Raw genomic sequence first — 144,179 nt, forward strand, 5'->3', positions numbered from 1 at the left:
TATTAACTGCTGTGAAGGACAAACTTCAATTGATAATATCTATGTAGCCCTTGGAGACCAGGATTTTCAGCAATCTGTTGGGTACTAATTGTGCCCCTTTATTAGCCGACCTGTTTTTTTTTAATATTCTAATGAAGCAGAATTTATTCAAAACTTCTACATGAAAAGAAGAAAACTCTATTAGATATTTAGATACACTGTATATAAACGACACTTTATCATTTAAAAATGGTTACAAGTATTTTCATTCGCATGTCGACTCGAAATATCACAGTGAACTCGAAATAAAAGACACTGCAGTGTGCCACATCTTTTTTAATATGCTTTAATATTTGGATTTTGACGTAATGGACATTATGACAAACGAAGCGACTTCAGCTTTACCATCGTTATGTAATAACATTCCACTATCACCCGCATATGATGTTCAGGTCTTCCAGCTCATTCGGTACGCAAGAACTTGCTCAGGGTACAATCCATTTCTAAACCTGGACAGCCATTCGCACATTTGCAAATACAATATATATTTGGGACGAATTTTAATTGACATGTTCGAAATCAATTGTTAGGCCATTGTTTTTCTTATATTTGACTATGGTCAGTCGACAGGGGATGCTTATTCCTTCTAGGCACCTGATCCCACTTCTGGTGTTTCCAGTGGTCCGTGATTTGTTTAAAGGAATTATGAGATTGATCAATGTTCGTTATCCTCACCTTTTTCATAAAACTTCAAACATAGACATACTGCACTTAGTAAATTGATATTACGTCCATTTCGCTCCCTAGTGACGAAAATCGAACTTTAAAATTTTCCTCGAAGGCAAGTCCAATAATAAAATATGTGACCAAAATAGTCTAATCCAAAGTAAATCTGATAGATGAAGATATGCTGCCCCCAAACGAGAGAAATAAAACGGTCAGGGATCAACAAAATATTAAATCTGGTACTTCTAGAACTCATAATGTAGATCTATTTACATGTACTAGCCTGTGTGTACCAGTGCAATCTACTCTCTCATTTAATTGTTTCTGTCACCTAACTAAGCAATACAATAGTACTTGAGCAAATAGGCCACTTTACGCAGAGTAAACTAGTGCAATCCCTCTATGGCCTCTCTTTATCTTTGAATAATATTTTAAAACATATAAATATAAGATATTTTTCTCTCATTTTTATTTATCTATTATTTTCAAGTGTATCTGATCATTAAAAGCTATGAAAGTACTTTTTGTATTTTATATCAAAACATTCCTGTATAATTCCTATATTCCACGGACCTATCAATTACATTATTTACAGTGATTAATTATCATAGTTGAATAACAAAGGGGTACAACTTGTCTCAATTTGAAATTTTCCGTAAATGATCAACAGAGCTATGTCCAGAAATTAAGAATTTCACAAATCTGGTAAAAATACCCCTGTTTGTTACATCTTCTTTGCTTCCTAGATGCCCAGCAGTATTATCATAAGTGAAAAGCGAAGGAAAATAACCTCCAAGAAGAGTATAAATTTCTCTCCCTTTAAGGTCATTGAGCCCTCCCCAGCAACAGAACACTTGCCCCAGTGATCCAGAATTTCACAAATTTGGTAAAAATACCTTTGCTCATTACAACTCTGTACTCTATTTGTCTCCTAGATTTTTAAAGAATTAATGCAATTTCACTATAATCAAATTAATCAATAGAGTCTCACCCTAATAACAGAACGCCTGTCCCAGAAGCCATGAATGTCACAGTTTGGAATTAGAGGCACTTTTGCTCATCATAACCATGCTCTTAGTTTATCTGCTAAATTCCTGGGAACAAAGATTTCCCAAAAATCATGTATTTTTCACTATATTTAATAAAGCCCCATCCTAACTTCAGAACCCGAACCAGGGGGCTATGAATTTCACAATTTTGGGGGAAAAAAACTTGCTCATCATAACCATTTACTAAGTTTGTTTGCTAAATACCCTGGAGCTGAGAAGATTTTCAAAGAATTAATGCATTTTCAATGTATACTGAAAGGAAAAAGAAACGCATGCAGGGTAAACTTTTGATGAGATTTAATGACAATTTTTACATGTATTTTCCAATATTGTTATCTTACATTTACACACATCTTTAATCAAGAAGTTTAGAAAATTTCATTTGATTTAGACGAATAATTAAAGAGAATTTGAAACTCATTTAACGGTACCCCCACAAAAGTGAAATAAAAAATGTCGTCATTACCTCCTATTTGGGTGAATTAAAAAAAAAATGACCAAACGCATATTTATCAACCCACACTAAAAATACAGGCAATGAAAATAGATTTCTATGTCTCAGCATATGTCTTTCGATAGTGTCTAAATACCTGCCAAATATCTCGTTGATATCTCAATTAACAAAAAAGTTATGCCCAAAAATGATGCTAAAATTGTCAGGAGTGCAACACCTTTTTGTGACATTTTGAAATTTCAATATTTTTTGGAGATCTGTAAAATAAATAATAATGCTTTATGTTGAAAATAAAGACTTTCCTGATAATATTCAAAGTATTGAGCTTTAAATGTGGGCTATAGTAACTTTTGTTTAATCAAGTTGTGGTCATGGCTGATGTTTAAAAAAATGTTATACCATGTCAGGAGTGCAACAGAAAAAATGTAGTGTTGCCAAAAAAACATCAATTGTAAAATTCTGAAAGAAAATTAAGACAAAAAAGAATTTTCTAAGTGTAAAACAATAACTGATATACATTTTAAAACTTAAAATTGTTATATAAATCACAAGCAGCATTAATTAGAGTCAAGTATATGTGCATACCCAATAATGTCAGGAGTGCAACATTTGATGTTTTGCTCTCAAGCATGAAAATACTATTATCATTATATGATTTTCTGATTTTTATTTTGGAAAAGAAAGACACAAAGAACATTTTTACCAAATAGATTTATTAATTACTGGGTCTGTCTGTGCTTCAGATCTACATTTCTATGGTCAGGAGTGCAACACATTTTTTTAAAGATTCAAGTTGTGTGATGAAAACACTTCTATTCATGCTTAGACGTATTCATTAATTAATAATGATCTTTTTGTATAATTTAATACTAAATTATTGACAGTTTTATTATTAAAATCCTTCCTTTTTCAATTTTATCAATTCAGATGTGTTTTTATCTTTTTTGTGATTTTTTAAATGAATGTTAAAAATAAACACACTAAAAATTGTCATAAAATTCAAGTAATTCCTCCTCAACTTCACTGAAACAACAGAACAAGTACTTATGTAATTTTCACCTCACAATTCTACTTTAAAGGTCCCAATGCTTTTGGTCAGGAGTGCAACAAATATGTTAGAATTATAAATCATCCAATAAGAATAAAAATAAAGAAAAAATGATGAGTAGAATTTTTCTGGTGGGTTACTGTGTTTGTCCTCTAAAGAAAAATATGCTATAAAATATATTTTATCTTCTAAATATACATTTAAGCTAGTTTTTTGGCATAAATAGGGAATAATTCCAGATAAAATGTGAATTTCAAATACTTTCATCTGTTTTAATTATAAAATATCAGACTGTAAGTATTGCACAATTTCATTACCACTTGATGTTGCCAACACTTTATGAATTTTTGTGTTCTACGGTTTTAATTTTTTAATTTTACTGCAGTCAGGAGTGCAACAAAACTGCTTTATAATACCAATGCTTTTTAACTATCTTTACTAAAAAATGCGTTGGAAAAAAATGTTTGATACTATTTTATGTTCAAAACACTATGTCTATCAACAAATTACAGAAATTTTCTTGTCAATTCAGGGAATAGTTTTCATCATTTCACATATAGTTTTATATACAATTTATATATATTACACTTTGCAAATAATCATGTGTTAAGGTCTTCAAAATATGAAAAACCTGCCGTAAACGATCAAAAATATCAAAACGACAAATTAATTTACAAAGTAAGAATGGGTTATTGTGTGTTATAATTTTTAAAACAATGATAAATAAAATACATATCAGATGTCAGGAGTGCAACACAATAATGTAACATAGAGTCACTTCAAAATCTAGTATTTTTTGTAAGAGAACTCATATATAAAAATTCTTTTTTGGCTTAGATGTAAGGAATTGGCTTGAACGGACAAAAAAGTGAAATTTGGGCAATTTTATTGCTTCATATTTTTTTCATATTAAAACTTTTCAAACCAGAATTGAAAAAATAATGTAAAATGACAATCAAAAAGTCATATTTTTGTCACACATACAAGAGAAGACACTCAATCAAGGTCTAGATTTAATCATTTATACCCCTTTTACCATTTTGAAGCATAAAAAACTATAATTTCTTGTGATTATGTATTTTAGAAAGTCTTTTAAGGTGTAATGATATTTTCTTTTTTCAAAAGAAATTTTACTAACAAAAATTCTGAAACTTTTTAATCCAATTGTCTATTCTATTGCCACTTCAGGATTTTAAACTAGAATGCATGTGCAATATGATGATATAAGTGAAAAATATGTCAGAAGCAGTTGAATTTTTCCAAAAAATTTCAGTTTGGTGGTCATTTTTTTTAATTCACCCATTTCTCTCTTACGTATCGGTCAGCCTTAATACTCCTGTGCATGGAGGTCTTCGGTGCATTTATCTTTCTCATAGGGATATTATCCAACCCTTCCAACAAGATAGCCCTTAGCTTGTAAAGAGGCGCTGGGATATTCTGACGCCTTTTTACTCTACAGGCCAGTTAGTCCCATATATATTCAGTTGGAGACAAAGGTAGAGTGTATGGACACAGTCGAGTAGGTTAATGTGATTTTTTGCTAGAAAGTCTTAATATTCACAGCCAACATTGGATGGGGGAGGGGGGGGGGGGGTTAAATTTGCTGACAAAAATAGGCATACAGGCATCACATGCGCGTTTGATACGAACACCTCCGTAAAGTTGACAATCGCAGACTAAACTCGTGCAATCGGTTTCTTCCAGTTTTGGGGTGGAAGTGAAGACTGTGATTGCCTTCTGTATTAAAAGCGGTTTTGGTGGTAGTGACGTCGCGATTACGCAGGTGGTATGACATGGCCTCGTTACGCGCTGTCGTTCCCGTCGCGGCTGGTCAAAATTCCTTCCACTGTTTCTCTGGGGACTGATAAGATGTCTTATGGTAGAAAATCCACAACAACCTATTGTTGCCTTTGTTTGTTCTCAGGCAATGCAATTGCCAGATAACATTGAACTTCGTCAGCCGTACCATTTTTGTAAGAAATTCAAATTGACTTTAAATAGCGAAAAACAATGTGTATATCTCCAGAGTATCAACTTGTATTACAAATTTTGCTGACATACCTGTTATCGCCAATCTGCACGTGCTCTTGGTTTTTTACCACTTTCCCTATGTGACGTCATACCTTTTATGGTTGAGTAATTTCGAACACCAATTTAGATGCAAACTAAACAAAATACTTCCCAGACAAATTTTCATAATTTTCGGTCAAGCAGTAAAATAATTATCGAATAGTAAGTTACCCTACGTTTCTTTTTCCTTTCAGTATATAATCAATACCCCCCCCCCCTCCCCTTAAAACCAAAATCCCTGCCCATGGCTTTCACAATTTTGCAAGAAGCACCTTTTCTCATCAAAACCATGTGTTTGTTTGCTAAATATCCAGGAGCGGAGATTTTCAAAGAACAAAATGATTATTGTCAATAATACCAATACCCCTGAACCAAGGGCAATGAATTTCACAATTTAAGAAGAGGCTCCTATGCTTATCAAAACAATGCACTTCGTTTGTTTGCTAAATATGCAGGAGCAGGGGAAAAGATTTTCAAATAACTTTCACAATATGATCAATAGAGCCCTACACTAACACAAGAACCTCTGACCCAGTAGCCATCAATTTCACAATTTTGGAAGGAGCGACCTTGCTTCTCATAACCATGCACTGAGTTTGTTGCTGTAGCAGAGAAGATTTTCAAGAATTAATGCATTTCACTATATGATCAATACACCTCCACCCAATACCAGAACCTCTTACCCAGGGATCATGAATTTCACAACTTTGGAAGAGGCACCCTTGCTTGTTTTAACCATGCACTTGGTTTGTTTGCTTAATATACAGAAAGACAGTAGACTTTTACAGAAAGACTGCAAACAATAGTACCAGTATAGTTCTGCTGCCTACCTGCAAATCATTTTTTCAAAAGTTGAATATGTTCAAATGTTCATGGACAGTGCACATTGATTGACAGAAACAGGTAGCGGTAGGTCACCTGAGCGACTAAGATGATTCAACATCGAGTTTCAATGTTAACTATTCAATAATTATAATAACTGTGATTGAAAAAGACAATTCAATAAAACAGAGTAAAAATAAATCTTAATTAGTTTAAACAAGTTTGTGCAAGAGTTCATGCAAAAATTGATTACAAATAGGGAATACGTGTTTAAAATACAGACTTACGTTAAATTTTCTTCTGTCCCAAGAACATATAAGAGAAGTCAAATATATGTTCACTAGAATTTCTTTATCTCTTTAGATTGCCAACATCTATCAAATTTCAGATAAATCGATAAATAACAGTATCATATCCGTCATATCTGCACATGATGTTTTTTAATATACCTGTAGAAAAAAAGCATTGAAACTGTGACAAAAATCTTACTAGACAAAACAAAAGAATGTTTGCAAGATTCTGAAAACTGTAAACTGATTAATCCACAGAAATGTGTAATTATTAAAAATCTACGACTTAATAAAATTTAGATTTTTTATAGCAAGATTTATGTTGACACAAGAAAATTTCTATTCCTAGCATTTATAGTAAATTTTGATTTTGCCTTGATTTTGTTCTATATATCGAAATCATGAAATTTGAAACCCCTTGTAAAAAACGTTTTGCATATTAATTATATTCTACTATAGCATTGTATCTCAAAACTGAATGACAATTTGAGATAACAGTTAAATTGTGATCTGGAACACGTTACATTGAATAACTGTAACATGTTTTAACAAGTGAATGGATCTAACCTTGTTATATATAGTTTGACTGCAATTGGTATTTTTAATATGGAATTCCAGTTCTTTTAAGCAATTCACCTCTAGACAAAGTAATATTGTACCAACATGCAAGTTTGGCCTTTGCTAAACAATTTACGTAAATAATGCTGCATTAAATAAAAGGAAAAAAAATTTCAAATTTGATTGATCTTTAATATCCATGATGAAAAGAGAATGAAATGTCACTAGAAAACAATTGCTGTTGAAAATTTACATAAAAGTACAATGTACCTACTCAAACCCCCTAAAGATGACCAACAACAAAACATACTACAGTGAAACCTGTCTAACCCGACATGGACTGGGAGAACCAATATTGTGTCGGAATAGACATAAACTGTTGAATTACACAGTGTTAAGAACATGGAAAATAGTAAAATGGTAATATAAACAAAGGTCAGAATTCACAGGGAAACAGTTTGCACAGGTGTCAGATTAGACAGTTTTTACTGTACATGTACTTTCAAAATTTACAAAGATGCTATTCAAAATGCAAAACAGTAATTTCATATCTAATGGTATATAAACAAAAGAGTAATACTGAAATAAAACACAAGCACCATGATGGGGATTTATAGCTATGACTTAAGTTTACGAAAGTCCAAGGGTATTACAACAATGGCCACTGCTGGGAAGGAGTACATGAAAGTGCAATTACGAAAATGATTAACACATATTTGATGTTCAAAATACCCAAGTTTCAAACATATCTTTTTAATTCAGCTTCTGAATAAAATCTTATTAAAAAATAAGAATTTCTCAATTTACTTTGTCAAATTTATTATCCCATTCCAGTTAAAATTTTGCACTTAAAAACAAAATTAACAAATGTCACACTGTCTGTTTAGCTTGGCATTCACTACCATTTCTCTTACCTTTCCGGTTTTTCTCATTTTTTTAATCGGTAGGAAAAATTTTATGCATCATATCAATACATGTATATAATGTATAATATATTGATTTTTCAGACTACTTGTATTTATTCAGAAAAAAATGGTTTCATCCAGCATAACAATCAAATGCTTTTATGATATATGTACATAGATGAAAATTTTTACCTTCTGTTTTTAAGGTCCAAAAGAATCATGATCTATTTATGACAAATAGTAAGCTACTTTTAATTATCCTTTATTCTCCTGGGAACTTGCTAAAAAAAACTATTTACTCCCATAAAATATTAGGGTGTAGAATTACAATACCAAAAAATATACTGATTAAAAACAAGGACATACAGAACTAAACTTATAATAACATTTTATGTGTTAAGAAAATGAATGAAGAATGACTGAAAAAAAATAGGATTTCCAAAACAATGTTTTGTGTATCACTACATAAAATAAAATACAAAATTACCTAATTCTAAATAAACAGGCAGTGTTTAGTGTTTAGAAGTGTTTTCAAAACTTGCAAGATGATTTTGCATTAACAAGATTTAACAACACTGAGATTTTTAACAAAGACACTTGTAATTCACAATATCACAAATGAAACATCAAAAAAGGACTTAATGCTATGCTCTCTTTTAACAAAGAATTATATTCCACAGAGATTTCAATAAAATAAATAATGCCATAAATTCAGATTATTTGACAATAGAGAGTTTTATATATACTAAGTATAAAATTAATAAAGAAGGATGCGTTTCTCCACTGCTTTCCGACATATCGGGCATTCTGCCATTCGATCCCCACACATTTGACATGTGCCGTGGCCGCACAGGAAAATCATGTTCTTCAGACGATCCATACAAACTGGACAGCTGGTCTAAAAAATGAAAACAAACACTATCAGAACTAAGTTTTACTGAATCATACTTATTAACTATAAGATTTATCAGACTATCAAACTATAAGAACCAAGTTTTACTAAATCATACTTATTAAATATAAGATTTAACTTCAAAAATATTTTCATACTCAAAAGAAAACCAAACCTCAATTTTTTACAAAGCAAAAAAAAAAACCAATCTGCTTACTGATGTAATGTAATTTGCCCTTTGTAGTCCTTGTGCTCTCAATTTTCAAGATAAATTATGTGTACAAAGCAAACCTGTATATTCTAACATTTTGGATCCAAATAATACAGTGTTGCAAATTGAATTAAAATTTTAAGATGGTTTTGGCAGCCTATACATGTATAACAGATGGATCCTGAGAATGACCTTCTTTTAAAGAATCAAGAAAAAAAATAATACAATTTTAATTCAGCCTTTCTTGACATATGAAATTCTTCCCCTTGTGGTCAGACAAACCATCGTACCTGATCTTTGATATCCTGTAATTGTTGCTGTAGCTTCTGAATGTCTTTTGTGTTGTCACGGGAACCATTGTTCATGATGCCAGGGGGCTGAGGAGCGGGAGGGGCTGTTCATAACACAAATAACACGTCAGTATTAAACTCATCATGTCAGTGACTCATAATATAAATATCAAGTCAGTTACACAAATATCGTGTCAGTTACACAAATATCAAGTCAGTTACACAAATATCACGTCAGTTACACAAATATCAAGTCAGTTACACAAATATCATGTCAGTTCTCCAAACTTATCTATCAAATAAAAAAATTCATCCTTCCTTCTGTTCAATAATCTTAGACTAGAAAATTAGAAAGATTTACATTTGTGATACAGGCAAAAATGACTTACGAGTTCCCCCACAGCACACAATGAATGGCACAGTCTTCTCAATAGATGATCTACATTGTACACACTTCTTCATCAACTGACCACAGCCTGAAATCAGAACAGTGTTTATGATATTGATTCATTTCTTTCACTTGCTGATAATGGCCATTAAATTTTTTGAAACATATACTATTTGAATATTTTACATGAAATGAATTTCTTTTCAGGTTTTCGTGCCTCCTCAAAGACTTTGTAAGTCGTTCTTCCAGTTGTTTCCCCTTGTATGAAAGCAAAACAAAAACTCCAAACTTACCGTCACAAGCACACATATGACCACAAGGCAAGAACAGAGTGGACGCCTTCTTATCTGAACAAACAACACACTCCTCAATCTGAAAAAAAAACACACACACACAAAATTACAATCAGTCTTAATTAGAACAAAGACATTATATGATTATGATGACAGAAAGTCATTTTTTTTTTATAATTCTTTATTCTCAATATATGTATTTTCTTTCAAAACATTTACCTACATATTTATTTATCTCTTTTAAAGTAACTTGTCAAATAACTTTTCAAATACTCTTAGACAGTTAATACTAAGCTATGATAAACAACAAGTTACCTAAAGTGTCTTTTAAAGTAATTTGTAAGATAACATTTCAAAATGTTCTTTGACACTTAATCCTATGCTATGATAAACAACAATAAGTTACCTTAGTCCTAGACTGGACCTGTTCTTTACACATTAGACACTTTTTGACCCGTGGGGAGCACAAGGAACAAGTAGCAATGTGTCCACAGGGTCCAAACAATGTGTCCCGCTTCAGGTCAGAGCACACCATGCATTCCTCCAGAGATTCCTGGTCATTCCGTAGTATAACCGTGTTGGAGGCAGTGCCGTTAGGACTGAAAATGGATTCAAATTGGTTATAAAACAGAAAAGGATCTAACATAAAATGGACGAAATAGTAACATTTTTATAACCAAGAAAATATCTGAATCAAATGTCATGCAATGTGAATCCCTACACAAACATTTTTATTTGTCTATTTTCACTCAGCTGAATTTTGAATACATTGAAAACATTTTTTGATAATATATTAATTTATAAGTTTGAGAATAAAAAAAATTACTAGTCTTTTTTTAAAAAAAAAACCCAAAAAACCTCAAAAAAAAACAGAGAAATGTACAACCATACAAAATCAGTCTTTCCAAATGACATTCGACCTTTGTGGCCCATGACCTTCACGTCTCACTAACATGACCTCCCAGTTTGACTTCCTTACCTGTGTCTCTCCTTGTGACATTTAGCCAGGGCTTTACACAGATTGGGATCAGGACACAGGTCTAGTGGTGTCTGTCCCTTCTTATTCTTGATGTTCAGATCTGCTCCGTTGGCAGCCAGGAAGCAAGCAATGGAAGCACTGGACTTCTTGTCAGCGCCAGGGGTCCCTAATCCCATTAAAAGCTAGAAAAAAACACACAGGCTCCGGGTTAGTAAACAACCTCACAAAAATGACACGATCATGAAATGGAATTTTATCACATGTTGCACATACATGTAACCGATTTCTCTAGACATGATGATAAACTGAAAAGATTTCCAAGATTACAAGTTCCAAAACTCATAAAAAAAATGACTGCATCAAAATGTATTTTCCCCATTATCAGACATGATGTCTGTATTAATATGTCATCATTATGGATCAAAGATGTCTTTCCTTTAATCATTAGTGCATTTTTTTACTTGTTATTATTGAAAAAATATGTTAAAAGCTTTTATCCCCTTTTATATATTTCTTGAAGGTCATGCTCATTTGTGTCATTAAGTGCTTCATAGAATACACATATTGCTTTTGTTATTCCTCTTTCCAAACCCCATAAAAATTTACAAAAATTCTTTACATTTTTTATCCCCTTTGATGACTTCAGTATCACAATAAAGAGGGTATGCCTTACCCATACCCATCAAAAACTGGAACACAGACTGCAAAGGCCAAAATCAAACATGAAGCCTTCCAATGTATTTAACTCTGCCATTTACAATTAAAACAAAAATGTGGAACATACTTTGCCTACATCCTGCATGTCCTGCAGCTGTCGGAGTTGGGACAGGGTGTGGTGTCTAAGGGCCTCATGTAGTGGTGTGTCTCCGTCCTTGTCGGGGATGTTCATGTTACAGCCCTCTCTCACCAACAACTGGTGAAATACATTTAAATTTTTAAAGACAGATGATACAAACAAACATTTTTATCAAAAACAATGAAAATAACAACTTAAGTCGTGCTTAGATAAGTAAAATGAATAATTTTAACCACATAGATTTTAATTTTTCATTCAAAAATATCACAATAATGTCCTATAAAGTGATTTAAAAAATGTAAAGATTTATAGGGGTCATTGCAGAAAGGTAGAATTTTGAACATCACAGAAAGTTAACAAGTTCTTGATATTTTAGAAATTTGATATTTGCATCATTTACATCCAAATTAGGTCCAAAAATATATACCAATCCAGGCATCCTTTTTTTTGTATCGTATCATCTGTCCTTAATATCTCATAGAAAGCGGAAAAAAAAGTTGGGAAAACATTTATGTGACTTTCTATATTTACAATTTTACTCTCCTGTTTTATGAAAACATAAAGACTGCTTTCTGTCAAAAATCTAAAGCAGTTGTGAACATTGGAGATTTTTTTCAAGTGAAGAAAAGTTACTTTAGGGTAGACTAACATTTGCACATTAAACATCTTGTCCACCATATACATGTACATTATAATACTGCAATGAACGACACAAGAAAAGAATTACCATACCTGGTGATAAAAAGAACACTAATGTACAGAGCTTGACAAACTCTCAAAGCTATACCTCACTTCAATCATATGAATTTGTTTGCATGTCAAATTGCCATACTACTTTTAGTATTGTTTTTGAAGTACCAATTCTTCAAAGTGCTATTTTATTCAAACATACAGGCCTTAAAAACACACATCCGTATGTGTGGTGTTACATACCCTGACAATCTGTGTGTGCTGTCTTTCCACTGCTAGATGTAAAGCTGTTTGAAGATTTACATTCTGAAGATCCATATTTGCCTTCCCCTGAAAAATATTTCCAATGGTACAAAGTCTGTTCATGATACTCTATACAGGGAAATTTTCACCCCTGTTTCATATTCGCATCTTTCGCCATCTTCACAAGTGGGTGAATTTAAACACGTGTCAAAATGGGCAAATTCCAAAAAAAAAAGAGTTATGTCTTTAACACAACTTTGTCTGGTCAAATTTAAAATGGGGCAAAATCATTAGCAAGTGGGATAGGTTGAAAAGAACACGGGACAAAAATAACACCGTATACAGTAGATCACTGCATTTTGACATACATCCTGTGACCAGAAAAGTTCTTAGCTATTTACTTCAAGAACGCTTTTAAACATGCATATAAATAAGGAAATTTTGCATTCAACACTTTATCCATTTGAATTATTACAGCACTTCATGTCAGTAATAATCATTTCAGCATACCTAGCTTTACCAGTACTTTAATACCAAATAAGTCAATCATTAAAAAAATAAAAACTTTCATATAAGTAAAGAGTTTGATTCATTCTAGAGGAATGATTTCATACATTTCATGACTATTCATGCAAGTTTGCTGGGTCAAAAGTCAAAATGATATTAACCAATGAAAAGTCTTGTACTGATAACACCATACCTGGTGGACCAAGAGCTCTGCCACTTCCACATGGTTATTGAGAGCCGCTAAGTGGAGAGCAGTATATCCATCATCCTTCTTCTCATCCACAATCCACGGTCGTGGAATTTTAGATAGAAGAATCCGCATAGCACTAGAAAAAAAAAAAGCGAACAGATTTTATTCTTTCTTTTTTTTCAAATAATTTATTATATAATTGTGATCTTATAAGAGAACATAAATTTGAGACAGGAATACAATTAGATCTCTATCATCAGTACATATTTCTCAATCAATCACACCGCTTTGGGTAAACTGAAAAAGTTTGCAATGCTTTTTCTCACAACTTACAATTTGATTTTATACCTGGTACATAATGTTCATGCAGTCTTAGATTTCAGTAGTAAAGCATACATATGACAAACTAATTTTGTTTACTTTCACATTACTTTCGTAGATTAGCTAACTTATAAGATATACTATGTGAGTATTCTTTTGGTTTGTATGCAATCTGTTGTACACTATTAGCAACATAAATATCACTTCCAATGTCAAATTAGATAGCAGAAGCCTACAATTAGATTTAATTATCCTTCCCAAAAAAAGCATCTGTGTGATATTTGTAGCCCATGATGCTTGTAAGGGATAATAATTAAAGATAAGGAAAAAAACTATCTACAGATTTATCTATATTCCTCACATCAATCTACTTCTAAAATATTTTCTTCATTCATGTGTGAGTGCATTTTATCAATGAGTCAGATAAGCAGTGTGACCTACTGACCCCGATTGTGGTCTGTTCAGGATAACTCTGTCCAGATTGACCTGGACATTTACAAGGTCAATTGCCCCTGTATCACACAGTAATTAACCTTATATTCAACCTCAGTAACCTATAGCCTTTGCACTGCATCTTAGTTCCACTCACAATATCTACATTAGCTTATAATAAGTGTATAAATAAAAAAAAATACGAACTTATCAATAATCCCCCTTTCTTTTCACTTGGTAAAATATTTTTAATACCCACAACATCAGTCCTCTTCCCCAGTGTAACATATTTTCATACCCACAAAATCACCCCCCCCCCCACCGGTTAAATGTTTTTAATATCAATGGTGGGCCTTCAAGCATTTAATCCTCATCGACCCCCAGATGTAATGATCTGATCTACCAGAAGTTATACATTTTAAAACAAATTAAATCAAAAATGAATTCTGTTTGAAACTAAATTTATTCTTTATTTATGAGACTGTGGAACCACGAAAGTACAGAATTTTAATCATGGCAAGAGCTCTAGACTAGTCCTTGACATAATAAAAGTTTCCTTAAAAATCAGTTTTATAAGATACTGATAAAAGAACCTGATGAATGTAGCTACAAATGCATTTTCCTCGCATGTGACTGTGATCTACATCTAATTCCTGGCTGCTTTAATTATCATTTTATCATAAATTATTGTAAAGAAATGATCAAAACTGCTTTGATAATAATGTCAGCTAAAATTACACTTCAATGGCTAAATAAATTTCTTTTAGATCATCTAATATCACACAAGTGGTCTAAATTTTGGCAATTATCTCTCTATCAAAAATCAGCAAAATCAAAACTGTTTAAAACATCTTCCTTTTTTTAAAATAACGAGAATGTCCTTCACATAAAAAAAAAGGCAAGGTGCATTATCTTCTCCATTAAAATAGTGTAAATTTATTTCCCATGATAATACACAAGTAGCAGCACACAGTAGCAGCAGTGAACAGAAGTTCTAAACAGACAGGAGATTTATCACTCCCCTAAATCTCAGATAGGCCCCCCTGCTTCCCTGTAAGCCACCAGACATTTCTAATTATGGCTCACAGCTTCAGCAGTGCTCTCTCAACAGAGAGACTGGCTTCTCATTCAGCTTGGAGAGAAGGAGAGAGAGAGGAAAAAAATGTTACTATGGAAACCATCTCTCTCTAGGCAGTGATGTTCCGACCTATATTGATTTTGCTGTTGCATTCCAAGTAGTTTTTGTACTCATGGGGTAGTTTAGTTCCCCCTTCTACCAAATAAAAAATGCAGGCATCATAGAAGGCGCCTATTAATTACCAAAAAGGTCACTAGTCTGTGGTTTTCGTCACTGGCAAATTACAATAAGCTGAGTTGACAAAAATAAAGAATAAAGCTGACCCAGTAATGATTTTTTTTTCTCCCTCAGCTGTGTCACACAAATTGCAAAAGGCATTTTTGCATCATCCCTAACTATATCGGACAGCAGACTGCACACAGTGTTTCTATGACACAGGGAAACCTGTTCTGGTTTCCACAGTAACAAAGGAGGTAACCAATGGATATAGGGCACCATGTACTGGTAAGAAGTTACGACACACATATATATATGAAACATTTCTGTAGAAGTTGAGACATTTTTGTCCTATGAAGTCTCTTGCCTACTGGATCAATAGTTTTCTGTTAATACTCTGTTGTGTGAAAAGCTTTTACATTTACAATCTTCATCGAATGGGCTTATTTTTCCAGTAATTTAATTTTACTGCTGATTAAACTGTTGCTATTTGCAATATATATAAAATGGCAATCAAATAGATTGCTCTATTTCAAAAAAAAAAGAAGAAGACTAAAACATCTGTATTTTGAATGATAAAACAGTTAACCCATTGTATTATGTAATCAAATCATCCGTCAACGGCAAGGAAAATATAGAAAGTTATCACAAAATGAAAGAAATCATGCCCTCTCCAAGATGATTGATATGACCGAAATGAATACTTGTTATCCCTAATCAAATTGGTGGCACTAAATACCAGGGTAGTGATACGTCAAACCAATATTTAGCAAATGTTGAAGGACTTCCTCTGAATCTATTGACCATTCCTCATAATCAGGCATTGTCTGCAAGCTCTTGCCTATACTCATCCTTCCCCTTCTCCATAACATGCTTTCAAGCCCTGTTATTGATCTCTCATGGCTTTTAGTCAATTGGACTGCCAAAGGTAATCAATGTTTATACTGGTCATCATGTTACAGAGAAAATTCAAACTGTTCCTTGTGACAGCGACAATGGCCGGGGTAGGTTCTGAGGAAAAACTTCTAGAATCAGGTGAGTGAATCCTCGAGGGTCTATTTATAGGATAGAGAAGTTATGTGTTACAGAGAGAACTGCAGATAATGAAAAATCCGATATTTAATATCATTAATCTTTTTTGAGTGTGTAGCTGTCATCAGCATTACTGGTGCCTCTAGAACAATTGATTCTGAATTTGATTTTGTGTCAGAAATTAAGACAAAGATGTCAATCTTCGAGGCTCCTGTTTAAACGGACTTTGGACACTAATCCTCTGGAATGACAACCACTCTAAGCCTAATTTTCACCTCTTAAGCATGTTAAGTGCTTACTTAAATAATTAATACACACTATAGTAACAACCTTCTATAATAACATGGCAGACAAGAATATATTTTGTTCCAAATTAAGTTAATAATCAACATGCAACTAATTCAGGGCCACATGCAGTCTTTTCATTGCTAGCATTTTAGCTTTACAGAGTAATCAAGACAGTCATTACCACTACAAACATGAAGCCTATATAAACAATATAGTACTCTGCAAGTTGCTTGATTTTATTTTTAGATAACCAGTCTGAGTAATATTTACACCAGTATTTGAAATGATGAAATAATCTCCTCCTCTGATCATCAATTACTGTATTCTTTTAATGATGGACCATGATTGCCTAATATGAAGAGCAAGAAACTGTATTATCTATTTTTTGGCTATAATTCATGAATATTCCTAAAATATGATTTCCATACAGATTTTATGTATGAAGAATTACTGATGACAATAATAAATGATTGTGCCAAAATAATTCTTGGATTAATTTTACACTTTAATTTTGAATATGCCAAAATGAGTACAAGTAGTGTAGTATGCTTTTAACAAATCAGCACTATACAAATATGAATGAAAGGACTTTTCAATTTTTATGTACATGTATGATACTTTAAGACATCAAAAATTATAATTCTGTCATGTCATACATATGACTTTCAAGATCAAGTTCAAATACTTGAAATTTGATTTTCAATTTCAGCAATAGATGCAATTCCCTCAACCTCAGCAACAGACGGTATAATAGGGTTCCATAGAAATGATCAATGATTATCATTATTTTTGTAGTCTATAATAGAGGCACAAAACATTTCTAAAGATTCTTCAGGACCGAATATTACAGAAATGAAAAATTCTTCAGACACCTTTTAAAAATTCCAAAGCATCTCATTCCTGAGAGAGATTCACCACATCTTGGAATATGCTCTGGTATCCTGCTGAGATATATCTCCCGAACAGAAGCTAAAGATCACATGATAGCATACAATTTGTGTAGACATTACAGACTCCACCTGCTCTCAGTTTATCCACTGTGGAGATGATCCCTAACAAACAGATTCCCCAAACCTTATCTTCCTCCAAAGAAAAAAAAACCTTTACAGTGAAATTTTTTTTTTAAAAAAATTGAATGTGTTTAATTCTAGGGTTAGATGTTATACACATTTACTGGGCTTCAAATTAATACTTCCAATAATCTTCTTACATGCACAAATTTTGTAGGACTTTTATGTCTACATGTTTCATCTGATTTAATATTTAATTCTCAGAAGCAATCAGCTTTTTTTTTAATATCTTTATCCAAGTATGGGATGCATTTTTACAAATTGCCAAAGCCAATTGAAGAAGGGAGGAGACATACTGCTAGGTTCAGCTCGAATTTCTCTCAGAATTTTTCAGTGATTTTTTTTTCCTGCACAGTGCCAACCAATTTACTATATGGCCTTGACTTCTAATTTCATCTTCAGTTAAACTTTTAGGTCCCTGAAGTGCACCATGACTGCTTTCTTAAAACACTAGGTACCTTTCCAAAATTCAGAGTCATGCACTTACAAATTTATATGCACTGATATACCCCTTCTAGTATTAGAAATGCTTAAAAATATTAAATTTTACTTGGGAAAAAAAGAAAATATTTATATATTAAATATATTATTTTGATAATGTGTACACAAAATAACTGATGAGTTCTCTCCAGTTTGTAAATCAAACAATTTCAAATGGAGAGTATGTACATGTATTTATAATTATTTAAAACATTTAAAAAAAAAAAAAAAAAAGTATTTTTTTATTAGCTGAGTTGAAGAATATTTTTTTTTTAGAATCTTTTTTTTATTCTTTCAGGATGAAGTCTGACACTTGATATGGACATGACCAATCACCTTCCCATCATCAGTTCTCCATAAAAAGGTGTGGTATAATGTTATACATAAATAAAAGCTTTTGTTTAAAAAAAAATTCACACAGTAAAAGTACTTGACCAAATATCTTTAATATGGTCAACATTCCAAACCAGCATAATAAAAAAAATTATAAAAATCTTATTTCCCACCACAGGAGTCAGATAAACTTGTACTGTTTATTCAGTGCCACACTCCCTCCCTGTCAATGCTTGTTTAATGCCACAGTCCCCCACAGCAGGGTAGCCCATACCCAACAGGAAGTCTGTCACCTACTGTGTACACACAAAGCTACACCCTCCAAGGAAGTGTCTCTGACCTTTGTGTACTCATCAGCAATCAACACACATGGTAGACATATACTTCTACCACATGTAAAGACTAATGGAGGAAGACCCAAAATCCCAGCAGGAGTGAGAGAATGTGTTCTTACCAGGACAGACTCTTCTCATAAACACTGTATGAAGATCCCCCCCCCCCCCACTCTGAGCTGACAAGAAAAACACCTGAGTGATTGTGTATACACAAATTCCTTTTTACACCTTGCTGGAGTAAAAATAACATTGTTGATGGTGATGGGGGGTCTGCATACACAGCTATTAACCCCAGGAAAAAAGAGAATTCAAATCCTTAATATATTTTTCAATTGATATACAATGTCATAAATTATCAAATATAAATAAGAATGCAGTGCCCTATGCTAATATAAACCTTCAATATATTATTTTTTAATATTAAAAATATTTTCAATGAAAAATTAAGCAAATATTTTTATCCTTCCTTTTTTTAAAATTAAAAATAATTGAATCTAGCAAGCAAATAATCATATATGTGTACATGGAATTATGTTGAATGTTCATTTCTTACCAACTATAATTTCCAAGAATTCCAGCAAATTCCTAAGAAAATTTTATTGAATTCACATACGTATAACTTTATTTTTACAAATATCACTATTAAGGATAAATAATAAAAATTTTAGAAATTGTTAACTTTAATATTGATTAAAGAAAATTTTTAAATAATAAAACAATAATTAAAAAAATCAAAAATTCTAAATTGTTTGCTTTATTATAAATTTTCTTTTTTCACATACATCATGAATACTTCATTTCATACATGATCAAATTCATTGAGATTTTGCAATGCCAGCTGAAACATCAATGATCAGACCTATTCTTTAAAAAAAAAAAAACTAGAAGATATATAAAACTCAGATTAATAAATTTACATATTCAACTGCAGGGAATGTAATTTTTTGCTTTTCATTGCCAGCTCATCAAGATATGCCAAAACTCCTTGAAAACTGCTGTTCAACCACAGGCACCCACACAGATTTCACATTTCTTCAAGAAACTGCATCAAAGCGGAGCTTATCATCTTGGATTTACCGCCTTTTTGCAATCCAGCTGAGAGCTTCATTAGAGATTTCAGGAAACAGATTAATGTTGCCCCTACCCATGTGAGAAAGTGGCATATCCTTTGTTGTAAGAACAAGATACCTACATCCTGTCAGAAGACCAAGCCAAATCTTGTTTAAAAGGGGGCTCAGCATATCGAGCAATCTGATTGGCCAAGAAGAAACCAGTTGCATTATGTGGTAGCAGTCAAATGGGCAACTGATCTCATGTGTTATCCCAGAAGAACTTGAAGTTAGCGTTGGTTGGCATTAGTGCCAAGTTTTCTGGCGGTCACAAGGGTTAGACCACATTCTCTGCCAAAATCTATATAGAGGCATTCATTCGGGGCTCAGATTCTTTTTTTGCCCTGACTGGCAGCCATTGACAAAACTGATGGACTTACAATCGACAAGGTTTCTGATGCTGAGGACACGCAAGCAACGACTATGATCTCGGTCCATACTTCTTTGCTATCCCATATGTAGAACCTGAACAGTTATGGAATGTAAAGAAGTATGTATCCTGCTCATGGATGATCAGCCCACTTTCATCTGCTGTTGTCCACCATGGATTCTTTAAATGTCTGTTTTCTTCTGAAAGGATTTTTCATTTTTGTTCAAATTTTTGGTTTTTCATTTTCTTTTGGACTTATTTCTAATGTTCTCTCCTAGTTATGTTAATCTTGTCTGTATTAATCAGGTAAGTGTGTGTGTGAACCATTTTAAATGTAACTTAACATCTGCCAAAGTTTAAATGCTTTTAATTTAATTTTTTCAACAATTTAAAATTCTTATTAAAAGCATTAGTCTTTTGAAAACTGTAAAATTTCTGTGCGTCTGAGATTGTAGGAAGCCATTATTAAGCAGGAGTTATTGGGCCACGTTTCCTGCAAATGATGTAAAACATATGTTTCATGTCTGTAACATTTCTCAAGGAGTACTCCTGTTTGATAAGGGTAACATGTGTAGGGGTTCCCCCTTGGAATGATGATAAAAATGGTCATTAACCTTTCATCAGAGGTCAGGAGAGAAAGAACTAAATTTAGTTCACCATTAATCCTACTTTTTCTTTGTATTAACTTTTAACTCAAATCACTTGAATTTTTTTTATGAATCTGTTTTAAAATGGTTTCATATCAATGCATCTGAATTTATTTTGCAATGAGAGTTGTTGCTTTTTTTATGTGATGTAAAGTCATACTTAAAAGCTTAAGACTTTATACAATTGGATTTGGAGATTGGGAGTAAAAATTTAACAGCAGGAGCCCCATCAGATGTGAGCTTTGAGTGCAGGCAGTGAGATCATGTTCCCCTATCTATAGATAGCACCAATGGCTTCTGAATCAGATCTCTCATGGCTCTGGAATGTTTGCTACTGCTTGTCAGCAGGGTGGCAGGCAATTATGCAAAATCTACTTCTCAAATTCAAGATGGCCGTCTTTGATTTTTATCTGGTAGGCAACTGCGTGCTTTTTGCCAGCTTTGACTTTGAACAGTGACTTTGAAGCTTGGTGTAGGAATAGTCTAGACACTGACTTCTGCAAACTCTTCTAAACTTCCTACATTACTAAATTTAAAAATAGAGCTAATCATGTTTTATAAAATCATTAAAGCTTACATATTCCTGTGTTTAATTCATTTAACTAATTACTATCTTATGGCATCATTTGCTCTGGTACAGTGAATATACAACGAGCAAATGTGTTCTTGTTTGTGCTTTCTATGTATGTTAAACATCATTATGGCCTGAGCACTTAAATCAAAAACATCTGCCAAATTTTGACATTTACTTGAAAGCTCTTTCGTGTTTCTTCTCACAAATCTTGCATCTCAAACTCATCAGCAAATATTTTGCTTTATAATGGAAGTTCTTTTTAATTTACTCTAATTACTAACTATACTAGACATGCCCAAGATATACACACAAGCAATCAATTCTGCAGAACATAGGTCTGTACATGCCAAGTTCCAAATTATTTGGTTGCAGATGCTTTTGCTGCTAGTTGGGTTCAATACATCTAATATTTTTTTGTAAATTTTCTGTGAAAACTTATGTAACCAGATAACCAAACACCATATGTTGCAGTCAAACCAGTATGCAAGCAGGAGCTAAGAAGGAGCCAGCAAATTCAACAGAGCCAATATCATACGATTGACCGTCTTTAGAAACTGGAATTTAAAAAGTGGATATCAGAAGATATTGCATTTTCAGGAATATCTGCCTGGTGGTCTCCTATTACCCTGACGTTTTGCAGAGATCAAAGGGACAAAATAATAAAATCTAAAACACCAGCACTGTCATATATTACACAACATTTTGACTTTATCCATAATAATAATAAATATTTCAAGATCTAGCAAAGCTTGAGCACAGATGTAAATCTTTGACATTCAGTGGTATAAATTGGAAATTCTCAAAGTCTATTATCAGTGTCCCACCAAAGAAAAACAACCATGACAAAAATATATCAAATATTATTTAAAACAATATAAGAAGAAAACTTTCAATCAGAAAAAAAGATGATTGACCACTGCCTTTGACCGCATCAAAGAGACATTCATATTTCATTCACAATTATGAGGTTTAGATCAAAAGATTATGAAAATCATTAATACTACAACTGCTTTGGTAATGGATGATGATGAGAATACAACTGTTGCAAAGCTTCAAGACTTCCTGATAAAAAATAAGTGAATTACTATGCACATACACATCTTCCAAAATCACTCTTTGAAATTCAATAAACTAACTCTAATTTCGAAGAAGTAAAATCCCCGTTGTAATTTGGTTTTATTGCCAAGGTCAGAGATGAATGTATAAAATGCCCTCAAGTTTCATCTAGAATTTTCCAATGTCTGTTTCCACAACTGTTTTTTGCACACTCTACCAGCAGACCCAGGAAACAGACAGACATAGAAGATCAAAGGAGGGAGTCAATTCTTCGACTCTATTTTTATCCATCTGAACCACCTATAAATTATAAGGCTCTAAATTGTGTGATTATTGTCTTCTTTTACTTGTCAGACACAGTTGTTGGTAAATATATACACAACCATTCTCATTAACCAGTTGCATAAAATAGCAGTCAAAACTGAGGTTTTAATTATAAAGAATAAGAGATTTTTTGTTATTTTAGATCTAACCTAAATAAAAAAAAAGCTTTTTCTTTCCCCATCTTTTTTTTTATTTTTGGCAGTAAACCCGATTTTTGCTTAAAATAAATAACTTTTATTTTTATCTGAACTTGTGTGAGGTAAGGATGTCTAAACACAACAGCTGATAGAAATGAACTGCCTGCTGTAAACTTAGTAACAGGCCTCTTCTCCCAACGACCAATTGTTGATTCAATTCAAAGTGTATTTCCTTAAAATACTTCAGTTAATTTAACTTTAAAAATAAGGAGAACACCGTAAAGCAGAGCATATCCCCTCACAAAAGAGCATATTGATCTTTAAATACATATGAATAATATGTTATATATATTATTTTTTCTGATGTGATGTAATGTTTAAATTGCACTTTAAAAATGTTGTGATGCCTTCCTGGGCCCTTGATTGGTGAAGTCAATAAAATATCTTGTGTCTTGTATAACTTCTGTTACACTTTTACTCACCCACACAGACATAAGCACGTACTATATATCCCCTCCAAATTCCTTGCAAGGGGATAATAAACTTGTTTCAAGAGTTATCTTTCCTTAATTATGCAGGAAAAAAAAACTGTTGCAACATATAGTGCACAAGAGTGTCTGATATGTGAAATATGTGACAATTGATTCAATCCATAATTTGTGAACATTCGCCAACTATTTAAAACAAAAGCCATCTTGTTTTAAAAAAAACTCCTTTACCCTTGAAATGTTTATCAGAGTACAAATAAGTCAACACCTCGCTGCTTTCTCTTTGCAATATTCTTATATTATACAAAATACTAGGAGGAAAATTTTAAGAAAAGGAAAGCAGAAAACAAATTATTTATTAGTTAATTAATTAGATTCTGTGTTAACGAAAGTTAAATCTGAGAATATTAACCAATACTATTTTTATTTGATATGGAACATGTATACTGGTATATACTCTCTGCAGTTTCGTTCACGTGTTGGAGCACAAAAAATATACACTATATCTTGAAGAATATGTGACATATGTGAAAACTATTTCTTTTGCAATTCACATACACATCTGCACCTACAACATCAGGATCAGCAGAGTTCATCAAGGGAGGCAACAAAATCATCCACATACCAAGAAAAAAATATTCCAACATCTTTGGATGGAAGTCAGCGAAATGACAATTTTTTTTTGTTACTGAGCTTGCTCTGTTGACTGCTTCTAATGATGATTAACTCATAAAGCAATAGACTAATTTGTTCCACCTCTACAAAATTAATTACCTCTACCAGTTACAATGCATAAAAATGTTTATTATACCAAGTTCTTTGTTTTATTCAATGATTAGCTTGTTACAGGTAAGTGATAGTTGAACACCATCAATATAGGGTAACTCATGGCATCACCAGGTGAAGAATTAATTTTTTTTTCTCTTTTCCTTCAAAGATCATGCACTGGTGAATTTTTTAACATCTGTACTTTTCAAATATTATGAATGCTTGATTTCAAAGATCTGTGGTGAAAATAGTGTGGTGTGTACAGGTCAAATAAAATTTCACTCAGGTTCTCCTAAATATATAATGTTTGCAGAAAAAATAAGATTAAGTTTAACTTTTTATTCTTTTGAAATATCATGAGAATCTTGGTAGAGTATTTATTTGATAGGAAAAAAAAACCCCACAAACAAACAAAAATCTAGAGGTACTGTTAGCTTTGAGCTCACAATATAACATCAAAGTCCTTCTTTTGCTATTGGAAACCCTAATATTTGTCTGATCAAAACAAAAAATTGAAGGAACAAAATGGCATTATGTAGTACAAATTCTGTGAAACTCTCATTAAATTTTATTCAGTGGTATAGCATGAGTTGTGGATAATTTAGGGATAAGTACCTTCAATACTTTTGAGAGAAAAGCATGCATGTTATGCTATTGGAAACTCCCAATATCTGTCTGATCAAAACATAGTATAGGAGGTGCACAGTGGTACTATGCAATAAAGATTCTTGGAATTAGTCTCATTAAATTTTATCTAGGGGTATAGGAGGAATTGTGGATAAGAGATGGGTACCCTAAAGTTTTACAGGCATATGGACAGATATCCCCATCACTATATACCCCCTGCTTTTCAAGAGGGGGTATAAAAAAGGAGGCATTACCATTAAGATTTCACTGCATCAATTTTAAAAAACAGCAAAACCTGAGTACATATGTACCTATATCTGACTTCATCCCTACAACAAATTCATCCTTATTAGCTTTTCTTTAATTAAATTTCAGTAATCAAAACAATATTAGAACACTACTGTAAAACACACAGGAGTCTGGAATATAATTAAGCTTTCAAACAAAATTTTTAAAGAAAATTCATGGGATTAAAAAAACAACAAGTTTTAATTTTTTTCCTGCTAATTATTCATAACAACTTTGAATTTACCAGTAAATTTACAAAGAAAATTATAATCATCAAAAGGACTATGATTTTAATTTTTGGAAAAAAATTACAACTGAAAAATGAAAAAATGATAAGTAGAAGAACAAGGCTTAATTGACCTGGCCTTTTTGGTATAGGGTCCCATCTCATTTCCAATGGGAATTTTAAAATTGAAAAGGTAGCAAGATGGAGAAATGGATGACACGTTTTACTCTAAAATAAAGACAGTTAGACTGTAGGCTTACTTTATAAACTCTTATAATCTGAAAATCAAGATTTCTGCTCAAGAATCAAGAAACACTTTTAAAAAAAATTCAATCTGATTATCATTTAGAAATTTCACCTTAATTTTGGAGAAAATGAAATTGTCAATTTTCAGTTCAGAGGGGGTCCTTTATTAGGCCTACAATTAGTGAATATTTAGCCCTGAGAGACATTGTAAAAAAAACTAAAATGAGAGTTTTTTTAACAGTGTATTTCTTTTCAACAAATCCTAACCCAAATCTGTAATGAAAGGCCATATTTAACTATTATTTTTCAAAGCTAAACTCATGCAGACTTTGGCTGAACTGAAAAAAAAATTGAAGTTTGAAATTCAGCTGCATAAATTAGCTCCAAGATAATTCCATCATAAAGCCTCAAGATTAAAAGAACCAATTCTGTATTAAATCTGTCTGACAAGATGTATGCATCCACAACATCAATTAAAAAAGTGCTTCACAAAAAAGTAGTCCTGTCTTTTACCGAGTCTGTAAAACCCACTGAACAATTACCTACAACTAATGGATTAACTGAGGTTTAGCAGAGCATATGGTTTACTTTATCTCATAGCCTTAGGAATGCCAGGAACTGCTGCCGAACCATATGTACTGCAGGGATTAACATAAAACCATCCAGTGGGGCCAAAAAGGGGAAAAGAGGAACAAGGTACAATCAAGGACAGATAGCTCTCCTCTAAAACTGTGCTCCCACTGGAATTTGAAATCAAATGTCTAATCAAAGGGCTCTTTGCTCTTTACATAGAAAGCATGATGGCTTTACATATTTCTTGAGCTCTGTTTAAATTTAGATTCCCAATCTCTTCTGGTTTCAAGTAGCAGTGTCTGCCAAGTTTGATTTATCTTGTCTTGAGGCCCAAAGACGGGAAAACCCAAATCTCAGATAGGAAATGTTGCAAGCAATCATTATCTGAATTTATCAAAAACAGCTATGACCTGACAGTGATAAGATTCAGAGATATTCCCCCATTCCTCACATTATGTAGGGGAGGGACACACAACACAGAGTCTGCCTCCCCTAGGGGGTCCCTATCTTCTGACTGGGAGACACGTGGAGTAAGTGTTGCAGATTATCTATGTACACTGTTGATGTTCCATCTGCCAATGGCTGCGCATGACCAAATATGCTGACAGCTTTCCCATGGCCCGGCCTGCCTTATAAGTTATCCACACAAGTAGAAAGGGCAATCCTTAAGAAACTCAAAACTGCCAATCTCAAAGAATTTTCTAAGTAGTTTAATCTAATAGTCAATTATCTAGAAGATGCAACAGATATGAATATTTATAAAGCAAAACGTAATCATACATGTATCATATAAATTTCCCCAAAACACTTGTGTCTGGCTATCTACCATAGAAACATTATATCCCTGAGCAAGTCTAAGAAAATCTAGAAGTTGCTTTTCCAGTGAGCGAAGTTATTCATTTTATATACTAAGTAGAAGTTGCAGTAAAAGGACACGACGTTTGTGAGCAGGTATACTGACATTTTTACAAATAATGCCCTCCTCCTCTTGGTAAAAGTATCAGGGTTACACAGACATTGACCTCTGACCTTAGGCAGGTAATGGAGAAAGAGAGGCACATCTCAAGGGGGGTACCATAGGAAAACCAACATTCCGTTCTGATCAACAATGAAACTAAGCACAGACAGTGTACATCTTTAGGCATACACAAACTGTGAGAGCATTTCAACACTGGGCTGGTGTATAAATTCCCTTCTCTCACATACACCAATGGCACATGGCTGGCTTTGCCAAATATATCTCCTTATACCTGCACTCAGGTAGGACAATCACATGGCTTCTGGTGTTCCTCGTGCTCAGTCCTCAGTTGATGGCCATAGCTTCGGGATTAAATCACAGTTATAAAGGACTTGCACTATGTTCCAGATATCATTTTGTCTTAACAATATCACTTATATCTTTATGTTTCATATCGATGTGGATATTATTGAGTTATAGCTGAAAATGTAAGTCAATTTGCTGATTTTCTAGTTTGCTGTGTGCATTGATTGATTTTTATTTATGTCTACATTTTTTACTGAAAATAAATAAAACCTTTTTTTTTCAAATAAAAATCTGCATGAAATATTTATAATGATAAATTCATTCCCAAATATCAGATAAAAATTCTTCAAAATTCATATAAATTTTGAACAAATTTATGTAAAATTTGAATCACAGAATTCATATCAATTTTGAACCCCTGCATGCACTTTGATTGTTGTATTAAGTACGTAAGATTACTACCAAAAAAAAAATGTTTGTTTTTTCTTTCTTAATTGTTGCATCTTACAACTGGTTGAAGGGCACCATATTGAATGTTTTGCTCCTGATTGCAGTGTTATCTCCCCTTGTATCATAATATTAAGTCTTCCCTATTTCCCATTTACCCCCCAAACCAGCTACTGCAATAAACGAAGCAGCTGAGACGTTAGTTGCTATTCTGTAGTTGGTTGAGATTGGGCCAAATACGTTCAGCCAGTTAAATTTGGTCCCCTTCAACCAGCTGTAGTTGGCACTGTTACCGACCAATCGCAATGTCAGCATGGTCATGCCTTCCAATTTTTTTTTTTTACTTTCATTTTTGATTTGAATAGCTGTTTTAATTTTTGCTTTGTCAGCTGACTGCTAGATTTTAGGTGTATTCATGTAAAATACCAGTGATGGTAGGGGGTTGTTTACGTTGTGCTTTGCATGTTATGTTTCCAGTGCATTTGACGTAAAAATGTTACTAAATATAGAATTTTTGTGAATATCAAATATGTCTATAGCTTTAGGAGAAATATTGGTATCATCCAACCCCCAAAGAATCTGCTTATTTGAGCACCAATGATGTTTCAGCAGGAACACCTTTCTTTAAACATTTTACCTTAGTCAATTGTACTGGTTAACAGAGTGTGGAAAAAAGTACAGCTTCATATAATTTACAATCTTAAGGTGTCAAATGCAGCAATACAGGTTCCATAGAATTCCCTGGTGTCACTTGTATTTAATGTTGCAAATTACAGTCATTCTCATTACATATCAATAATTGTGAACAATTCATTTGTGCATGCTTATTTGTATAATTATCATGACACCACCATAAATGTCTATATTATTCCGAGGGTCAGGTGTCAATACTGTTTTATTCTTCTTCCTGTTTTTTTTCGGGACTTAAAAATGGAAGTTGAGGGGTATATTCCACGAAAATATCCATGTATCAAAAGTAAAACATGACTATTATAGCACAATGTAACATGACATTCTGCATAAAACAGATCTCCTTACTTTTAATCATAAGAATTGGAAAGCTGATAAAATGAATAATAATGCTGATATTTATTCTGGAAGAAAGTTTGGCAATAAAAATGTGACTTGAGGACATCTTTAATGCATGTGCAAAAATTGTACACAACTGAATATAATTCATCCCATGCATACTGATTTATGGAATTACATGCCAACAATCTTCTTTGAAAAGCTTCTTAATAAAACACTATGTAAAAAGGGGATGCTAATAAGTTTTTTATCCTTCTTTATTTCAGATTTATTCTCCAGAAGTTCCAGCAAATGCAGCAGTACATAATTTCTTAGTTACACTTTGAATATTTCCTGCAATCCAAAGGACCCATATTTCTGATAATACAAGTGTATAGAACAATTCCATAAGCTAACCTCTTACACCATAATGTTCCATTTAAACCTTCTTAATGTTCATGGGTCATTTTCACCCCCACCCCCCCCCCCCAATTTCTTTTTAGCACCTTTTCAATATCCTTTTCCTTAAAACATCCCTGTCCTAATTAACCACAGACAAAAGGGCCATTAGCCTTCCAATGAAATGTTTCAGTATGTTACCAGTTGACATTCCAAACATGATTACTTTTCTGTACCCTCCACTACATGGCAGGATAATGCCTTACAGCTGGGGGACAACATGCTTTTCTACCTACATCTGCCATACTGCCCTGCCCCTGCTAGCACCTGGGAGGATGACAGCTGGATACCAGAGTGCAGGAATGCTAAACAATCATTCAAGGGGGGCTTAAATCAGGCCAGATTGAAGATAATATCTGGTTTACATAGTTTCCCTTTCTTGTGGTTTGCAAAAGAACAAGAGCAAAGTTTCTTTTGCTTTCTCTTTTAAACAAATGTTTAATAATCCTTATTTTATTTTTAAAGGTTTCATTATCACCAAAACTTGTTCTAAAACTAATTCCAAAGTTGATATTTACCAGGGATGTTAATTTTGCATTTTTACATAAATTACTTTTTATTGAAATATTTTTTTGTATCACAAATGTCAATTTACATTCAAATTGTCAAATAATTATGCAAAACTTAGTGTATACAATTAAATCCTTCTAATCTCTGCTTACATTTTTGAAAACATCTTCTGAAAAGAGGAACTATTTGTCTGGCCTTTGGAAGGCCTCTTTCTCTCTTCTTGTCTCTCATCACATAAACAAAAGCTAGGAATCCCTGCACTACATATTCTTTCGAAGACTCATGCAACATAAGACATTGTGTTTTACTGAATTCCAGACAAATCTCTAGTGTTACATCAATGTTAGGCACACAGAACAGACATCTTAAATCAACCTGGAGAAATAGGGCTAGGAAGAGCAATTTGAAAAAAAAATACATGATCGTCTACGTGGCGACATATTTTTACATTGTCTATTGTATATTGCTTTCCATTTGCTAATCAAGGAATGCACTTACGCTATGCAAACAAACAATAATAACACTGCAATGTGGCTGATATAGAAATACCAATTACATTTATAAATCTAGATTTCTGTAAATTTATTAGTGGTTATCTTTACCAGCAGTTGATTATTTAAATTGTTGAAGATCTTCTTAAAAAAAATTCCATCATAAATAACAGTAATCGCTGGAGCTGTCATCGCTTACATCCCGGATCTCAATGTCACCTTGTTACATAACACTGCACTGTTACAGAAGCTGAGATAACACAGAGAATACTGAAAGTAAGGGGGGTGAAATCAGAAAGGGGGGAATGGGATGGCTAGAGGGGGGAAATTTACGAAGTTACAGATGTATGTAGGTGTTTCATTCCCTATACCAGTAAATTAGTAAATAAATGTATGAATTTTTGTAATTTTCGATGGCTGATCAAATAGCACTTTTTCCACTTATATCACAAAAATCTTGATTTAGTACAGCTCATATAACACATACCTTTCTAAATCTTAACAATCAACAAGAAATGCATACTTGTGCAGCATTGCAAAACTCACGGAATCAAAGAACATTATTATATTACATGTTTACACTTCAAATCAAAGAAACAACAAATACTGTAAGTCCTTAAATCATAGACATGTTAAATATAATACAACAATTTAACACCCTACTGAAGACATAAAATGAGTACCAGCAGGCATGATCATACAACTCATAACAGTTTAACACCTCCCTTGATCCACCAGCAAAGATCATTAAAGCAACATGATCCCCCAACATCTGTGAGGAATAAAAAAGGAGATGCATCCTCCCACCACATGGGAAAACAAGGCTGTGTGTACACAGCTTCCAGAGATAATGCTCATTAGTGTGCCAGCTCAGTGACCCCTGAATGAGGACACCAAAGGGGAATTTTGTGTTATATATATTTTTTTCATGGGATTTGCGTAAGATGGTTAGCTACATGCAATCTGCAATAAAATATACTGTCACAACACGAAATGCTTTCGTCATTTCGAGATGATAGGAAGACATCATCTTTGGACATCAGCCAGATGGTAGCATGCAAGAAAAACACATAAAAATGTACTTGAAAACCTACACATACTTCAAACCATGAAAAAAAAAATTTAAATTACTAAATTTTGAAAATAAAGAAGTTTTAGGTATTCTCTACATTAACTTTTTTTTTTTTTTATAAAGTTCAAATTTCATGATGGAAAACACTTTTTCGGAAAATAGCTCTTCAGAGCTAATGTTTTTTGTTGATTTACCTGACTTTAAATAAATATTATCTTATCTATCTTATCTTACTTTTATGGATCTATTAGAATTTGAAATTTACTCTTCAAAATTCTTAACCAAATTTCTGTTGAAATATCAAAACCTACAACTTTTATTGATGAAATATAAGGCCAACATTTTTTTATTTTCTGTTTTATGGGAATTTTTTTCAAAAATTTGAGTCGGGGGGTCGAAATAAAAATAAAAATAAAAGCTCAAAATTTAAGCAATCGGTAAGAAAAATAAAAATAAAATGAAAAAATGCAATAAAAATTTTTATTTTTAATAAAGGATTGAATTTTTTTCTAGGACCTTAATTTGTTAGGGAAAAAAGTGTTATTTGAAAAACTTATGTATACAAAACACAAAATTGGTACTGTTAATGTACCAATGAACTATTTTAAATTTAACTTTCTCTTAGATATGAATATCTGGGGCATGCGGGGGGTCCATTTCTAGTATTAACAGCTTGCAGTTTCTGACATTAATGCAAATCAAACATACAAATTTATAGTCTTCTCTCAGTTGTCAAATATCAGTGTCACCACAGTAAAGCTTATAGGACTTATGTCACACCCCTCATAAAGTTTTCAGAATCTTTTAGCTTTCAGTATTCAGCAAATTACAAGATTTGAGGATTTTGGACTAGCTCTTGCAAAGTTATGGCAAATATACAGTGAGACATTCAGTGGATCAGATAAAATAAATTAATTCACAGAAGTGCATGTGAGACATGATAAAAAGAAAAGTTGTATAATATTTTTTTCAACGCAATTCAAATTAATATATATGTAGGTGGAAAAAAGTACCCCAATCTCTCTATTGAAATCATATTCAAACTTCCTCAATCTGTTGTATATTTGATCTCTTTTTATCCTTATATTTTTCTTTCTGAGCATGCTAAATTTCAACATAATTGTAGAAAATATGTACATCTTTCCCATAGTTTACACATGTAAAATACACATGACAATATACCGGTAATTCTGTTTACTGCAGAATTTAAAAAATTGAATCGTTGAAACTGGTTCTAATCCACAACTTTTGAATGAAAAAAAAGAAACCAGGTCTTGAATTTAAATAATATTTGTAAGGGCGTATCATTTACAACAATACTTTTCCCTAGTGGTAAAAAAAGTTTTTTTACTAAACAAGAGATACTACATCAGCTGTTATTAATAGCTGATGCACATTAATTTGTTACATAGCACGCAAAATTCCATAAAATGATAAAAAAGGAAATAATGTCCTGTATCAATCAAGCACATATTTTCCTAGGTTATTTTGAATTCCAATATTTGTCATAAAACGAGTGAAAGTTGTGACTCGAATTTCCTCAGTCAAGCCACTTTCTACCAGTTCTAAAGTGTTCTGTTCTGTCGTTAATTGTAAAAGAAAACATTATTGTCTTAAAATTAAGTTTAAAAAAATCTTCAAGACCTATTTCAATGTATTGAAGCAATTGTCAGAGATAATACGTACTCAAAAACTTTCAAAACAAGCGGTTGACAGAACCTCAATTTCTACGTGGCCCTCTGCATGACATTTGATCAAGATTGCTGCTTCGTCTATTTCATTCAATCTTTCATTAAAAAGTTAATCTGAAATTTATACTTTTTTTTCTAATATATGACACTGACATGTCACTTTTTGAAACGACTATTTAAAAATATATTCTGACATTTTGGAGCTATGCTGTGCACCATTCACACTTCGAATACTGTGATTGGATGAATATATTTACTTCAGCCAATGACAAATCGCATTTTGAAAGGCTTGTGAAAAGTTTATTTATATTTCTTTTATTTTTTCAGTGACTATAAATAAACTATCGGCGGGAGAAATAAAAATAAAACTTGAATTAGGGACTTTTATTTTTATTTCATTTTAGCCCAAATTAGGGTCGGCGCTCCCGTAAAACAGGATATAAAAAAATGTTGGCCTAACTACTTCATACATCTATATCTCATTTGATGTAAAAAGTAATTTTAGTGCATGTTCATGAAAATTTTACCACTTGAATAGTAATACTATAGAAATGTAAAAGGTTCATTAAATTTCATCTCTGCCATAATAAACATTCTCCTCAAATATATTGGAATGATGAACCTACTATTGCACAATTTGATCTTCATGATAAGTAGTTGTGTCTCATTAAATGAGCTGATTCTACTACAGATTCTCTTTAAAAGTTCTGTACAATTTCGTTATTTTGTGAATTTTTCAATAACTTCAAAGATGGTAATATTTGCTTTTTCAAAAATTGAAGTGAAGTAAAGGTATTTAAATAAAATAGGATCAAGTTAATAAACCCTATTATGTTGAGTCATGCCTTACTCAAAGGTTCCTGATCGTCAAGTGTTTGTTACGTATACTACATGTATATGATGTCACGCAATAACAAAACAATTTGTGTCTTCCTCCAAAGAGAGACAATCAATGTAGAATCCCATGATAATATAATAAAAGAAAGACAACTCTTCCAATCATATAAATTTCAGATCAGTGGTTGTGTTGGGTTTTCTTTATTATTTTCTTTCCCTCAAAATTTCCTTTCATATACTAATATTTTTTTTATCTACACATCTGTATGCTTTCAGGACTAAAAAGACATATTTCAATACAGAGAACTTCTAAGTTAACTTACACTGTGTACAGTTTTATTATTCACAGTTAATACTTCAGTTATTTTTTTCACAGACACAGATTCATGTCATGTAACTGAAAATTTGAATACTAATTTTCAGTTCATGAGAGTTAAAACATTGATTTCAGCTCTACTTTCAAGACTGTTGTGTTGGTTCTAGAGAACACTGCAATCTTTTTATACCAAGTCTAAAAACTTCACAACATGCAGGCACCTACCTGGGGTTGCCACGGAGAGCAGCATGGTGTAGGGAGTTGAAGCCATTGTTATTAGTAATTGTCAGGTCAGCATGATGTTCCAGTAGCAAGGATATCATGTCATCTCGTTTCTTGCTGATGGCATCATGGAGTGGAGAATCCCCTTCAGAATCCTTAATACATGTTCAACAAGTATTTAATAACTTAAAACTTACTAAAAGGCTGAACAAGCCTGGAACTATTTCTAGTTCCTGTTTCCAAATATGTATGTAAACTTAACATTACATATTCCAAAACAGTTAACCCTCAGTATCTCTAATATGTCACGTATGATAACATTGAAATTCTTAAGTGATGTCAAATGTTGGAGAAATTTCAAAGTGATCATCTTAAGTACTTGCACATGTCAAGGAAATTTCTAGAGCTGAAACGAATACCAAAAATCAATATTCGGGACTACTATTCTATTCGTATTTGAATATTAATCAATGTCATATTTATGGTATATTTTTCTAAAATGTTATAATACCTATACCATTTGTAGACCAAAGAAAATTAATACGTGTGTATACCAATAAAATTGATAGCAATAGAGTTACTTGATGTTAAACTGCCCACTGTTTATGCTTCTCCTCAAAGAAAATGGAAAACAGAAGATGTTTTTTCTGTTGTGTGGATCTCGCCCTATTTGCAGTATAGATCTTATTTTATCACGCAAGGCTAGGTTGGTGGGAGAATGTGTAAATTTTCATATTAAAATAGAAAACTATTTTTACATGCTAAAATTTATAAAATTCTATGCATGGAAAATACAGAAAGGTCACAGTTTGATAGTAAGAATGACATCTGCTGTAGAAAAAGTCAGAAATTCGAAAGTCAATGTGCCTTATCAGGGTTTTCACGTTACTCATTACTGAACATGCTACTAACATTTTAAGAGGTCAAGTCTGTAAATAAACATGTTTCACAATCTAATTACGAGAGGCCCATGGGCCACATCACTCACCTGAGTAACTTTGGCCATGCTGTTCATTACCAGACTTCCCCCCGTGTAATACCTATTGTGGCCCCGCCCTACCCCCGGGGGTCATAATTTGAACAATTTAGAATCTACACTACCCCAGGATGCTTCCACATAAGTTTCAGCTTTTCTGGTCCAGTGGTTCTTGAGAAGATTTTTAAAGATTTTTCCTATATATTTCAACGCAAAACTTGGATTCCCTATTGAGGCCCCGCCCTACCCCTGGGGGTCATGATTTTAACAATTTAGAATTTACACTACCCCAGGATGCTTCCACATAAGTGTCAGCTTTTCTGGCTCAGTGGTTCTTGAGAAGAAGATTTTTAAAGATTTTTCCTATATACTTCAATGTAAAACTTGTATTCCCTATTGTGGCCCCGCCCTACCCCTGGGGTCATGATTTGAACAATTTAGAATCTACACTACCCCAGGATGCTTCCACATAAGTTTCTGCTTTTCTGGTTCAGTGGTTCTTGAGAAGATTTTTTAAAGATTTTTCCTGTATATTACAACGTAAAACTTGGATTCCCTATTGTGGCCCTGCCCTACCTCCGGGGGTCATGATTTGAAGAATTTAGAATCTACACTACCCCATGACGCTTCCACATAAGTTTCAGCTTTTCGGGCCCAGTGGTTCTTGAGAAGAAGAATTTTTAATGACCCCACCCTATTTTTGTCTTTTCTTGATTATCTCCCCTTGTAAGGGGACATGGCCCTTTATTATAAGAATTTAAACTCCCCTTCACCCAAGGATACTTTGTACCAAGTTTGGTTAAAATTGGCCCAGTAATTCTTGCGAAGAAGTTGAAAATGTGAAAAGTTTACAGACGGATGGACGGACGGACGACGGACAACGGGTGATCAGAAAAGCTCACTTGAGCTTTCAGCTCAGGTGAGCTAAAAACTAGATGTTCCAATCTGATACCGCTTCTAAACATCTAACAACATCCCATTTGGGGTCATGTCAGAGCGACCTTTCGATTACCCAATGAAATTGCCGCCTCCGAAATCTTGGCTTATAGTTCAGATGCGTTTCTTTCTTCACTGCCAAATCTTAACACCCGAGGAGTTTCTTAGTAAACAAAATATCCAAGGCAAAGGCCGTGCTATGTATGAATGTGACGTGCAGGATATCTTGTATAGTTCATGCATTTTCGTTTATGTTATTCAAGTAAGAATGCCAGATTGGCGGACTATACATTCAATTTATACCAAAAATACTTTAATTCAACATAAGAGGGAACTACTGAGCATCAATAATGTTAAGATGTAGCTGTGGAACTAATTTTAAGATCATATACAGAAGCTAGAATCTGATTGGTCAAAATTTTCATGTTTATTCAAAATCGAAAGGTCGCTCTGACGTAACCCCGAATGGGATGTTGTTAGATGTTTGAGAAGCTGTAGCGGATTCGGAACATCTTATTTTAATTAGATTGCATGTTTCAAAAAATTAAAGTCAGTAATTAATTTTTAGGATTAATTCTTTTTAAAAGAAAACACATTTGTGATTTAGTGACACCCATGATAGAAAAACGCCTGGAAATGGTGCAGCAGGGCCATATAAACGATCGGTGATGAAATTGGTAGGCCTGAATCACACTCAATATGAAAATGAAATGTCTTGAGCGTATATTCAAAAGGCTTTACACTGAGAAAAATTATGTGCATTCTTTGTTGAAATTTCTAACCATACTTCCAGTACTTTCTAACAGTAATAAAATCCCTAGAGGTAGTAAACAGTTAGGTTGGAGCATCGAAAGGATAAAGTAGCACTAAATCCTTATTAATACTATTGATTTTTATCATTAAAGTACCAATATAATTTAATCAACAAAGTAATAAACAAAAACGATTATTCGGACATTCGTTTCAGCTCTAGAAATTCCAAAATGGTTTCACATATTAGAGAAATTTCAAAGTGAGTCTACCATCCCAACCATATTATGTCTATGACATCGCAAAATATTAAATTTCTTTCAAGATACTAAGGTTTCACTGTCATGAAAATATTTTTCATGCAAAAATGTTAAATTATTCATATCTTTTTTTTTCTCAAACATATGAAACCTGTGAGCATATTACAAAACAAGTGGAACATATCAAATAATATATTTACCTCCCTCAGACTAAGTGTCCACATTTCAATGAATCATCAGTTCTATATCAAATATACAAATTACTGTACAACCAGACTACTCTCTACCTGAAGACTCGGGTGACATCCCAACTCAAGGAGAGTCTTGACCACTCCAATGTGACCTTTGTTGACCCCTATGTGGAGAGGTGTCTGTCTACGTTTGTTGCGGGCATTGAGGTCTGCACCACCACGCTGCAGCTGTTCAATTACACTGGGTTCATCTCCAAATGCGGCATGATGCACAGCCCGGTCTCCATCTTTGTCCTGCAGCATTAAAGTTTCGTAATAAAATTGATATCTATTTTCTGATTATAAATAGCAATAAGATAAAAGTTGACCATATGTATGAGATTTTTAACAATCCATCCAATCTATGGCAGACATAATATAAAATGTTTTTTATATTATATATAATAACAATGGCTTCAACTCCCTCACCATGATTACAAAAACTTTAAAAAAGCAGCACATATTTAAGAAAAAAATCAAATTGTTGGTTTGCCTTTCATTTGTAATTTAGATAAGCAAAATACTAGCAGTGATACTTAATATTTTTACAGACAACCTCATAAACTACTGAATGTATGGTCATCATAAGAGACTTGAAATAAAATTATATACCTCAATTTCGAAATCCACATCATGTTTAATGAGGATCTTGATGACATCAGTGTGTCCATTCTGTGATGCAGCCTGCAGGGCTGTATGTCCAGCAAACATACCATTGGCCTAATGAAGAAAGAAAAAATGTTGTTAACTTATGTTTTAATACACTGAAAAATTACAAAAATATACCGTATAAGCAGAATTTTAGCAAGGTTTCTATTTTGGCATTATTAGCGAGGGTTTTGACACGTTAAAATTGAATTCCACAATGTGGACAACAATTTAGCTATATCAGTTTTTATAGCTATCTTTCCTGACATTATACAAGAGGCCCATGGGCCTTGAATCGCTCTTCTGATAAACTGTACAACCTATCACTTCTATTTGAAGCCTCGAAGTATCCTGTATATTTACATGAACCCTTGAAATTCCAATTCACACTCTGAGAACCCAAGATGATTCTAAGCCAATTAGTACCTGAGAGTTGGTCATGGTGACCTACTTATCACTTGTCATTCTCTGAGGACCCATCAACTAAGTTTGATGATTCTAAGCCAATTAATACCTAAAGTATTTTTTAAAATTATAATCAAAAAATTTTATAAGTAAGTCAAAGTGACCTACTTTTCAATTGTTTTACTCCAAGGACCCAAGATGCATCAACTGACAAAGTTTGATGATTCTAAGCCAATTAGTACCTGTAATATTTAATTAAAGCCATAAATTTTCAAAAGTAGGTCACCGTGACCTACTTTTCAGTTGCTGTACTCCGAGGACCAAAGATACATCGACTGACAAAGTTTGATGATTCTAGCCAATAAGTACCCAAAATATTTAATTACAGCCATAAATTTTCAAAAGGAGGTCACAGTGACCTATTTTTCAGTCAACCTACTCCGGGGACCAAAGATGCATCAATTGACAAATTTTGACGATTCTAAGCCAAATAATTCCTGAAAATATTAAATACAGCCATAAAACTTCAAAAGTAGGTCATCGTGACCTACTTTTCAGTTGTTGTACTCCGAGGACCCAAGACGCATCAACTGACAAAGTTTAATGATTCTAAGCCAGTTAGTACCCGAAATATTTTATTAAAGCCATAAATTTTCCGAAAGTAGGTCACGGTGACCTACTTTTTAGTCGACCTACTCCGAAGACCCATGACGCATCAACTGACAAAGTTTGATGATTCTAAGCCAATTAGTACCCGAAATATTTAATTAAAGCCATAAATTTTCAAAAGTAGGTCACGGTGACCTACTTTTTAGTCGATCTACTCTGAAGACCCAAGATGCATCAACTGACAAAGTTTGATGATTCTAAGCCAATTAGTACCCGAAATATTAAATTAACGCCATAAATTTTCAAAAGTAGGTCACTGTGACCTACTTTTTAGTCAACCTACTCCGAAGACCCAAGATGCATCAACTGACAAAGTTTGATGATTCTAAGCCAATTAGTACCTGAAATATTTAATTATAGTCACCGTGACCTACTTTTCAGTTGACCTTTTTTGAAGACCCAAGATGCATCAACTTACAAAGTTTTATGATCATAGGACTTAAAATGTCCAAATTATGCCTCTAAAACGCTTTGAAATTGAATGCCTGCAAAGTTCAAAAAGTAGGTCACTGTGACCTACTTTTTAATAAATATATTTTATGGCCCCAAGATGCATCATCTTACAAGATTTAATGATTCTAAGCCTCCCCATATTCGAATTAATGACCTTAATTGTTTTAAAAATGATTAGCCATAAAATTCAAAAAGTAGGTCAAGGTGACCTACTTTTTAGTTGACGTACTTTGAGGACCCAAGATGCATCAACTGACAAAGTTTGATGATCATAAGCCTTAAATTGTTCAAAATATACCTCTAAATCAGTTTGAAAAAGAATGGCCGCAAAATTTAAAAAGTAGGTCACCATGACCTACTTTTGAGTCAACATGATATGAGGTCCTTAGATGCACCAACTGACAAGATTTGATGATCCTAGTCCTTATAGTAAGCAAAATATCAACATTTTAATAAAATGTAATTTTTGGTCAACTTTGAAGTGACCTTGAGACCACGCCCTTTGCCCCAGGGTAAATCCCCGTGCAAATTTTAATCTACAACATATCCTCATCCTTTTGTGTAAGTTTGGTGATAATCTGCCCAGTGGTTCTTGAGAAGAAGATATTTTTAGCAACCAGTACTTTTGTTTCTATTTTCCTAATTATCTCCCCTTGTTAAAGGGTCACAACCCCAGTTTTAGTACAAAAGGGAGCCCTTGGGCCAAGGATACCCTGTGACAAATTTGACAATAATTGGCCAAGGGGTTCTTGAGTTATGGCCCATATTCTAAAAAGTTTACGCACACCGCACACCGCACAAATGGCCATAGCATTAGCTCTTTGAGCCTTTGGCTCAGAAGAGCTAAAAATGGCTAAAATTACTTCTCATCAAAATATATACCAATTTTTTTGGGATAAATCACTAAATTTGTGTCGCTAAAAATTCCTTTTATATGGTATTTGCATTCACTTTCATTTTTTTTTTCTTTTTGCTCAATATTTTTCACTTCTATGATCTTGAAAGATGAGACTGGATGTTCCAACATCAACAGTTGAATTTCACTAAATTCACTGATCATTCTATACATGTATATGTGTGTTTTACTTTCAGCAAGAATATTTACGGAAGGTGCAAGTTCTGACAGACAAACCTCATTCCAATCTATTACTGTAGACATTTTAATTCCACAGTGCTAAAATTTCATGATTTCTCACAAGGGTACCAATTGCCATGGTTCAATTTCACTCTACAGGAATGTGACATGTGACAGATACTTTTAATGTGATCTTACGAGGGTTAATCAAAAAGTTTGTAGACTTTTGTCAAATCTTTTTTATTTAATGTTTAGAACCAAATTCGGTAGACATAATTTTACTTTAAATCCAAATAATTTCAATAAAAAAATTCAATTCATATATTTTGCCTCATTGAAAGAAAATCAATTTTAGAAGACAGGTAGTCCTCACTGAAATAAAGTAAAACAGATGATGCTGCAGGACATGGAAATGGACATGGTCATGGAGCAGCGAGTAGCGATACAGTTTAGTATTGTATTTGGAAACCTCTAAAACAAACACTGAAAGTGCTTGAGGAACCAAAAATATATCAAAAGTGGGCCATGCATTAGTGTACAGGGTTCAACACTTGTTAAAATTTGGTCTCGCCATTTGGGCAACCTTGGTACTGATTTCAGGTCGCCCGAACAAAATATCAAAAGAAACAAAAATGTACAATAGTTAAAAATTTGTTAAAATATTAAACAGAGGTTATGCTATTATAAAATGTAAACCAAATATTTTTGGAATATCAAAAGCTGTCTTCCAGTATATTATCAAACAAAGAAAACAAGCAACAAATATTAATAAGCAGAATCAGAATGCTAATTAGACTTAAAAAAAATTATGTTTGTTTCTTGTATAATATTCCCAATTAATCAAGGGTTGGTAGGATGGGATTTTATTTATTTATTATTATTTTTTGCTAATATACAATCTCACCTCACATATTCATTATTGACACAAAATAAAGTTTCTAGTTTAAAACATTCATTTTCACTTACCAAAAAGGCCTTAATAAAGGGGGTCAAACATCCCTGGACTGAATTAACCAGGTGTGATGTTTACAGTGGACACCCTACATGGCTGTCTAGCAGCAGAAAACGAACATCAGAAAGTTGTGGGGGAAATACTAGATGTTACAATAATGATCATTACTCTTTATATTTATGGTGATTGTTGACTAGGTTTACATATTTTATATCTCAAATAAAACTTAATTTAACACTTTTGGTAAAAATTACATCAGCTGATTGATCAAACACGGATTTGACAGAAAGAAAAATCCACCCAGCTGCTAATTGAATGGGTCGGTCGGGTTACAGGAAACAATGTTTTCAAGGCCTTATAAGGTTTATTTTAAAATATTAAACATCATTATTGAAAATTCCCAACTCGTCCCAGGTCGTCATTTGGGCGAGCCAGACTGAAAATCAGGTCGTCCAAAATCAATCGGGGTGGAAATGACGAGGTGACAAGCGTGAATGTCGAACCCTGAGTGTATAAATGGCGAAGTCAGTTTTTGAGTGGCAGAGACATTAAAATTGGACAGAGGGCAGAAAGCAAGGAAATAGATTACATGAAAATGTTTAGGTAAAACTCTAGTTAAAAGAGTCATTAACTTCATGGAAAGTGATGTGCACATCACTGTTGCAGAACCTTTGAAAGCTTCTGGATATGTTTTTAATGAATGAGTAAGACTTTGTGAGAAAGAAAGATTAGAGGAGAGTCATTTTGAAAAACTTTCATAACAGTGATTTTGACGTTACAATGTTGTTCAGAGTGCTCTGTGGTGACAAAATATGATGATTTTAAAATTCAGTATTCCATATTTTTCTGCCCCATTCATAGATTAGTACTGTTTATAGGTTTTATGAGATTATTTCTGTTTGTTTTCTTTACCTTTGACATACCATCTAATCAAATGGAATGAAACCTCAAACATCAACAAAATGATTGTTTTACATATGAAAATGTGTTGATCTTAAATTTTGTAAAAGAGTGACATTGTCTATATATTTTTTGAATGACCATTATATGACCTTATTCACTATGGGTTTTAATTTTGCAGAGAATGATAAACTGTGAACATAGTGGAATGTCAAAATCACTGTTATGAAAGTTTTTCAATATACACATCATTGTACAATGCTGTAAATTTAATTTGACATACATCATTTTCTGGCCTGCTGAGCAGATCTTCCACTTTAACATAGTCACCATTGGCTGCAGCTTTGACCAGTTCTTCATTGGCATCTCCAGTAACATGGGTCTCGAACAGTTTCTTCAGCAAAGCACTCAGTCTCTCTGAAAAGTTGATTAAATACATATCTTATTTGGATAACATTTCCCAAAATAAATCAATATTACAAATGATCAAATTTCAAAAGTCTATTCCATGATCAAACACTCCAAAACAAATATTCTTTACAGCTTTTCATGTTTAAATAAGTGTGTCTTAAAAATTGCGAAACATAATTTTCTGCAAATCCTTTCCTTCCCAATCTCATTTTTACTTTTGATGATTAAAGTATAAAAAGAGCATACACCACTACATCCCTTACCTCCTGAGGAGTTTCCTATAGCGGCACCATCAGAGGAGGCCACCTTCGTGACTGCTGAAGGGTTATAGGTCCACGAGGTACCACATACTTCTACCTTCAGATCACTGTCGTGATAAATCTGTTGGACCCGTCCTATCTTTCCAAGAGTCTGAAAAAACACAAAGTTATAACTGAAATTTATCTATAATTCAATATACAAAAAAAAATACAATGATATAACTTTAAAAGTGAGAGAGAGTTTCCATAGAAACTAATAAACAAAGTTTTACATACTGGTAACATGGCCTCTGCCCATTCTCCATGTCCTCTCTGTAGCAGTTTTATCTTCTCTGGGTCATTACAAATCTGGACTAGGTCTCCCACAGCAAACTGTGCTGAGGGAGGGGCAGCTGGGGTAGCCTCATTGGAAGTGGAGGGAGCAGAACTGGGGGTGTTTACTTTTGTCAGAACTGCCGGGTTGAAAGTCCATCTGTAAAACAATGTTTTCTTTTGATAAACAAGAAGAAACTCTACCATTATTATTTTTTGGTCTCTTTTTTCCATTTAATGTAATAAATTACATTTACTGTATAATTTTCTTCCATTGTTTGATTAAATACATTGTAATTCTATTACTAAAAATAAACCAGAAAGAAAATCTTTTTTTAAGACTGCTTGATGTCAAGGAGTAATGTAGTTACTGATCTAATTTTATTATGTACTTAAGCTTTTCCCTATTTTCTATAGTTACATAAGTTTAAATCATAAAGTAGCTGTCACTAGAACTCACCAAGACAAGGGAATGCCTTTGAGTAAACTTTTTTTAACATTTTATTAATTTTATACAACTTTCTCTTATACATTACTATCTTCATTTCAATTTTACTAACCTGTTACCACTAGGATAAGAAACAACAATATCATGATCTTCATCAATCCCAACAACAGTCCCTGTAGTACCCAAACACTGAAATAAAAGATAACCTGTATCAACACATAGCACAGGGTAAGATACAATAAAATTAACATGAATCAATTTTTTTTTCCAGCTTAGTTATCATGTTATGAATATAGCTTACTCATCCTCTAAAAAAAAAAAAAAAAAAAAAAAAAAAAAAAAAAAACGAAGCATCACAGGCCATTATGACTTTACTGAGCTAATGCAATACTCACAAATCACTTTCAATACATACTGATACATACTGATATCAAAATCTGTTCAACAAAATCCATTCATTTATATTCACAGCATAAAGCCAATCTACCATGACTTAAAAGAATAAAGCAATAGAAATAATTTCCTACAACAATGATTTCTTACCTCAAACATTCCATCTGTCCATCCACCATGACCATGCTGTAAAGACTGTACAATCTCTAGTTCCAGATCTACGTTGACTTGATCTCCAATGGCTAAACCACCAGGACCTGACCTTGACCCTGGACCTTGTTCTCCTGAAATTAAAAAGAAAATAATAAATAAAAGGAATAACTGATCCATATAATCAATAAACATACTCAAATTTCATTATTTGCATTTACATCATAGAGACACATTACACCCAAATTGTAAAAAATTGTTGAAAAATTTCCGTAGAATACGTTCTATTTCCACTATGGAAGAGTTATACTTCTTAGTGCACTCTTTTGTGAAAAAGTCGGAAAATGTACAAATCTCGCGGGATTTCAGGGACAAATGTAACATAAACATGTAAAAAATATGTTGAATGTCGATGAACAAATCCTAAGAAAATGCAAATGAAATATTTTATTGTTGTGGACTTTATATACATCAAGAGTAGGAATGACAACGATATCAATTTATATCTATTGTTGATCGTATGAATCTATTTATCATATGGTACATCTAAATACAATACACATGCCTCGGAAATGTTGTATTTTTTATTAATGGATGATAAATTTAGGGTTCTCGCTCTCTTACATATGTCTTTTAGTTCTTCTATTCTTTAATTGGAATGACAAATACATTTAACATTAAAAATTAAATTAAGATTGACATGTTTTGCATTATCCGCAACGCCATGCTGTCCCTGTCAGACGACCAAACGCGCCTCTAATTTTGAAGAGTTCAGTAATAGAAATAGAACGTATTAAGAAAAAACATGACTTTTAACACTATGTATTTACACTATGCATATAAAGTAAAAAATCAAATGTGGCTTGTAATTACATGTACCTAAGAGAGGAAGATGATCTCTGTAGAATGACCCTCCTTTAGCATCATTCACAACCTTCAAATCAGCCTACAAATAGATTCAATAAGAAACATAATTTACAAAATCAACAAAATCTCATCATTGTACATGTACCAGTTTAATAAATGTGCTTTGTGAACATTTTTTTTCAAAACAATTATTCAATTTACAGTGCAATTAAAATGTGTCATGCAAAAAATATCAATTTACAATAGGGGTAATGATTCATGAAGTAAATATACACACCATTCCCTCAAAGCCAACTCTGTAGAGGTTCTTTGCTGCATTGTCCCATAAAACATAGGCTGCACTTCTTGGGCTAGCAGCACTCCAGTCCTGTATCTCGGTGACCTTCCCCCTTCGACCATTTCCCCCATCCTGATCCTCCCACTGCCAGTCCACCCCTCTTACTACACGGGCCCCAGGAAATATACCCCGAGCTGTTATCTTTTTGCTTTTTCTTCTAGGTTCCACAGAACACCTTTTCATAAATGAGAATTTAAAATTTATTATGTTTATAAAATTACAGCATTTTTCATGTTTGTAAGTAAATACACATCGTATAAATGTATATGTATGTACAGGTTTTTTATTCAAAGGGAGGGGTCAAATTGACAGTGATCACTAGTTCAAATCGCAACATCACTGATATACAAAAGTTTTGAATGTACCGGTAATACTCAAATTTAGGCCTAGCAGTTTGCAACTGCTGGAATATTATTTCTGAGCATAATAGCCCTGGATCAGGCTTAACTATCCTACACTACAGAACATGTAAACTCATCACTGGACCGTAAAGATATAAACACACTGTGAAAGAGCAAGTACAACTTATTAATACATGTATGTATATAATCATATTATATCATTCTAATTTCTTCAGTGAAATAACTTATATATTTTGTGGAATTTTTCAATTTTTTAACACATTTTTCTGGAAAAAGTAGAACAGTAAAATATTTGTATTTTATTTGTGCCATGACGTGATTTCGTCACATCATAGCCTCCCATCTCCTAAAATGTTATATAAGTCGTCAGAACTAATAGATTCAAACCTCGTTACCTCGAACTCCATGGGACCGAGAAAAAACTTCAAGATATCCAATGATTCGAGATAAAATACGTAAAAAATAAGTAGTTGGGACTTCCAGATCACTTTGACATATCCATGGTATTCGAGTATTCAGTGTTCAAGATACCGAAGTTCAACTGTATTTTCATTTGCTATAGCAAAGGCTTCATGTTGCATAGATATGATACCTTTTGAAGCATCAATAATCAGTATACAGAATTGAACTTATTATGTGTTGGGTTTTGGTATGTTTATATAACAAATGTTCGAAATCTAACATACTTATCACTTCCAGGTGTCGTGATTCTATAAAATCTGTGTCGTAAATTGTGTTTATCGCCATGGTAGCAGACGCTGCACAAGTCATAGTTGGAGCATTCAGCACATTTCCATCTGATGCCAAATATGGGTTGTTGTCTACAGGTGTCACACATGGTTCCATCATGTTTAATACCTGATATAAAATATAAAAAAATTAGTATACATTTTAAACTTTAGCTTGACAAAAATTCTATCACTGCTCATCACTTTATTCACCATATGCATAGTTGTAAAGCCTAGTCTTTCTAATAAACATAATATTTAGTTAATAAGTTAATCTCAAATTAACTCTTAGAAAACCCATTCACACCTGAGTAGACTGAAACAATCAGAAAATGCAGATAAAATGCTCTGTCGGTGAAAAATTACCAAGTAACAATGCTGGGATTTGAACAAGCTATTCTCTTCAAATGCGAGAAAACCACTGATCCATTTGGTCTGTCATTGAAAAATGATGATGGGATATTTGAACAATGTGTTACTTTTGCCCAAACAATTATATGAATACTATATTATCATGGTTTAATACCCAAGTTTCAACCTACCTCAACTGTTAATTATTTCATACATTATGTATGAAATCAAATAGACTTGTGATCGACACAGCAAAAGGAACAAGATGACATAAGCTAGCATTATATATGAATACCTTTGAAGATTCTTGTCTAAATTTATAACATTGTATACTGTGCATTATGTAATAACTTGTTTATTCTTTACCATTCCTCTTAAATTCAAGTGTTGCATCTTGACTGTTAAGTTATCCTTAGCTTAATATATTTAAAGCCTGAATGAGAGAATTTTATCACTATTCTCAAAAAATATGGGGTGGTTTGAAGTTTGTCAAAAAGTTTTCATTCATACTGCATAACAATACAAACAAGTATAACATTTCTCATATGAAAATTTTACATAAAAATTTCCATTAAAATAAAACTGATACCAGTACTATTGCTTTTCAAATTCTGAGTGAATAAACAAATCAATTGTTTATGTTACAAACTCAACACATTTCTCTAGTCCTTCATTGCACCTACTTTTCTGCCAAGTAGAATACTCCTTGTATGCATGTATATGTACATCTACAAATTTATAAATTATAATATATGTTTGCACGAGGAAGTAAGAAGAATACAAGATTCCTATAGAACACTTACTTGCTATTTTTTTAAAGTGTGTAAATACATCATTAAATCAAATGAGTGAGTCCATCAACCAGAGAGGATGAACACAATGAGTCGAATGACAGGGACACTTATACTAAACTGTAAAACAAGTCTACGTCATCTGTAACATCAGAGGTTACAGTATGTGTTTTAGCAAAGGAGATATTGCAGATGGCAATATTTTACTAGTCTACTGTGGTTTGTCCCAATTATCAAACCCTGTTTCAAAGCCAAGTGAGAGGTGCTCAGATCATCTTTCCTTCAATCTTAATTTACATAGAGTATACATTCAAATTGGTTTCTTACACATAATAGCAAACGAGCTCTATAGACTAACATGTACAAACAGATGAATTTGAAAACAAATCTGCACATTCGTCAGGGAAATTTTTGTGTGCAAGTATCCCAGAACTCCTTCCCTATGACAATTTCATGCAATAATTGTGGACAAAACACATAGGTGACCAAGATATGAGTCTTGCAGAGAGCTAAACAAAGAAAGAATAATTGCACTTTCTCTTAAAATAATTATACATGTATATCAATGTCTTTTGAAAGACTCTATTATGGAAGTGCACCTAACATGTATGACCAGATCTGGCACAATCTCTTGATAAAGCTATATAGTTTGAATTTGCTATACCAGGTATATACATTCAAACCTCCTTATCTCGAAAATGAGGGGACTGAGAAAAAACTTTGAGATATCAAAGGATTCAAAATATCAAGGGTAAAATACTTATAGAATAATTGGTTGGGGAATTCCAAATCACTTCGACATATCCATGATGTTCAAGATATTGGTGTTCCAGATACCCGGTACCAAAGTTCAACTGTAGTTTTAATAAACTATTCAAAATAGCTTGATTTAGCTATTTTATCACACTTTTTTTCTTAAATGTATCATTTTTGTCAGCACAAAAAAGTCACACTTTGGTGCAGTGACAGTATTCAACTTTGAATTCTTCTGAAAATAATGCATGTAAAAATCACCATCAAATTGCGTCGCCTTGAGAGACTTTGTACTCAAAGTTCTAAAAGTTTTTGAGCTATATAAAGCAACTGATTGGTGAACTTTTTTTCTATTTCTTACATAAAAAAATTTCCATGAAAAACTGCTGCAGAACTGTAGAGCTACGGTGCCATCCATAGAGAAAACTGTATATTTAAGGCGCACAAAAAATTGTGCTTGATTCTGGATTTATTTCTCCAAAGTCTTACCTTAACTGCACAAAACTCAATTTCAAGAAATTATCTAGACCTTGATCAGCTACTGTCGTAGTTGACATCTGCACGAAGCCAACTGGACGGAATTGTCTTGCCACCCAATATTGCAGTATAAATAGGAGAAATTTGCGATTGTCTTAATTTCAGGCCCAGAAGGGCTATGAACATGGTTATAGGGAATGTTTTGTTGTGTAAATAGTAAAAGAATGTGTTTGGAACACACAGTTAGTTAAATTTTGAGGTGGCAGTTTAAATATACAGAGAAATAAACCCAGAATAGAGCGCAATTTTTTGTACGCAAAAATATACAGTTCTTTTTTTTGGGTGGCACTGTAGCTCTCCAGTCTGTCAATATTTTTCTTCAGAGTGCTACAGTTCTGCAGCTAGCTATATAGCTAAATCAAGAGATTGTGCTGGACCTGTGACAAAAGATGTAACAGCACATTTTAGACCAAATGCATTCAAACTTTTACGTTTTAATGTTTCATGAGGTTTGTAGAGACAGATACTTCTGAATCTGTATATAAATGTATTTGATGAATTCCAAAAATTTATATACAACTGTGCTTACCCCAAGTCGCACTGTCAAAGATTATATTAATACACAAAAAAATACTGTGAACGGAAATCAGAATTCACAAGAGTAAAATATGACACACACAATCAAAACATACTTCAAACACCCCCTGTGGCTAAGGCATACAAGTATATAAATGTAAAGTAATGCAAAATATTGAGACACCTGTAGGAGCACTATCAACGATTCTCAAGTCAAATGCCCCTGCACATCTATAATTGGCTGCCGTTCCATTATCCCATACAACAACGACTTCCTCTGGAGACTCGAAATTCCTCACAGTCCCGACATGTCCCTCTCCCCCGTCTTGTTTCCCCCACTTCCAGTCAGGACCTCGAACAACACGAGCTCCCACGCCCTCTACCATATTTACACGAGCTACTCGATTAGTCGTGCTAATATTTGGATCTATATTATCAGCATTCATTGTCACTGATTGTTAATATATTCTCAGAAGGAAGGAATTTAACAATATTTCGTCGATGTAAACATTACATTTTCTTCTCTGTCTGTCAAATGGCTGATATGAACTCTCGCGAGAAACCTCGAGGTCTTTCGGAACTTAAAATAAAACCCATCGGAATACCTTTCCACTTTACTCATTCGTTACTTAGTATGGCGACAGCGAGCATGAAACAACTGAAGAGGAGATCAAGAAGAAGAATTGCTGCTGTGAATTTTTTATCAAATATTTCATTAGATGGTACATATAGGGATACAAAGCATGCTTTATTCAATCCTAAACATCAGCGTTTGAAGGATGATATTGTGGAGGAGGTGGAAAATCATGTCAACAAATCAGGTGCAGAAGAACTGTGTGGTGATGATGAAAATGAGTCCAATTTAGAAGGAACTAAGAAAGTGACCGCTTTGTCAGCGGTTGAAAACATTGTGTCAGTGAATAAATCCGTCCAGAACAATGAGAATGGGACTGTATTACAGCGGAGACTGTCCAAGGGAAAACGGGGAAGGTAAGTTATAGTCAAGCAGGTCATTGTGAGTAAAGATGGAGATCACTGGACCAATGTCAGGGGTGATCAGTGGTCAGTATCGATTTCCGATAGTAAGATATTCCCAGCAAAATGAAACTTCTTCTTTTCTTTTGCCCTAGTTTATTTGCAGTACATCTCCACTCACCTGGTATCTATAAATTTTATACAGGATTTTTTAAATTTTATTTTGGTCTATTTTTTTTTTTTAATGTAATAAGTAATTTTATGAATATTAAAATAGTAATGTTCCATGGTGTTTAACTTCTTATAGGTAATGTGTTAGATCCTTATGGCCTTTAGGAGAAGTCAACTCTATCAATGTGTGTACCAATAAGGAAATTTTTTTTAATGTAGTATCAAAAATATTAACCTGGAAGCTATTCCGTGATAAATAGTCTAAATTCATATGATCCTGATGACTGTCACTAAATATGTTTTCTCATAGACATTCCAAAATCAACTTGTGATCACTCAAAGAGGAAATAATTTTGGTGCAAACCTATGAATATGTGGCAAAGAAGAGTGGTTCATTTGTCAGAGATGACAGTATGTTGACAGATTTACTAACACTTCTTTGACCATACAACTTGTGTTTCTCCATAAGGGGGAAATTTTCAACAACAATAAAATAAAAATAGCATTATTATTGAAGAACCAAGTTACCCCTTTTGTCCTACTTTTAAAATCTGGTCTCTGGGGGATTTTAATTTATCATGATTCTTAATTAAAATAAAAAAATATAATGAAATAAAAGAATCTATTATTCTAGTATGAGATTATGAGTCCAGAATACATATTTTAAACATTTCAATACACTGCAATTCTATCATCAGCATACCATTGTCACAAATTAGCCCCAGGGTTTACAGCACACTGGTCAGTAAATAGAGTCTAGACTGTTATTTTTCTTTGCATAACACCTCCATGGGTCGTCACACACCTTGTTCTGTTAAGTAAACAGGCAGTGCTAATTTTAACCTGTATGTTTCCTGCTCCAAAAACCTTTCACAGTAAAAAATGGTGCAAGGTAGAGAACATGAAAGTATTCATTATAATTTTTAGCAATTTTATTACTTTATTATTCAACTTGGTAAATTTGTGGGCTAGTTTTCAAGGATTTTTTGTTGTTGTTGAAAGGAATTTCATGATTAAATTTTCTTGTGAGAAGATCTGACAAGGATGTTAGCATCATGAAAGCTTCGAGTACTCCACCCATAATATCCATTCTTTCTGATTATTGATAAATAATTAAGGTTCATCGATACTCTGATAAGAGAGATAACTCTTTAATGACATAAATGCGAATTATTCCTTTATAATCTTGTCAAGTTGAAGTGTTTTTTTTGTCCGATTTTGCCCCACAAGCTATGCTATAATTGTTTGTATTTTACTTAAAAAATACATTTCTTTTGGAAAATCATAAGAGTTAAAGAAACATTTTATATGAGTAAGCAGAGGGTTTATGAACCTTAAGGACTGTTCTAACAGTTGGTGGAAATCAATGGATTTAATCATCTACATAATGTTTTCAAACTTCTTTTATAGAAATTTAGAATTTATGAAATAAGATTAATTACCTTATTCAATATCAAAAAACTTGTTGAAGTCACTTGTAAAAAAGATTTTATAATTTTTAATAGCTAGTTATGTGTTCCACTTTTCAAAGATTTTATGTAATAGTATTTGCAAGAGGCAAACAAAAAAAAATACAATTAAATGAAGCTACCAATACCCTTATCTTACCTATGTTATCAACCTAGAGTTGAATTTGTAATCTGTATAGGAGTAATGAGAAACATCAATACATTACGACCAAAAAATATTATAAACAGTTATTGATCCTATTATAAAATACAATATAAATTATGTTTGTTGTCTTCATGAACTTCATTTGACCATGCATATTAAAAATCCATCACCACAGTGATTCATTATAATTTTTTTTTTTCAGTGTGAATCATATGTTTTATTTATCTTAATAAACTGTTCCATCAGACTGGAGATTTACATAATTATACACTAAGACAGCACTTACGTCAATTAACTCCCATAAATTAATTAAAAACTATCCGGAGACATATCTTTTCTTTCTTATTCATTCACCTGCGTCATTTGACAAGGTGTATAAATTCAAATTCCTTGTTGCACCTTAGAATGTCACTGTCACATTATACACAAAGATTTTAGAATTTTGTTGTGTTAATTAAATCAGTTTTGTATTTATGGAAACTTTTGATTAAGTTTATGCAATATAAGATTTCTGAATAAAATCATGAAAGATCTGTTATTTAATAAAAAAAAAAATCAATGGCAGAAAGTTAATACAAGACTTTTAATATGTATTAAATTTTACATATATGTTTAAATTGATTATAAAAAAAAATTTAGCATCATGTTAAAATTTTGTTCAGTGGGTTCAATTTGTTTTATTTTCCATCAAAGAGAAGTCCGTTTGACATTTATAATTATAGTTTATCAGGATTAAAGCCAATCACGACTACACAATACTTCAGTTTCTTGTAAACATGAACCAATAGAGGGGGTTGGCCTTAAAAATGACCTTGACTGTCTGCCAGAAATTGAGAACAATACACAAATGTTGATATAACATAGATTTGTAAGATTACAAGATCAAATAGACTCTTCAAAGGAATCATTAAATTCAAAAATTAATTAACAATACATTTTTAATTGTGAATCAATTTTTTTTGAACTAGCAGAAATTATTATTTGGTTATTAATGTGTGGTAATATGATTCAATGTTAAGTTTGTTGTTATCTACATTGTATGCGATTAAAATTGAATGTAGGTCATATAATTGATATAAAGCATGTTTACTAGTATGTATTGACCTAGTTTAGAATGTAGGAGTACTGATCCTGGAGGATTTGTGTCGATTGATTAAACAAATGTTTTTCTTGTTTTTAATTTTTCTTTTAAATTGAATTTCAGTACTGGTAATCTCTGGGGATTTGTGTCATTTGATTAAACAAATGTTTTTCTTGCTTTTAATTTTTCTTTTAAAGTTTCCAGAGTTAAGTTCAACCATTTGTAGTTTTGTCTCATTCCTTCAAATGATCATGCTTTTAAAATTAAAAAAAAAATGATATTTGACTTTGAAAATTATTTAAATGCTATGAATCAAAATCATGAATCTTCAACTACATGTAAACCATTGAGGAACATGTAAATAATACATTATAACATTTGTAATTTACAATACAGACAACACTTTATAGAAATGACTACATTTCCAGTTTTGAGAATCATTTACAAATTTTGTGATCAATCATCACTAATCAATAAAAAAAAGTTTTCATATTTTTCAGCATGTTATTTAATATAAAAAAAAAATTATTAATGGTTCAAGTTTGTTCTAGGTAAAACATATACTAAATTAATTGTGACCTGTGAAACTGGTTATCTAACATATTTATACATGTCAGAGTGAATTCCTGTATAATAATATGTCCTGAAATGTTTATAGCAATGCATTGTTTTTGCATTAATTCATATATGGCTAAATTAAGGGTTCAGGAGATCCCCGAACTGCATTTAGAGTTCATGATTGAGGTCCCCAAGCTGCCTTTAGCAACTTGACGTCCCCTTTTACCTGTGAGATCTGAGGTTCAGAATTCTGCAATTTTCCGGATCTCCATAACTTTGGCTACCGGTATATATATAAGCAAGAAAAAGTAAAATATCTGCAAGAGCATTTTTCTCTTTTAAAATATATGCAAAACTACAGACCTAGTCCTTGTATCATGAAACAGACTTTTAAAAGTCAAGATTTCAATCATCTGTTGGATCTCTTATGATCCATGAAGCACTCATACGAGGACTAAGTCTTTGAACCATTTATCATGTAATATCAGGGCTCTCACACCACTTTTTGGGACTGGGGCCAGGGCATTAAAATTTGGAAAATTAGCGACCTTTTGGGGAACTTTGTGAAAAATCATCATACAGTAAAACTCAACATATTTTCACTTTGTGTTTCTGGCGTTTGTTTTCAAATAAATTTCTGTTTTGCAATATGTACAGGAATGTGAGTAGCAAGTTTAGTTAGTATATATCCAAATATATGTTCTGAGTAATGACTTTTATAAACTACATGTATAATAATGACTGTTTTGAAAATTAACACATTCAGTTTTTTATGGAGGGTGCCTTTTAAGCTCACCTGATCTGAAAGCTCAAGTGAGCTTTTCTGATCACCTGTTGTACGTCATCCATCCATCTGTAAACTTTTCACATTTTCAACTTCTTCTCAAGAACCACTGGGCCAATTTTTACCAAAGTTGGAACAAAGCATCCTTGGGTGAAGGGTAGTTTAAATTGTTAAATGAAGGGCCAAGCCCCCTTGCATGGGGAGATAATCAAGAAAAGACAAAAATAGGGTGGGGTAATTAAAAAATCTTCTTCTCAAGAAAAGGCCAGAAAAGCTGAAACTTATATGGAAGCATCCTTGGATAGTGTAGATTCTAAATTGTTCAAATCATGACCCCAGGAGTAGGGTAATGGGGAATCAAAGTTTTACATTTAAGGAATGAAGCTTATTTTAAGTTTTACATATAAGGAATGAAGCTTATTTTAACCTATGTTATATGATATAACATAACTTGGGGCAGTTTACGCTTTCTAAACCGCAAAGCAGTTTATAAAAAAGCGTAAACTGCCCCAAGTTATGTTTTATCGTATAACATAGGTTAAAATAAGCTTCATTCTTTATGATTTAATTTCAGTGTAGACAATAAGACAATTTTTCCTCCAAAAATGGCTTTAAATTGAGCATATTTTAAAAGTAACATCAAGCGGAGTACCGTAATACGTTTTTGACATAACTCATTGTGATGTAGGCAACTTATGTTATACGATATAAATGAAATCTTTTATCCAATCAAATGACGTGTTATAACTAAAATTAAATTATTGAAATATAATGGAAAAATCTTTAAATATTTTCTTCTCAAGACCACTGGGCCAGAAAAACTGAAACTTTTATGGAAGCACCCTGGGGTAGTGTAGATTTTAAATTGTTCAAATCATGACCCCCATAGGTATGGTGGGGCCACAATACATATTACAAGGGGAAAATCTGGTGAAGAACAGTAGGGCCAAAGTTAATCAGGTGAGCCTGGTGGCCCATGGGCCTCTTGTCTGAATTAGGAATGGGGCCTTCAAGTTTCAACATCTGAAATTATAGACAATGAGAGCCCTGAATGTAATTATTGAGTGTTGTGTTAAAGTATGAGATATAATTATATGATTTTGTTATTTTTCCTAAAACAGAAATGAAGAAAAAACTTCTGATTAATTGTTTTAATGCTCATCTGGCTGTGTTTTATGGATCATCTTCTTAAAGGGTTTTTATCAGACGTCTAAACTTCTTAAAACTTTAACTCAATTATATTCTTCTTAATACATATTATTATCATTTTACCATTTAATTAGCTTGAAAATAGTTGTAATTAAGTGATAAAATGCCCATAATTCAGGGTCCTCTCAGTAATTATCTCCACTAATTAGATAGGAATAGCTCATCATTAGGATAAATACAACAAATAGATTGGGCTTTAAGTAAATCAGCTATACAGTATGGATGTTTGAAATTATGACTTCGATGGTATGCCTTTTGGTAATGAGCATTCAATCTTGAACAGACTTGCCTATCTTTATGCTTTTGACACATTTCTTCCACTTTTTATCACAAAATTACACTATTATGCCTTTGAAAATAAATTTTGTGCTTAAAAAATGTTAACCTTAAAAATTACGTTACTTAGAAGTTCTATTTAATGAATGACTTATATTTGAGCTTAAGTACTAATATGCATATTATTAGTAAATGCACAGACAAAATCTGTAAAATAATTACAAGTTAAAGACGTTGCAGATGTTTTAGAGAACTCATGTCAGTATATATGGTTTTAAAAAATTTAACGCCCTTTTTAGCTCTACTGGTCAGAGACCAGAAGAGCTTATGCGATGGTAAGGTGTCCATCGTCCGTCCGTCTGTCTGTCTGTCTGTCTGTAAACAATTTTTCAAAACGCTACTCCTCCTACAGATTTGGTCTGATTTCAATATAACTTAGCACACAAGTAGACCACATTAAGTTACAAAATTTAGTGCATCGGTTTTTGATTTTGATGAACGGTGTTGCCATGGTTACTAAAAATAGAAATTTCTGTGATATTCCTTTAAAACGCTACTCCTCCTACAGTTTTGGTCTGATTTCGATATAACTTGGCACACAAGTAGACTACACTAAGATACATAATTTAGTGCATGGGTTTTTGATTTCGATGAACGGTGTTGCCATGGTTACTAAAAATAGAAATTTCTGTGAAATTCCTTTATAACGCTACTCCTCCTACAGTTTTGGTCTGATTTCAATATAACTTGGCACACAAGTAGACTACACTAAGATACATAATTTAGTGCATGGGTTTTTGATTACGATTAACGGTATTGCCATGGTTACTAAAAATAGAAATTTCTGTGATATTCCTTTAAAACGCTACTCCTCCTACAGTTTTGGTCTGATTTCAGTATAACTTGGCACACAAGTAGACTACACTAAGATACATAATTTAGTGCATGGGTTTTTGATTTCGATGAACGGTGTTGCCATGGTTACTAAAAATAGAAATTTCTGTGAAATTCCTTTAAAACGCTACTCCTCCTACAGTTTTAGTCTGATTTCAATATAACTTGGCACACAAGTAGACTACACTAAGATACATAATTTAGTGCATCGGTTTTTGATTTCGATGAACAGTGTTGCCATGGTAACTAAAAATAGAAATTTCTGTGAAATTCCTTTAAAACGCTACTCCTCCTACAGTTTTGGTCTGATTTCAATATAACTTGGCACACAAGTAGACTACACTAAGATACATAATTTAGTGCATGGGTTTTTGATTTCGATGAACGGTGTTGCCATGGTAACTAAAAATAGAAATTTCTGTGAAATTTGTTTAAAACGCTACTCCTCCTACAGTTTTGGTCTGATTTCAATATAACTTGGCACACAAGTAGACTACACTAAGATACATAATTTAATGCATCAGTTTTTGATTTCGATGAACGGTGTTGCCATGGTTACTAAAAATAGAAATTTCTGTGAAATTCCTTTAAAACGCTACTCCTCCTACAGTTTTGGTCTGATTTCAATATAACTTGGCACACAAGTAGACAACACTAAGATACATAATTTAGTGCATGGGTTTTTGATTTCGATGAACGGTGTTGCCATGGTTACTAAAAATAGAAATTTCTGTGAAATTCCTTTAAAACGCTACTCCTCCTACAGTTTTGGTCTGATTTCAATATAACTTGGCATACAAAAAGACTATACTAAGATACATTATTTGTTGCATCAGTTTTTGATTTCGATGAACGGTGTTGCCATGGTTACTAAAAATAGAAATTGCTGTGAAATTCCTTTAAAACACTACTCCTCCTACAGTTTTGGTCTGAGTTCATTCTAATTTGGAACACAATTAGAATACACTACGATACATAATATGTATTTTGGTTTTGATTTCAGTGAATGGTGTTGTCATGGTTACTAAAAATAGAAATTTCTGTGAAATACTTTCAAAATGCTACTCCTCCTACAGTTTTGGTCTGATTTCAATATAACTTGGCACACAAGTAGACAACACTAAGATACATAATTTAGTGCATGGGTTTTTGATTTCGATGAACGGTGTTGCCATGGTTACTAAAAATAGAAATTTCTGTGAAATTCCTTTAAAACACTACTCCTCCTACAGTTTTGGTCTGAGTTCATTCTAATTTGGAACACAATTAGAATACACTACGATACATGATATGTATTTTGGTTTTGATTTCAGTGAATGGTGTTGTCATGGTTACTAAAAATAGAAATTTCTGTGAAATACTTTCAAAATGCTACTCCTACAGTTTTCTTTTGATCTCAATATAACTTGGCACAGAAGAAGAATACATTAAGATACACAATTCTATTTATTGTTGCATTTTGCAAAGTTTCAAATCCAAGTGCTACTTTGTTATACATACAGACCAGTAGAGCTACAGTCTCATCAGAGACTTCTGGTTATATGATATACAACATAGAGTTCAATTTAGATTATATAGAACTTCATTTAGACATCAAAATAGGAAAACAGGAGGAAGTATACCTTTAATTGTCTCTGAAATCCCTGCAAAATGAAGTTTTGAATTAATTAAACCTCTCCAATGAAAAGGGTAGGCAGGTCTGCTTTAATGTTCTCTGGACTTTCAAAGAGAGAACAATTTGATATATTTTGACTTCATAATTATTTTGAGTTATGAGTAATTTAAGTTCCCCTTTATTCAGTATTTAAATAATTAATCTTCAAATAGATTCTTTAAAGCAGTTATCTGTTTCAGTTTTGAATATCATGTACTAGAAATTCCACTTCTTCAGTGGCACTGTAAGCTATTACAAACTCTATACTAGACTGTGTATGACTTCTTAATGCATGTCGGATAATTTCTGATGAGATACTATCTTCTTAAAAATTTTAAAAGCACAAAAAAATATTGTGGTCAGATCATAAATGATGATTTTGAATAGGGACAAAGCTTTCGTGTTTGCAAATAGGACCCCTTTTTAGCTCACCTAGCTAAAGGCTCAAGTGAGGTTTTCTGATCAATATTTGTCCAATGTCTGTCATTGTCATCATCATTTTTTGTAAACTTTTCACATTTTCAACTTCTTCTCCAGAACCACTGGGCCAATTTCAACCAAACTTGGCATAGAGTATCCTTGTTGAAAGGAATTCAAGTTTATTCAAATAAAGGGCCACTGTAAATCTCTTCCAAGTGGAGATGATTAAGAAATAGTGAGTCGGGTCATTTAAAATTCTTCTCATCAAGAACTACTGGGCCAGAAAAGATGAAACTTATGTGAAAGGTTCTTGTCATGTCTAGATTCAAGTTTGTTCAAATCATGACCCATGGGGAAAGGATGGGAACGCAATGGGCAATCAAAGTTTTAGGAATATACAGAAAAAATCTTTAAAAATCCTTTTTCAAGAACAGCAAAGCCATGATTAGTGATGTCTGTATGGAAGCATCCTCATGTAGTGTGGATTCAAGTTTCTTCAACCCATGACCCTTAGGGGTAGGGTGGGGCCACAATATGTGATTTACGTTTCACATAGGAATATTTTAGGAATGACTCTAATTCTTGGCCAAATTATTTGAGTATAACCTGGTTTGGCTTCGCGGATTATAAAGCGTAAACTGACCCAAACCAGGTTATACTCAAATAATTTGGCCAAGAATTAGAGTCATTCCTTATAATTTAATTTTAAAATCATTAAATAACTATGGGTGTAAAATTTCGTTGCATTTTATTAGTTCAAATTTGCCGCTCAATAATACAACGATAGTAACGGAAGTGATGGGAAGCGAGGGGAGGTAAAAACTGATACATAGGCCTATCAGCCTTGTTGTTTGTTTATTGTTTGTGGTAAGATCGAATTATTGTTTGAAGTTAAAGGTACATTTATTAAATCTGGAATTTTCCATGAATCCCGAGGACTGGAAATGAGAGGATTGTATGCATACAGATGATTCAGCTGGTTGTCAGGGGTGTGTGTTCCCATACCAAACCAGGTTATACAGAAATAATTTGTGTTCCTTTTTGGATATTAACCAATCAGACGCTAGAATACAAACAAAATTTAATTATATAGGTATAAAAAAATCTGATGATGAAGAACGGAGGGACCATTATTAATTAGTGACTCTGGTGAGCATTGTGGCCCTTGAGCCTCTTTTTAAAAGACATTTCTTTGAATTCAATAATTGAGAAAACCTTTTGTCAGGGGAAATGATGTGAAGTTGACAAAATGGATAAATTGGAACAGCACTACACTGAATTCTCAAAAGAGAAGAAGATAACATATTTATTATCTTGTTAATTGATTTAACTGAAATGTATCTTTTTACAGTATCACAGTCAGCATTGCAGAAGAAAGAGAGAGGTTGAGAAGGGAATCAGGACTTGGTGGTACACAAGGATGTCAGAAAGACTTTCTCGAAAAATCAGGTTAGTTTCTGTTTGTTTCTTTCTTACTCTCAGACCATCAAATGGTATGTGAGATATATGAATATACAAAATTAATACAAGTTCAAGTAAGGTAGAATAGTATAAAATAATAGAGTATTACTGAAAACAGGCCAATATTTTTTTTAACAAATAAAAAACAAGCTTTTAATTTAAATCAACATTTGTGGTAGACAAAAGAATATCAAATTTATGAGTATTTATATGAGTACAATATTTCTTATCAATATGTTTTCTACATAATGAAGATAAAATGGACACTCCATTACATAGTTGAATTGTCAACCAAATAGTATCTATCAAGTAAAGGATATATTCTTAATGTCTGTCTATATCAATCCATCTACTAGTTTTGAATGTAAGTCTGTGATTACAAGTCTAAATTTTGTTAGCTTAATTCTTAAATCTTTTGGGAGTTTATTGAGGTACATTTCTTGCGTAAAACTGTAGTTAATTCCTGTAATTTAAGTATTAAGATGAGTGTTCTATGCTCACAAACCGGTCTTGTAAAAATTGATTTAACAATATTGCTTTAATGATAGATTTTAACCATGTAATACATATACTTCAAAAACTTTGATTCATTCACACATATGACAAACCACACGAGTTCAAAATATCTCTTTCACATTTCATCCATAGGTGCTTAAATGATCCTTTAGGAAAGCATTAATTTCATAGAAAAAAACTAAACATTATGCATGTAAGCTGTTCTGTCAGTATGGACGTTGCAGTATTTCAGACTTAACAGCAAAAGATTACCAAGCAGAGATTACGAAACATCAGAATTTGTACCAGAAACAACTATTTTGCCATAGCAACCTATCGGACTCAAAATACTTTGGGGCTAATTACATCTTATTTGCTCGTGTCCTGTCAATTGGTGTTTATGGTGAATATATCATTTAAATAAATGTTGCACTGTTGCAGATGAGAAATCTCCAAGACGTGAAGGAACTGCTGTTTTCCAAGGAAAGGACCTTAGACAGATGAGTGTTGAGAATAGAAAACTGCTTGCAAATGAAAGGTATTGTTTTCTTAGATTTGTCACTACAGAGCATCTTGTTTGATCTGACAGTCTTATTTCGTTTTTTTATGAAATATTTCTTCCTTTGCATCGATTTTTTTCAGTTTCTTGAATTTTTGCATGAGATGAATTTACTAGTATCTTGCAGATGTGTCAAAGGCATTAGAATTTACATAGTTGATTTATACATCACTACTATCATAACGAACAGGAACTTAAATCAGTTTTTTCCTTTTTTGGTAAATTTTTAGGGATGCAATTGGCTGACACATGCTGCATGTGAAATTCTATGAAAATAGTACATTGCACACTTTGTGAAAATAAATAATATCTGTTTTTAATTTTTTTTTTTCAATTTCTTAGAACAGTTAATATTTCAACACATTTTCTATAACTGTAATTATAATACAGAATCCTTCTTATCTCAAACTCAATGGGATCAAGAGAAAATTTGAAGATATTGGAGGGTTCAAGATATTCAGCATAAATTTCATGAAGAAAGTGTGGTTGGGACATCCAATTCACGACATATCCATGGTCTTCAAGATATCAAAGTTTGAGATAGTGAAGTTCGACTGTAGTGTAATATAATGGCAGTTGCTATTTCAAATTTTATAAGCTAAATTTAATCTTAAGGATGTGCAGTTGAGGAATAAGTGGTTATAACTGTGTCTATGAACTATAAACACTTAAATAGACCAGGCAAACATTGGGAATTGTTGAACTGCTTGTATAACATTGTCAGCCACTAATATTAATAGAAGTAATAATCTTACATCCGACTTTAAGCCAGGGGCAAAGGTCACAGGTTTACCTCAGCTGGTTTGCCATTAATTTGCATTACATGTACATACTTCTTAGTCATAATATATCATCTGACTTATACATGTTTAACTATTTCTTTAAAAAACTGTTATTATGTTAGTTCTTGAAGCAAAGAGGGAGAAAGAAAAATCATAGAGAAAGTTTAAATCTATTTTAAAGTTTTGTGGAATGTAAATTCAAATTTTTTGCAATTTTGAATTTCATATTTTTAATAAGGTTGTCAATTTTTACAAGAAATCCATGGTTCAACTGCATGTGTTTTAAACTAAGTTTATATCAATAGCATAAATGATGTTCATTCTTCTTCTTCATTAATCCAAGAAGTACACATGCTACTTTTCTTCAATATCTTAGTAAAAAAAAAAATTCAATAAAAAATTATTGTTAAAACTAGTGAAAGTTATTAAATAAAGACTTTGAACAGTGTTATCTTGAAAAAAAAAAGTTCATTTTGAGACAAACCATTGAACAGGTCTATATACTAGTATACAGCTATTTTGTATATGTCATACAAGCTATTCATTTCCTTTATGTCAAATCTTTGAATTTTTGCAAATCACCCAAAACTTACATGACTTATACATCATGAAAAAAGCCTTTAATACATTGTCTGCATGCAACAAAAATATTCTAACAGTGTGCTAAGAGTTGTATCCAAATTTTCATCTCATCTCTTATATCTCTCAACGCATGCTTTATTTGCAAGGTTGATGATTGTGTCAAAAAAGAAAACCCCCCTCGTTTTGTCCTCCACCTTGATGTACAGTCGTAAAGCGCAGATTCGCAGGTAGGTCATCCCTAGTTCAAGGTTGAATAAACATGTATCATATCTGCAGTTATGCATCATTATTAAACTGTCTGTTCACCATATATAAAATTGTAATATTTTATTTGCTAGAAATTGATAATGTAAATTAAAATAGATTGCTATTCTTAGACATTTCTCTGCATTTTTACTTGCATCTGTTATATATATGCTTGGTACACAGTAGTTCTGAGAAAATTGAATCACCTCATTTACTTATAAATGCCTTGCTTTTACTTACATGGCTTTTTTTTTTGTTGATAAATTAGTATTTCTATAATTTTCTTTTAAAAATAAAGCTTTTAAAACTGCTAGCTTAAACACATTTGTGAAGTAGATTTTAAAAATGAAGTACCAGTAGGGCATAAATGGTATTTTTGGTCTTTTTCTTCATTATGACAGAATATTTTTCAGAGATGAGGAGAATTTTGCCAGAGCCCGTACTGCATCAGGGTCCAAGTCAATGTCTCAGGAGGGACTGCTGTATCTAGGTCTGCATGCTGTGGGGAAAGTGGAGGAAGGACAGGTAGGGTTCACAGCAGTTTTATATGTACTTGTAACACCCCCTCCCCTTCCAGAAAACTGAAGATGGGGCTTTTTTTGTCCACTACATGTATTGTGGTTGTAACCTTCAAATTCAATAAGACAGAGACCTTTCTTCATCTTTGGATATGTCGAATGCCTTTTCTATGTACTTTTGTATTAGGTCATGGTCACATGCAGGCTCATAAATGTTTCTATTGTTACCAAAACTAAACCTGGAACCTTAGATTCACTAGAATTTATCCTTTTTTAGCTCACCTGAGCTGAAAGCTCAAGTGAGCTTTTCTGATCACCCGTTGTCCGTCTGTCCGTCCATCTGTAAACTTTTCACATTTTCAACTTCTTCTCAAGAACCGCTGGGCCAATTTTAAACAAACTTGGTACAAAGTATCCTTGGGTGAAGGGGAGAGTAAATTATTAAAATAAAGGGCCAAGTCCCCTTACAAGGGGAGGTAATCAAGAAAAGACAAAAATAGGGTGGGGTCATTAAAAAATCTTCTTCTCAAGAACCACTGGGCCAGAAATGCTGAAACTTATATGAAAGCATCCTTGGGAAGTTTAGATTCTAAATTATTCAAATCATGATCCCCGGGGGTAGGGCGGGGCGACAAAGAGGGAATCCAAGTTTTACATTGAAATATATAGGAAAAATATTTAAAAAATCTTCTTCTCAAGAACCACTGGGCCAGAAATGCTGAAACTTATATGGAAGCCTCCTGGTATAGTGTAGATTCTAAATTGTTCAAATCTTGACTCCTGGGGGTAGGGTGGGCCAAAGTAGGGATTCAAATTTTACATTGAAATATATAGGAAAAATATTTAAAAGCCTTTTTTTTAAACCACTGGACCAGAAAAGCTACAACTTAAATGGAAGCATCCTTGGGTAGTGTAGATTCTAAATTGTTCAAATCATGACCCCCCGGGGGTAGGGTGTGACACAATACATATTACAAGGGAGAAAATCTGGTGAAGAACAGCAGGGCCAAATATACTCAGGTGAGCGTTGTGGCCCATGGGCCTCTTGTTTATTGCAGATTAATAGATCTTTGCTTGCTGATTTAATATTGAATAAAGATCAGCAGTATTTGAATGGAAAGAATTCAGTTTTATTAATATTTTCATAAAAAAAAAATAAATGCTTATAATTTATAGGATATATCATATGCTGATTTTCTGGTTCCCTCCAAGACCCACCTGAGGAGGGTTTCATCTGAGAAGGGACCACTGAATGCCATGGAGACAACTCACCTGAATCAAAATCTTACACCAGGTAAAGAAAAAGTTACAAAATCTCCCTCAAATATATATATTTTTAAATTCTAGATGTTCAAGTCTTCTACTACCTGCAGAATTTGCTTGATTTAGTTGCTTCCTACCTACTGGCATACAAGCATTGTTTAAGTTTTTATCTGATTCAGATGTACTCTCAAGTTTAAAACATGTATTAGCAGAGTTTGTTTAATATGATATAGATATACATTCAAGCGTAACACCAGTATTTAATTATATTTCCCCCAGTACTTTATTATATTTCCCATAGTACATGTACTTTTATTGTATTTCCCCCATTGGTAGACACAGGTAGGTAATTAGACATGATAGACTCAGGAACAATTATTTTCCCATTCTAAGTGACCAATCCCTTTTTGCATTACAATAAAATACTCTCATAGTGCCAGGAGCAAACATCTTTGATTCATTGTTAATGTACATTGTAATTTGTTATATCTGTTAAGTTCATTATACATTTTAAAACTATGAGGAATACAAATCACTTTTTTTTCAAAATGTAATATTGTCTTAGCCTCTTGTTTTGAAGTATAATGGAATTCATGACATGTATGTAGAACTGATCAGGGATCATGTGTGATAAGGATCTGCTAATTCCCTCCCACAAATGATGTTGATGAATTAACTAGGGTGTAAGCATAAAGGAAAAGTAAAAAGGTCACTAGCTATTTTTGACCATATAACATGCTTTGATCTTTGAAACCTTTGGGAAAAAAAGCTAAAATATATGTAATTGGATTGTCAGCTGTTACAATTCTTTTTTTAACTTCAATTTTACAAAATATTTCCCAGTACAAAGATAAATAAAGATCATTTCAGAATCGATATAACTGAGTCTTAGAGTTGATGCACTCGCTAGCCAGTAATGGATTTGCTAATAACATACATTTAACACACAATTACAGAATGCCATAGTGTCAAACTGTCAATAGATTTATGTAAACATAACAAAATATGATTTAATTGAGAACATACTGAGTTATGTACTTAAAGAAGTTCTATAAGGGATTTCATAATATATGAAGCAGGAAGAAAAATTGGTTTCACACTAATTATGGCTGTATATGCATTTACCAAAATTTTTAAATATTATGTGGATTTCTTTTTTGGAAGGGGGGGGGGGGGGTTAATTATTGATGATAGTGTGCGCATGTACTACATGTGAAATGAAATTTCTACAAAAGGCAGTTTTATTGGTCAAATTAGGTGTTATAAAGGTGCTTTATTGTCTTTTATATATTTTTTAATTTAAGAAAAAAATAATTATTTTCATTAATAACTTAGAAATCCTTCTACCAAAAATTTATAATGTGGTAAATGTATTATTAATCATTTAACCAAAACAGGAATTTTGAAATTCTACTGATGATAAATCATGATGAAGGAAAAGAAATATATGGAGGGAAACATAATTTTTTCTTTGAATCAACTGCATCTGTGATTTCATACAGTTTCCGTAGAGATATTAAAAGTGTCTTTATTAAAATAGCTCTAAATAAAGTTTTGGACCTATTTTAGTTGTAAATGATGCAGATATCAACTTTCTAAATTATTAAGAAATGGCAAACTCTCTATGATGTTCAAAATTCTATTTTTTTTTTTTTTTGCTGTCACCCTTATAAATCTATAAAACTTTTTATCACTTTATAGGACATTGTTGTGTAACTTAAAAACCTATGTGGCTTAACTTCTTCAATTACTTGTTTACACATGCCTTTAGTTGTTATTTTATGATTTTTGAAGAAGATTTGTTTGTATCATCTGTCCTTAAAACATATTAAAAACACCAGTAATCTATGAGCAATATAAATGTACAAGTGAAATCTGACAGGTCGAGAGCTGGCACGGAGTAGATCGCATGACCCCAATCTGCTCCTACATCGACCCTCCAACGCCCCGTCTCTGGAGAAAGGTATCAGAGTAGTAGAGAGGTGGTACAGATCTTCTTGTATGGGGAAATACATTTATCTAAAATTTTCACACGCACGAAAATAAACCTAATTTAAGTATACATTTTAAAGAGAGGAAATTGTTAATTTCAAGAGTTTCAGGAAATTAAAAATTTTAAATGAACCAAATTATCATTGATTTGAGATTTTAAATCATGAACCCTAATTTAAAGGCCTTCCTATATGGTTTATAACCATACAAGAAGATCTGCGGGGTTTAGTGTGCTTTAATTTGCTTCTGTAGTCCTGCCTTCCTTTAGACCATATATTTAGTTTTTTCTTGGTTCTTTATTTTAGTCCCTGAAGTTTTTAGATTAGTGTGTTTCTGATTAAAACAAAAACTTCATTATTTGTGTTTACTGTAAACCAATTATTATTTATGATTCTTTAGTTTGAAATCCATCCAAAGTAACTAATTTTCGCGACCGAGGCAATATTCTACATAAATACATAGGCAAGTAATTGGTTCACGAGTAAAAGAAGTTCGTGAAACTTGCGGATATTTCTTGCTCGCAAATAAAAGTTGGCTTACAGTATTCAGTTGATTTTATCTAGTGAAAGTGTAATTACTTATAAAAAAAATGTTATTTCTTTTACCATAGTTGTGATGTTCTCAATTTATTAATTATTTTGTAAAAACGAGAAGTGAACTTTTGTTAATGAAACATAAAACTTGTGAGAGTATTTTATTTTGAAAAAATCATCATCATTAAAGGTGCAATATTTCCACTTCCTTATGCAGTAACACAAGCCAATTAGCTTCATCAATTTAGCTTTTCTGATCACAGTGTGTTTATCATCTGCATATGTGTTCAGATATATATTTTATGAGACTAATGCAAGAAAGCATTTTTTCTTTTAATTTGTAGTGCCCTTTTCTTTTTTTTTTTAAATACAAGTTTATATTGGATTAATTAACGAGATAAAGAAGCTAATAAGTTCTGATACTGTAAATCACCAAATTTTTGAGACACTCTATTAGTTAAAGTTCAGGACTGAGGAAACATTTTGTATTAAAATTGATGGGTTAGGAGCAAGAAATATTAATAATTTTATTTGCTATTAAAAGAAGGTCAAAAAAGTTGGTTTACAGTATATATAATCTTTGATAATACAAACATGCACAAGACTGAAGTTATCGCAAATGTTCTCATGTAATTACACAAAAATAAAATTCTCAAAAATACAAAGTGATTTACAGTATTCTTCAGGTGAGTCCTGTGGTTAACAGACTTGTATTAAATTGTTTTTTGACAAGAACCTAATATTTTTCCCCTTTATTTGTTTGAAGTTATATCTGTAACACGTAACAATAATGTATGGGATCAGTTGTAGATTTAATACATAAACTGATAAATGTATTCTAATGTTTAAGTATTTTAAAATGTAATTAACTCTTCATCACTCTGTTCATATATTATAAGCTACATGTAATTGAAATTCTGTGCATATTTTTTGTATCTCCCTAGGAATGTGTATAATTTTTGACATTTAAAATGTTTCCAAAGTGCAACCATCTCAAACTGATGCATTTAATTTTAGGCCATAATCTCAAATATTAGTAGTTGCTGTGCTAGATTATAATGAACAAGCACATACTGCTTATGCATTATATATTACGCATGTGTCAGCAATTCATTTGGTAAATTGAAGAATATTCATGGGATACAATAAAGCATTTTGAGATTGAATGAAGTAGATATTTATATAATTGTCTAAATTTCTTTTCTGTCTTCTTATTTGTGTGTATTTATTTGTACAGTTCCAGAAGAGGCTATCCCACACCCTGATTGGTATGACCCAAACATACTTGATGACAGAGAACTTCAGTGTGGGAGCTACAAGACTCTCCTGACATTTTCATCATATGTGGTAAGTGGTTATACTGACATTTTCATCACATGGTAAGTAGTTATACTGACATTTTCATCATATGTGGTAAGTTGTTATACTGACATTTTCATCATCTGTGGTAAGTTGTTATACTGACATTTTCATCATATGTGGTAAGTGGTTATTCTATATTTGGAGTGATGGCCTGTTACCAGTTCTCCCTCCTTAAAGGCAAGGAATGTTACAGGCATCACCATATACTAAGTTTCCTTTAATATGAATGTCAATTTGATGCTTGTGGCAAGGTTGTTTTGACATATTCCGGTTTCCTATTGAAAGTTGTAAATTTTCTCTTACTAGATGGAAAAGTACCTGCAGATCTTTAGCTCACTGGTCTGAAAAAAATTGGGATGGAAGACCAGAGAGCTACAGTGCCACCCATCAAAAAAATTGTATATGTATTGCACACATAAAAAGTGTGCTGTTTCTTGATTTATTTCTCTGTATATATCAAAATATTACTAACTGTGTGTTCTTAATATATTTTTTTACTACTTCCACAACAAAACTGTACGTAAGTCATGTAAAAAGTGTGTTGGACCAAATTGTCTTGCCACCCAAAGAGCAGTATAAATAGGCGAAATTTTCAGTGATCTCAATTTTAGACCCAGGAGGGCTATTAACAACAGTTCTGGGGGAAATCTTATTGTGGAAGTAGTAAAAGAATACTGGTATACTAGGAATATGTGGTTTTTAATATTTTAAGATGGCAGCATAAATATTTTGAGAAAATAAATTGAGAAACAGTGCACTTTTGTGTGCACAATAGATATACAATTTTTTCAGTGGGTGGCACTGTAGCTCTCTGGTCATCCATCCCATTTTTTTCAAACCAGCGAGATACAGATCTGCAGCTAGATGGAAAAGTTGAAATCATTTGTTTCTTCAGACTAAATGTGACATATGTCTTTTTATCTAATTTTAGAAGTGAGAAAATTTTATTTCAAAGCTTAAAATTTTTTTCTAACAATTTCTTTGTTCTTCAAAATTTCTTTGTAGTAATATATTACATGCCATATGTTTACATTGTCCTCTTTTTTAGACATCAGTGATAGACTATGTAAAACCTTCAACACTGAAGAAAGAGATAAATGAGAAGTTTAAAGAAAAATATCCAGCCATTCAGCTGACCTTGACAAAACTTAGAAGGTCAGACAATCAAATTTTGAATGTGATTTTATGATATATGTGTAAATGTCATTAAATAGAAGGTGTATTTCATAAGGAATTATCATCTTGTTAAGTTTTCAACTTTCTACTTGTTTTACAGCCTTAAAAGAGAATTAAAAGTGATAGCAAATACAAAGGTAAGTACATTATGTTAAATTATTTGATCAATCAATTCATTTTTCTGAACTACATGTATTTTATAGATTTCTTTAACACAACAAAATTCTCCATAAGTCAAATATATACAGTTGAACTTCAGTATCTCGAACACGGATATCTTGAATACCATGGATATGTCGAAGTGATTTTGAAGTCCACACTGCTTATTCCCACAGGTACTTGTGGACAGGACCCCCCCCCCCCCCCCCCGATATTCAACCCCGGGGCTTGTTGGACATTTTTTTCTCAAATTATATTCATTGCACTTATTCATCATGTGTACCATAGGAAAAAATCGTGAAAACCCCAAAATAATTGTTCCACACAAAAAATACCCCACTTTACATTGTAAGAGAGAAGTGGGGTATTTTTTGTGTGGAACGATTATTTTGGGGTTTTCACGATTTTTTCCTATGGTACACATGATGAATAAGTGCAATAAATATAATTTGAGAAAAAAAATGTCCAACAAGCCCCGGGGTTGAATATCGTGGAGGGGGGGGGGGGTCCTGTCCACAAGTACCTGTGCTTATTCCTTATGTATTTTACCCTGGATATCTCGAATCCTCGGTTATCTCAAAGTATTTTCTCGGTCCCTTCGGGTTCGAGATAACGAGGTTTGACTGTATATGATTGGGAGTGTAGGGTATGTTATTTCAATATGTCATATTTTATTTTTCCAGTGTGGTTTGGACCTATGGATTGTTGCCCAAGCCTATGTATATTTTGAGAAATTGATCTTGAAGGTTTGTTATTATCTTTAAAAAATAATTCACAACTGTATGAATTTTAGTACAATGTACCTGTATTCAGTGATTGTCAGTAATATTTAATATGTAGTATGAGGGGTATTCATTCATTTGTTCGTGGTCTATTTCAGCTGATGATAAATAAACAGAACAGGAAGTTATGTGCTGGAGCTTGCCTTCTGTTGGCTGCCAAATTGAGTGATATCAAGGGGGCAGAGCTAAGTAAGCTCATTGAGGTGAGTAACTTAATCCATGATAAATTTTTAAAGAATTCATTATTTTGAAACATTCTTTCTTTCTTTTCTTTTATTTTGCCAATTAGGCAAGAATTTTTAGGGAAAAGGAGCATTTGATCTATATAAAATGATACAGGATGCATTTTTTGGAGGAGTGTTTTCTTTTTTCAGCAAATTGAGGAAGATTTTCGACTGCACAGAAAGGAGCTGCTGGTTTTTGAGTTTGCGTGTCTAGTGGCCCTCGAGTTCTCCCTACATATCCCTGACACAGAGGTGTTTCCCCATTATCAGAGACTTCTCTACCAGTCATGACCCAGGTCCCCTGACCCATCATCCCGGGACAATAACCTTGTGACCCATCACCTGAGACAATTCATCACAAACTCAGCAATTCAAGCTTATCTCAAAGGTATCAAATTTGACTCCGAAGTGCACACAAAAGTAAATTTTACATGGAGACAATGCCTGACTCAACTTGGCTTACTTATCAAGTCAATATCAAACTCGTATCACAGGCACTGCTAGCCCCTCTGTTCACTGGATACCACCAGGCTGAACTCGTTTCAAATTCAACTCCCAACTCAGTAAAAAGGACACCCAACTTGGTTAAGAGATTGTTTTATAATGTATCAAGCTAGCATCCAATTGCCTTCATTCAACCATATCCTTCAAAGCAATAGTAAAAAACAAGTACAGTCTCCATCTTTAATTTGAAATACATGTATATCCAGGTAATGACATTTTGGAACCTCTTTGTACCCATTCTTCATTTAGAAAAATGACTGCTTAATTATTTGATTTACTTGGAGATCATCACATTTTTATCACTCCAAACGGAAATGTTTGGTTAAGTGCGGTTCACAAATCACTGTTTAAATATCAATTCAAATATTTTTGTGCCCTGTTATCCTATCAGTATGTAATTTGTGCAACTGGGAAACATCCATTCTTAATGATCTGTTGTAATTTAGCTTTAATACCACACACATAAGTTACGGTAGTTTTTTAACTTGAATCCATAATCATATTGTACGTATACATCTGATATGTTACGTAATACAGACTTGGATTTTTCATTTTAGAAATTGAAAATATTTTTTGTATTATTTAGTTTTTTTGCATTTAAGTGCATAAGAGACAATGACGATTAACATTTCAAGTTTCAGATTATCAGTTGACTGTTTGAAATAGTTTTTGTCCACCACATTCCTGGGTTGTAAAACACTAAGTTTATAGTTGGATGTTGTTAGTAATTTTGATCTCACCATGGTATGAGCTGATAATTGTCTCATTTTATCAAACCAGTGTGTAATTTTACCATCATACTTCAAAGTTTTGTCATTTTTACATCGGCCTTAATTGTTTGGCAATAAGTACAATCATCTATAATTTTTTTTTTTTTTAAATCAAGAATGCACATATTTTGATATTGTTCAAAACAGAATAACAGTACTTTATCATTTATTTCAAAATCAAGAGTGTGCATATTTTGTTTAATTGCTATTATTAGACAGGATATAACCCCTGTTTGGTGGCATTATGTAGCAATCTTGTTATGTGAGAATGTCTTCGACCTTTGTTGGCTTACAAGGCCAGCAGGCTCTGGTCAGTGTTTGCTTTCCATGCAATAACACAAAATTTAATGTATAATTCTAGTAAAGGTAACAATATGCACTCTTTCCCATTTTTTTTAACTACATGTATTTTTATCCAGATATATGTTAATGAAATATTTAATGATGGCATTATCAAAACCATTCAAAATTTCTCACAACGTAAACATATACCTGTATTTAGCATGTCGTACAATGTCACAAAAAAACAGATTCATGCCCTAATTGTCTGAGCTAAAGGGGTCAGTAGGTCAAATGGCCAGTGAGGTCAAGGAGGAAATGTGCATCCAATCGTATATGATAGAGAGTTGCAGATGTAGCCCATGAGATCATTGTCATGTACATGCTTTATTATAATTTCATATTGAAATGAACAAAGACTTGATTATTTTGTTTCTATAAATGTCAGATTGTAAATATTGCGATGTAATGGAGTTGAATATTTTGTTATTTACATGTTGTGTGTACACTTTTTTGTGTAATTCATGTTAAATGCAAATAGGGCCAGCTTAAGAATCATGGATGATATTTTTTTTGTCCGTTTGTTTTTGTATGTAGAGTTAATGTCCTTTTATCAACTGTATGTAGAGTTATGCCTTTTTATCAACAATTCACTGATTATTTTTTTATCATTTTTTTTAAAAGCTACATAAATAGGATTGACTGTTTAGGATCTCAATAGAACAAAAATTTAATAATTTTAAAAATACAAATAGCTTTTTCAGCTTTAATACCATTCCAGCTAACAAAAAAAAAAAAAGAAATGCATTTCCTTTTTCACAGGGCTGTAACCTTTTCTCAGTACATATATACTAGAATACAAGTACATGTAAACTAACAAAATAATGATAACATATGAGTTTATTTATTATTGCCAAACAGAGATTTTTTATTGTAAATGTGATAGATGTGAAAAAACTAATTGCCATATTAATTAATCACTCAAATGATCTCAAGATATCTGATTAGATCAGTATGTAAATATAATTTATTTTTGAAAAAGAAGAGAAATGAAAATTTAATAGATATACAATAGAAATAAAGAAGAAGATTGTTTAATATTATTTTATCTTACTGCCATATATATTTAGGGTAGGTATGTAATGTTTTAGAAATACGAGACAGAGTACAAATTTACCGTAATTGCTCATGTCAGGTATGTTTAATATATTACTATTTAATATCATTGTTACTTAGAAATCTTCATATATCCCCCTTCAGTACTCTAGATATGATACTAAATTTTACTAATGTTTAAATATATGTACTCTTAAGAGAGAGAGAGAGAGACTGAGTCTTAATGTGTTATCCTTTCACATGCTTCACTGAATGATGTAATATTGCATGTCAAAGGTGAAACAGCATACTATTGCATATTGAATAATGTAAACAACTCATATTGAAGGACGTCAAATAACATATTGAAAGGTTTAAATTAACATTGAAAAGCATAAATATATAACATTTATATGCATATGTATTAAAAAGTTTGCTAGTCCAAATAGTGCTTGCTTATAATGTGCTCTTGTGTATTTATTCTCAGGAAAAAAAAAACATACTCTAGCATACTGTATTTGTACACTTTAACATTCACATAGACAACTCTTTGCTTAATACATATTATATACAGTTAGTCAGTTACATTAATTCATTTTCAAAATGACTAGCAAAAAAATGCTCTTTTAGGAAACAAAATTTTCCTTTGCTCAATGAGTGAAAAAAGTCATTTCCTGTGATAGTGTGCTATTTATTGACGAGTGAAGTATATTATAACCATTATTTACTAATCAATTAAAAAAAATGGAAAAATTTTATATTGATAGTGAAGGGGGGGGTATGGCACATGTGTGTGTGTGGGGGGGGGGGGGGGGGGGGGTGATGGCTTGGCTGTTAAAATACTTTAAAATATTCTCTTTCTCATTTTTTCATTCAAGTAACTTTTTATTATATCATATTTATATTTTTCATATTGATAAACAATATTTTTTCCTTTTGCGTTTCTTGTTTACTCATCACTGTTCATGTGATCAAACATACCAATACCGGTAATTAACTCTCCCTGCTATGCATTTTTGCTGTACCGGGTATGTGGGTTAAAACTGAAGATATCTTGCAAAAATCCTTTAAAATTTTTCATTTTCAGATTATATGTCTCCATTGTATGTAGACTATATTTCAAACATCAAAATTAGTGCATTTAATATTTAATAATTGATATACCGTTATATAACAACACAGTCAGGGAGGTCCCCATTAAGGGCTGTCAAAGGAATTAATTTACAACTGTACTGCAAGGAATACCAGGGTATATTAATGCTTTCAAGAAAGATTTTTTTCTTTCCAATACCAACAGGGGATAAATGCTTTAAGTTAAGTAATCAGTTATAAAAAGCATATAAAATGTATAAGGTTTCTGTGTAGGATATTTTTTTGTTTTTTTTTTAATCGAGATGTTCCGTTCATAAGTTGTATCATCCATGAATAAATGTTAAGGTTATTAAACATTAAGATCATAGAACAAAAGGATCGTATATTTTCATTATTATACATACTCCATTTACTTCAGGAATGTTATGATGAGTTTTTATTTGAATTATGAGAAATAATATACGTACTTTATGGGAGGACTATACAGTGTTACATATGATGTTTTGCATTATGTATGTGTAAAGTTCCTGTGCTTGTTATTAGTCATTGATTACGGTACACTTCAAGCTGTGCAGTTGTGTGACCAATAAAGTTGACCAATTAAAATTTTGGGTTCAATTTCTTTATTGTTTATTTCTTTTTTTTTTTTTTTTTTTTGCTGTTAATCAAAGTAGTTCAATATTTTACATTACACCGAGTCTACTGATGCCAGTATGAAAGCAATTCATATTAATTCGTGATAGAGGCAGGTATCTGGTATCAGTTGTATACAGTTATCATTGATGAGATTCACCACATACATGTATAATCATACACTTCTGTCCGAGTACTGTGAGTTTATATGAAGTTCAAATGTTCCAGTGGAACAATAGAACATACTGTATTCTCACTTTTCCAACATTGGTACTTGTGACGGCATGGTTGATCAGTACCTAAGCCTCTGTGGACACAGTATGCTGCATAGGACAGCACTGAAGAATTGTAAGTTCCCAATGTTTTATTCCTGTGAAGTTTGGTGTACCGCCATGATCCTGTGAGTAGGGTAAAAAAATGTGACATTTTTTTGTACAGCTAGCACATAGCACTTGTACGGATTTAACTATTATCTTTCCACTTCTGTCTTTACTCTTTGTGTACAGCCAGTACATATCACATGTATGGGTTTAACTATTATCTTTCCATTTCTGTCGGTACTCTTTGGTGTTGTACTGATCAGATTGTAAATCACCCGTACAGTCCGAGAAGGTGACATACAAACTTTTATCCCGTACTGTTACTCTATGAAGGCGCTGTTTTTGGCCACTGCTTTTCCACACAGGGGGTTTCTTAGGATTATGAGGCTCTATTGACTATAAATCATATAGTGAAAATATATGTTATGTTAAAGTTTTGCCAATGAAATTCATATCTTTATTTTTTATACATAGTTATATAAATTCCTTATAACATACCTGGTACATCATGTTGCCAGTCTCTATGTGGACTTTGTATTTGTGCCATGGACAAACCAAGCAAGATAGCCCATTGAAGTCCTGGAAAGATAAAACTAGTACATGTATTCAATGTTAAGATGATATCAATGTTTTGGCTCTTTTTTAAAAAAAATATCTTCAATCAATTCTCTTAAAAAGGTTGTAATTGCATATTTATCAATCCACTGCCATACAAAAATCTAAAAAAAAAAAAAAAAAGAAAGAAAATGTGGTGATTTTACCTCAATATCGCCCATGTATAGGGGTCCTCCTGCATCTAAAATAGAAAACAAATGCAGTTTAATATCATGCAATATCAAGGATTAATGAAAAACCAGAATTTTACACTTGACAAAAGAATGATAATGACTCACGATAACAAAAGCTATCTAGAGCAAAAAAGTTCCCTTGTTGAATGATCACAATGTCATGGTCATGCACTTGAAATCTCTTCTTTGATGTGTGTTGAAACTCATCCACTTTGCAAACAAAACATTCCTACAAGAAACAGTTGACACATATAATTCAATCCACTGAGGAATAGAATATTTGCACTTGTAATGTTTGTATATACATGTATCTACAATGATAAACACAGCTCAAGTCCAAAGACTATTTCTACATACGTAGCTACTTATAGCTACCTAGGTATTTGAACCTACTCCAGGTATCTATTTTTACCTACTTTTTCCTTTATTTTCATTTCATAACCAAACGATGTAAAATGTTTTACAAATCTGTATCAGTTATAAAAATTATCATCATGCATTTTTAGATAAAATGTTTTTGGGATGATTTTCATGCATTTCTTCTCCATTCTCCACCCAGTAAAGTTTTCAAATAAATACCATGATTTTGCTGTGCAAGTGCATAAGATGATAAACAACAAGTCTGGCCTGTTTTTAAGATGAGCCTTAATCATTATTTAATTTTATTTTCAAAAACAGGTAAAAATAGGTAGAAGTAGCTACTTCAAGTAGGTAGAAATAGTTTTTAGACTGGACCTGATACAATTATGTATGTCTTTAAAAAATGTCAAAGATGCCTGGCTAAGTTTATTTTTTGATACACAGTTACTGGTATTTACTATTTATTAACATAAAGGGTTTTACAGATTTAGCCGCAGGTCTGCAGGTCAATGGTCTGAAAAAAAAGTTGATGGCTAGGCAGTGTCCATCCCAATATACGGATACAAGCCAAATTCACCTACATATATGCGCATTACGTCCCTCTAAGTACTGTGAAATTTTTACAAGTTTCATAATATACATCCTCGCAAGCCAGGGGTCCTGAGTCAAACACATTTGGACCAACGGTAACGTGTTGACTCCCTGGCTTGCGAGGATGCATAATATAGGGCCTGTTATAGGAAATGATTAGTAAAGTATACAGGTATACATACATATTAAGGTAGCTAAACACAGTTTCGTATAAAATCCAGGGGGTTTTCCTCAGAGAAAAGCATGATGGGTAGGGATTTCCCTGCTATTTTTATGCAGTGTACATGAAAATTGCAGCTTTTTTATTTTTATTTGCATAAAGTAGAGTCTTATCTTAAGATTAAATGAAAAAAGTATACAAATATTTTTTGAGAATTATTTTTTGTGTGACTTTTTAATAGTGGGAGATAACTCTAAAATCACCCATTTTTCACATGTGCAGAATTGCATGATTTGAGTAGCAGGTAAAGTAGCTCTTTAAAAAGCTGGAAAATATACCCTAAAAGTACAACAAAAAGAAACCTAAGGACTTGCTCTGTTAAATGCAAGGCACTTATATTTTCTGATTTCTGCGCTGTTTGTGATCAAGGGAGCTAAAAATGCATAGGTGTACTACAATTAGACGCATAAACTTCCCTATTTCCCCCATGTTTCATGTGTCAAATACACCTTATTGGTAAGTGATAAACAGGTCCAGGAAAATCACTATATTTAGCTATATAGCTTAATTTACCTATATAGCTTTATTTACCTATATAATATAGCTTTATTTAGCTATTTTAGAATAAGTTTCTGTTTTATGAAAAGCAAACAAAAAGTCGCATGAAAATTATGGCTGATATTTTTTTAAAAAGGTTTGATAAAAACAACCTAGGGCATAGATAGTAAAAATATTGCCTCTTTTAAACACTTTTTAACCAAAAAATGCATCTCTATTGTTTGGATAGCTGTCCAATACTGGAAGTGCGATGAGGCATGACTAAGTGTGATTGCCTTGCATTGTGCTGAATTATTACCAATCAATTATCTTGTTGACCAAAACTGCTTTTCTTTGTTAAAGTAGCTGCTTATTCACAGATTAACTGTTATAAATAGCCCCAAAACTTTTAGATCTTTGATTGCAATTGCACAAAAGGAGAAACATTTTTAAAAGTGGGTTTTTGGTGAATTGTTTTCAGTCCATTTCAAAGTTGAAAACTAATACTGCCTTATTATGCGACTTTTTGTCTGCTTTTCATAAAACAGAAATTTACTCTGAAATAGCTAAATAAAGCTATATAATATAGGTAAATAAAGCTATATAGGTAGATTTAGCTATATAGCTAAATATAGTGATTTTCCTAGACCTGATAAATGCAATATATTTATAAAATTCACAATTCTATCTTTCTATTGATATATAGATGTCTATGTAGCAAGTCTTCATATTATTTCTTGATGGGGGTCACTTTAGCATGTCCCTCATTTAGTAATGTCATGATAACGTCATACATAAAACTGTGTTTTGCACCCTAAGGATCTTGTCAGTTGCTTGTACAGGTTGTAGTTCTTGAATAAATCTCACACAATATTTTACCATAATGACATGTTCAACAAATTAAGGTATAAAGAAATCTGCGTGTCACAAAGTTAAAGTTTCTGTGTAATCATTCATATTTGTACTGTGCTATAATGCCGCAAATCTTACCTCCGTCTCTGTCATTTTTGTTTACATTAGTGTGAACAAGGAAGAGTTCCAACAAGGGGAATAATCTCGCTTATTTTATTGCACGGCGACTATGCAATACCATAGCGGATGAATGGTCACTTTTATTTTTTAAACCACATTTTAGAAAAAGTATATTAAAGAGAAAGAGTCAAGGGGTTCCGTGAGTAAACCATTTTGATTCTATATTTACCAAATATGAGATAAAATAGCTAAAACATCACAAAGTAACGTACAACAGTACGTCTTCTTTTTCATTACAATGGTGTGCAATTCGTGTCATAAAAGTTCCACGTCATGACAAGGTGCGTGGAGATAGTGAGTTGTTTTTGTAATTGTTGCGCAATGGAAAGGGTATATAAGTACTGTATAACTGTAAACCAATATCGAATCCAAAGACATTTGAAAAAAATCTTACATCTACATGTTTATGTTTATATATGCAATCAACTGAGTAAGGTATGTCAACTGTACAAAAAAATTACAGAATGTATCAATTTATATATTTTTTCTAATAATTCAATATTCAATTTGGGTTTCCGATTTTTAAAATTGTACAATGTCACTATAATACATGTAAACAATCACTTCCTTACTTACAAAAATAGTATTTAACGTGACGATGTCCTTGGTCGCACTTGAGCAATATTTTATTAAAATATATATATTAAAGACTGAATACGGCCTTTTTTTTTTACCCGTACTATTTGAAGTTAAAATCAAGTTACTTTAAATTTTATCAGTGAAGAGTATTGTATTTTTAACAGTTAATTTGGTTTGAAAACAATAGACGTCAAAATTGTTTTCTAGAGTAACATGAGTAATTATATAATTTACATCTAACTATCTCAATATCTAAAAAGAAAACTCTATATCTGATTAGAATTGTTTAAAATGGCAATCATTACATTTAATTATTCCAATTATATTTAATTAATCACTCAGTGTCAATTGTATTATTATTAGCATCGTATTTAACCCCGAGGTAAATTTTGCCATATATAATTCTCTCTGGCTGTAGGCTAAGCCTTAGGATAAATAAATCTTTGATCTTACTGGAAAATTTTCTACATTACGCTATAAAATGGGGTAAAAATGTTTGTTTATTTACACATTCAACCTAACTTATTCCAGATTTATCAACCTGTAAACTCAGTTTTGTCGTGTCAAGATCACCTTTACCTTTCTTTTAACAGCCGAGGTATGGCGAGTATCGCAAGACGCCTACCCCATTATAAGTTTGGACTGATAGCAGACGTGCAATATGCAGACTCCGACAACGGATTCAATTTCAGCAGGACCAACGAGCGATTTTATCGCCGTTCACTGACGCTACTAAAGGAAGCCGTTTACGTTTGGAAGAAAGAAAAAATAGACAGTGTACTTCAGCTTGGTGACATCATAGACGGAAAATGCTTCTCTGAGAAAAAATCTGATATTTGTTTACAACGAGTTCTAAATCAATTTAATGAATTACAGAAGGATGTTTATCACGTCTGGGGGAATCATGAACTGTACAATTTTGAACGCAAATTTCTGATGACTTCCGAGTTAGGACCAAAAGAGGAATGTTATTCACCTCCCGATTGTGCATATTATTCAATTGATCTGCATCAACGGCTTCGACTAGTGGCCCTAGATTGTTATGAGGTCAGTTTGCTAGGAGTTGATAAATCTTACAGATATTTCGACCAAGCATGGAACACGTTGGGAGCTATAAACCAAAACGACACTTGGAACAGCCCAGAAGGTCTCGTGGGGTTGGAAAAAAGGTTCGTGAAGTACAATGGCGGATGTTCCACAAGACAGATTCAGTGGTTAGATGAGGAGCTTGCAGCGGCCAAAAGAAGGAAGCAAAATGTCATTGTAATAGGTACCTATCCATATCATTTAACAAATGCTCTGTTTTGTTATTACTCGGAATTTAAATACTCTTAAGCAAGTTGAATCTCTTATGGTTTAATTTTTTTTCTTCAAGGTCATCTACCAGTTTTGGAAAGCAGTGCGCATGCGGCTAATCTGCTTTGGAACTTTGATGAAGTCTTACAAGTTCTTAAGGCCAATAAAGACTGTGTGTTGTGTTATTTCAGTGGCCACGATCATGATGGTGGATTTGACTTGGACGAATCAGGAATTCATCATATAACATTGGCAGGAGTAATAGAGGCAATAGACAATAACCCGTTTGGCACCGCGTATCTATATGACAACGAACTTGAAATCAAAGGAAACGGAAGTGTTCCTGACTTCTGTATTGACTTAAAGTATCCAATAAGGACTGGAACCAGTTGACCAAACTTTTTTCACGATTTTTATTGTTATTTATTTTATTCATGAAATGAAATACTCGTACACTGTTTTAACACCAATGATTAATTCAGGAGACGTTTTATATGAAGTGCTCATTATTTTATTGAAGATTTTTATCATTTTTTATTGTGTCGTTAATTTCTTTCATAACAATAAAAATGGTTTTTATTTTTCTGCTCATTGATATTTCATTCAAGTTACATGTATTCAGGAGAGAAATAAGAGAGACACTAATTTCAGGAAATTGAACAATTTGTCCTCCGTTTAAGGACGGGTTTGTTTAAGATATTTTTCAGATCAATTTGTAACAATATACGAGTTTTTGACCTTTTGATCTTTTCACCTCCAAATCTAAAGGGATTTGATTTATTATAGACAATATTGGACTGAATCTGGAAACCATATCATACCATAGCCCCCCCCCCCCTTTTCAATATATTCCGATATGGGTTTTTTCCACCAAAAAAAAAAAACGTTAAAAATTGATAAGAGTTATAGCCTTCTGCATATTTTACACAAACATCAAAGAATACGCACAAGGGGGAAAATGAAAGAATCCCATAATAACTTTTTACAAATGAGAATTTTCTATCCATTTCAGGTAATTGACTAAAGGTTCAGGTTCACAAAATGACCCTATACTATTCAAATTAAGGTTTCAGAGAAGAAATTGTCACGAATTGTTGACGATAATCCTATCTTAACTGATAAGGTGGAATTCTATTCACATTGTCATAGACTTAGCACCGCCATGAACCACCTTCTGATTCTTTCCTGCCTTATTGGTATGTTATTAATATAAAATTTATCTTAAAAAAATCAAATTTTTAAATGAAAGTTAAGACAGCATGGGTATTCACGTTTTATTAAAAAAAGAACCCGTGTTGATAGGGTCAATTGCATGCCAGCTGGTCCTTCCACATGTATGTCAGAAGATGTGCACGGCGCAGTACGCACCAGTATGTGGAACCAATCATATAACTTACAGTAAGTTTTCTTTTTTATTTTTGCCCTCGACACCAATGACTGTGAAATTAACGTTTTCCTGATCCTACCCCACCCCCAAAATAAGATATTACGGAACATACGCGTACACGACATGCTGCCTTTTAGACACACTACTCTCGACCAATAAGTTAATCGCGTGCATGTACGCGTATAGCGAGTCAAATTTTGCACCACTACCCAGTACTGATTTTATATTCAATTTATCAAACAGAGAAATATTAAGTTCGGATGTCAAACTTTCGACCAAGGCGATAGTGAGATTGATGTTTTCTTTCTGCAGGTAACATGTGCAAACTGCAGATCGCCGAATGTGAAGCCAAACTTCATCACCGCTTCCTAGGACTGGCCCATACAGGAACATGCTCATCTGGTGGTGGTCACGTGACAATACCAACTCACTTCGACTGTCGACAACAAGAACCATGTGACGAGGAGGAGACTACAGGAGAAGTCTGCGGAACAGACGGGGTTACATACAGTAAGAAACAAGGATATTCAAATCTTTTAATCCATAATGAAATAGAATCCAGCAGGATACTGAGTTTGTGACGAAGGAACAATATGCATTTAAGAAATAAAGTCCGCGTTATCGTGAATGTTGCAGGATAACCTCCGAGGTCGAGAATGTTGTCTGAAATATAAAAGCCGAGGCGTTAGCCGAGGCTTTTATATTTCAGACAACATTTCGAGATCGAGGAGGTTATCCTGCATCATTTACGACAACAAGGACTTTATTTCTATTCTACTAACGGCTCTAAAATACAGTTGATCGTTTTCTCTATAGAGAAACGAATTAGATCACCATGTCGCAATTTCGCTGTTCCATTTAACACCAGAGGGTCAATCGATTGCATTAAATGCAGATGATTTCAGCTTTCGTTGGATTAAAAATATCCTTTAATTATTTACAAAGTTGCTTGTATCATATATTGATTAATTTTTATGAATGAAAAATAACAAAACCAGTTGTCTATTTCATTGATTTATCAGTAAAATCACGGGAGTGTAAATGTTGTGGGGAGGTCCATAGAACAGCCCAACTTGGCTATAAAAACGGATATTTATCAGCTGTTTCAGGCAATACACACGTTTAGACTGCGGAAGACGACACATCGATGTGGTTTATATAAGTATTAGATTATACAGTGAAATATTTATTTCAACTGTACAGATTTGACATGTGTTTCTGATCTGATAATTTTTTGATGACGTTCGTGATTTATTGGAGAATAATGTCCGCGGCATTTCTTTGATCTCGGCAATAATCGTAGTAGAATTACCGATATATCCCTAGTTGACATAGCAAAATGCAAACTACCAAGGTCCTTAGCTGAACGTAGCTATGTATAAATAGGAGGTTTCCGAGATCTTGTGTGACACAGAGCGCCAATGGTGATTGTAATGATTTCTTTAGTTAATGTGACATAATTTTTGTCACTAGAGATTATCGATATCCTCTTTGAAAGCAACATTAACTGGCAAAATTTCCCACTGGTGGTCGCTGATAATCATCTTCTGTCAGACACCTTGGGAGGGATGGTTTCTGAGACCCTCTGTGCCACAATTTGCCAGTCTAGGTTAAATCAATGCTGATTTCGGAGATCATTTACAGGCCCGTAGGAAGCAATTTCAGTTTGGGGGGGGGGGGGGGCACAGCCAAACATTTTTCAGTTGACAGTTGAGGGGGCACTACCAAAAATTTTCTGACAAGCAAAAAAAAAAAAAAAAAAAAAAGGTCGTCAACTACCAAATATTCCTCGACAAGCAAAAAAAAAAAAAAAAAAAAAGGGTCAGGCGGTTTTATTGAGGGGGCAAATGCTTATAGTATCTATGTTTACTATAGTAATCTATATATGCGCGGCCCCCCCGTGCCCCCCCCCCGGTTCCTACGGCCATAATTTAAGTGCAGACTACCAATATCGCCAATCAACATATCACTACGTCTTTGGCCAATTTATTTGTATCTTTCTTTGAAATTAATCGATGGAATCAGATTTAGATTTTCATTTTGTTATTGGGGTGTTTTGTTGCTGATATACAATAACGTGGAATTGAAATTTTATCTTCCTACAGAAAGTCAGTGTCATTTGGAACAGTCAGCTTGTGCTTTGGCCGCTGCTGGAGACCACATGACCAAATCTCATTCTGGACCTTGTTCAGCGATGGAGGCCAGTCACGAATGTCCGACGAAATGTGACGAAACTCTCGACCCCGTCTGCAGCAACGCAAACGTCACATACAGTCTGTATTCACCATCTATACACCCATACCATTTGTCAAACATGTACTATCATGAAAAAAAAATTAAACAACTTTATAAAATGATGATACTGCTACAACAGGTTTTGTGTCTGTTACAGAAAACCCATGCATTTTGAAGCAGACTTACTGTCGATTTTTGAAGTACAACAACCCTACATTCTTGGAGAGATACGAAGTCCAACACGCTGGAACTTGTGACGGTTCAGATCCTACTAAGACAATCGCAGTAAGAATGTAATATATATTGCAGTTAAAATCATTTTTAAAAAAAACATGTTTCTTGATGCCCCTTTTAACTTTTTTTTTCACTTTGATTTTCATCCTTATGTTAGGTTGATTGTAGCAAATATGTGACAAATGTGGGATCCATTGCTGTGGAAGGCGGATCAACCAACTCAGTCAACTGTCCACGTATGAGTGGTGTTACTCACAGTGTATCTGACTACGTGTGTGGCGCTGATAAACACACTTACTATTCAGAGTGTTACTACTGCAAACACGTTGCTCAAATGAGCAAAAATGGTAAAATTGAAAAAATGAACTTTAATTGTATATTAATTTACTTGATTTATTGTATACAAGAAACGCTTATCTGTGTTAAGATTCACTGACCATCTAACAAGAGAGATAACTCTCACTGGGATAAAACTATCATTCCTTTATAAGAATTGTAAAGTTAAAAGCCTATTTATTGTCAAATTTTGCTGCACAAGATATACTGAAACTGTGTGCATTTTACTTAAAAATTAGATTTCTGTTGGAAAATCATTAACGCGAAAGCATTTCAGAGGGATTATGTACCTTAAACTTCTGGAAACAAAATTTACGATAAACGCGCCAAAATTCGAAATCTATTATCGACTTCATTTAAGTTGAACCCATCATTATTCCTTTTTCAGGTGACCCGTCAGGAGCTGCTATTTTAATGACAGGAGTCTGTCCACATTACATAACACAACATGTTATTGGATGAAGTTAATGTGTATAGATTTGAATAAATGTTTTATTATTTCAAATGGGACTATACACCGATTGTTCTTTTTTTTTTCTACTTTGATATCTGTACTAGTATTTGATCAATAACAACACGATGCATTTATTTGGCGGGGCAAGATACTATTAGAGATATATTACGTTAGATTAGGCGGACTTAAGAGTCAGTTGTCTCCATCTTTTGTAAAAACGGACAGAATTTACATCGACGGTGGGAAAAAAAGTTTAATAGAAACGTCTATGCCTAGAAATGTACTATTTAATAGGCGTCGGAAGCAAATTGAAAGGGGGGGGGGGCTATTTGAAAGAGAAAAAGGCTCAACTCCAATATAAGGATAAAGTAGTCCTTTTACTAAAACCAATATGAACATATTCTTACACCAATGTATAGTAATTTTACAGAATTAATTATTTCCACATTTCCATACATACGACCAGGGACAGGTCGACAGTTGACACTTTCCATACGTTCAAGTGTCGACAGTTGACAGCTGACACTTTCCATACGTTCTAGTGTCGACCGGGGAAAGGTTGACAGTTGACACTTTCCATACGTTCTAGTGTCGACCGGGGACAGGTCGACGGTTGACAGTTGACACTCTATGTATCCCGTTCTATTGTCGACCGGGGACAGGTCGACAGTTTACAGTTGATACTTTCCATACGTTCTAGTGTCGACCGGGGACAGGTCGACGGTTGACACTTTCCATATGTTCTAGTGTCGACCGGGGACAGGTATATGGTTGACAGTTGACACTCTATTTATCCTGTTCTACTGTCGACCGGTCGACGATTGACAGTTGACACTTTTCATATGTTCTAGTGTCGACCGGGGACAGGTCGACGGTTGACACTTTCAAAATGTTCTAGTGTCGTCCGGGGACAGGTCGACGGTTGACACTCTATTTAGCCTATTCTACTGTCAACCGGGGACAGGTTGACAGTTGACACTCTATGTACATCCTGTTTTAATGTCGACCGCGGACAGGTCGACGGTTGACATTTGACACTAAATCGTGTGCAAGTTACTACAATCCCTCTGGTGTATGCGAGACCAAAAGTAATGTTAATGGTGTGATAGAAACTAACTCTAATCACAATGATTTATGTGAGACTAACACCTAACCCTAATTAATAGACTAACCCTAATCCCACTGATGAATGCGAGGCTAACCTTAATCTAAATGGTTAATGCGAGGCTAACCCTAATCCCACCGATGAATGCGAGGCTAACCCTAATCTATATGGTGTATGCGAGGCTAACCCTAATCCCACATGTGAATACCTGTTTATCCTTAATATAAATTGTGTATGGTACCCTAACTCTAATTACGCCGATGAATGCGAGACTAACCCTTATCTCTATGGTGTATGCGAGACTAGCTTTAATCTCTATGGTGAATCCGAGCCCTAATGTCACTTGTGTTTTCAAGATTATAATCTCCCAGGGAATGCAATTCTTTCCGCACAAAAAATAGCTCTCAAAACCAGTGTGAAATACCATAATATCACGGGTCTCGTGTGTCCCGATTCGTTAAAATGCTTTCCATTGTGGTGTCAGTAACCCAATAGGGAAAAGGCATAAATTGTTGAATGTCAACTGTCAACTGTCTCCGGTCGACACTAGAAATGGTTAGAGAAAAAAGGCATAAAATTGTTGAATGTCAACTGTCCCCGGTTGACATTAGAAATGGTTGATTATCTACTGTCAACTGTCTGCGGTCGACAGTAGATAAGAATGGGAACTGTCAACTGTCAACCATGTAAGGTTGACAGTAGTCAAATGGTCAAATGGAAACCAAATCACTACTTTCATATATATATATAAGTTTCCGCATAGGGACTACATACCCTTATATTGGAGTTGACCCGAGAAAAAAGATTTCAAACCTGAAAAAAAACTTGACAAGCTTAAAAAAAAAGGAAAATTGAAAATTGTCGAAACCCGAAAATCCTATTTCGTAGGGGGGGGGGGGGGGGGGGTTACGATCGAATTTCTTTCAGTACCTTTTTTTTCAAACACTACCACTTACCTTTCTTTAATTACACTGCAATGTGCCTGTTGAAAGTGGGGGTGGGGGGTAAACCTACGCCCTAATGTTCAATGCCTATATTATGTCTATCTTTGCAGAAAAAGTGGGGGACTAAGCCTCCCTTTAGCCCCCCCCCCCCCCCCATTATTTGTGATGTTAAAAACATGAAAGATTTTTTGAGCGATTTTTAAACACGTCCAACTGAACTTCAATCAATATACTTGTACATCTATTTACTTGCTTTCTAACTTAACTGTATACAGTTACATGTATTCCTAAAAAGCATGGTCTCATTTTCTGTTTTCTCCTCTCTTTTCTTACATGCTCTATTTCTTCTTAACATAACTAATGCCACTTTTGTGAACGTGTAGCATAACAAATTCACACAATCTTTCTTCCCTGTTTGTGCTGCTACACCATGTTTTCAACCTCCTTTCACCGAAAATGATGCTCACAGGAACAAGCTTCCACTGGAATTGTAAGAAGTAACGGGCCGGGTATGTAGTGTATACATATGTTTGGATAAAGTTGAATGCATTGTTGGCGTCTGGCGCATTCAAACAATGCATGTGCATCTTTATTTTGGAAAAAAAACATCCTTTTTTTTCCTGAGGCTTCATTTCTCTTTTCGGGAATATTTTTCGCTCGAATTGCTTTTGGTGAACTCATTCATTGCACTTCTCGCTCGAGGTACTGCATTGCAGCTTTTATCAATGACAAGGTTTAGCTCGTTGGAACTTCAGTGTTTGAAATAATTTGAATAGGAATATCTGCAAGTCTCTTTTGAACACAAAATATTTTTCCAGAATTGTGAAGCATCCATTATAACCATCTCCCTGCATACTTCTAAGATCAAATCCCAACTTTTCAGTCATTGTGTTTAGTACTGATTGTTTCTGCATTCTCCACAAACTCCAGAAAATCCTCAGTAACATTTACGGCGCCTTTGTGTAATAACGAACAAAATTTTACAAGCTGAAAAATCTCCTATATAAGTTTTTTTTCCTTCAGCCATTATGCTGCAATGTTTACCGTTACATTGTATTTACATTTTTCAAAAGTCTTTGTTCGAGAAAAAAAAAACAGAAATAAGGAAGAAGTTGTACCTTCATAAAGCCATTTGCTCATGTACAGAACTGCTTTCTATCTGTGTGGCTTAGCAATACACTGGACAGGACTTGCAGACTTGAATTTTGAATAAAAATAACGTAAATATTTCATTTTTTAAAGAAACGAGGCATGCGAAGATCTTGAAAGTACCCCCCCCCCCTCTGGAATTTGCAAAGTTATTAAAATTATATACTGAAGCAAATAAAAAATGACCCTGGAACCCCTTAGAAAACGTGGAACCCACACTACGACTAATAGGTATTTTTCAAGTTTCGGAATAGGCTTAACCCCCCACCCCCCACCCCCTCTTTTTTTCTGGCTTGTCAAGAAAATATGCATAGGTGACAAGTCTGTGTGATTTACAAACCAATATCTCACACAAAACTTAAAAACATTCCTTAGATATTGGTGTTTTGAAAGCTGTTCAAAGCTTTCCATTCACTTTATAAGCAAATTACATGTGGAATGTAAATATATCGACATAAACCACAAAACGTCAGAAATGATGTTATCTTTTAATGCACTGTGTAATAAGGCTTTCCACAAAACTTAAGATTGTGTCGATTTTTATTTTCAACTTAAAATGACCAAAACTGTAGAACGAGTAGCGTTTTGAAGGTATTTCACGGAATTTTCTATTTTTAGTAACCATGGAAACTCCGTTTATGAAAACCAAAAACTAATGCATTATGTATCTTAGTGTAGTCTACTTGTGTGCCAATTTTATATTGAAATCATAACAATACATATGAGGAGTAGCAGTTTAAAGGAATTTCACAGAAATTTTTATGAAATCAGACTTAAACTGTAGGAGGAGTAATGTTTTGAAAATATTTCACAGAAATTTCTATTTCTGGTAACCATGGCAACACTGTTCAGTGAAATCAAAAACTGATGCACTGAATTATGCATCTTAGTGTAGTCTACTTGTCTGCTAATTTATATTGAAATCAGACCATAACTGTAGGAGTAGCCTTTTAAAGAAATTTCAGAAATTTCTTTTAGTAACCATGGCAACACCGTTCATTGAAATCAAAAACTGATGCACTGAATTACGTATCTTGGTGTACTTGTGTGTCAATTTAAATTAAAATCAGACCAAAAATGTAGGAGGAGTAGCCTTTTGAAAAATTGTTTACAGAGAGGACAGACGACGGGACACACATAATATCACATCTCCTCTGGTTTTTGACCAGTAGAGCTAAAAATCAAATTAAGTTTTTGGACTTTATCTTTAATACCATTTTCCCTGTGACATGGTAATTCTATTATACACCCCTACACACTTTGACATGTAAACTTAAAAAAAAGAAGAAGACAGAATTATGTATAAATATTGACATTTTATTCTCATTCATCCTAAACATTCAAGTTTACAAACAGAAACATTCATGCATCTTCAACGGAACTGCAGATAACTGAAAAAACGTCTGTCAAAACACAGTCCTGAAAACAAATTTTAGGGTTGCTGAACATAAGAAAACAGACTCTTACAGTTCTCTACAACAAACATCCTTAAAATAGATTCCTAACACAACAAACTGATAACATATACACCCAGGCTTTCATAGAGTAGCAGGACATTTATAAATATTTAACATAGTGGGATGTCATTGCCTGCATTAATTGGTTACAAAACAAAGCAGATACTGAATTTTCTATGATCTCTCACAAGATATGCAGAAACATATGCCAAATAAGAAAAAAAAAATACACTAGGAAAATTGTTGCTTTAATAGTACTTGTGTCTGCTTTGATATTTTATTTGGTGAAAATGATGAACACTTCTCATGGTGTCAAGCGTGTTATTAAAGTAACAACTGGTAACAAATACATTGGGAAAAACAAAATACTGAAGCTTTCTACTGCAAAAATACCTATTAATTTACAAATCTGCTTTCTATCAATTTCTTTTTACAACATACATCCATTTTTTAACATAATATTTTTACTTTGCATGTTTCCCCTTCAAAATCAAATGGAATTGAAATAGCAATTCATAACAACATTTCAGATGGGAGAAAAACTATGTTGTATTGTCTCGCAGATGTATAAAAAACATGAACTTTGCATTATAAATTGCTGACATGATTATCACAAAGAGCTGCCTCTCCCTGGTGGTAGGAGCTGGCTTTTCCAGTTGTCAATCTCAATAATAACTTTATATAAGAAATTTGATGTCTCTCTGTGGAAAGTTTGATGGACATGCTGTGTTCACCATTTCTCTGCTGTGCTATGTGATTTAGTTAATGTACTGAGCTAGCCAGCGGAAGCCTTCCCCATACCCTTGTCTTTTCAGAACACTACACATAAATAACTCCATTGGACGGCCAGGAAGCTCATTTCTGGACACAGTTCCCTAAAAAGAGAAATAAGACTTTTTGTTATACATATCACAACTTTGCTTTTGGTGGACACAAGAGTGAATACATTAGCATGGACAGTGATATCAGTAATTTCCTCTGCTCTTCTAGTAAACTTTATCTTAATTCTTTTTTTTAAAGAAACACAGGAGTCATGCTAAAATTCCCCAGTAACTGAACACTTTAATGAAATTCTAGTCAAGCTTTTAAAGCCTTTTAAGAATCTGAATGTTGTCATTGCTTCTATCAAGATTCTCTTTGAGAAGATCATCTCTACTATACAAGGATTCATCATCTTACCTTTCCTGTGGTTTGTCCGTGTAACCCTAACCAGTGACGAATCTCGTCCTCACTTGCAGCACCAGCCTTGTCAATTTTGTTGCCTAGAACAAGAACAGGGGCACTGGCCACTTGTTCATCTGTCAGTAAACTCTGAAATAATACATTTATTATGACAATATTTTCTTTTTGTTTTATACTACTTTGAAGGTCATGTATGCTCTTATTTAACTGTGATATGCTGTGCTTACATCTAATTCTGCTTTTGCCTCGGCAAATCTCTGTCTGTCACATACATCTACTAAGAACACAATACCATCAACTGCAGGAAAATACTCCTTCCACACTCTTCTGGCTGTTAACACAAAAGCACATTTCAGAACATTTGTACTAAAATTCTCACAGATAATCATTTACCAATTACAGGTTCAGCATACATGTATCCTGTATATTTAGGATCCAGCTTCTTTACAAAGCTTTATTTTGCTCATGATTTTTGATTAAATTTTCATTGAAAGAAAAAAAAATTCTGTTGTATCACAGGTTTATGTTCAATTTATTTACCTTGCTGATGACCTCCCAGGTCAAATGTTGTGAACCTCATTCCTCCCATTGATAATTCTTCTGAAGCTAAAATTAATGCATAACAAAAAATTTAAAAAGCCTAATAGTTTGACTATGAGATGCTATCATTTCATAATCAAAGGCAGTTATCATAATCATGGCAGTATCACAAACAGAATATGAACTTCTAAGGATGTGAAAAAATATGAAATATGACTTAAATTAATGAAATATGAATTAAAACTCCAATGTAGTTTTTCAAATAAATTTAAAGTCGCTCGGAAATTGTACCATTTCACATTCAAAAGACAAACTTTGGTATGTCAAAACTGTAGGGTCTTAGGGAAATTTCGAGACATAAGGGTTCAAGATAGGGTGGAGGGAGGTAATGAGAGGTTAAATAAAAAAAACTTTTAATGTTAAACTGTGTTCCTTGTTAATAATGAATGCCTTCTTTACTGTTATGGATCAGGTTATTTGCACCTAACGTTACTTTGCTTTCTTTCACAACATGATATTTTCAACACTTCGAACCATACAACTTCAAAGTTGGGGGACACAAGGTAATGAGAAAGTAATTAAAAAGAAATCTTTTAATGTTATATTTTTTTTTTAACATCCAGAGCCTTTTTGATTTGCTGTTATGATCAGATAATCTGCACATAATGCTTGCTTACCATCACAGCAAGATATTTTAAATGCTGGTTTGAACCATACAACATCAAAACTGCAGAGATGGAAAAATAAAACAAGTCAATTTGCCCATTTCTGCAGTTGAAAATAAGAAAAAAATCTTAAATTATGGCAGATAAATTTACATCCTAATGATCCCCAGGTATCAGATTGTGTTTTTATGCATGGTGATAATTCATGACCTCTCCCTCATATGCAGGGTGGCAAATGTGTTGTCTTCATATATATGACAAATGTCACAAGCGAGAATAAATTAATATGTAGTAAACAATAAATTCTGACATTGATATGTTTGTTTTCTTTTGACATATTGTTGGAGTATGACGTCAGAGCAGTGGATAAGGGAAAAAAGAGCTTTGCCAAAAATTTATATACACCTTAAGTATTTTATTATATTGGGATTCTTTGGAATGCTAATATTATTATTTACCAGGTACTGCTTCATAGAGAGATATCAGAAATTATTGGGCCTAAGTAAGGATGGTGACATATCCAGAGTTGTCAACATACTCAAAGCTGAGATACCAAAGTTTACCTGTGGTTTACCAACTGAGTAAAATTTTAAAAAAAAAAAAAAAAAGCTCTCTCTGATGTACCAAGCTGGAAAAATGATATGCATCAGAAAAAACAGTATACCATTTCTAAGTGAACAATATAAGCTCATGCTTACTTGGGTGGAGTGTGGGTACATGCTGTGCCATCCTGTCATCTTTTAACATGTGAAGCAGTGTTGTCTTCCCAGCATTGTCTAGACCGAGGAACACAAGCTTACCAGACTTTTTATACAATCCTAAAATATAAAGCCATGCCTTTAAATGTCATGCAGCTTGCCATACTTACAGTTTAGAGGTTCAAGTCACACTCCACTCAAAGGAAAATACATGTACCTACATTTCAGGTTCACACCAAAAGTTATAAATAACACATTGATTAAACAGAGGATATATAATGGGAGAATCTTTCTTGTTTGTTTGGTTTTTTTTTGCAGCTCAGTGCAGTACACATTGTAGTACATAACTGTAGATCACTAATTTTTTGCGAGATATGAAATTGGTATTTAAGCGAGAAAAAATTTTCACAAATGCTGGTTATTGCTGTATATATATTCTATACTGATACAAATATACGTGAGAACGAATTTTTGCAATCAGACAATCTCGCGCAATAATGCGAAATTAAAATTCTTGCGAATAAAAGGTGATTTACAGTACTAAACAAATTGATTTCTTCCTCTCATTTTTTTTTTCAAATTTAGCGTTCTATTTATGTTAATCTTGTTATGTGCAAATAAAGTGAGTATTTAAATTTCCTTTATTAAAATGAATCAATTTTCAGTTTCTGGTAAAGTATTTATAACTCCATTTTAATACTGTCCAATAATTGTTGAAAATGCAATCAAATTTTCAAACATTTTTGTCAATTTTTTTCTCCTCTTATAATACCATGGTCTCTCACATGTAAGATCATATTACTAAACTGTTGGCCACCCAGCCAACAAGAAAAGCTTAAAACTAATGCTGTAGTAATGTGTACAATATGAAGCGTAAGAATCCATCTTACATATTAGCAGATATAAAATGTTTGGTATGTACATCATCCGTTAGTATTAACATATGTGCAGATCATTTCAAAAACATAAAAGTATGGATGTAAAATGCACAAGTTCTCTCAAATCTAGGTATGTGTTCATGATGCAACACTGAGGACATACTGTACGAGGACCTCAAAGGCAGCTTACTTGGGTGTAGTGTAGGAACAGGCTGAATGATATGGCCTGCTTTCAACACACTCAGCAGTGTTGTTTTTCCAGCATTGTCTAATCCCAACAAGAGAAGCTTGCCAGATTTTTGACGCAATCCTCATGTAGTACAGAAAATATACACAAATATATGTAAAAATAATCTGTTTTTACTTGGCCAGTTTTCAAATGGTCAGATAAATATTAAGGAAAAAAAGTTTTCTAGAATGGAATTAAAATGTTGCTCTTACCTAGATAATTTAAAATGCCAGCAAACCAGTCCCACAAAAACATCTTTCAAATCTAAACAGAAGACCTGCAGCTGAAAGTACAAAGAAAACATACCCATTATATGATGTATTACAAAAGATCAAGAACTTTTAGAGATGAAAGTTTGAGTATTATATGTCCAAAATATGATTTGAATAATTTTAGTCTGTTTATGTGAAATCCTACAAATTTGAAACTAATGAGATCAAAAGTATTAGAACTGGTAATTAATAAAAATTCCCTATTCAAGGCCTGTTGCACTGGAATTTCTACTTATAGAATTTTTAACATTGATTATTAGATCTAATTTTGGAAGTTTTTTTTTTAACCCAGTTCAACATGTTGAAGATCAAATCCACAGTGCCCCAAATGTGATTAAAAAAAATAATATAAATGTTTTATAATTTTTACCATCCTTTGCAATTCTTGCTTAAAAAATTGGTTTACTTGGAAAAATTGTTAATGCATGGACTTGAACTTATTCACAGATTTATGTCAGAAATTCTATGGATTTGGTATATCATCATCAGTTCAGAGGTTGTGGTCACAGAGACAGATGTTCTAGAAACACAAAAATCGTGGACTGAGGTCAATCAATCCGAACATCTGAACTTCCTCAGTTCCAAACATGATTTTAAAGCGTTCACAACACTCTAAACTAGTTCACCATTTTTGTTTTCATGCTAAGAAATACACTTACGAATAAATTCCACAGTCTCCGTACTTTGTACACGACGCAAAATGGCAGTCTACGTTGCACAACTGTAACAAAACGAAGTGTCAATTGGTCGACACGCCACAGATTAGCCAATGAAATATAGGCTTACGAAGCTGCAGTAAATGTGATTGTCTCACGCGAGTAAATGTTAACAACAACGGAGAGCTGAGAATGGCAACTCTCCTTTCACAGGTAAATTTTATCTACGGTAGCAAAGTGTTATCAAAAATTCTTATGTACAGTATATATCAATTTCATTCACATAAATTTTAAGTTTATTATCTTTTTAATATAATAAGAAGTAAAGGTGAATAATTTTGCTCATGTACCGAATTTCCTCAATAATTTGGTGAAAATATAGATATACTCCACCTATCAAGATTATGATATGTATAATCCGTATCTTGCATATTTATGTTCCCTACTCGTGAAATCGTTGGACTATAGGTTTTACTCCTGACTGTTCTGGGACATTTAATGATTTTGTACATACTTGTATTTAAAACAGGTCCAGCACAATCTCTTGATTTAGCTATATAGCTTGAAATAGCTATATAGCTTTTTTAAGCTATTCAAAATAGCTTGATAAAGCTATTTATGTGCAGTTTTTCAGAAAAATGTTTTTTGTAAGAAATAGACAAAAAGTTGCAAGTACTTGACTATTCTTATATGTACTATGGGCTATCAAAACAACAACCAAAATCAAAGAAAGTTTTAACATAGCAGCATTTGAATACTTTTAAGCAAAAGATGTATTTCCATTGTTTGAGTAACTGTACACTACCTTGTGTGCGTTTAGGCATGGATAAGTATGATTGCTTCTCATTGTACTGAATTATTACCAGTCAATTATCTTGTTGACCATAATTGGCCTCCTTTATAATTTCATTGCAGAAGTAACTGTATCAATTGCTTTATATAGCCCCAAAACTTTTAGAACTTTGAGTACAAAGTCTCTTAAGGAGACGCAATTTGATGAGTGATTTTTACATGCATCATTTTCAGAAGAGTTCAAGGTTGAATATTATCACTGCACCAAGGTGCGACTTTTTGTGCATGCTGAGAAAATAACACATTTAAGAAAAAAGTGTGATAAAATAGCTACATCAAGCTATTCTGTATAGCTTAATAAAGCTATATAGCTAAATCAAGCTATATAGCTAAATCAAGAGATTGTGCCGGACCTGTAAAAAAAGTTGTATATAAGTTGTTTCCTTTGGATTTCAAACAGTTTCATTAGAGTAACAGCCCTTTGAACAGGTCCGGCACAATCTCTTGATTTAGCTATATAGCTTTATTAAGCTATTCAGAATAGCTTGATTTAACTATTTTATTACACATTTTTCTTAAATCAATAAATGTGTTATTTTTTCAGCATGTACAAAAAATCACACCTTGATGCAGTGATAATATTCAACCTTGAACTCTTCTGAAAAAATAAAATTCAAGTAAAAATCACTCATCAAACTGTGTCTCCTTGAGAGACTTTGTTCTCAAAGTTCTCAAGGATTTTATAGTTAGTTGATTGAAAATTTCTTCTCCTCATGAACAGCTAAAGGGGGGTAACTTTTGGAACTTCCTGTCCAAATATGACTTGAACGATTTTGTCCAAAATGTGCATACACATATAATATATAGTCACATATAGTAGATAAATTCAATAATCCACAGAATTTATGGACTATTTTATTAATCTTAAAAACAATTATTTCATTTACTTACTAAATCTTAAGTAAGAAAAAGCTTTATAGACAACGTAAACTGATTATATGATATCTTGTATAAAATACCGTTATTAAGCAGGTCTGCATATGTACAAAATAGTACACATTTTATTTTGTTTATAGCAACGTCATCCACTATTTTTACTTCAATAGATAAATTTACATGCTTGATTGTTCTGATATTCTTGATTGATTGTCCCTGGTCGAAACCGGTCAACAAAATAAATTTACTTCTGCATTCTCATGAATGTGATATGTTTTTATATCTTTAAGTTTCAAAATGAGATAGGGTATTTAAGAGCTATATGTTTTGTTTTCAACCTCTAAAACCTGTTACCCATTGAGACCGTTTACCCTTATTCTTGATGGCCCTAAATCCTTGTTTATTGTTTGCCCTAATTCCTTTCACCTTAAGTTTATTTTTGGTGCAGTTCTGTTGAAAATTAATTTTCAAAATGAATTCTATCATATTATGTCTTATTTTGTTGTCTAGGAATTGAGTTTATTATAAACTTAACCCCCCCCCCCTTTCTCCCTATTTGTAAAAGCTGCTAAGAGAAGACTCTACAAACAAGTGTGAGAGATAATTATGAAGATTTGATTTGAGTAAATCATGGTAATTCTTTAGATAAGACAATCTTAAAACAATTATGTAGGAATTCCATTATTTCTTGAAAGGAAGTTAGGAACACATTTTTTTTAGTTTACCTATTGATTTTTTTCAGAGAGTCCTTTGCTGCTCATCTAGTTGTAAAAGTCTTTCAAGGACATTCTGTACATCAGTTCAGCTCTACAAAAATCTCAGAGCCGGTAAAAAACAGTATCCAAAGAAAGGAGAGCATAACTTTACTTATGAGGAAATTAACCCTCCCTACACAATAGGTGTCAGAAAATCTTGGAACTCATGGAACACAAGTAAGTTTTTGGTGATCCGTGATTGGAAAGATGTTTTCTCAAATAAGTAATGACCCTCTCCTCAACAGAAAGAAGAAATGAATTTTTTTGGTAATTTTTAGTTTACAATTTTCTAAGAGAAGAGGGAAAAAAATGAAATTCATGCAAATTTAGTATATCATATGGAAATTTAGTTTATCAAATGAAGATTTTTATAACTAGTTATAGTATAAGTTTGGAGAAAAATCATTGATGAATATTATATATAAAAAAAAAAAAAGCAATTTATCAATCCCTTTCCTCCTAAAAATCAAGTATGCATGAACCTGAATGTTTCCAAGGTGCTATTTAGCTGAAGTGTATGTACTGCAAATGCAAAGAATATTAATTATATGTTTTATTATATATACATGTAAATACAAATGAGTCATGCCAATAATATGGATACTTCACCTTCCAGACAAAATTAGTGAAGAACAGAGTTTACATTTACAACTACCTTTATAAAAATTACATTTAAGTAACCCAGATGCTTCATTCTTGATAATTTTTTTGGGAAAACAAGCATCCAGACTAACAAAGCTTGACTATAGTATACAGCCCTTTTATCCATAGATATACAGTAAAACATTCTTATAACGAAGTGCCAGGGACAGACGATTTTGCTTCATTATTAAACATAATTCGTTATATCCATTAATGTCCCAGTATATTTTAGAGGCACGGGGAATAAAAATCAGTTTCGCTGTATTAAGCATCAATTTATTATAAGCGTGTTCGCTAGAAGTGTACTTTACTGTATAAATTTAACAGAAAAGCATATTGACCAAGCATGAAGTGCAAAAATAAAATGAAAGTAAAAACAAAAGGTCAGCCTGCTAGTATATGAACAGTGAATATTGTTGCATTTGCATGCTGAAATCTACATTGAACAGATCTTTTTTTTCTACACCTTATTGGATAAGCTTTGTGAGAAAAGTAACTTATGGGTGTGGTGATATTCTGTAGATTATTTAACTCTAAGTCTTCAACACTGTGTATTCAATTGCTCACTATTAAAATGAAAGCTACCATGGATCGAAATAGATGCACAGTCAGGGGAAGGTTTCATATAGCATTGCAATAATTTATGCCTAAAATAATATTACCAAGACAAGAAAATTAGACACCACATAGCATGCATGTACATATTAAATTTCTCTTACATAATAATGAACCTTTTATATTCCTGATATGTAATGTATAAATTTTTATTTTGTAGCTAATCTTCATGGGGAGTCAGGAGCACCCCAGGTAATATTCGAAGATATTTTTATCCGGAAATTCCTCGCAGGAACTTTTCCATTAGTTTACGAGCCAGGGACTGAAATAATGATCAGAAGGAGACAAAATATGATCGATATTACCATGGTGACAAGAGAAACTTTGAGAACAGGAAGAAAGCCTATGCCCTTACATCGGATGCATTTCTTGCATGGTTACAGTGAAGAATTACTGTCTAGATATTTGAAGTGCCCTGTCAAGCTAGATATACAATGTATGGACAATCACACAGTGCTAAAGGACACAGTGTTCTAGGAATAAAATGATACAATGTACAAAGTTTGTTCTATTTTTGTTGCAGAATTGGAAAAAATATTGTGGATTCTTGAAATGTACAGCTCAATGTACATGTAGTACCTTGAGATATAAAGAGGCTTTACTGTTTACATTCATACAGAAAATCTAGGCCAAAATGCGTTGAGTTCTTTCATTCTGTAGTATTAAGGACTTCAATTCAAAACCTTTCTATTGCAATTCTGCAAAATGTAGTATTCAAGCTTGCCATGCACTACTCTTAAAAGGGGCCAATTTAAAATAAACACAACTTACTAAAGATATCTTAAATTATTTGAAGATGTTATACAGTCATTCTACAATAAAAGACCAATTCAGGGTACATAACATGACAAAAAAAGTTGCTTCAAATAGCCACCAGAACAACATCATTCTCTAAAGAACATATTTGTGCACTTGAAAAAAAAATTATCCACAATTCTTCTTTCATCAACTTCTTATAAATATTTCGATGCTGTAAAAGTGGAATACATTGCCGTAGATTTAATTTCACTGATCGCGGTCCAAAAATTTCCCGCAAACTTTAAACCATCGTGAATATTGTGGAAATATCTATATCAAATATGTGCCATACACGTCTTTGTATTTAGTGATTATTATAATAAAATAGTAAATCATTGAAAATCGTTCAGATAGGTACGAAAACCTATTAGGATCAAACTACGGTAAAAAAAAATTTAAAAGGCGTTATAACGCCTTTCCACGCCTTTTCAAAAGGCGTTATAACGCGAAAAAAGGCGTAATAACGCCTTTTGAAAAGGCGTTATAACGCGGAAAAAGGCGTAATAACGCAAATAAAGGCGTAATTACGCCTTTCCAAAAGGCGTTATAACGCAAAAAAGGCGTTATTACGCCTTTCCAAAAGGCGTTATTACGCCTTTTAAAAAGGCGTTATTACGCCTTTGTAAAAGGCGTTATTACGCCTTTCCAAAAGGGTTATTACGGCTTTTAAAAAGGCGTTATTATGCCTTTGTAAAAGGCGTTATTACGCCTTTCCAAAAGGCGTTATTACGCCTTTTAAAAAGGCGTTATTACGCCTTTCCAAAAGGCGTTATTACGCCTCGTTTTTTTCAATACATGACTTACTTAGCCCATCTTGGGGGCTGATTATAATTAGATTTCCAGGAAAAAAGATTTTTAAATGTGTAAAATATTTTCAGTGTTAAACCGACTTAGTCCTTCTCTGATGCTAGACGCCTCTACCAAGGTGCATGGATTTCAGAAATTTGGTTGAAGGCTAATTGCTTATTATACCTATGCAAATAGTTTGCCTGTTTTTTTCCAAGAGGAGAGAAAAATATTTCAAATTTGACATGAATTTTTAATACGTGGCTAGCAAAGCCCAAAGCTGGTTTTGCCTATATCCTGGATTTTCAAAAGTAGAGTGTTGACTTCTCTTAATATGCATGCAAAATGCAAACAACTGTCTGCGAGATGTGCAGGAATATAGAAAATACTAGAATTTATAATATAATTTATAATATTATAACTATAATCTAAATATTGGGTAAATAAAGATGGCTTTGGTTCAATCTTTCATATATTTACTATTTTAAAATAACGCCTTTCCATTTTTGGATATAACTTCTTTTCAAACAGGCCGGTAGTAAGAATACGAGGGGGGGGGGGCTCCCCCACCCCACTTTTTGGGAGAATAATCTTGCTATAGTTTTAATTTAAAAATCATTTATTGATTGCTTGGTCCCTTAACATTTTGTTGCAGTATGGTTAAACTCAGGCAAGTCATTGCATTTAAAAAAAGGTTTACCGAAAAGTTAGAAAAAGTTTCCCCTCAAGTTTAGGCAGTTTATTTTTTTTGGGGGGGGGTGCTTCTTTTTTTGTTTTTTTTTTTGTTTTTTTTTTTTGATTGCTTGTCAATTTTATGGGCGCCCCCCCCCCCCACTTCAAAAGCATGGGCCTGTTAAAGACATAATAATTGCCCTTCAAAAGGCACAATAACGCCTTTTTGAATGGCGTATTAATGCCTTTTAGAAAGGCGTAATAACGCCTTTTAAAAAGGCGTAATAACGCCTTTTAGAAAGGCGTAATAACGCCTTTTTAAAGGGCGTTATAACGCCTTTCGGAAAGGCGTAATAACGCCTTTTGGAAAGGCGTAATAACGCCTTTTTAACGTAGGTCGCGGGTTTGCAGGCCATTTAAAAGTGTCCGAAAACATACCATGAAAATTAGTTATATGAATCCTATACCTTCGTTTTACATTCTCTGAAAATTTTATAAAATTCGTCTGCACCGTTTTTGTGTAATTAAATCTCAAACATGCCATTGTTGTCGTAACATTTTTGACGGTATTCTATTGAATTATATAAGAAAAACGTCGTTTTCGGCTCTTTTTGAGGCAAGATTTTGTTTCAAAAAGTTTCAATAACTTTTAAATGGTGCAGACGAAATTGTTTCCCCTTTGGTATTTTAACAAATAATTGATTTGAAATAAATTAATGTGATAAAATTAATATGTCTTCGGGTTAGTTTTCGCGTTATTTAATGTGGATAATTGCTTTTATATCGCAAAATGTAACATTTTTAAGAACGACGTCATAAAATATCGCGACGTCATGCTTGACGTCGTGAATATCTATCCGGTATTCAGTGCAGAAAAATAAGACAAAATAATTTTTATAAAAAATAAATTCACGTCTATCTGCTTTCAAGTGACCCGTGAATCGTATCATAATAATTCAATATCAATGGAATGATTATTAGACATGTTTCTCCTCAGATTAGGTTTTTTGTACTTCTTATATATTAGTGAATTCTCGCAAGGGACGTAAAACAACAGTAGATAAAACTTATCCTTACATTTGGCTGTGTATTTTTCTTTTCCAGCGTGCTGGCAGAAAACGGTATCCCCTAATCTAAGTAATTCAAGTATATAAAATGTTTTTATTTAGACCAGCAAGGGCTTCAAATTTACGAATTTCTGCCAAATATCGTCCCGGCTAAGTACAGTATATTTTCAGTATATATTTAAACAAAATATTTATTTTACATACCACATTTTCAGAGGGGTAAATGGGACAAGAATTTAGAATTAATTTTATCTGACGTAATCAACAGCCAGTTTTTTTTAGAACTTTAATTCTACTAGTTTGACATGGAAAGCAGAGTGAATAAAATCTGTAGGTAAGAGCATTACAAGCTGTTGCTTAGGGGACGAACATTTCATTCGGGGATGGTATGTGGTGGGGGTTGGGGCTTGCAGATTTTGGAAATAAATAATCTGTCATCGAATGTGTTGAAAATAAATAATCTGTCCTCGACTGGGCGAGAAAAAAAATCTGTCTCTGACTAGTTCTAGCACCCCCCCCCCCCCCAGAATGGGAGTTTTCAACTTTGATGTTTTTCTTTCTTTCTTTCTTTTTTTTCTTATTGCTTGTCAGACTTTTTTCAGTGAAGAAGAAATAAATAATCTGTCCTTGTTTTTTTTCTTTTTGGAAATAGATAATCTTTCCTTCACCGACATGAAAATAAACAATCTGACTCGGTAAAATTTACCACCCCTCTTTCCCTCAGAAATAAATAGTTGTCCCCTTACAGGAGGTCAGTGTCGCTAAAAAATTGTCTGTATGTTTCATCGTACCTTTGCAGTATTTAATTTGTAATAAATTTGTAGAGCTATATAATTTAAAAATGTCCTTTTGAAAAATAAAGTTTAATCTTTGGATGTAACAGATGTATTTGCATTTTTTTTTTTAAATAATGGCTTCTTTATTAATAAAAAAAAAAAACCCTGTTACATGTAATTCAAATACGATCAAAGGAAAAAAAAGTCAGTTGAGCCTTGTGTCCACATCGTTTCGCGATTCCAAGTGAAAACAAATCAATCGCAATTTCTCGGGCCTTTCCGACAAGCCGAAAAACAACCTGTTGTTTTTCCAAGCTTGCAGGAAAGGCCCGAGAAGATATGCGATTGATAACAAATAATTAAACGTTTTTTAATACTTCCAGTGTCGATCATTCGAATCGTAATAACCCTTCTTCACTAAATTACCGATTCCAACAAAAGTTATATCTAAGTATTGTATCGACTATACAAATCGTTAAAAGCCTACATTATTTGTGATAAGTCGATGCTTAAATAATATAACACTAAACTACCAATTCCAAGAAAAGTTATAGCTATATTATGATATACTGAAGAATTTAATAAAACAAAAATCATCACGGATTTCTTTTCATTTTCATTGTGACGTCATAATCAAATGTGCACAAGAAAGTCGCCCAAATCATATAAATTGCGTACCCAGTTTCAACGACGTCAGCAAACCCGCGACCTACGTTAAAAGGCGTAATAACGTCTTTTGGAAAGGCGTAATAACGCCTTTTGGAAAGGCGTAATAACGCCTTTTTAAAAGGCGTAATAACGCCTTTTAGAAAGGCGTAATAACGCCTTTTTAAAAGGCGTAATAACGCCTTTTAGAAAGGCGTAAAAGGCGTAATAACGCCTTTTTTCGCGTTATAAATATTCGCGCTTTTAAATATTTTTTTACTGTAGTTTGATCCTAATAGGCTTTCGTAGATAGGAAACAGAAGTTAACACCAACAGCTAGTTATAGTTATTTACTGGAAAAGTTTGTTATAAATAATTTACTATAACTTTCTTTGTCTTTAAATTTCTAAATTACAAAATCATGAAATATTAAACATGTGGAATTAAAGACATAAACCCACGGTCATAAGGCAATGTTGGACTTTACTGAAAGGTAAAAGCAGTTTGTCCCAAGTCTCTACGATTTATCGTTTTAAAAAAATTCAGTTATGTAACAGCAAAATTCATAAAAGGGGTCGATGAATCTTTTAACCTCTTTGCGTGTTCCGCACCCACAGAGTTTGGTTTGGTACAAACAAGCTCTGGTGGAAGTTTGTCTTTTCACAATGAATAGATTGAACTGTCCCCTCAATCATAGTCATAACTATTGGTGAAGATTTCTTGGCAATAAAAAAGGTTTATCATGCAGGGGACAATAACTGCAAAAGGGTTCATAAGCCACACGGGTTGTTTTCATACTCCCGTAATCGAAGATTCAGGGGCATATAGTTTTTTCTTTGTCTGTCCGTTTGTCTCTCTGTCTTTCGTTCTCAAAAACTTTAACCTTGCCCAAAACTTTTGAGTACTTGGAGCTAAAGCTTTCATATTTCACATGTATATTTCTTGTAATAAGACCTTTCTTTGGGTTCCATCAGATTTGACCTCTTGACCTTAACCTTGTAGTTTGACCCACTTTTGCAAAATTTTTCCAAACTTGTGAACGGTTGGTCATGGGGCTTTCATATTGCACGAGTATATTCCTTGTGACAAGACTTTCCCTTGAAGGTACCAATAATTTTGACCCTTTAACCTTGACCTTGCAGATTAACCTACTTTTGAAAAACTTTAAACCTTGGACATAACCTTTTGAACGGTTAGTGCTAGGGCTTTCATATTTCAATTATATATTCCTAGTGACAAGACCTTCCCTTGACTACCACTCTCTTTTTATGTATCAGTCGAAAACGATATATTTAAAAAACAGCTTGTAGAGACAAAAGGGTTACATTATCGATAAAATGCATATTAGAATACAAGAATAGGGAAAAAGTGACTTGATCTCAGATTTAAAAAGAAAAAAAAATGGAAAAGGGGGGGGGGTCCATAACCTAAGTGCCTATGTTTTTTTGTAGAATGACTGAACAATGTAGTTCATATTTTGCGCGCAAAAATTCAAGAAATGTTTTCTTCAAGAAATTAATGATATCTTCCATTATGAATTATTATGCGCATTAATCCAATCGTTGACAACATTAATTTCCTTTCATTAAGGCTTAATAAGCGAAAAAGGGGTAATAACGCGAAAAAGGCGTTATTACGCATTTCAAAAAGGCGTTATTACGTCTTATTACCTTGTTGTGAATGTTATGCCATCCGACGACAAATTCACAACAAGCAAGTTTACTGGTCTGTAGAGACGACTAGAAAGTGTAAGGAGATAGATAAAATATAAGATTGGTTATAGAATATGTCTAGAATTAGGGAATGAAAGGTAGCTGATTGACTAAAGCTGGAAAGTGGCGAAATACATCCCCAAAGTGCGCAGAAAATCTTGCGCCGTAAATTGCACCATATTTGCATTACGGGATCTGTAGCGTTATGGTTAAAGACTAAAATATAAAACCATAACGCTACAGTTCTGCAGCTAAATGACCATCTTCTCTAAATTTCACGAAAGTTTTTTAAACTTCCCAACATTGATTTTCATCAAGAGCTATAGCATCAGATTCAAATAAAAAAGAGTATGAGGTATGATTGTATGTTGTTTTACGTCCCGTTTGAGAATTTTTCACTCATATAGAGAAGTCACCATATACCGGTGAAGGGCTTCAAATTTAGGCCTTTACTCGGCACTTACGGCCACGCGCATTGAGCAGTGAGGGATCTTTATCGTGCCGACGCCTGTCGTGACACGAGGCCTCGGTTTTTAATGTCTCATCCGAAGGACCCACAACTTTCACTTCAAAGTGCCGAGCGCTTGGTGAAGGAACAGTTGCTACCTTATTTTTTTTTTTATCGACTTAGGTCTGTCGCGACCGGGCCTCGAACCCACGACCTTCCGATCACGGAGCAAGCGCGTATGAGATATGAAGCGCTGCTTATTTCATAATATGAAGAAATTTTAACACAGGCAATAGGAAGAGTAATAATTTATTGTCACAAAATAAAATTAAATATGTAAAATATATGAAAATAAAATTTAGTGTCATACCTACTAAATTCATATTAGGAAATATAATGAAGCGCTGCATCCTACATCAGAATATCACAATGTTATAAGTGGTTGTAAGAAAACAATAATCTTTTAGCAAGAGTTATCTTTTTAATGAATATTTTTTCACTGGAAAATAAAAATGTAATACTACTAAAAATTCCACATTTGGTACTTGATACATTAAAACATTTTTAAGATGTTCCTTAAAAAGATAGAACTTATTCAATTTGTAAGGGTTTTAAAACTGGATTTAAATGTTTTGTCAAATATATAAGAATGTGAAAAAAGAAAATATAGGCAACGGATGTTTAAATCATAATATGATGTTATGACATTTTGTTAGGTTTACTCGAATTGACTAATGAAAGGTCTCGATAATTAAACTCTGATAAAGTAAACTATGAGTACTATTATTGTTTTTTTTTTTTTTACTTGGAAAGTTATCTCTTTTTTCAGAGGGTCGATCCCCCTTAATTAAATGGTATGTAGGTCATAACCCCTGGAGGTCAACCCCCCTTCCGAAACTTGAAATGATCACAATATGACCTGCTTCAAAAAGGTATCTTGACGCTACATTGAATACTCCACGGGAAGAACCCATCCTTCTAGAATTAGAAATGAAAATCATTTTGTCCTGGTCCATATGATCAATTTTTATGTCAAGAGAAAGTAATGGTTGTATATATTTGAACAATCGAGGGCGGGGTGGAATCTCTGATGATAAATGTTCCTAAAATTTGTTAATTTTACCACGCTTCATACTTGTCATCAATACTTATTTCAAATTATGAATGGACTACTACGAAAAATATCAGAGGTCGAGTATAGGCATCAAGGTTTTTGTAGAAAAAAAATCTCATTTTTCTACCCCCCCCCCCCCGTGTCAAAATGAAAATTTCGAAACCTAAGTGCACATCCACAGACACCACGTATTCCAAAAAATGAATGGGCTACTGTGAAAAATGTAAGAGGAGTTAGTGTGGAAAAATGTATTTTGATCCAAAATTCCAAAACCTTATTGCACATCTAGAGGACATTTGAAATTATATTCCAAAATGTGAATATGTTTCCAAGGGTGAGCATGAAAATTTCCAAATCTTTTTGCACCTGTACAGGGCAACACCAATCATTCCAAAGGATGAGTTGGTTACTGTAGGAGTAGTTTGAGGAAGAGGATAGCGTGTCAGACCGACGGACGAACGGAACAGGATAACAACAATATACCGGAATTTTCTTTGGAAAATATGGAAATATAAATACATAAACAATGTGCCCAGACCTAAAACAACTAAATTGGGGATGGAGATGGGAGTGTAGGACAAGCCATTTCCAAGTAAATTTTCTTCAGATATAACTCCAAAAATCCCATGGGGTTCTGGACCCCTTTCTAGATCCGCGCATATTTTTTTTTTTCATTTCGGGATAATTATAGGACAAGTCGTTCTCCTTCATATCTGTGACTTTCCATATCAATATACTACGTGTCCTTGTTTTCTTGGATGTCTAAGGTCATTCTTTGGCTATAAATTTAATAGCTGAAAATTTTGTAATTTTTTAGTGTATTTTAAAGTAATTTATTAAAATACCTGGAAGATTCGTTTACGTATTCTAATACCGTGTAAATGCCGAAAAACTAAACATAATAATACGAGGGGAAATCTGAATTTCAGTTGAAATTCACTATAAAACGAAAGATTTGTTTGTGCACTCTGTATTTTACTATTTTACACTCTAATGGCCACAGTAGATAATGAATAGTACTTGAATCACGTGAGCTCAAGGTCTTTGACCATTATTCAGTACTGAATTCACAAAGCAGTAACGAACAATACCAGGCAACTTAATGCTGCAGAATAATTTATATACAATTTTATATGGAAAATGCTTTACGGGAGCCTCCAGATAAACAAACATTGAGGTAAACGTTTAAATGAATAATAGACTTGCGAATTAGTTAAGTTTCTTAAAAGAAAACCGTTAACAATCTGATCCCTTTAGAAAAAAATCGATTTTTGAGACTAAACAGACTAATCAATTTTCTGTTTTAAGGTATGCTGCTTAATTTCATTAATTTAAAATGTAAAAAAAAAAAAAGACCAGAATCCATCAAAATGATACCCATTTAAAAAAAAAAGTCTAGCTCAGATACTCCCCGCACCCCATCCCAGAAACGTAGTGACGGCCCTTATAAGACGGACTTGAGGCATGAATATTTGTATCCTGTTTAGACGCAGAACATATTCTAGATTATTGCAGAAATAATTAATATTTTTTATTTGTTTATATTCCGTCAAATTTGCATCGGGATCGAAATTATGAGTTTGAAATTCTGACATGTGGCGCGAACAGCAAATTCGATCAACTTGTTGAATTTCCTGAGAAAGCCTTCTACGAAAAATTATTTGTTGGAGTCAGATGCATGAATTGATAGTGTTTTAGACAAAGTATTTTTAAGCCTGGAAAAAGACTGCTTATCGCCAATGGGTGAATCGGGTAACATAAATAGATTTATTCTGTTACTAGTCCATTGTAGTGAAAATGCACATAATGTTATACATTGAAAATATTTAATAATCTTCTTTCCTGCTTGACTTCAAAGTGGAAATTTGTTGGCATGGTTATATCATGCAGTGAATCCTTTACCAGTGTTTACAGAAACTGTCAATTTAATGACACAAGGGTAGAGACATGGTCTGGTACAATCACTAGATTTGATGTCTGATGCCCCCCTTTTTTTTTTTTGCTTGTCAAGAAATTTTTGGTAGTATATAGTGCCCCCTCAACTGAAAATGTATTGCTGTGCCCCCCCCCCCCCCCAAACTGAAATTGCTTCCTACAGACCTGGCTTAAATTACCTACATAGCTTTATTTACCTACCTGAAGTAGCCTTACTTAGCTACTAATCCAAACTTATTTCTTAAACTAGCATTTTTCCCAGAAAGTTCAGAAAATTGCACTTTTGTGCAGTGATAACTTTCAACTTTGAACTCATCTGAAAACAATTCATGAAAAAATCACTCTTGAAGATGCATCTTTTTCTGCGCAATTGCAATCAATGTTTTAAAAGTTTTGGGGCTATATACAACAGTTAATTTGTGACCTAACAGTTACGTCTTGAGTGAAATAACGAAGAAAACCAGTTTTGATTAACATGAGCACAATGTGAAGTAATCACACTTATCCATGCCTCATTGCACACAAGATGATGTACAGTTACTCAAACAATGGAAATACATATTTTCCTTAAAAGTGTTCAAATGCAGCAATGTTAAAACTATCTCTGCTTTAGATTTCTTTTTAAATAATACATAGAATAAATATTAGTAGACATTTACTTGCAATTTATTGTCTTTTTAAAAACAAAAGCAAAATTGTGAAAAGTTGCCTTGAAATAGCTAAATAAAGCTACCTGAGGTAGGTAAATAAAGCTACGGTAGGTAATTTTAGCTATGTAGCTAAATATACTGATTGTACTGGACCTGGGGACACCAGATCCATGGTGAGGCTAATGAAATGCAAAATATTGTTTCTGCTGGAAACCACGCAGTCAAACTGTTGGCATGATTATAATTGCACTTAGTTCTGCTACCAAAATGACAAAATTCATGACTCCTAGGCCAATGGTTTTGGCTTCAGTGTTGGCTTAAGGTGGTCGTTTACCAGTATGGAAAGCATGTATTACTGGGGGGGGGGGGGGGGGGGGGTAGGCCTTTCAAAATTGTCTCTACACGTTGACATGAAGCGTTTAACAGGTCTAGGCAACTCCATGTTTAGAAGATAGGGTTTACCCTCAGAAAACGGAGGATAAGGGTCTTGCTACCTACCAGACTTTTCAAAACAAAGGGCAGTTAACCCTTAATCAAACAAATAACAATCCTTGCATTTTTTAAAAATGATTTATAAACCATACAGTGTTATCTCAACCAAAGAGAATAAAAGATAACTACACAACTTTGATAAAGTAAAATAATCTCTGACCTATATACACCATTTGTGTATTTACCGTTAATTAGTTGACAGTTTGAAAACAGATTACCCCTCCTTCACTTACAGACCAGGTTATTTTTACTTATTTATTCATTCATTCCTTTATCTTTTATCAACTTATCTTATAGGGCTGTATTTTGAAATTAAATACATTTCCATCTGCATTTCTATTTCATTCTTTTTAAAATTAAAAGAAAATACGAAAAGTAATTTCAAGATGCCCTTTTGTTTGTTTTTAAAATAGGGTGAAAAAATGATAATAAAGCAAAAGAAGTTTACTGTAATAAGAGAGTGCAAAAAGTGCCAACTTTAAAAAAAAAATTGTAAAAGATCTAGACATAGAATCTCAGATCTACACGTACAATCGATACTTTAATGTATGAACATTTATTTAAATATACTCTGGTGCATGCACTTTTTCACTAAAGGTAGGCACAAGGAGTTTGAAAATTACCTTTGTTATCCTTCAAAATCGGAGGATAAGCTATCGCACAAAGCATTTCAATTTTCCATACATGGGGATAATTTGTCCACCATTTGATATTTTGGCTATCCTCTAAAAACGGAGCCCCCCTAGACCTGTTTAACTTGTTTGCATAATATACCTATCCTTTACCAACACCGTACTCTAAAATTCACTGCCTCTGGGCTCAGGGTTCAGGCCCATCTTCATTATGGAAACTTAGAAGGTAAACAAATAAATTGTGTAATTATAACGAGGAGCTAATCCTCTACCAAAGTTGTAAAATTCTTCAGACCCCAGGGTTCACTGAAGCTCAGCTGCCCTGATGAGTTCCAGGGTGGGATTAGTTAGTCATATTATGAAAAACTCTGATACTCAGTAACAGACACCCTCTGTCTCTTGTATTGATTTAAGGACAGGTTCTTAGTGTCAAAAAATATTGACCATGGATATTCTTTTCAAGGGCAGAAACATATTTTTGTCAAGAAGAAAATTGTATAGCTAGGCATTTAACTTGCATAAATTTATGTAAGTTATGACAAATCGGCACTGATATGCAATATGCATTGTAACCATTTCTTTTAGATGCGGAACCACTGGAAACGGAAGCAATTATAGTTGCAGAGAGATTTACCAAGACACAGGTAAAATAAAATGATGCAGTGGAAAAAAAAACAACTGACAGATCATGCTTTGTTTATACATTTTCCTTAAACCAAGAAACTGAGTTTTTGTACAAATTAAACACATAACTGTGCCCGTATCATTAATATTTTCATGCCTCACCATGAATATGGCCCAGACATATAGTATTTGTCATATCCAACTTCAGTCCTTCCATTTGTCCTTCCATCACACTTTGCAGTTAACTCAATTTCAAAGAAACTATTCAAGTTATTCATATGCTGATACATATACAAATGTAGATGAGAGTTATTCAACTGCATCAACATTCTTTGACTTTGACCTTTCCTTTGACCTTGACTTCACATAAAAAAATGTATGTTAGCTCAGTTTCAGAAAAAAAAAACTATTTAAATTATTTTTATTAAACCCATATATTCTGATACATACCGATGAGAGCTATTCAACTTTTGCAACATTTTTTTTACTTTGATCTTTCCAATGACCTTGATTTCACCTTTCTAAAATTTGTTTTTAGCTAAGCTTCAAAGAGCTTTAAGATATTTTTATAAAAGAATTATATACGGTAAGGGCGTATTCCTGCCCCCATAATAGTCAAATTTTGAAAATCTCTTGAAATGAGCAAAAGTGCATATATTGTATAAATTAATCCAAATTAAGACAATATATTATGAAATTGGAAAAATTAGTTGGCTTTTCTTGTCTCTGTGACGTCACAAACTATTTGGATTCCCGTTATTTTTAAAATAGAGGCCAAAATGCACAGAGTTTGTTCAAATTTGACTATAGTATTTATAGAGCGCAAGCTTGCTCAGGTACCATATTCACATATTTCATTGATATTATCATTCTACACATTATATCAAAAGATATAGTCTGAGCAGACCTGCGCTCGATAATTTCCAATCAAAATACCTATGTAAAATACACTATTTTCTCTCAAAATCATTGCAATTTGGAATTTACGTCATTTTATTGATGTCATATCTAACTAATGATGTCATAGTTGATAAAAATATTTAATGCTTTGAAGTCTGCAAATATCCACCTGGTTTAGAACATAATTAAAGATTTCTCAATCAAAGTTTTATTTTGGGGGCAGATACTGGCCACTGCAGAATATAGTCCTTTCATATACTGATACATGTTGGTATTTTTGACTTCATCAATATTTTTATCCCCCGCTATGAAAATGGCCGGGGCATATAAAGTTTGTCATGTCTGTCTTTCATCCTTCTGTCCTTCCATCTGTCCTTCTGTCCTGCTTTGCAATTAGCTCAGTTCAAAGCTTGGTTTCAAAGAAACTATTCAAGATATTTTTATCAAACTTCCAATGCTGATAGATGTTGATGAGAGCTATTCAATTACATCAACATTTTTTGACCTTGACCTTTCCTTTGACCTTGACTTCACTCTCCTTAGATTAATGTTTAGCTCAGTTTAAAAAAAAACCATTCAAGACATTGTAATCAAACTTCATATGCTGGTACATACTAATGTAAGCTATTCAGCTGATTCAACATTTTTTGACCTTGACCTTTCCTTTGACCTTGACCTCACTTTTCTTAAATTAGTGTTTAGCTTAGTTTTAAAGAAATCATTCAAATTATTTTTATCAAACTTAATATGCTAATACATACTGATGTAAGCTATTCAACTGCATCAACTTTTTTTTTTACCTTTCTTTGACCTTGACCTCAATTTTCTTAATTAGTGTTTAGCTCAGTCTTAAAGAAACCATTCAAAGTATTTTTATCAAACTTTATATGCTGATACGTATTGGTGAGAGCTCTTCAACTGTATCGGAAACTTTTGACCTTGCACTTTCCTGTGGTCTAGCTTGATTTCACTTTCCTTTAATTTGCATTTTGCTTAGTTTTAAAGAAACCATTTAAGATATTTTTATGTAAGCTTATGCACTTATACATAATTTGGTGAGAATTTATATCATCTATATCCATTTTTTTTAAGATTTCAATTATAAAGAAACTATTCAAGATATTCTCATCAAACTTCATCTGCTAATACAAATTTTCATGTTGCATTACTAATATACACTTGGCGGGGCATTCATGTCCTATGAACATATTTCTAGTTTGACCTTGACCTTTCCTTTGACCTTGACCCTTACTTTTCTCAAGTTTTCAAATTTTTTTTAGCTAAGATTCAAAGAAACAAGTGTAGATATTTTAATCAAACTTCATACACTAATACATTATGGTGAGTGCGTTTGAATTGCATCAAAAATTAGCCTTGGCCTTCCTTTTGACCTTAACCTCACTTTATTTTTTTTTTTTTACCATGACCGTCCCAATGACCTTTGACTTTACTATTTATTGAACATTAAGTTCAGTTAAAAAATTATTAAAAAAAACAACTTATTTAGGTATTTTACTCAAACTTCATACACTAATGCAAATTTTTGTGTTGCATTACTAACAAACCTTGGTTGGGACATTCATGTCCTATGGAAATATTTCTAGATTTTCACTTCCATACATGGCACACTACACTGTATAGAGTTCTGATACTGTGGTATAAATATATTCAGTTACTGTGATCTGCCTTAGATCTAAGATAAAATAAATTCAAGTCTACAATATATTACTTAATTTGTAATCATTGCAAGCATTTGTAACATTTTATGTCAAAATGAATTATTTGAACTCTTCATATGCATGTATTTTCCCCATTTTATAGGTAAACAACAGTAGTTTCTGTTCATAAATACTTCATCTAATTGTTTTGGGGGGGGGGGGGTAACTTGCTAATACCTTATAGATGATTTAATATTTGGAAGCATGCCTCACCTGAGTTCCATTTCATTTGAACATTGTCTGTATAGTGAACATATATGAATATATACACACTATTTTGATCCTGTTTTAAAAGTATGCCCTGATATGGTATAATTTTTATAAAGACCTCAAAAGTTTTCATTTGCTGTGCCTTTTCCTATACTCTGGTATCTGTTGAGCAGAGCATTTCCATCCTATTTAAGAAATTTTCTGTCTCCACATTGGAATTTGTGAGTATGCAAAATGAATTGAAATGAGACAGGGATGTGATTTCTGTATGAACTGAAATTTTCTTCAATGCGAAAGTGGTGTGTGCTTATTTTAAAATTTTCTATAATTGACTTTGTGTTCCTCAGCACTGTAAGATTCCGACTTTCTTGCATCCTTTCCTGATATTTTGCTTGCCAATTAATGTTGGCTGTATCAGGCTTTGACCTCTTGACCTTCAATTGACAGGATGCAGAGATGCTGATGCAGTTCAGAAGGAACATCACCAGGAGCCACACCAACAGCCATGAAAGCTTATATGGAAGTATTTTTGATTTTTCTTCCTTCTCTCTCTTTTCTTTCTCCTACTCCCATCCCTGCTGTAAAATAACGAACCACCATCCTGCCCGTTCTTCCACATTCCTGTTTCTAATCTAACTGTCATTTGTTTGCCAATTGATTTTCATCTAATTTTGTTGTAATGATTATTTATACTTGAATTTGTGTGATTTGTTGCACTGTTTTGAATTTCTACTAATCTTCTGTCATTTTTCTATTTTCAGGGGCTCAGAAGAGGACCAAGGAGGATCAAGGCCGGCCAACATCCTGAAGTGAGGAATAGTCCCTCTCCCATTCAACTGCAGACATGAAGCAGAATGCACGGTAAGATTCGGACTTCTTGCATCCTTTCTTAAGCTTTTGCTTGCCAATTGATGTTGACTGTGTCAGGCTTTGATCTCTTGACCTTCAATTGACAGGATGCTGAGATGCTGATGCAGTTCAGAAGGAACATCACCAGGAGCCACATCAACAGCCATGGAAGCTTATATGGAAGTATTTTTTTGATTTTTTCCCCTTCTCTCTCTGTTCTTTATCTTGCCCCCCTCCCTATTCTAACATAACTAATCCCCCTCTTTCCCATTCCCCCACATTCCTCTTCCTGATTTAACTGTCATTGTTTGCTAACTGATTTTTCAACTTATTTTGTTGTAATAATTTTTTTACTTAAATTTGTGTGATTTGTTGCACTGTTTTGAATTTCTACTAATCTTCTGTCATTTTTCTATTTTCAGGGGCTCAGAAGAGGATCAAGGCCAGCCAACATCCTGAAGTGAGGAATAGTCCCTCTCCCATTCAACTGCAGACATGAAGCAGAATGCACGGTAAGATTCGGACTTCTTGCATCCTTTCTTAAGCTTTTGCTTGTCAATTGATGTTGACTGTGTCAGGCTTTGATCTCTTGACCTTCAATTGACAGGATGCTGAGATGCTGATGCAGTTCAGAAGGAACATCACCAGGAGCCACATCAACAGCCATGGAAGCTTTTATGGAAGTATTTTTTTGATTTTTTCCCCTTCTCTCTCTGTTCTTTATCTTGCCCCCCCTCCCTATTCTAACATAACTAATCCCCCTCTTTCCCATTCCCCCACATTCCTCTTCCTGATTTAACTGTCATTGTGTGCTGATTTTTCAACTTATTTTGTTGTAATAATGTTTTTCCTTAAATTTCTGTGATTTGCTGCACTGTTTTGAATTTCTACTAATCTTCTGTCATTTTTATATTTTCAGGGGCTCAGAAGAGGAACAAGGAGGATCAAGGCCGGCCAACATCCTGAAGTGAGGAATAGTCCCTCTCCCATTCAACTGCAGACATGAAGCAGAATGCACGGTAAGATTCGGACTTCTTGCATCCTTTCTTAAGCTTTTGCTTGTCAATTGATGTTGACTGTGTCAGGCTTTGATCTCTTGACCTTCAATTGACAGGATGCTGAGATGCTGATGCAGTTCAGAAGGAACATCACCAGGAGCCACATCAACAGCCATGGAAGCTTATATGGAAGTATTTTTTTGATTTTTTCCCCTTCTCTCTCTGTTCTTTATCTTGCCCCCCCTCCCTATTCTAACATAACTAATCCCCCTCTTTCCCATTCCCCCACATTCCTCTTCCTGATTTAACTGTCATTGTGTGCTAACTGATTTTTCAACTTATTTTGTTGTAATAATTTTTTTACTTAAATTTGTGTGATTTGTTGCACTGTTTTGAATTTCTACTAATCTTCTGTCATTTTTCTATTTTCAGGGGCTCAGAAGAGGACCAAGGAGGATCAAGGCCGGCCAACATCCTGAAGTGAGGAATAGTCCCTCTCCCATTCAACTGCAGACATGAAGCAGAATGCACGGTAAGATTCGGACTTCTTGCATCCTTTCTTAAGCTTTTGCTTGCCAATTGATGTTGACTGTGTCAGGCTTTGATCTCTTGACCTTCAATTGACAGGATGCTGAGATGCTGATGCAGTTCAGAAGGAACATCACCAGGAGCCACATCAACAGCCATGGAAGCTTATATGGAAGTATTTTTTTGATTTTTTCCCCTTCTCTCTCTGTTCTTTATCTTGCCCCCCCTCCTTATTCTAACATAACTAATCCCCCTCTTTCCCATTCCCCCACATTCCTCTTCCTGATTTAACTGTCATTGTGTGCTGATTTTTCAACTTATTTTGTTGTAATAATTTTTTTACTTAAATTTGTGTGATTTGTTGCACTGTTTTGAATTTCTACTAATCTTCTGTCATTTTTCTATTTTCAGGGGCTCAGAAGAGGACCAAGGAGGATCATTGCCGGCCAACATCCTGAAGTGAGGAATAGTCCCTCTCCCATTCAACTGCAGACATGAAGCAGAATGCACGGTAAGATTCGGACTTCTTGCATCCTTTCTTAAGCTTTTGCATGCCAATTGACGTTGACTGTGTCAGGCTTTGACCTCTTGACCTTCAATTGACAGGATGCTGAGATGCTGATGCAGTTCAGAAGGAACATCACCAGGAGTCACATCAACAGCCATGGAAGCTTATATGGAAGTATTTTTTTGATTTTTTCCCCTTCTCTCTCTGTTCTTTATCTTGCCCCCCTCCCTATTCTAACATAACTAATCCCCCTCTTTCCCATTCCCCCACATTCCTCTTCCTGATTTAACTGTCATTGTTTGCTAACTGATTTTTCAACTTATTTTGTTGTAATGATTTTTTCCCTTAAATTTCTGTGATTTGCTGCACTATTTTGAATTTCTACTAATCTTCTGTCATTTTTCTATTTTCAGGGGCTCAGAAGAGGATCAAGGCCAGCCAACATCCTGAAGTGAGGAATAGTCCCTCTCCCATTCAACTGCAGACATGAAGCAGAATGCACGGTAAGATTCGGACTTCTTGCATCCTTTCTTAAGCTTTTGCTTGTCAATTGATGTTGACTGTGTCAGGCTTCGATCTCTTGACCTTCAATTGACAGGATGCTGAGATGCTGATGCAGTTCAGAAGGAACATCACCAGGAGCCACATCAACAGCCATGGAAGCTTATATGGAATTATTTTTTTGATTTTTTCCCCTTCTCTCTCTGTTCTTTATCTTGCCCCCCCTCCTTATTCTAACATAACTAATCCCCCTCTTTCCCATTCCCCCACATTCCTCTTCCTGATTTAACTGTCATTGTTTGCTAACTGATTTTTCAACTTATTTTGTTGTAATAATTTTTTTACTTAAATTTGTGTGATTTGTTGCACTGTTTTGAATTTCTACTAATCTTCTGTCATTTTCCTATTTTCAGGGGCTCAGAAGAGGACCAAGGAGGATCATTGCCGGCCAACATCCTGAAGTGAGGAATAGTCCCTCTCCCATTCAACTGCAGACATGAAGCAGAATGCACGGTAAGATTCGGACTTCTTGCATCCTTTCTTAAGCTTTTGCATGCCAATTGATGTTGACTGTGTCAGGCTTTGACCTCTTGACCTTCAATTGACAGGATGCTGAGATGCTGATGCAGTTCAGAAGGAACATCACCAGGAGTCACATCAACAGCCATGGAAGCTTATATGGAAGTATTTTTTTGATTTTTTCCCCTTCTCTCTCTGTTCTTTATCTTGCCCCCCTCCCTATTCTAACATAACTAATCCCCCTCTTTCCCATTCCCCCACATTCCTCTTCCTGATTTAACTGTCATTGTTTGCTAACTGATTTTTCAACTTGTTTTGTTGTAATAATTTTTTTACTTAAATTTGTGTGATTTGTTGCACTGTTTTGAATTTCTACTAATCTTCTGTCATTTTTCTATTTTCAGGGGCTCAGAAGAGGATCAAGGCCGGCCAACATCCTGAAGTGAGGAATAGTCCCTCTCCCATTCAACTGCAGACATGAAGCAGAATGCACGGTAAGATTCGGACTTCTTGCATCCTTTCTTAAGCTTTTGCATGCCAATTGATGTTGACTGTGTCAGGCTTTGACCTCTTGACCTTCAATTGACAGGATGCTGAGATGCTGATGCAGTTCAGAAGGAACATCACCAGGAGCCACATCAACAGCCATGGAAGCTTATATGGAAGTATTTTTTTGATTTTTTCCCCTTCTCTCTCTGTTCTTTATCTTGCCCCCCTCCCTATTCTAACATAACTAATCCCCCTCTTTCCCATTCCCCCACATTCCTCTTCCTGATTTAACTGTCATTGTGTGCTAACTGATTTTTCAACTTATTTTGTTGTAATAATTTTTTTACTTAAATTTGTGTGATTTGTTGCACTGTTTTGAATTTCTACTAATCTTCTGTCATTTTTCTATTTTCAGGGGCTCAGAAGAGGACCAAGGAGGATCATTGCCGGCCAACATCCTGAAGTGAGGAATAGTCCCTCTCCCATTCAACTGCAGACATGAAGCAGAATGCACGGTAAGATTCGGACTTCTTGCATCCTTTCTTAAGCTTTTGCATGCCAATTGATGTTGACTGTGTCAGGCTTTGACCTCTTGACCTTCAATTGACAGGATGCTGAGATGCTGATGCAGTTCAGAAGGAACATCACCAGGAGCCACATCAACAGCCATGGAAGCTTATATGGAAGTATTTTTTTGATTTTTTCCCCTTCTCTCTCTGTTCTTTATCTTGCCCCCCTCCCTATTCTAACATAACTAATCCCCCTCTTTCCCATTCCCCCACATTCCTCTTCCTGATTTAACTGTCATTGTTTGCTAACTGATTTTTTAACTTATTTTGTTGTAATAATTTTTTTACAGTACAATTCGTTTTTTATCATACCGGTTTTATATCATACTTCTTTTTTTATCATAGATATCTGAAACACAAAACCATTTCTTAATAATTCATTATAAATTTTGTCTGTTATTATCATAGGTAAATGTATACACTTCGCTTACTATAATAGAAAATGTCCGTCCGTAATATTTTTTTCACACCTTTTCACTCTTGGGACAATCAACAAAACAAAAGATAACACCTATCTACACCTGTGGTTCATGCACTGTCGCTTGTCTATACACAATGGCTTGATTTTCACTTTGAAATTTGCCGATAGTGAAAGACTGGGGAGATTAGTCACACTTCAGTGCACTTACCTGAGCGATTGACAGGGAGTCTGTTTATTTCATGAAGTACATGACAGGATAACACGAACTCTTTTTTTTCATAACTTATTTTCTTCTTATGTTAATCCTGAATTGTACGTTCGTAATAAATACGTTTTACCAAATGTGTTGAAACTAAATTTAGTGTCAATATTAAGGACATACGCAACGTAGTTTGAACTTTATTGTATTTTTCCCTGGAGTTGAAGAGTTCCAATACTTAAAGGGACTTTGTGCTACATTTTAATGTTTATATATTCTATTGTACACTTCTTCTTAAACAAGTTTGGATAAACAAAACATCTAGAATATACGTTTAGTAATTTCGTATGTTTTTCTTTGAATTATATAAGAATTTTCATCAATTGATATCTTTTTAAAACCCCTGGTAATGAATACTGATTTTTTGTCTATGAACATCTGATGGCACTATAATCTTAAATTAAGAATATCTTGAGAAATTATCAGTAGGTAAGGTACGTTGCGTATGTCCTTAACCCAAGCTTTCTTACGCTTGGTGTCTGGATCAATGTTCATAGTTAATTACATTTACAAAACTACCCGATTAATTAAGAAATAATTAAGTGAAATTAACTCTTTCACCAGTCTGTCCAAGCGGCTTTGAATGCATATGCTCATCAGTGTATCAATTAATTTTAATTATACGGCGACATTAAGTGTAAATAGGTAATTTTTTTTATGTCTACTTTGGATGAATAAAAGAAACAATTTGAATGCATGCTTTGTTGCTGTGTTAATTTATTTAATATGCGACCAAAAAAAATAAAAACAAAACAAAACAAAAAAAAACGAAACGAAACATTGGTAATTTGAATTGACCATAAATTAAAAATGAAAGTAGATCAAAATAAACAAGATGGATGCCAAGGGATCTAGAAGATTGAGTTTGAAGCGTATTAAGCTTTATTTAAGTGAATTTATTTATAATAAAAAGTTGAAACAGTAAGTAAATATTGTGAAATGATATGTCAATTAACTTGTATTTCAAATAAACCTAAAAAATCGAAATTACATGTAACGTAAGATGTATAATACATCCAATTATTTATACAAACGTCGTATCGTCAGCCGTCCGACAAGAATTTCAGCCGACTATGGTTATTATAAAAGTCGCTTATTATAAAGTTTTGGCCTGACAAATAAACTATGATAATAAACGAATTGTACTGTACTTAAATTTGTGTGATTTGTTGCTCTGTTTTGAATTTCTACTAATCTTCTGTCATTTTTCTATTTTCAGGGGCTCAGAAGAGGACCAAGGAGGATCATTGCCGGCCAACATCCTGAAGTGAGGAATAGTCCCTCTCCCATTCAACTGCAGACATGAAGCAGAATGCACGGTAAGATTCGGACTTCTTGCATCCTTTCTTAAGCTTTTGCTTGCCAATTGATGTTGACTGTGTCAGGCTTTGACCTCTTGACCTTCAATTGACAGGATGCTGAGATGCTGATGCAGTTCAGAAGGAACATCACCAGGAGCCACATCAACAGCCATGGAAGCTTATATGGAAGTATTTTTTTGATTTTTTCCCCTTCTCTCTCTGTTCTTTGTCTTGACCCCCCTCCCTATTCTAACATAACTAACCACCCTCTTTCCCATTCCCCCACATTCCTCTTCCTGATTTAACTGTCATTGTTTGCTAACTGATTTTTCAACTTATTTTGTTGTAATAATTTTTTTCCTTAAATTTCTGTGATTTGTTGCACTGTTTTGAATTTCTACTAATCTTCTGTCATTTTTATATTTTCAGGGGCTCAGAAGAGGAACAAGGAGGATCAAGGCCGACCAACATCCTGAAGTGAGGAATTTCCCATTCAACTGCAGACATGAAGCAGAATTGACGGTAAGATTCGGACTTCTTGCATCCTTTCTTAAGCTTTTGCTTGCCAATTGATGTTGACTGTGTCAGGCTTTGACCTCTTGACCTTCAATTGACAGAATGCTGAGATGCTGATGCAGTTCAGAAGGAACATCACCAGGAGCCACATCAACAGCCATGGAAGCTTATATGGAAGTATTTTTTTGATTTTTTCCCTTTCTCTCTCTGTTCTTTGTCTTGCCCCCCCCCCCCTCCCTATTTTAACATAACTAACCACCCTCTTTCCCATTTCCCCACATTCCTCTTCCTGATTTAACTGTCATTGTTTGCTAACTGATTTTTCAACTTATTTTGTTGTAATAATTTTTTTCCTTAAATTTCTGTGATTTGCTGCACTGTTTTGAATTTCTACTAATCTTCTGTCATTTTTATATTTTCAGGGGCTCAGAAGAGGAACAAGGAGGATCAAGGCCGACCAACATCCTGAAGTGAGGAATTTCCCATTCAACTGTAGACATGAAGCAGAATTGACGGTAAGATTCGGACTTCTTGCATCCTTTCTTAAGCTTTTGCTTGCCAATTGATGTTGACTGTGTCAGGCTTTGACCTCTTGACCTTCAATTGACAGGATGCTGAGATGCTGATGCAGTTCAGAAGGAACATCACCAGGAGCCACATCAACAGCCATGGAAGCTTATATGGAAGTATTTTTTTGATTTTTTCCCCTTCTCTCTCTGTTCTTTGTTTTGCCCCCCCCTCCCTATTCTAACATAACTAACCACCCTCTTTCCCATTCCCCCACATTCCTCTTCCTGATTTAACTGTCATTGTTTGCTAACTGATTTTTCAACTTATTTTGTTGTAATAATGTTTTTCCTTAAATTTCTGTGATTTGCTGCACTGTTTTGAATTTCTACTAATCTTCTGTCATTTTTATATTTTCAGGGGCTCAGAAGAGGAACAAGGAGGATCAAGGCCGGCCAACATCCTGAAGTGAGGAATAGTCCCTCTCCCATTCAACTGCAGACATGAAGCAGAATGCACAGTAAGATTGGACTTCTTGCATCCTTTCTTGAGCTTTTGCTTGCCAATTGATGTTGACTGTGTCAGGCTTTGACCTCTTGACCTTCAATTGACAGGATGCTGAGATGCTGATGCAGTTCAGAAGGAACATCACCAGGAGCCACATCAACAGCCATGGAAGCTTATATGGAAGTATTTTTTTGATTTTTTCCCCTTCTCTCTCTGTTCTTTGTCTTGCCCCCCCCCCTCCCTATTCTAACATAACTAACCACCCTCTTTCCCATTCCCCCACATTCCTCTTCCTGATTTAACTGTCATTGTTTGCTAAGTGATTTTTCAACTTATTTTGTTGTAATAATTTTTTTCCTTAAATTTCTGTGATTTGCTGCACTGTTTTGAATTTCTACTAATCTTCTGTCATTTTTATATTTTCAGGGGCTCAGAAGAGGAACAAGGAGGATCAAGGCCGGCCAACATCCTGAAGTGAGGAATAGTCCCTCTCCCATTCAACTGCAGACATGAAGCAGAATTGACGGTAAGATTCGGACTTCTTGCATCCTTTCTTAAGCTTTTGCTTGCCAATTGATGTTGACTGTGTCAGGCTTTGACCTCTTGACCTTCAATTGACAGGATGCTGAGATGCTGATGCAGTTCAGAAGGAACATCACCAGGAGCCACATCAACAGCCATGGAAGCTTATATGGAAGTATTTTTTTGATTTTTTCCCCTTCTCTCTCTGTTCTTTGTTTTGTCCCCCCCCCCTCCCTATTCTAACATAACTAACCACCCTCTTTCCCATTCCCCCACATTCCTCTTCCTGATTTAACTGTCATTGTTTGCTAAGTGATTTTTCAACTTATTTTGTTGTAATAATGTTTTTCCTTAAATTTCTGTGATTTGCTGCACTGTTTTGAATTTCTACTAATCTTCTGTCATTTTTATATTTTCAGGGGCTCAGAAGAGGAACAAGGAGGATCAAGGCCGGCCAACATCCTGAAGTGAGGAATTTCCCATTCAACTGCAGACATGAAGCAGAATTGACGGTAAGATTCGGACTTCTTGCATCCTTTCTTAAGCTTTTGCTTGCCAATTGATGTTGACTGTGTCAGGCTTTGACCTCTTGACCTTCAATTGACAGGATGCTGAGATGCTGATGCAGTTCAGAAGGAACATCACCAGGAGCCACATCAACAGCCATGGAAGCATATATGGAAGTATTTTTTTGATTTTTTTCCCCTTCTCTCTCTGTTCTTTGTCTTGCCCCCCCCCCTCCCTATTCTAACATAACTAACCACCCTCTTTCCCATTCCCCCACATTCCTCTTCCTGATTTAACTGTCATTGTTTGCTAAGTGATTTTTCAACTTATTTTGTTGTAATAATGTTTTTCCTTAAATTTCTGTGATTTGCTGCACTGTTTTGAATTTCTACTAATCTTCTGTCATTTTTATATTTTCAGGGGCTCAGAAGAGGAACAAGGAGGATCAAGGCCGGCCAACATCCTGAAGTGAGGAATTTCCCATTCAACTGCAGACATGAAGCAGAATTGACGGTAAGATTCGCACTTCTTGCATCCTTTCTTAAGCTTTTGCTTGCCAATTGATGTTGACTGTGTCAGGCTTTGACCTCTTGACCTTCAATTGACAGGATGCTGAGATGCTGATGCAGTTCAGAAGGAACATCACCAGGAGCCACATCAACAGCCATGGAAGCTTATATGGAAGTATTTTTTTGATTTTTTCCCCTTCTCTCTCTGTTCTTTGTCCTCCCAACCCCCCCTCCCTATTCTAACATAACTAACCACCCTCTTTCCCATTCCCCCACATTCCTCTTCCTGATTTAACTGTCATTGTTTGCTAAGTGATTTTTCAACTTATTTTGTTGTAATAATTTTTTTCCTTAAATTTCTGTGATTTGCTGCTCTGTTTTGAATTTCTACTAATCTTCTGTCATTTTTATATTTTCAGGGGCTCAGAAGAGGAACAAGGAGGATCAAGGCCGGCCAACATCCTGAAGTGAGGAATAGTCCCTCTCCCATTCAACTGCAGACATGAAGCAGAATTGACGGTAAGATTCGCACTTCTTGCATCCTTTCTTAAGCTTTTGCTTGCCAATTGATGTTGACTGTGTCAGGCTTTGACCTCTTGACCTTCAATTGACAGGATGCTGAGATGCTGATGCAGTTCAGAAGGAACATCACCAGGAGCCACTTCAACAGCCATGGAAGCTTATATGGAAGTATTTTTTTGATTTTTTCCCCTTCTCTCTCTGTTCTTTGTTTTGTCCCCCCCCCCCCTCCCTATTCTAACATAACTAACCACCCTCTTTCCCATTCCCCCACATTCCTCTTCCTGATTTAACTGTCATTGTTTGCTAAGTGATTTTTCAACTTATTTTGTTGTAATAATGTTTTTCCTTAAATTTCTGTGATTTGCTGCACTGTTTTGAATTTCTACTAATCTTCTGTCATTTTTATATTTTCAGGGGCTCAGAAGAGGAACAAGGAGGATCAAGGCCGGCCAACATCCTGAAGTGAGGAATTTCCCATTCAACTGCAGACATGAAGCAGAATTGACGGTAAGATTCGGACTTCTTGCATCCTTTCTTAAGCTTTTGCTTGCCAATTGATGTTGACTGTGTCAGGCTTTGACCTCTTGACCTTCAATTGACAGGATGCTGAGATGCTGATGCAGTTCAGAAGGAACATCACCAGGAGCCACATCAACAGCCATGGAAGCATATATGGAAGTATTTTTTTGATTTTTTTCCCCTTCTCTCTCTGTTCTTTGTCTTGCCCCCCCCCCCCCCTATTCTAACATAACTAACCACCCTCTTTCCCATTCCCCCACATTCCTCTTCCTGATTTAACTGTCATTGTTTGCTAACTGATTTTTCAACTTATTTTGTTGTAATGATTTTTTCCCTTAAATTTCTGTGATTTGCTGCACTGTTTTGAATTTCTACTAATCTTCTGTCATTTTTATATTTTCAGGGGCTCAGAAGAGGAACAAGGAGGATCAAGGCCGGCCAACATCCTGAAGTGAGGAATTTCCCATTCAACTGCAGACATGAAGCAGAATTGACGGTAAGATTCGGACTTCTTGCATCCTTTCTTGAGCTTTTGCTTGCCAATTGATGTTGACTGTGTCAGGCTTTGACCTCTTGACCTTCAATTGACAGGATGCTGAGATGCTGATGCAGTTCAGAAGGAACATCACCAGGAGCCACATCAACAGCCATGGAAGCTTATATGGAAGTATTTTTTTGATTTTTTCCCCTTCTCTCTCTGTTCTTTGTCCTCCCAACCCCCCCTCCCTATTCTAACATAACTAACCACCCTCTTTCCCATTCCCCCACATTCCTCTTCCTGATTTAACTGTCATTGTTTGCTAAGTGATTTTTCAACTTATTTTGTTGTAATAATGTTTTTCCTTAAATTTCTGTGATTTGCTGCACTGTTTTGAATTTCTACTAATCTTCTGTCATTTTTATATTTTCAGGGGCTCAGAAGAGGAACAAGGAGGATCAAGGCCGGCCAACATCCTGAAGTGAGGAATTTCCCATTCAACTGCAGACATGAAGCAGAATTGACGGTAAGATTCGGACTTCTTGCATCCTTTCTTAAGCTTTTGCTTGCCAATTGATGTTGACTGTGTCAGGCTTTGACCTCTTGACCTTCAATTGACAGGATGCTGAGATGCTGATGCAGTTCAGAAGGAACATCACCAGGAGCCACATCAACAGCCATGGAAGCATATATGGAAGTATTTTTTTGATTTTTTTCCCCTTCTCTCTCTGTTCTTTGTCTTGCCCCCCCCCCCCCCTCCCTATTCTAACATAACTAACCACCCTCTTTCCCATTCCCCCACATTCCTCTTCCTGATTTAACTGTCATTGTTTGCTAAGTGATTTTTCAACTTATTTTGTTGTAATAATGTTTTTCCTTAAATTTCTGTGATTTGCTGCACTGTTTTGAATTTCTACTAATCTTCTGTCATTTTTATATTTTCAGGGGCTCAGAAGAGGAACAAGGAGGATCAAGGCCGGCCAACATCCTGAAGTGAGGAATTTCCCATTCAACTGCAGACATGAAGCAGAATTGACGGTAAGATTCGCACTTCTTGCATCCTTTCTTAAGCTTTTGCTTGCCAATTGATGTTGACTGTGTCAGGCTTTGACCTCTTGACCTTCAATTGACAGGATGCTGAGATGCTGATGCAGTTCAGAAGGAACATCACCAGGAGCCACATCAACAGCCATGGAAGCTTATATGGAAGTATTTTTTTGATTTTTTCCCCTTCTCTCTCTGTTCTTTGTCCTCCCAACCCCCCCTCCCTATTCTAACATAACTAACCACCCTCTTTCCCATTCCCCCACATTCCTCTTCCTGATTTAACTGTCATTGTTTGCTAAGTGATTTTTCAACTTATTTTGTTGTAATAATGTTTTTCCTTAAATTTCTGTGATTTGCTGCACTGTTTTGAATTTCTACTAATCTTCTGTCATTTTTATATTTTCAGGGGCTCAGAAGAGGAACAAGGAGGATCAAGGCCGGCCAACATCCTGAAGTGAGGAATAGTCCCTCTCCCATTCAACTGCAGACATGAAGCAGAATTGACGGTAAGATTCGCACTTCTTGCATCCTTTCTTAAGCTTTTGCTTGCCAATTGATGTTGACTGTGTCAGGCTTTGACCTCTTGACCTTCAATTGACAGGATGCTGAGATGCTGATGCAGTTCAGAAGGAACATCACCAGGAGCCACTTCAACAGCCATGGAAGCTTATATGGAAGTATTTTTTTGATTTTTTCCCCTTCTCTCTCTGTTCTTTGTTTTGTCCCCCCCCCTCCCTATTCTAACATAACTAACCACCCTCTTTCCCATTCCCCCACATTCCTCTTCCTGATTTAACTGTCATTGTTTGCTAAGTGATTTTTCAACTTATTTTGTTGTAATAATGTTTTTCCTTAAATTTCTGTGATTTGCTGCACTGTTTTGAATTTCTACTAATCTTCTGTCATTTTTATATTTTCAGGGGCTCAGAAGAGGAACAAGGAGGATCAAGGCCGGCCAACATCCTGAAGTGAGGAATTTCCCATTCAACTGCAGACATGAAGCAGAATTGACGGTAAGATTCGGACTTCTTGCATCCTTTCTTAAGCTTTTGCTTGCCAATTGATGTTGACTGTGTCAGGCTTTGACCTCTTGACCTTCAATTGACAGGATGCTGAGATGCTGATGCAGTTCAGAAGGAACATCACCAGGAGCCACATCAACAGCCATGGAAGCATATATGGAAGTATTTTTTTGATTTTTTTCCCCTTCTCTCTCTGTTCTTTGTCTTGCCCCCCCCCCCCCCTATTCTAACATAACTAACCACCCTCTTTCCCATTCCCCCACATTCCTCTTCCTGATTTAACTGTCATTGTTTGCTAACTGATTTTTCAACTTATTTTGTTGTAATGATTTTTTCCCTTAAATTTCTGTGATTTGCTGCACTGTTTTGAATTTCTACTAATCTTCTGTCATTTTTATATTTTCAGGGGCTCAGAAGAGGAACAAGGAGGATCAAGGCCGGCCAACATCCTGAAGTGAGGAATTTCCCATTCAACTGCAGACATGAAGCAGAATTGACGGTAAGATTCGGACTTCTTGCATCCTTTCTTGAGCTTTTGCTTGCCAATTGATGTTGACTGTGTCAGGCTTTGACCTCTTGACCTTCAATTGACAGGATGCTGAGATGCTGATGCAGTTCAGAAGGAACATCACCAGGAGCCACATCAACAGCCATGGAAGCTTATATGGAAGTATTTTTTTGATTTTTTCCCCTTCTCTCTCTGTTCTTTGTCCTCCCAACCCCCCCTCCCTATTCTAACATAACTAACCACCCTCTTTCCCATTCCCCCACATTCCTCTTCCTGATTTAACTGTCATTGTTTGCTAAGTGATTTTTCAACTTATTTTGTTGTAATAATGTTTTTCCTTAAATTTCTGTGATTTGCTGCACTGTTTTGAATTTCTACTAATCTTCTGTCATTTTTATATTTTCAGGGGCTCAGAAGAGGAACAAGGAGGATCAAGGCCGGCCAACATCCTGAAGTGAGGAATTTCCCATTCAACTGCAGACATGAAGCAGAATGCACAGTAAGATTGGACTTCTTGCATCCTTTCTTAAGCATTTTCTTGCCAATTGATGTTGACTGTGTCAGGCTTTGACCTCTTGACCTTCAATTGACAGGATGCTGAGATGCTGATGCAGTTCAGAAGGAACATCACCAGGAGCCACATCAACAGCCATGGAAGCTTATATGGAAGTATTTTTTTGATTTTTTCCCCTACTCTCTCTGTTCTTTGTTTTGTCCCCCCCCCTCCCTATTCTAACATAACTAACCACCCTCTTTCCCATTCCCCCACATTCCTCTTCCTGATTTAACTGTCATTGTTTGCTAAGTGATTTTTCAACTTATTTTGTTGTAATAATGTTTTTCCTTAAATTTCTGTGATTTGCTGCACTGTTTTGAATTTCTACTAATCTTCTGTCATTTTTATATTTTCAGGGGCTCAGAAGAGGAACAAGGAGGATCAAGGCCGGCCAACATCCTGAAGTGAGGAATTTCCCATTCAACTGCAGACATGAAGCAGAATTGACGGTAAGATTCGCACTTCTTGCATCCTTTCTTAAGCTTTTGCTTGCCAATTGATGTTGACTGTGTCAGGCTTTGACCTCTTGACCTTCAATTGACAGGATGCTGAGATGCTGATGCAGTTCAGAAGGAACATCACCAGGAGCCACATCAACAGCCATGGAAGCATATATGGAAGTATTTTTTTGATTTTTTTCCCCTTCTCTCTCTGTTCTTTGTCTTGCCCCCCCCCCTATTCTAACATAACTAACCACCCTCTTTCCCATTCCCCCACATTCCTCTTCCTGATTTAACTGTCATTGTTTGCTAACTGATTTTTCAACTTATTTTGTTGTAATGATTTTTTCCCTTAAATTTCTGTGATTTGCTGCACTGTTTTGAATTTCTACTAATCTTCTGTCATTTTTATATTTTCAGGGGCTCAGAAGAGGAACAAGGAGGATCAAGGCCGGCCAACATCCTGAAGTGAGGAATTTCCCATTCAACTGCAGACATGAAGCAGAATTGACGGTAAGATTCGGACTTCTTGCATCCTTTCTTGAGCTTTTGCTTGCCAATTGATGTTGACTGTGTCAGGCTTTGACCTCTTGACCTTCAATTGACAGGATGCTGAGATGCTGATGCAGTTCAGAAGGAACATCACCAGGAGCCACATCAACAGCCATGGAAGCTTATATGGAAGTATTTTTTTGATTTTTTCCCCTTCTCTCTCTGTTCTTTGTCCTCCCAACCCCCCCTCCCTATTCTAACATAACTAACCACCCTCTTTCCCATTCCCCCACATTCCTCTTCCTGATTTAACTGTCATTGTTTGCTAAGTGATTTTTCAACTTATTTTGTTGTAATAATGTTTTTCCTTAAATTTCTGTGATTTGCTGCACTGTTTTGAATTTCTACTAATCTTCTGTCATTTTTATATTTTCAGGGGCTCAGAAGAGGAACAAGGAGGATCAAGGCCGGCCAACATCCTGAAGTGAGGAATTTTCCATTCAACTGCAGACATGAAGCAGAATGCACAGTAAGATTGGACTTCTTGCATCCTTTCTTAAGCATTTTCTTGCCAATTGATGTTGACTGTGTCAGGCTTTGACCTCTTGACCTTCAATTGACAGGATGCTGAGATGCTGATGCAGTTCAGAAGGAACATCACCAGGAGCCACATCAACAGCCATGGAAGCTTATATGGAAGTATTTTTTTGATTTTTTCCCCTTCTCTCTCTGTTCTTTGTCCTCCCAACCCCCCCTCCCTATTCTAACATAACTAACCACCCTCTTTCCCATTCCCCCACATTCCTCTTCCTGATTTAACTGTCATTGTTTGCTAAGTGATTTTTCAACTTATTTTGTTGTAATAATGTTTTTCCTTAAATTTCTGTAATTTGCTGCACTGTTTTGAATTTCTACTAATCTTCTGTCATTTTTATATTTTCAGGGGCTCAGAAGAGGAACAAGGAGGATCAAGGTCGGCCAACATCCTGAAGTGAGGAATTTCCCATTCAACTGCAGACATGAAGCAGAATTGACGGTAAGATTCGCACTTCTTGCATCCTTTCTTAAGCTTTTGCTTGCCAATTGATGTTGACTGTGTCAGGCTTTGACCTCTTGACCTTCAATTGACAGGATGCTGAGATGCTGATGCAGTTCAGAAGGAACATCACCAGGAGCCACATCAACAGCCATGGAAGCTTATATGGAAGTATTTTTTTGATTTTTTCCCCTTCTCTCTCTGTTCTTTGTCTTGCCCCCCCCCCCCCCTCCCTATTCTAACATAACTAACCACCCTCTTTCCCATTCCCCCACATTCCTCTTCCTGATTTAACTGTCATTGTTTGCTAAGTGATTTTTCAACTTATTTTGTTGTAATAATTTTTTTCCTTAAATTTCTGTGATTTGCTGCACTGTTTTGAATTTCTACTAATCTTCTGTCATTTTTATATTTTCAGGGGCTCAGAAGAGGAACAAGGAGGATCAAGGCCGGCCAACATCCTGAAGTGAGGAATAGTCCCTCTCCCATTCAACTGCAGACATGAAGCAGAATTGACGGTAAGATTCGGACTTCTTGCATCCTTTCTTAAGCTTTTGCTTGCCAATTGATGTTGACTGTGTCAGGCTTTGACCTCTTGACCTTCAATTGACAGGATGCTGAGATGCTGATGCAGTTCAGAAGGAACATCACCAGGAGCCACTTCAACAGCCATGGAAGCTTATATGGAAGTATTTTTTTGATTTTTTCCCCTTCTCTCTCTGTTCTTTGTTTTGTCCCCCCCCCCTCCCTATTCTAACATAACTAACCACCCTCTTTCCCATTCCCCCACATTCCTCTTCCTGATTTAACTGTCATTGTTTGCTAAGTGATTTTTCAACTTATTTTGTTGTAATAATGTTTTTCCTTAAATTTCTGTGATTTGCTGCACTGTTTTGAATTTCTACTAATCTTCTGTCATTTTTATATTTTCAGGGGCTCAGAAGAGGAACAAGGAGGATCAAGGCCGGCCAACATCCTGAAGTGAGGAATTTCCCATTCAACTGCAGACATGAAGCAGAATTGACGGTAAGATTCGGACTTCTTGCATCCTTTCTTAAGCTTTTGCTTGCCAATTGATGTTGACTGTGTCAGGCTTTGACCTCTTGACCTTCAATTGACAGGATGCTGAGATGCTGATGCAGTTCAGAAGGAACATCACCAGGAGCCACATCAACAGCCATGGAAGCATATATGGAAGTATTTTTTTGATTTTTTTCCCCTTCTCTCTCTGTTCTTTGTCTTGCCCCCCCCCCCCTATTCTAACATAACTAACCACCCTCTTTCCCATTCCCCCACATTCCTCTTCCTGATTTAACTGTCATTGTTTGCTAACTGATTTTTCAACTTATTTTGTTGTAATAATGTTTTTCCTTAAATTTCTGTGATTTGCTGCACTGTTTTGAATTTCTACTAATCTTCTGTCATTTTTATATTTTCAGGGGCTCAGAAGAGGAACAAGGAGGATCAAGGCCGGCCAACATCCTGAAGTGAGGAATTTCCCATTCAACTGCAGACATGAAGCAGAATTGACGGTAAGATTCGGACTTCTTGCATCCTTTCTTGAGCTTTTGCTTGCCAATTGATGTTGACTGTGTCAGGCTTTGACCTCTTGACCTTCAATTGACAGGATGCTGAGATGCTGATGCAGTTCAGAAGGAACATCACCAGGAGCCACATCAACAGCCATGGAAGCTTATATGGAAGTATTTTTTTGATTTTTTCCCCTTCTCTCTCTGTTCTTTGTCCTCCCAACCCCCCCTCCCTATTCTAACATAACTAACCACCCTCTTTCCCATTCCCCCACATTCCTCTTCCTGATTTAACTGTCATTGTTTGCTAAGTGATTTTTCAACTTATTTTGTTGTAATAATGTTTTTCCTTAAATTTCTGTGATTTGCTGCACTGTTTTGAATTTCTACTAATCTTCTGTCATTTTTATATTTTCAGGGGCTCAGAAGAGGAACAAGGAGGATCAAGGCCGGCCAACATCCTGAAGTGAGGAATTTCCCATTCAACTGCAGACATGAAGCAGAATGCACAGTAAGATTGGACTTCTTGCATCCTTTCTTAAGCATTTTCTTGCCAATTGATGTTGACTGTGTCAGGCTTTGACCTCTTGACCTTCAATTGACAGGATGCTGAGATGCTGATGCAGTTCAGAAGGAACATCACCAGGAGCCACATCAACAGCCATGGAAGCTTATATGGAAGTATTTTTTTGATTTTTTCCCCTTCTCTCTCTGTTCTTTGTCCTCCCAACCCCCCCTCCCTATTCTAACATAACTAACCACCCTCTTTCCCATTCCCCCACATTCCTCTTCCTGATTTAACTGTCATTGTTTGCTAAGTGATTTTTCAACTTATTTTGTTGTAATAATGTTTTTCCTTAAATTTCTGTGATTTGCTGCACTGTTTTGAATTTCTACTAATCTTCTGTCATTTTTATATTTTCAGGGGCTCAGAAGAGGAACAAGGAGGATCAAGGTCGGCCAACATCCTGAAGTGAGGAATTTCCCATTCAACTGCAGACATGAAGCAGAATTGACGGTAAGATTCGCACTTCTTGCATCCTTTCTTAAGCTTTTGCTTGCCAATTGATGTTGACTGTGTCAGGCTTTGACCTCTTGACCTTCAATTGACAGGATGCTGAGATGCTGATGCAGTTCAGAAGGAACATCACCAGGAGCCACATCAACAGCCATGGAAGCTTATATGGAAGTATTTTTTTGATTTTTTCCCCTTCTCTCTCTGTTCTTTGTCCTCCCAACCCCCCCTCCCTATTCTAACATAACTAACCACCCTCTTTCCCATTCCCCCACATTCCTCTTCCTGATTTAACTGTCATTGTTTGCTAAGTGATTTTTCAACTTATTTTGTTGTAATAATTTTTTTCCTTAAATTTCTGTGATTTGCTGCACTGTTTTGAATTTCTACTAATCTTCTGTCATTTTTATATTTTCAGGGGCTCAGAAGAGGAACAAGGAGGATCAAGGCCGGCCAACATCCTGAAGTGAGGAATAGTCCCTCTCCCATTCAACTGCAGACATGAAGCAGAATTGACGGTAAGATTCGGACTTCTTGCATCCTTTCTTAAGCTTTTGCTTGCCAATTGATGTTGACTGTGTCAGGCTTTGACCTCTTGACCTTCAATTGACAGGATGCTGAGATGCTGATGCAGTTCAGAAGGAACATCACCAGGAGCCACTTCAACAGCCATGGAAGCTTATATGGAAGTATTTTTTTGATTTTTTCCCCTTCTCTCTCTGTTCTTTGTTTTGTCCCCCCCCCCCCTCCCTATTCTAACATAACTAACCACCCTCTTTCCCATTCCCCCACATTCCTCTTCCTGATTTAACTGTCATTGTTTGCTAAGTGATTTTTCAACTTATTTTGTTGTAATAATGTTTTTCCTTAAATTTCTGTGATTTGCTGCACTGTTTTGAATTTCTACTAATCTTCTGTCATTTTTATATTTTCAGGGGCTCAGAAGAGGAACAAGGAGGATCAAGGCCGGCCAACATCCTGAAGTGAGGAATTTCCCATTCAACTGCAGACATGAAGCAGAATTGACGGTAAGATTCGGACTTCTTGCATCCTTTCTTAAGCTTTTGCTTGCCAATTGATGTTGACTGTGTCAGGCTTTGACCTCTTGACCTTCAATTGACAGGATGCTGAGATGCTGATGCAGTTCAGAAGGAACATCACCAGGAGCCACATCAACAGCCATGGAAGCATATATGGAAGTATTTTTTTGATTTTTTTCCCCTTCTCTCTCTGTTCTTTGTCTTGCCCCCCCCCCCCCCCCTATTCTAACATAACTAACCACCCTCTTTCCCATTCCCCCACATTCCTCTTCCTGATTTAACTGTCATTGTTTGCTAACTGATTTTTCAACTTATTTTGTTGTAATGATTTTTTCCCTTAAATTTCTGTGATTTGCTGCACTGTTTTGAATTTCTACTAATCTTCTGTCATTTTTATATTTTCAGGGGCTCAGAAGAGGAACAAGGAGGATCAAGGCCGGCCAACATCCTGAAGTGAGGAATTTCCCATTCAACTGCAGACATGAAGCAGAATTGACGGTAAGATTCGGACTTCTTGCATCCTTTCTTGAGCTTTTGCTTGCCAATTGATGTTGACTGTGTCAGGCTTTGACCTCTTGACCTTCAATTGACAGGATGCTGAGATGCTGATGCAGTTCAGAAGGAACATCACCAGGAGCCACATCAACAGCCATGGAAGCTTATATGGAAGTATTTTTTTGATTTTTTCCCCTTCTCTCTCTGTTCTTTGTCCTCCCAACCCCCCCTCCCTATTCTAACATAACTAACCACCCTCTTTCCGATTCCCCCACATTCCTCTTCCTGATTTAACTGTCATTGTTTGCTAAGTGATTTTTCAACTTATTTTGTTGTAATAATGTTTTTCCTTAAATTTCTGTGATTTGCTGCACTGTTTTGAATTTCTACTAATCTTCTGTCATTTTTATATTTTCAGGGGCTCAGAAGAGGAACAAGGAGGATCAAGGCCGGCCAACATCCTGAAGTGAGGAATTTTCCATTCAACTGCAGACATGAAGCAGAATGCACAGTAAGATTGGACTTCTTGCATCCTTTCTTAAGCATTTTCTTGCCAATTGATGTTGACTGTGTCAGGCTTTGACCTCTTGACCTTCAATTGACAGGATGCTGAGATGCTGATGCAGTTCAGAAGGAACATCACCAGGAGCCACATCAACAGCCATGGAAGCTTATATGGAAGTATTTTTTTGATTTTTTCCCCTTCTCTCTCTGTTCTTTGTCCTCCCAACCCCCCCTCCCTTTTCTAACATAACTAACCACCCTCTTTCCCATTCCCCCACATTCCTCTTCCTGATTTAACTGTCATTGTTTGCTAAGTGATTTTTCAACTTATTTTGTTGTAATAATGTTTTTCCTTAAATTTCTGTGATTTGCTGCACTGTTTTGAATTTCTACTAATCTTCTGTCATTTTTATATTTTCAGGGGCTCAGAAGAGGAACAAGGAGGATCAAGGCCGGCCAACATCCTGAAGTGAGGAATTTCCCATTCAACTGCAGACATGAAGCAGAATTGACGGTAAGATTCGCACTTCTTGCATCCTTTCTTAAGCTTTTGCTTGCCAATTGATGTTGACTGTGTCAGGCTTTGACCTCTTGACCTTCAATTGACAGGATGCTGAGATGCTGATGCAGTTCAGAAGGAACATCACCAGGAGCCACATCAACAGCCATGGAAGCTTATATGGAAGTATTTTTTTGATTTTTTCCCCTTCTCTCTCTGTTCTTTGTCCTCCCAACCCCCCCTCCCTATTCTAACATAACTAACCACCCTCTTTCCCATTCCCCCACATTCCTCTTCCTGATTTAACTGTCATTGTTTGCTAAGTGATTTTTCAACTTAGTTTGTTGTAATAATGTTTTTCCTTAAATTTCTGTGATTTGCTGCACTGTTTTGAATTTCTACTAATCTTCTGTCATTTTTATATTTTCAGGGGCTCAGAAGAGGAACAAGGAGGATCAAGGTCGGCCAACATCCTGAAGTGAGGAATTTCCCATTCAACTGCAGACATGAAGCAGAATTGACGGTAAGATTCGGACTTCTTGCATCCTTTCTTAAGCTTTTGCTTGCCAATTGATGTTGACTGTGTCAGGCTTTGACCTCTTGACCTTCAATTGACAGGATGCTGAGATGCTGATGCAGTTCAGAAGGAACATCACCAGGAGCCACATCAACAGCCATGGAAGCTTATATGGAAGTATTTTTTTGATTTTTTCCCCTTCTCTCTCTGTTCTTTGTCCTCCCAACCCCCCCTCCCTATTCTAACATAACTAACCACCCTCTTTCCCATTCCCCCACATTCCTCTTCCTGATTTAACTGTCATTGTTTGCTAAGTGATTTTTCAACTTATTTTGTTGTAATAATGTTTTTCCTTAAATTTCTGTGATTTGCTGCACTGTTTTGAATTTCTACTAATCTTCTGTCATTTTTATATTTTCAGGGGCTCAGAAGAGGAACAAGGAGGATCAAGGCCGGCCAACATCCTGAAGTGAGGAATAGTCCCTCTCCCATTCAACTGCAGACATGAAGCAGAATTGACGGTAAGATTCGGACTTCTTGCATCCTTTCTTAAGCTTTTGCTTGCCAATTGATGTTGACTGTGTCAGGCTTTGACCTCTTGACCTTCAATTGACAGGATGCTGAGATGCTGATGCAGTTCAGAAGGAACATCACCAGGAGCCACATCAACAGCCATGGAAGCTTATATGGAAGTATTTTTTTGATTTTTTCCCCTTCTCTCTCTGTTCTTTGTCCTCCCAACCCCCCCTCCCTATTCTAACATAATTAACAACCCTCTTTTCCATTCCCCCACATTCCTCTTCCTGATTTAACTGTCATTGTTTGCTAAGTGATTTTTCAACTTATTTTGTTGTAATAATGTTTTTCCTTAAATTTCTGTGATTTGCTGCACTGTTTTGAATTTCTACTAATCTTCTGTCATATTTATATTTTCAGGGGCTCAGAAGAGGAACAAGGAGGATCAAGGCCGGCCAATATCCTGAAGTGAGGAATTCCCCATTCAACTGTAGACATGAAGCAGAATTGACGGTAAGATTCAGACTTCTTGCATCCTTTCTTAAGCTTTTGCTTGCCAATTGATGTTGACTGTGTCAGGCTTTGACCTCTTGGCTTTCAATTGACAGGATGCAGAGATGCTGATGCAGTTCAGCTATAGAAGCTTATATGGAAGTATTTTTTGATTTGTTTCCCTTCTCTCTCTTTTCTTTGTCCTATCCCCCTTCTTATTCTAACATAACTAACAACCCCTTCCCCTCACATTCCTCTTTCTAACTTAACTGTCATTGTTTGTAAGCTGATTTTTCAACTAATTTTGTTGTAATGGTTGATTTTTTTAATTGAATTTCTGTGATTTAATTGCATTGTTTTGAATTTCTACTAATCTTCTGTAAGTTGTATTTTCAGTGGCTCAGAAGAGGAACAAAGAATGAGGATCAAGGCCAACCATCAGATGAAAAGTCCATTCACTAGCTTTGTGCTGCAGCCTACATTGCTGAAAGTGGTAAGCATTTAGCTGCTTTTTCATATTTCCCCCATAAAAGAAGTTTTGGTGGGTATATTGGAATCAGCATGTCCAGCTGTCTGTCTGTCTTTCTGTCTGTAGAGATGATTTTGTTCAAACCTGTTCTCAGAAAATTTGTACATTCATTATTTACCATATGAAGGTGTGCACCTGGTATTTTTATCATAATTGGTTAATTTTTCTGCATTTTACAGGTGTGTGTTTGTTTTTTCATTTTTATTGACTTAGTCATTTTGGGTACATGTTCTTTTGAGACATAAAATCTAGAACTGCCAGTTGGTATATTGGTACAAAAATGTGATTTGGAGTTTAAAACTACTCATGCTTTAAAAGTCAAAAAATCACTTAAGTATGAAATTTTTTTTTGGGCAGATAGTCCATACAAATCTAAGAGTCATGCAGTGACCTTATTAAAAATTTTGAATCAATATTACACAGTTCCTTTTTTCTTTGCTTTGTAACATATTTAAGATTTCAACAGAACAACATACATTGTAAATATGCATTTTCTATTGTATGATAGAGAGTGCATTACACAGCAGATAGTGTAAATCCATTTGTCCCATGGGAGTAATCAGTGGAAATACATCCAGTTAAAGATTAATTAATGCGTTCAATGTGGGAAGCTGTTATAGCATCTCTGATCTAGCAGGTGTTATATATCTATATATCCTGGGAATTGGGCAGAAGAATTAAAGAACTCTGTTCTCTGTCTTAATTTATAGTCTGTAAAATTAAAATGTGTAGCAACTGGATGAGGAGCCTTTCATTTTTAACATGAATTTGGTTTAAAGTTATCAAAATTAATTAGATATTGTATAATATGATATTTTTATTTTTTCAACAAACAAATTGCAGAGTGTCATGTCTCACAAGGATGACAAATAGTTGCAATTTATTTTTTCAATCTAGTAAAAAACAATATACAGTTGAACTTTGGTATCTCGAACACAGATATCTCGAATACCATGGATATGTCAAAGTGACTGGGAAGTCCTTATTAAATATTTTACCCTCGATATCTCAAACCCTCAGATATCTCAAAGTTTTTTTTTCTTGGTCCCATCGAGTTCGAGATAAGGAGGTTTGACTGTAATTATTAATATTGATGTTTTATTAGACCATACCCTAGTTCATCATTCCTTAAAAAAATATATTGAGTGATTAAATTTTTACTTTAAAATTTTAAACAAATTGTGAACACCTCTTAAGTCTATGAAATATGTTTAGTGACTTGGCACCATTTCTGAAAAACCCAGCAGGGGGTATTTGTCCATTTTGGACGGTTCTAGTTTAAATTCAACTTCTCACTTGATATGAAATGTAAATGTTCCTCATTTGATGTTTCTGTTTTTTCTTTGTCAGAAGAAGATGGTTTAGGCTGACTAGGATCCCATATTGAGGAGGAGTCCAATTCCCATTCAACTGCAGACATAAGAAGAAGACACGGTATGATTCAGACTCTACTTATTAGTTTTTTTAAGATACCTTTTTCTTTTCAATTGATGTTGGTCTGTACCAGGCTTTTACTTCTTGACTTCCACTTGGCAGGATGCAGAGAATGCCAAGCCTATCCTATGGAACATCATCAGGACCCACTTTAACAGCCAGGAGTCTTGTATGAAGTATTTTTCATTTAATCCTCTCTGACTTTTCTTCCTCCTATGTCCTCCCTACTCTAATATAACTAACCATACCCCTCCTCACCTTATCCCCTCTTCCGATTCTTATCCCAACCTTACCAACCTTACTGTCTTTTTAGGTCACCTGAGTCACTCGGGTGACCTATTGCTATCCATTTTTGTCCGTCGGCGTGCGTCGTGCGATGTGCGTTAACATTTGAACATTTTTAGCTTCTTCTCTGAAACCGCTCAACCAATTTCAACTGAATTTGGCATATAGCATCTATGGGTGAAGGGGAACAAAAATTGTGAATTTCATGGTCCCTGCCCCCCTGGGGCCTGAGGGGTGGGGCTAAAACCACCAAAATTAATGCAATCTTTAAAAATCTTTTTCTTTACTCCTGGACATCAAGCAGTCAAACTGTTGGCATCATTGTAATAAGCATTGAGTCCTCTACCAAAATTGTGAAATTCATGGCCCCAGGGTCAGGGGTTCTGGTGCTAGGGCGGGGCTATATAGATCATATAGTGAAAGTGCATTATTTCTTTGAAAATCTTCTTCTCTGCTCCTGGGTATTAAATAAACTAACTAAGTATATAGTTACGATGAGTAAGAATTGTGAAATTCATGGCCCCAGGGGCAGGGGTTCTGGTGTTAGGGCGGGGCTCTATTGATTATGTAGTGAAAATGCATTAGTTCTTCGGAAATCTTCTTCTCTGTTCCTGGGTATTAAATAAACTAACTAAGTATATAGTTATGATGAGTAAGAGTGCCTCTTCCAAAATTGTGAATTTCATGGCCCCTGGGTCAGGGTTTGGTGTTAGGGTGGGGCTCTATTGATTATATAGTGAAAATGCATTAATTCTTTAAAAATCTTCTTCTCTACTCCTGGGTATTATTGAAACACATGAAATACATAGTTATGATAATCAAGGATGCCTCTTTCAAAATTGTGAAATTCGTGGCCCCTGGATCAGGGGTTCTGGTGTTAGGGCGGGGCTCTATTGATTATAAAGTGAAAATGTTTTAATTCTTTAAAAATCTTTTTCTCTGCACCTGGGTATTATGTTAACAAACTAAGTACATTGTTATGATAAGCAAGGACGCCTCTTCCAAAATTGTGAAATTCATGGCCCCGGGGACAGGAGTTCTGGTGCTAGGGCGGGGCTGTATAGATCCTATACTGAAGGTGAATTATATCTTTGAAAATCTTCTTCTCTGCCCCTGGGTACTGTTTAAACAGACTAAAGTACATTGTTATGATACCCAAGGATGCCTCTTCCAAAATTGTGAATTTTATGACCCCAGGTTTAAGGGTTCGGGGGGGGGGGGGGGGGGGGGGGCTTCTATTGATTATAAAGTGAAAAAGCAAAATTTCTTTGAAAATATTCTTTTCTTCTTCTGGTTAAAAAAGCGCAGAAGCTAAGTGTATAGTTATGATGAGCAAGTGTGCTTCTTCCAGAGTAGTGAATTTCATGACTCCTGGGTCAGATGTGCTGGTGTGAGGGTGGGGCTCTTGATAATTTAGTGAAAATGCATTAATTCTATTAAATAATCCTGTTTGCTCCTTGGTGTTAAGCAGATAAACAAAGTGATTAGTTATGATGAGCAAACATATGGTCCCAGGGTCAGAAGCTCTTGTGTTTTGGGGGGGGGGGGGGGCATATCTGAGGCAAACAGAGTAAAAGTTTTTATAAGGAAGGGAATTTTTACCAGATTTTTGAACATCTGGACCATTTGGTCAAGTGTTCTGGTCCTGGCCAGGGCTCTATTAGTTTGTATTCTACTGAGAGGAGTTATTCCCCTTTGCCATTTACTTTTGATAATTTATCACTGTAAATAATGTACTTGAAAGGTAAATAGAATAAGAGAATTATGCAAAAACTTTTATTGTATAATACATAAAGTACTTTCATAGTTTTAATGATCAGATAGACTTGTAAGTTGTAGATAAATAAAAATGAGACAAAAATAACTTGTCTTATTAAATATTCATCAAAGACCAAGAGAGGCCAATGTAAGAGATTTCAACAAAGAATTAAAGTAGTACAGAAGCAATGATAATTTGTTAATATACTATATGGTGATAGTGATAAATGGGGAACAGATTAGAACCTAATTTATGAACTGTTAATGAATATTAAGACCAATTATTTTGTTGATCATGATCACCCTATTTTTCTTGCTTTTGGGCAACAAAGCTTCACCTTTCAGTTCATTTTATACTCTATGCATCCTTTAAATTGTTGTATCATACTCAGGTGACCATTAAGGCCCTTGGGCCTCTTGTTTAATTTGCTAACTGATTTTCCAAATGATAATCTGGTAATGATTATGTTTACTTGAATTTCTGTCATTTTTACATTGCATTGAATTATTATTAATCTTTCCTTGGTTTATTTTCAAGGATGAGAGGTGAAGGGGGAGGACCAATGGCGAATAAGAGGAGGAGAGGAGTCTATTGCCCAGCTATGTTCAGCAGCCAGCATTGGCCAAGGAGTAAGTAAAAAAGCCTTTTTTTTTGTAATTTTCAAATTTTTCTTGTACTTGGTGAGTTTTTATTACTCTTTCTTACTTGACATGAAGTCTTCTTCCCTCTCTGATATTTTTATTTTTGTTGTACTTTTGGATCTCTGTTTTCTCTTTAAATTTTCTACTTTAGCTTCTTAAATTTTTATAAGCTCACTTGAAAAAGAAGCCTCATAAACTTTTTACAATTTCATCCAAAACCACTTGGCCAATTTCAACCAAACTTGGCACAAAGTATTCCTGGGAAAAGGAGATTCAAGCTTGTTCAAATGAAGGACCACACCCTCTTCCAAGGGGAGATAATTAAGAAAAATGAAAATTGGGTTGAACCATTAAGTGGTTTATAAAGTGTAAACTGCCCCAACAGTTTATACTGTATAAATTTGGTAGCTATTAAATTCATTCCTTACATATTTTAATATTTTCTTAAAAATCTAAAGAATCATTTGGCCAGAAAAAAAATGTGTCATAGAAAAATTTCTTGATGTGTAGATTAAAGTTTGCTGAAGTTTTGAACCATATGGATAGAGTGAGTCTACAATGGAAATCAGATGTTTAAATCAAATTTCTCAAAAACAATTAGACAAAAGAAATAAACATGATGAATCCTAACATATTTTAAATTCAAGATTGTTCAAATCATAGTCCCAGGAGGATTTACTTCTGTTGCAGAACAGCAAGACTATGTATAGTTGTAATAAAGGGACCCCAGGATTTGTTGATTTAAAGTAGGTTACATCTTAAACTCTTGGGTCTAGGGTGGCAAAAATATGAATTAAGAATTTTTTTCTGATAAGTTCAAGGTGACTTAGGTGAACATTGTGGCACAAGGGCCTCCTGTTCTTCTTTTAATGATCTTTGGATGTTCTTTGTTAACAGGCGGAAAAGGAGGCTGACTTCAATCCATCATCATGCTTCAACAAGACTGTGGAGAGTAAGGATTAA

The 144,179-nt window shown here is 34.3% G+C and overlaps 7 protein-coding genes and 1 long non-coding RNA gene across 13 annotated transcripts; 5 read left to right on the forward strand and 3 right to left on the reverse strand.

The window, feature by feature from the left end:
- Positions 1-7,167: 7,167 nt before the first annotated feature.
- LOC133184269 (E3 ubiquitin-protein ligase MIB1-like) lies at positions 7,168-50,741 on the reverse strand. The gene is made up of 21 exons (XM_061319245.1): positions 50,370-50,741; positions 47,196-47,367; positions 46,088-46,322; positions 45,823-45,889; positions 44,944-45,077; positions 44,513-44,589; positions 43,917-44,112; positions 43,644-43,791; positions 43,253-43,386; positions 38,480-38,587; positions 37,925-38,122; positions 34,719-34,870; positions 13,384-13,516; positions 12,684-12,770; positions 11,739-11,867; positions 10,955-11,136; positions 10,382-10,574; positions 9,976-10,054; positions 9,684-9,770; positions 9,295-9,398; positions 7,168-8,799 (listed from the first exon to the last, which is right to left on the reverse strand). The coding sequence occupies exons 1-21, from the start codon at positions 50,629-50,631 to the stop codon at positions 8,659-8,661; spliced, it is 3,018 nt and encodes a 1,005-aa protein (XP_061175229.1). The 5' UTR covers positions 50,632-50,741; the 3' UTR covers positions 7,168-8,658.
- LOC133184270 (uncharacterized) lies at positions 15,642-22,439 on the forward strand. 2 transcript variants are annotated; one of them, XR_009720804.1, is made up of 4 exons: positions 15,642-15,715; positions 18,596-18,661; positions 19,927-20,750; positions 22,137-22,439. It is a non-coding gene; the product is annotated as an uncharacterized LOC133184270 (long non-coding RNA). The 2 variants fall into 2 exon arrangements; XR_009720803.1 differs by lacking the exon at positions 22,137-22,439 and having other exon boundaries at positions 19,927-21,658.
- Positions 50,742-50,819: 78 nt separating the features above from the next.
- Positions 50,820-75,364, forward strand: LOC133184264 (CDK5 and ABL1 enzyme substrate 1-like). 3 transcript variants are annotated; one of them, XM_061319238.1, is made up of 13 exons: positions 50,820-51,175; positions 61,173-61,270; positions 62,219-62,315; positions 63,847-63,927; positions 64,360-64,471; positions 65,641-65,758; positions 67,610-67,690; positions 69,490-69,599; positions 70,663-70,769; positions 70,891-70,927; positions 71,633-71,695; positions 71,830-71,934; positions 72,106-75,364. In XM_061319238.1, exons 1-13 carry the CDS (start codon positions 50,820-50,822, stop codon positions 72,244-72,246), a joined length of 1,506 nt encoding a protein of 501 aa, XP_061175222.1. In that variant the 3' UTR covers positions 72,247-75,364. The 3 variants fall into 3 exon arrangements, with proteins under 3 accessions (XP_061175222.1, XP_061175223.1, XP_061175224.1); XM_061319239.1 differs by lacking the exon at positions 67,610-67,690 and having other exon boundaries at positions 50,821-51,175; XM_061319240.1 differs by lacking the exon at positions 63,847-63,927 and having other exon boundaries at positions 50,821-51,175.
- Positions 75,365-76,354: 990 nt separating this feature from the next.
- Positions 76,355-77,844, reverse strand: LOC133184267 (Rieske domain-containing protein-like). 2 transcript variants are annotated; one of them, XM_061319244.1, is made up of 4 exons: positions 77,609-77,844; positions 77,410-77,444; positions 77,147-77,227; positions 76,355-77,044 (listed from the first exon to the last, which is right to left on the reverse strand). In XM_061319244.1, the coding sequence occupies exons 2-4, from the start codon at positions 77,422-77,424 to the stop codon at positions 76,859-76,861; spliced, it is 282 nt and encodes a 93-aa protein (XP_061175228.1). In that variant the 5' UTR covers positions 77,425-77,444; positions 77,609-77,844; the 3' UTR covers positions 76,355-76,858. The 2 variants fall into 2 exon arrangements, with proteins under 2 accessions (XP_061175228.1, XP_061175227.1); XM_061319243.1 differs by having other exon boundaries at positions 77,542-77,842.
- A 2,315-nt stretch (positions 77,845-80,159) lies between these two features.
- On the forward strand, positions 80,160-82,530 carry LOC133184265 (manganese-dependent ADP-ribose/CDP-alcohol diphosphatase-like). Its single transcript, XM_061319241.1, has 3 exons — positions 80,160-80,255; positions 81,289-81,965; positions 82,071-82,530. Exons 2-3 carry the CDS (start codon positions 81,296-81,298, stop codon positions 82,382-82,384), a joined length of 984 nt encoding a protein of 327 aa, XP_061175225.1. The 5' UTR covers positions 80,160-80,255; positions 81,289-81,295; the 3' UTR covers positions 82,385-82,530.
- Positions 82,531-83,120: 590 nt separating this feature from the next.
- LOC133184266 (serine protease inhibitor dipetalogastin-like) lies at positions 83,121-86,698 on the forward strand. The gene is made up of 7 exons (XM_061319242.1): positions 83,121-83,187; positions 83,294-83,389; positions 83,691-83,888; positions 85,484-85,651; positions 85,771-85,898; positions 86,005-86,194; positions 86,572-86,698. The coding sequence occupies exons 1-7, from the start codon at positions 83,154-83,156 to the stop codon at positions 86,643-86,645; spliced, it is 888 nt and encodes a 295-aa protein (XP_061175226.1). The 5' UTR covers positions 83,121-83,153; the 3' UTR covers positions 86,646-86,698.
- A 4,433-nt stretch (positions 86,699-91,131) lies between these two features.
- On the reverse strand, positions 91,132-96,531 carry LOC133184271 (GTP-binding protein SAR1-like). Of its 2 annotated transcripts, none has more exons than XM_061319248.1 (7): positions 96,416-96,531; positions 95,697-95,767; positions 95,446-95,565; positions 93,015-93,080; positions 92,702-92,805; positions 92,472-92,603; positions 91,132-92,167 (listed from the first exon to the last, which is right to left on the reverse strand). In XM_061319248.1, exons 2-7 carry the CDS (start codon positions 95,737-95,739, stop codon positions 92,051-92,053), a joined length of 582 nt encoding a protein of 193 aa, XP_061175232.1. In that variant the 5' UTR covers positions 95,740-95,767; positions 96,416-96,531; the 3' UTR covers positions 91,132-92,050. The 2 variants fall into 2 exon arrangements, with proteins under 2 accessions (XP_061175232.1, XP_061175230.1); XM_061319246.1 differs by lacking the exon at positions 95,446-95,565 and adding an exon at positions 94,378-94,497 and having other exon boundaries at positions 96,416-96,530.
- Positions 96,532-96,579: 48 nt separating this feature from the next.
- LOC133184272 (small ribosomal subunit protein uS3m-like) lies at positions 96,580-100,653 on the forward strand. The gene is made up of 3 exons (XM_061319249.1): positions 96,580-96,625; positions 98,883-99,072; positions 100,313-100,653. The coding sequence occupies exons 1-3, from the start codon at positions 96,605-96,607 to the stop codon at positions 100,627-100,629; spliced, it is 528 nt and encodes a 175-aa protein (XP_061175233.1). The 5' UTR covers positions 96,580-96,604; the 3' UTR covers positions 100,630-100,653.
- The last annotated feature ends 43,526 nt before the right edge of the window (positions 100,654-144,179 follow it).

This window comes from Saccostrea echinata, unplaced genomic scaffold, assembly GCF_033153115.1.
Source record: "Saccostrea echinata isolate AGI-Se365-2 ecotype Australia unplaced genomic scaffold, CSIRO_AGI_Sech_v1 ptg000010l, whole genome shotgun sequence".
In the NCBI taxonomy this organism is placed as follows: Eukaryota; Metazoa; Mollusca; class Bivalvia; order Ostreida; family Ostreidae; genus Saccostrea; species Saccostrea echinata.

What these genes read in the sequence shown, in the direction of transcription:
- LOC133184266 (XM_061319242.1), top strand. Translation starts at nt 83,154, where the DNA reads ATGAACCACCTTCTGATTCTTTCCTGCCTTATTG. An exon ending in AACAGACGGGGTTACATACA is followed by an intron (nt 83,889 to 85,483) that starts GTAAGAAACAAG and finishes ATCTTCCTACAG; the next exon opens with AAAGTCAGTGTCATTTGGAA. An exon ending in CAACGCAAACGTCACATACA is followed by an intron (nt 85,652 to 85,770) that starts GTCTGTATTCAC and finishes TGTCTGTTACAG; the next exon opens with AAAACCCATGCATTTTGAAG.
- LOC133184265 (XM_061319241.1), top strand. Translation starts at nt 81,296, where the DNA reads ATGGCGAGTATCGCAAGACGCCTACCCCATTATAAGTTTGGACTGATA. An exon ending in GCAAAATGTCATTGTAATAG is followed by an intron (nt 81,966 to 82,070) that starts GTACCTATCCAT and finishes TTTTTCTTCAAG; the next exon opens with GTCATCTACCAGTTTTGGAA.
- LOC133184271 (XM_061319248.1), bottom strand. Translation starts at nt 95,739, where the DNA reads ATGTTTTTGTGGGACTGGTTTGCTGGCATTTTAAATTATCTAG. An exon ending in TGTTCCTACACTACACCCAA is followed by an intron (nt 93,081 to 95,445) that starts GTAAGCTGCCTT and finishes CATTAATTTTAG; the next exon opens with CTTCAGAAGAATTATCAATG. An exon ending in CCTGGGAGGTCATCAGCAAG is followed by an intron (nt 92,806 to 93,014) that starts GTAAATAAATTG and finishes TTGTGTTAACAG; the next exon opens with CCAGAAGAGTGTGGAAGGAG.
- LOC133184267 (XM_061319244.1), bottom strand. An exon ending in CTGGCAACATGATGTACCAG is followed by an intron (nt 77,045 to 77,146) that starts GTATGTTATAAG and finishes TATGATTTATAG; the next exon opens with TCAATAGAGCCTCATAATCC.
- LOC133184272 (XM_061319249.1), top strand. Translation starts at nt 96,605, where the DNA reads ATGGCAACTCTCCTTTCACAG. An exon ending in TGGCAACTCTCCTTTCACAG is followed by an intron (nt 96,626 to 98,882) that starts GTAAATTTTATC and finishes GATTTTTTTCAG; the next exon opens with AGAGTCCTTTGCTGCTCATC. An exon ending in TTGGAACTCATGGAACACAA is followed by an intron (nt 99,073 to 100,312) that starts GTAAGTTTTTGG and finishes TTTATTTTGTAG; the next exon opens with CTAATCTTCATGGGGAGTCA.
- LOC133184269 (XM_061319245.1), bottom strand. Translation starts at nt 50,631, where the DNA reads ATGAATGCTGATAATATAGATCCAAATATTAGCACGACTAATCGAGTA. An exon ending in TCAGCAGGCCAGAAAATGAT is followed by an intron (nt 38,588 to 43,252) that starts GTATGTCAAATT and finishes TTTCTTCATTAG; the next exon opens with GCCAATGGTATGTTTGCTGG. An exon ending in TGTCACAAGGAGAGACACAG is followed by an intron (nt 10,575 to 10,954) that starts GTAAGGAAGTCA and finishes ATCCATTTTCAG; the next exon opens with TCCTAACGGCACTGCCTCCA.
- LOC133184264 (XM_061319238.1), top strand. Translation starts at nt 50,820, where the DNA reads ATGGCGACAGCGAGCATGAAACAACTGAAGAGGAGATCAAGAAGAAGA. An exon ending in TGACATTTTCATCATATGTG is followed by an intron (nt 69,600 to 70,662) that starts GTAAGTGGTTAT and finishes CCTCTTTTTTAG; the next exon opens with ACATCAGTGATAGACTATGT. An exon ending in ACCTTGACAAAACTTAGAAG is followed by an intron (nt 70,770 to 70,890) that starts GTCAGACAATCA and finishes CTTGTTTTACAG; the next exon opens with CCTTAAAAGAGAATTAAAAG.